The sequence below is a fragment of the Dipodomys merriami genome, unplaced genomic scaffold, assembly GCF_024711535.1.
Source record: "Dipodomys merriami isolate MVZ:Mamm:240054 unplaced genomic scaffold, mDipMer1.0.p SCAF_12, whole genome shotgun sequence".
In the NCBI taxonomy this organism is placed as follows: Eukaryota; Metazoa; Chordata; class Mammalia; order Rodentia; family Heteromyidae; genus Dipodomys; species Dipodomys merriami.
The window spans coordinates 4,160,742-4,304,920 of record NW_027202493.1 but is presented as its reverse complement, the minus strand read 5'-3'; the positions used below and the strand labels follow the sequence as shown (position 1 = coordinate 4,304,920).

General features: G+C 36.6%; 2 protein-coding genes across 4 annotated transcripts in view; both read left to right on the top strand.

Annotated features, from left to right (window-relative positions):
• Positions 1–55,223, top strand: part of LOC138823153 (disintegrin and metalloproteinase domain-containing protein 5-like) — a 75,897-nt gene extending 20,674 nt beyond the window's left edge. The window contains exons 8-21 of one of the 2 annotated variants that reach the window (XM_070016122.1): positions 1,334–1,405; positions 1,576–1,742; positions 2,810–2,891; positions 3,131–3,267; positions 4,370–4,553; positions 10,030–10,125; positions 24,114–24,312; positions 30,061–30,151; positions 30,838–31,054; positions 37,570–37,656; positions 38,387–38,504; positions 50,737–50,887; positions 52,639–52,683; positions 55,062–55,223. In XM_070016122.1, the coding sequence (XP_069872223.1) occupies positions 1,334–1,405; positions 1,576–1,742; positions 2,810–2,891; positions 3,131–3,267; positions 4,370–4,553; positions 10,030–10,125; positions 24,114–24,312; positions 30,061–30,151; positions 30,838–31,054; positions 37,570–37,656; positions 38,387–38,504; positions 50,737–50,887; positions 52,639–52,683; positions 55,062–55,116 (1,701 nt within the window). In that variant the 3' untranslated portion in view covers positions 55,117–55,223. The remainder of the gene's footprint in view (positions 1–1,333; positions 1,406–1,575; positions 1,743–2,809; positions 2,892–3,130; positions 3,268–4,369; positions 4,554–10,029; positions 10,126–24,113; positions 24,313–30,060; positions 30,152–30,837; positions 31,055–37,569; positions 37,657–38,386; positions 38,505–50,736; positions 50,888–52,638; positions 52,684–55,061) is intronic. The other variant, XM_070016123.1, reaches the window with a different exon arrangement.
• Positions 55,224–66,392: 11,169 nt separating this feature from the next.
• On the top strand, positions 66,393–142,535 carry LOC138823001 (A disintegrin and metallopeptidase domain 3-like). Of its 2 annotated transcripts, XM_070015944.1 has the most exons (21): positions 66,393–66,621; positions 67,071–67,150; positions 80,181–80,236; positions 82,652–82,730; positions 93,720–93,796; positions 95,259–95,436; positions 101,724–101,789; positions 102,936–103,007; positions 103,168–103,334; positions 104,458–104,539; positions 108,187–108,323; positions 111,635–111,821; positions 119,506–119,604; positions 122,359–122,554; positions 122,988–123,075; positions 123,293–123,467; positions 128,296–128,379; positions 130,098–130,206; positions 136,421–136,592; positions 138,648–138,698; positions 142,363–142,535. In XM_070015944.1, exons 1-21 carry the CDS (start codon positions 66,564–66,566, stop codon positions 142,424–142,426), a joined length of 2,277 nt encoding a protein of 758 aa, XP_069872045.1. In that variant the 5' UTR covers positions 66,393–66,563; the 3' UTR covers positions 142,427–142,535. The 2 variants fall into 2 exon arrangements, with proteins under 2 accessions (XP_069872045.1, XP_069872046.1); XM_070015945.1 differs by lacking the exon at positions 136,421–136,592.
• The last annotated feature ends 1,644 nt before the right edge of the window (positions 142,536–144,179 follow it).

The window sequence follows — 144,179 nt, the reverse complement described above, 5'->3', positions numbered from 1 at the left end:
ACCCCCCCTAAATTGTAAAGTTTGTTTTTCAACATAGTACCTTGTACATCTCATTGTTACAGTGGGTCAACCTGTATCCCTGTTTTCCCTTCCCCTCCCCAAATTATACTGTGCATTTAAGTTTTTGTAAAGAGAGTAAATCACATGTTAAGTATTCTTAGTACAGCAGAAAAGGAAGTTCTTGTAAAAAAGAGACACATAAGATTAGTTTAAGCAGCACTGAATAAAAAAAGAAGTAAGGGAGCTGGCCACATCAGACATTAAATTTTTTTAAATATGTATTTTTTAGTTGTCAAGGTGATGTCCAGAGGAGTTACAGTTGCATAAGTAAGATAATGAGTACATTTCTTGTCCAGCTTGTTACCCCTTCCCTCATTTTTTGACTATTTCCCTCCTAATACCCCCAAGTTGTACAGATCATTTCTAACATATTGTCTTGTGAATATTTTTGTTACATTGGTTCCCCCCTTGTCCTTCAGACATTAAAACATTTTAATTTAAAACATTGATGTGGCCACATAGAATACATTGCAACACTATTACATAAACAGAATTTTTAAAATCCAACACTAGACCCAAGGCTATTTATTATGATAGAGTGGTATACAGATTTCAAACTACATTTCAAGCCATATCCTAAACTAAGTTGTGATTACAAATCTTCATGTCATAAATGAAAGCACAGATTTGATGCTATTAGTTTCCTTCCCAGCATTGCAGTGTCTACAAATTCTCATGTTGCACTTTTAATTTATTTTGTCCAATGTGTTTTTGAAACTTTCTTTGGAGACCTTTTCTTTGGTCCATGCATTAAGAAATGTGGTGTCTAGTTTCCCAAGTGTTTGGATATTTTTTCCTACTACACTCTTCCCCTTTAGTTTTATTTTTTCATTATGGAGAGGAAATATACTTTATGATTCAATCTTTTGAATTTGTTTATGTGAGTCTTGTGGTCAAAGAGATTATTCAACTTACATTTGTTGCATGAAGGCTTAAATACATGTATTTCTGGAGCTCCTGGTGAATGGAGTGTAATGGAAACACTGATTAGATAGTGTAGGTTCAGTCTCACTAATCCTAAGGTGTGTCTGTGGTGACAAAAGGGCAAGAGCATCTTAGTTGCCATATTGATCCCAGTGTCCAGTACATGAAACATCATTTGGAATCCTATTATTAAATATTTTGTGTAAAGTCATTATTGTCATATCAGTGAGTATTTTCTGTATTCCTAATGGAATATCATTCTATGATTAAAATATAGTCCATGGTATGTTTAAAGAGATATGGTAGGTTAATTATATCACTAGTTTTTAAAAAATAATATGTTTTTCAGTTTGACTACATGGGCTCTGACACAAAGACTGTAACACAGAAGGTTATTCAGATCATTGGCCTTGCTAACACTGTAAGTTTTTAAAGTCTTTTTTGTGTATTTTGTAAATACATAGATAATAGGCTATCATATGTGTATAGTATTTTGCTATGCGCTTGGAAAACTCTCTGTAACCCAATAGATACAAGTTTAACATGATGTTCAAATGCACTTAAGATTTCTCCTTTACCTTTGCTTTTCAGATGCTTGCCCAGTTAAAACTAAGTGTTGTAATAAATTCTATTGAAATATGGTCTAATGATAATGAGATTCCAACTGATGGGCGAGTTGATCTGATGTTACTTGATTTTTTAAAATGGAATCATGATCATCTTGACACTACAACACTTCATATATCATATTTATTTGTGTAAGTATAATATTATAGACTTTATATCACTCAAGGAATATTCCAAAATAACATATATGCTAATTGAGTACTTTGCAGATTTGATGACTTAACAGATATCATCAGATATTTAAACATATAAGCAATCCAATTTTGTGTGTGTGCTGATACTGGGGCTTGAATTCAAAACCTTGGCACTGTTCCTTACCTTTTACACTCAAGGCTGATGAGTCATTCCTCCACTTCTAGCTTTTTGCTGATTAAGTGGAGAAAAAACAATCGCAGATATTTTTTCTTTCTAGGCTGGTTTTGAACTTTATTTCTCAGATCTCAGTCTCCTGAGCAGCTAAAATTTCAGGTGTGAGACACTGGTTTCAGCTTAAATTAGAATTCTTTGTTTCTCATTAGGAACTAATGCAATGCAAAATTAATGAAAATATTCTATCAAAGAACATTGACTTTCCGAAAGATCACCTGTATAATATTTGTGCTTAGTTACTGAGAAGTAGACTATATGTATCTCTTCTCACTATAATTAAAACAAGATAAAACAATGACACTGGAGAAAAATGTATTATAGGAATTGAAGTAGCTAAAAGCTTAATTGTGAATTTTATAATATTTTTGGGATTTGTAAACTGGTATTATCTGTTACCAAATCTCTAAATTCTTGCTTATCTAATTAATTGTTATATTCTATTTTGTAATAAAACAAATATGTTAAACTGTCATACTACCTAGAATCTCATGTGCCAAAGTCTAATTACTTTTAGATAATTAATGAGTAAGGAGGCCATGAAAAATATTTTAGGGGTGTGAACATAGAATGAAAACCATAACTATTAGTAGAAGGGGAATTTGTATAAAGTACTAGATATTGTCCTTTTATTTCTGGATGTTTATAAAATTCAGCATTGATACACTGAAATGTGCAAAATTGAAGTATTGAGATAAATGCATTTAAATACTATCCTTAGACTAGTATTGTGCTTGCCTCATAATGGTTAAGCTATGCTTGCTGCTATGAAAATAATTATCATTAGTAATACTACCTTAAAATGTCTAATATGTAAAATTATTAATTTTAGTTTTCAGACAAATCCTATTCAAGCAGGTGCTGTATTTCCAGGAAAAATATGTGATGAGAATTACGATGTAGGAATTGCTGTGGTATGTAATCAGACATTATTGAGTTTCATCTCACTAGTTCCTATTTCAGAATTTCCTAAGTATTTTGAAGTGTGGAGCCTATTATCAAAGCATTTATACGTCTATAATTGCCACCACATTGATATCTTTCATTCCCTTAAAATTTTTATGAGGTTTAATATATATATATATATAGATATACTTTTCAATCAATATTTTTGACTTATTATCCTTTTCTTTCTTTTTAATTCATATTTTAGTATCCAGATGGGTTCTCCTTAGAGTCGTATACCATCATTTTTGTGCAAGTGCTGAGCCTTGGTCTGGGATTAAGTTTGGATACATCCCAGGCTTGCTATTGTCCAAGAGGTGTTTGTGCAATGATGCCCAAAGCTGTGTAAGACCCTTTCCATTATCAAATACATACATAGGATTGTCTTGTTATTTTAAACAATTTAAATTTTTTTCTTATTTTTTATGCTGTTACTGGAGCTTAAACTCAGGGCCTATATGCTGTCCTTTGCTACTTCACTCAAAGCTGGTGCTCTTCTACCTGAGCCAAAGCTCCATTTTAAGCTTTATTGTGGTTAGCTGGAGGTGTGTATGCTTGTGGGAGAGTGTGTTTGTGAATGTGTGTGTGGCATGTAGGGAAATTTGATATAATACTATAAATTATTCATATGTATTTATATGTACATATATAGAAGTTTAATATAGTCATAAAAATTGTATATAATATATCCATATTATGTATATGTGTATATATAATGTATATGGATATATATGGATATGTATAATATATCCATATGGGTATATTATATGACACAATATTTGTGTATATATACTCACTCAAATATATGTAGATTTGTGTTACATACATATATGCAAATACATGTTAAATACATATAAATATCTATATACATGTATAAATATATATACATGTAAACACATATCTATGTATTTGTTTTTGCCAGTCCTGGGGAATTCAGTGCCTGGACACTGTCCCTGAACTTTTGTGCTCAAGGCTAACACTCTAGCACATAGTATTTATATATATAATATGTAACATTAATATATATAATATGTATATGTAATATAATATATTATAGATATGTATTGCATATTATATATATAAATATATACAGAGGGGGAGAGAGAGAGAGAGAGAGAAGCTTGAGTATCTGTGGATTTGCATATCTGGGGGATATCTAGGAGTGGAGTGCACCTGGGACCTTGAAACTAATCCTTTACAGGTATGGAGAGATTTTTCTGTACTTGGTCTTGCATAAACATATTACATAAAATAATTTTAAAATACGTTTTTTTTTCATTTTTCTTAGTGGAGTTATAAAACTATTAAAATGTTATTAAAGTGTCAATACTTTTAAATAGAGTGTTTATTGTTTTACCACAAAGCGTAATGTTATTGAAATCTTTCATACAAACATCAAATTAGGGCAAAGTTTTTTTTTTGTCTTGTACCTACTTTTATGTTTCAGGAACTACGGGGGTATCAAGGAGTTCAGCACTTGTAGCTTGGATGAGTTCAAATTCTTTGCATCCCAGGACAAGCTACTGTGTCTTGAGAAGAACCTTGTTGAACGGCAAACGCCAGCATCAGGTGGAGAATGTGGCAATGGAGTAGTGGAAGCTGGAGAGGAATGTGACTGTGGCCCTGAAACGGTTGGTAGAAAGCATATCAATTTCTTGTGTATGTATAATGCTAAGAAAAAAGTTGGAAACATTATCTTGTTTTAGTAAGATATATTTGAAAATCACATTTTTCTTCTAGGAAGATAGTAACCTTTAAATATACGTTAGGTTTTTTTTTTTTTTTTTTTTGCCAGTTCTGAGGTTTCACTTCAGGGCCTGGACACAGTCCCTGAACTTTTGTGCTCAAGGGTAATACTCTAGGGCTTTAGCCATAGCTCTATGTCTGGCTCTTTGGTGTTTAATTGGACAGAAGAGTCTCTTGGACTTTTCTCCCCAGGCTGGATTTGAACTACAGTCCTTACAACTAGCCTTACCAGTAAGTGGGATTACATAAACCACTGGTGCCTGGCTAGTTTTGTAAGTTAATGCATGCACTTTTAAGTAATGCTTGTCCTTATATATTGTTTGCTAGCATTATTTATTGTGCATATCATAAAAATTTAATGACCACCAAGACTGTCTTAAATTGTCAAAGCAATACATCCTTTCTATCTATCTATCTATCTATCTATCTATCTATCTATCTATCTATCTATCTATCTATCTATCTATCTATCTAGATGCCAGTCTTGGGGCTTGAACTCAGGGCCTGAGCACTGTCTCTGAGCTTCTTTTGCTCAAGGCTAGCCCTCTGCCATGCGAGCCACAGCACCACTTCCGGCTTTTTCTGTTTATCTGGTGCTGAGGAATCAAACCCAGGGCTTCATGCATGCAAGGCAAGCATTCTACCACTAAGCAACATTCCTGGCACCAGCAATTAGAAGACAAAAGACTAGATCCAAGAGAATAGCTAAATGCTCTGTTGGCAGTAAAATATATGACCTATAAAAATATAAAACTATGAACTAAAATCAGAACATAATAAGTGTAAAAAGAAATATAATGACATCAGTGAGATGGACAGGTGGAGTTGCTTAAAGCTTGTTACTGCTTAAGAAAAGGATTAAGGAAATTGAGTAAACAACATTTCAAACTGAGTTACAAAAGGGTGTTACCAGAATGCAATAAGGAAGAGCTAGAACCTTGTGGAACACAGACATTCAAACCACTGAATTCTGAATCCAGGAGGAACCACCTTGCTTCTGCCATCTTTTCCTCCTAAGTTGAGTAAGTTCAGAGTCAGGAGTAACTTCTTGCAGGAAAAAAGATAAGATGTGGGCTTCCTATGGCTACAGTGACGCTGCAGTATTTGATACTGAGTAATTCTGTAATCCTCACAGTCCATAAACGTCTGAGCTGTTACTGACCTGTGCCATCTTGAAACCAGAGCTAGTGTGTGTACTCTGTGTCATTTACATGGTCCCACCATCACTGAACCACACTCATAGATTGTAGTATGGCATAGCTCCATCAGGTGCTATAGCTGTCTGCCATGTGGGAACAAAGTGGTGTTCAGTTATCCCATACCAGATGCTTCTTTGCCCTGTCACTGGGCTCCTCAGAGCTCAGCAGACAAACTTTATCCCCAGATACCTCAACTGATGTGGCATCTTTTCCAATAGAAAAAAAGAGACTTATGTGGCTACGCTGAAAACCCAGAATCTTTGTGACTGGACTAGTTCTCCAGAGTTTGATGGGCTTTCTGTCTCCCTGAGTAATGGAACTATCATGCCAGCATTTCCTGATACCTCCCCTCCAGCCCCTTTCCCCCCCCAATCCCCAGAGTTGATTCTACAGCTACATCTCACCATGCCTGAATACTACTACATCATTCAACTTCACAGGGACTAGATCATTGCAGTTTCCATCATTTCTAAGTATCTACATGATACTTCTTTTTTTTTAAATTTTACATGATACTTCTTTTGGTGCTCAAGTTGTGTCATGTTGGCTCTTGGGTCTGAATTACAACTGTGGCCTTCTTCCTGAAGCCAAAGCCACTGAAATGCCCTTTCTTCTCTAGAGGCATTCCAAGCCACAGTTAAGTCCCTTATCCACACTGAAATACTAAGGGCATGCTTCTGGTTCTAGTCTAGGTGGAAAACCTGCATCTCCCATGCTTCAGTGATTAACCTTCTTGTATCTGTGTCATAAATGCTACGGGAGGTCAGTGAGACATTGCCAAGAATCTGAGATCCATAGACACTGTGAACACTTGTGCCATGGAACACATAGAGCCAGGCTGCCTGTGGGAGCGGTCAACCTGACACTAACAGGCTTCTGTTGTCTTATTGTGGGTAAAATGACAATAAGGGGACTTCTAGCAACCTTTCCATCAAGAAACCTATCAACTTGCTCTGCCACCATTGCTATTACAGACTCCCATAGCAGAGGCACCGAAGCACTCATAGGTCACCACTGACACTGAACACATTTAAAGTAGCTTCCCAAACTACAATACTGTTTCTGTTCTGATCCAGAACACACTCTTTGCAACCAGCATCCTAAGACCAACATACATTTAAGAGTTATTTCCCTGTGAAAAATTTGGAGGAGGCAACTGTTTCATAAGATGTGCAGATAACAAGGCAAGTTTATAAGAAACATAAAAAAGTAAAGAAAGCTTCATATCACCAAAGGGAAATTCTGTACTGAGTGACATCAAATAAAGACATTTATGAGTTGTCTAAAAAAAGGAATATGAAATAGTGACTGTAAGGATATTTCTTTAAAAAATTTTACAGTGCACTCTGTTCTAAAAATGTTTTTAAAAATTGTCTTTATAATGGTGATGTACAGAGGGGCTATGCAAGTCAAGTAGAGTATACTTTTTGGACTTTGTTATCCTTTCCTTTGCTCTCTCCCAGTTTTCCCCTCCCATCCTCATCCATAAATTGTATAGTTCATTTTCAACACAGTGTCCAGTGAGCACCATTGCTGTATTTGTTCATCCTTTGTCAAGGACACTTCTTGAGTAAAAGAAACCCCTAATACTTATAGAAAGTTTATTAAAAACAGAAAAATAAATAATGATATGGCTGATAAATTCAATACAGATAGATACAATAAACAAGCACAATATTAAAGAATTTAATGAATGAAATAGAAATGCAATTGAGAGCTTTAACAGAAGACTAGGTCAAATGAAATAAAGAGTCCTTGAGCTTGAAGGCAAGCTCCCTTCCATAGTGCAGCTGGTAGAGCGGAGGACTGTAGGCGCGGCATTGAGCTTGAAGGCAAGTCCTCTGGGAAAAAAAGTAGAGAGTGATGAAGGGTACAGGGTTTATATGACACCACTAAGTAAATTCATATTGTAGGCTTTCTCAAAGGAAATGTGATGCAAAATACCATAGTTTATTTAATAAAAAGATTGACTAATTCTACCCAAGTTCTGAAAGAAATATGGAACCCAGATCTATGATAATTGAACTTCCTCAAGTGCAGTAAAAGAAAATGTTTATGTGACAAAGAGGTTATTATTCTTCACACAGATACAGAAAGCATTTTTTTGAAAGAAAAAGAAGCAAACTGGGTGCTCACACCTGTAATCTTAACTATTCAGGAGGCTGAGATATGAAGATTAAGGTTTAAAGCCATCACAGACAGGAAAATCTGTGAGACTCTTATCTCTAGTTATCATTAAAAAACCCAGAAGTGGAGTTATAGCTCAAGTGGTAGAATGGTAGCCTTTAGCAAAAAACAAAACCAAAACAAAACAACAAAAAAGCTCAGAGACAGTGCCCAGGGCCCAGGCTCTGATTTGAAGCTCCAGGACTTAAACCCACATCCATACCCACACATACACACACACACAAAATGCCAGACTTGAAACTACTACAGAGCTATAGTAACAAAAACAGTTTGAGTACAAAAACAGACCTGAAGACCAATTGAACAGACTAGAAGACCTGGAAACAAACAAACAAACATGTGTGTGTGTGTGTGTATGTGTGTACCCGCCTGCTATTTGACAAAAACACCAAAAAATATATGTTGGAAAAAACAGCCTCTTTAACAAATGGTGCTCGGAAAACTAGACATTATGCAAAAGACTGAAACTTGATCCCTGTTTGTCACCTTATACTTTGAAACTAACTACTAATGGCATAGGCAGGAACTTCCTGTGTAGAGTTCCAAGACCTCAACCAATAGGAGAAAGAACTGACAAATGAAAAACATTTTGACAATGTCTTATGAAGTTAAAAATGTTTGTCTGTTTGACATAGCTTTCTCTGAAGACATAAAACACATATCCTCAAAAAATTTGTGTGTGTGTGATTGTTCAGTTCCTTTCTTTATGGCAGCTGAGCAATCCATTTTATGATTATGTGAACAGACAAACAAATCATGGCATTATATTCATTGGAAAATAATTGCAATAAAAATGAATGAAAATCAGGTAGTTATATCATCATGGGTGACCTTTTAAAAAAGATTATGCTGGTTGAAAGAAATAATTTTCACGAGATTATATAGATTGATTTTGTTAATTTGAAATTCAAGAAAATAGAAATTAATATTTAAAGTGGGCCAGTGGTTTGCTAAAGCAAACAATGGAATTGATTGATATCTTGGTTGTGGTGATTCATGGATGGATATAGTTTGTAATTTTGGGTGTGCTGGTGAATAATTCCTGGAGTGCCTAGATTTACAGATACTTTATTGTTTACTTAAATATATGCTGATAGAATTTACGTTGTTGTTGCACATATGTGTAATATATGTATATATATCCATATATACATACATGATTCTAACCATAGGACTGTTTGGATATTTGGGAGGGCAAAGAGCAAGAGGGAAAAAGAAAAATAGAAGGTGCGTAATTTTTAAATATATCACAGCTACATATGAAGATGGTATAAGGAATATCAATCAAAATCTGTTGATCAATATGGAGTTGGGAGGTGTGGGGATGAAGAAAGCAAAAGAGAGGGTTATTATAGTATACTATAGTCATGTTCAAATGCATGATAGAAAGCCTTTGGTACAATTAAAACCCACTAAAGAATAATAAGGAAATAAAACAGACTTTGTTGGGGCAGTGGTATTATCTAGAGCGGGAAGGGCTGACTAACAGAAAGGGCAAATAAAAAAAAAGGTCAAAGAAGTTTGTTATCATATTTGAAAATAGGACAATGAAACCTGTTAAAATTGTTTTAGAAAGAATGAAGTAAGAGAGGGGGATAGATGGATGAAGTTAATTAGCTATATTTTATACATGAATGGAATATCACAAAGAATCCCACCCTCTTGTACAGCTAGTATGTGCTAATAGAAAACCATTAAAAAATGGAAGTATAATTTAAGTTCAAGTTTCTTAGTAATTACACTGTAGTGTACATAGCTCAAAGATAGAAAACAATTTGTTCTACTTGTTATCTTAAAGTATATGGTATGAAGGAGAAATGATCTACTAAAAGAAATACTGACTTCTGTAAATCTCAGGTAAAATGGGATTATTGAAGCTATGAAGTTAAGAGAAAGCTTAGATTTGTGTAGTATCTTGCATCTTCATATGATGGCATTTAATCAGATGCAATTAAATAACATTTTTTTTTTACAGAACTGTTCACATAAAAGCTGCTGTAATCCTAGAGATTGTACCTTAAAACCTATGGCAATATGTGGCTCAGGAGAATGCTGCACCCAAGATTGCAGGGTAAGAGCCAATATGTATTGATAACAATGCATTATATATTGTATGTGACTATAATATTCGTATACAACTGGACCTAATGCCACATTTTACTCCATTCAGCCATTTATCTTATCTATATTTTCATGAGCATAATGTCTGATGTTTCTTCTCTTCTCTTCTGACTTGGCCTTCCATATCTACATGCCATGACAAACCTTGTTTGCCTCTAAAATATCTCTAAGGCCATATAGTTATATGATCTAACTTTGTAATTCCCAGGAAGGTAGACTAATTCTTTTTGTTGTCTAAATTGACTTCATGGCCTTCTGGGAAATTCCAATGTGTTGCAGATACTCATTTCCTCTTTTCAAACACTATTTAAACAAATCTCAACTAATAGATTGACTGTAAAAGATCATAAACAAACTAAACCGCAAATACTCTTTGATTTCAGGAAGAATATGCTTTTAAACTTAAATTATTGTAAGATTCAAAAGCAATTTCAGTAAACTACTATGCTCAAGAAAACAGTGTTTAAAAATGCTGAAACAAGGTGTATGATTTCTTTATTGTATTATTGAACTTAGTTTATGAGTATTTTATTGAGAATTTTGGTATGTATGTTCAACAAAGAAATTGATCTATACTTTTCTTTATACTGTGTCATTATCCCATTTGGGTATAAAATAATATTGACTTCAGAAGAAAAAGTCTCCTTTACAGAGAAGAGTTTCCTTCTCTTCTATGGAGGTCATAATGATCTGAGTATGATGGTGCACACTTGTAATCCCATTGTTAACCCATTGTAACATGAGATGTACAAGACACTATATTGAAAATGAACTTTACAACTTTGCGGGGGGGTGGGAGGGAAGGGATGGTAGGGAAAAAAACAAAGGAGGGGGTAACAATGCTCCATAAGAAATGTACTCATTACCTGTAACTGTAACCCCTCTGTCCAGTATTTATTTTAAAAAAAGAAAATACTATTTAAGTGATCCTTCCATTATTTATTCAAAGTTAGTTATATTCCTCTGATTGTGATCCTTTAAATTTGTTGACACTTGTTTTATGACCCATTGTATTGACTCTCTGGATAATCTTAGTTAGACAAATTGAATATGTATGCATTTGGTGTCAGTTAATATACTGTTATGATCTAATTTTGTTCGGTAATACAGGAGTTTTAACTCAGTGACTTAATGTTTGTTCAGCAGGCATTCTATAATTTTAGCCACATTTTGATCACTGTCATAATTATTTTAATATATACAATTATAGCTATTAATTTTCATTGTGATGTACCCTCATATCTTAGAAAGTACCTAAAGTTAGTAGATGAAAAAAATTAAAAAATTGAAGACATAAGTGAATGGAGACTATAGAACAATACAATCTCAAAGTATTTGTTCTTTGATAAGATTAAACCAGATTGACAATCCCTTAGCCAAACTAGCCAAAAGAGAGAGAGAAAACTAAATTAATAAAAATCAGAAATGAAATGAGGGGAATATTACAACAGACATCAATAAAATCTGGAGGAAAATAAAAAATATTTTGAAAATGTGTTCTAATAATTAGAAACTATAGAATACAATGTATTCATTTCTAGACACATTTGCCCTAACAAAATTGAACTGAGAAGGGTGTAAACAACTTTAACAAGACAATAATAATAATAAGTATAATGTTGTCAGCAATAATAATGTTTGTGATAGCAATATTCTAAAAAAAGAAAAGACTATAATTAAGTGGATTCACTGCCAAAGTCTATAAAACCTTCATATTTTTATTTTTATGATTCCATTTTATACTGAATATTAATTGTATAAAGTAATGAACTTTCTGTGTGTATGTGGTGGTGGAAGTAAAATTAGGGCCTCACTACCACTTATGCCATTCTCCTACCTCTGACCCTTGAGTAACTGGGATTACAAGTGAGCACCGTCATACTTAGATCATTATGAGCTTGAAAGAAGAGAAGGAATCTCTTCTCTGAAAAGGAGACTTTTTCTCTGAAGTCAATATTATTCTATACCCAAATGGGATAGTGACACAGTATAAAGAAAAGTATAGATCACTTTCTTTGTTAATGTACACGCCAAAATTCTCAATAAAAAAACTCATAATCTAGGGGCTGGGAAGGTGGCTCCGTGGTAGAGTGCTTGCCTTGCTTGCTTGAGGCTCTAGGTTTGATTCCTCAGCACCACATAAGCAGAAAAAGCTGGAAATGGCACTGTGGCTCAAGTGGTAGAGTGCTTGCCTTGAGCTGAAGAGCGGAGGGGCAGTGCCCAGGCCCAGAGTTCAGGCCCCAGTGACTGACAAAATAAACAAAACAAAACCAAAGAAAACTCATAATCTAAGTTCAATAATACAATAAAGAGATCATACACCATGATCAAGTTGTTTCATTCCAGGGATGTAAAGATTGCTCAACATGTGTAAGTCAATAAGCATATTAGAGCACATAAATAGAATCAAAGATAAACATCACATGATCAGCTGCTTAGATTCAGAAAAAGTCTGAAAAATGTAACATGTCTTTATGATTAAAAAAAAAGCCCTGAAGAATCCAGGAATAGAAGGAATGTACCACAACATAATTAAGGCTATTTATGACAGATAACCAATAATGTGTGTATTAAATTGGAAAAAAAAAACTGAAAGCATTTCTTTTAAAGCCAGGAATGATACAACAGTTGTTTGTGTAGCCTCTGCATACTTATTCAAAATAGTGCTTGAATTCTTAACCAGAGTAACAGGATGAATGAAAGAAATAAAATGGATAGAAACTGGAAAGGAAATAAACTAATCCTTATTTGAAGACAATATGATCTGATACTTAGATGACTATAAAGATATCATAAAAGATAAAAAGCACTAGGAATAAACCTGAGAAATTTTAGACATCTGCATAGACACACGTACACAAAAGTATGGTATATACAGGAGAGAATTCCAATGGTGTAACTCCTTTGAAAAACATTCTGGTAAAATGAATATCAAGAAGCTAGTGCTTAAGGGGTAATAAAGGCAAGGGGAGGGAGGTGGATGAATGAAGAAAGGAAAGGTGGCTAATACAGTTATAATATTCAATGTATATATGTAAAATAGAACTAGGAAAATTGAAAGGATGAATGGAGTTGGGAAAAGTGAGGGAGAATGATGAAAGAGGTAACATTGGTTAAGATGTATTTTACTTATAAACTGACATGTTGAAATGTAACCCCTTTGTACAAATAAAGACAATAAAGTTATATAAAAAAAGAAAACTTATAATGAAAATGAAATTGAAAGTGATAAAATTGTAAGAAAATTATAAAAAATAAAAACTATAATAAAAGAAAAATGGAAGATTTCTAGAAGATGGAAAGACCTCCCATTTGTATGGATTAGCAGAACTAATATTTTGAAAATGTCTATATTACTGAAAGTGATGGATAGATACATTGTAGTCCTTATTAAATATTCAATACTATTCATTCTTCATAGGAATAGAAAACAAAATCCTAAAATTTATGCAGACTTGAATGGTCCTCTATAGCCAAAGTGCAATGTTGGAAGTAGTGCAATATCTGACTTCTATACCACAAAGCCACAGCTTTATGCTGCTAGCATAAAAGCAGACTTGGAAGCCGATAGAACAGAATCTCTAGTTCACCTAAAGCAAGGATGTGTGATGAGGAAAGATTAGGGATGAGAGAATAGAAGAATAAATATTGTCCAAAAAAACCCCATTCCTACCTGTAGACAGAAATTATTGTGGGAAGAGATTCTAGAAAGGGGATATGATTGAAAACTTGAAAGGCAAGTGCTGTGGTGTGATGATCTTGGAGAAAAGGAAGGAGAGAAGTAGAGAAGTAGATGGAGTATACTTAAGTATACTTAAGTAGAGAAGTATACTTAAAATTAAGAGCTAAATTGTAAATGGCTTATATCTGATATACAAGGGAAGAAAACTATAGTTAAGTAAAAGGAGAGTAAAACAAGAATGAATCCAGATGAAAATAACAATCTTTAGATATGTATATGAGAGTTCTGTTTTCCTTAGAAGTTAGCAGCTAGAGCCAGGAGGCAAACTCGGCTGAGGGAATAATTCACAGAGCTCCTGTTCAAATGTTTATGACTACCCTAATCTCCTGCTGCTGCACAGGGCTGTCTGATTGTACCTTATTTTAATCTGATGAGGAAGTTGGGCATCAGGTAATCTCTGGATATCACTACTTCCTCCCTGCTAGGCAAGTTTATAAGTTTATCTTCATAATGATAGTCATTATTATCTTATTCTACATAGCTTATGAACTTAATGACCTTGAACAATAAAACTATTTCTTTTTTTTAATTTATTTTTTTATTGTGAAAATACTGTACAGAGGGGTTACAATTACATGGGCAAGACAGTGAGTACATTTCTCATCAAGCATTGTAGCCTCCTCCTTTGTTTGCCCTTCCCATCTATCCTTCTCCCCACAACCCTCCTCCCCCCGCCACCAAAGTTGTAAAGTTCGTTTTTGACATAACGACTTGTATATCTCATTGTTGCAATGACTCCACCTGTATCCCTATTTAAACAATTTGTTTTTGGCCTTCCCCTCCACAAATTATAACAACATCAAATACAGTGAAAGCAGGGGTTATACCATGGGGGAGGGACATACAAAGCAACAAAGAAATAAGCTTATAATTGTGTTAGAAACAATCGCTTGAAAGAAAACAACATTTGAATACATATCTTAGGGTACATTTCCCTAACATCAACTTATCTGACCGTTTCTTTGTGACTCATACATATACTAGTTATTGCAAATAAGGGAAACCATGGGACCTATGTTTCTTTGGTCCTGGCATACTTCACTTAATAGAATTTTTTCCAAGTCTTTCCATTTCCTAACAAATGGGTCAATGTCATTATTTCTGATGGAAGCATAGAATTCCATTGTGTAGATATACCACATTTTCTTGATCCATTCATCTACTGAGGGGCATCTGGGTTGGTTCCATATCTTAGCTATGGTAAATAATGCTGCAATAAACATAGTCGTGCTGGTAGCTATATTGTGGTCTTGTTTGTGAACATTTGGGTAAATGCCCAAAAGTGGGATTTCTGGGTCATAAGGGAGCTCTATGTGGAGTCTTTTGAGGAACCTCTATACTACTTTCCAAAGTGGTTGAACAAGTTTACACTCCCACCAACAATGCAGTAAGTTATCCTTCTGTCCATATCTCCTCCAGCATCTGTTGTTGTTAGAGTTCTTGATTATAACCATTCTAACTGGGGTGAGATGATATCTCAATGTTGTTTTGATTTGCATTTCTTTTATGGCTAGAGAGGTTGAGCATTTCTTCATGTGTCTATTGGCCATCCTTCTTTCTTCTTCAGAGAAGTTTCTCTTTAAGTCTTTCACCCACTTACTTATTGGGCAGTTGTTTCTTTGAAGATTTGTTGTTGGGGAATTTAATTTTTTGAGTTCCAGGTATATTTTAGATATGAGAGCCTTGTCCGTTGCATGGCTAGTGAAGATTTTCTCCCAATCCGTGGGCTTTCTATTGATCTTGCTAGCTATGTCCTTTGCCATGCAGAAGCTCTGCAATTTCATGCAATCTCATTTGTCCAACCTTTCTTTGATATGTTGTGTTTCCAGGTCTCTATTAATAAAATTTCGTCCTGAGCCAAGGAGGCCTAGGATTTCTCCTATTCCATCCTGTAATGTTTTCAGAATATTTGCTTTGACTCCAAAGTCTTTGATCCATTTGGAGTTGATACTGGTGCAGGGTGATATATAAGGATCTAGCTTTAGTTTTCTAAAAGTAGTTAACCAATTTTGCCAGCAGCATTTACTGAAGAGGTTGTCTTTCTTCCATTCTATTTTTTTAGCTCCTTTATTGAAGATTAGATGGCTATAGGTCTGTAGGTTCATTTCTGAGTTTTCAATTCTATTCCATTGGTCCTGAGGTCTGTTCTTGTGCCAGTACCAAGTTGTTTTGATTACTATGGCTTTATAGTAGAGTTTGAAATTTGGTATTGACATTCCTCCAGCACTGTTCTTTCTGTTGAGGATCATTTTAGCTATTCGTTTTAGCTATTTATTGTTCCATATGAATTTTTGGATTTCCTCTTCTATTTCCTTGAAGAATGAGCTTGGAATATTGGTAGATATCACATTGAATTTGTAGATAGCCTTAGGAAGTATTGCCATTTTCACAATGTTGATCTTTCCAATCCAGGAGCTTGGGAGTTTTTGGCCACTTTCTAAGTTCTGTTTTGATTTTCTTTTTCAAGTTTTTAAAGTTTTCATCATAGAGGTCCTTCACTTCTTTGGTTAAGTTAATTGCTAGGTAATTTATTTTTTGTGGGGCTATTACAAATGGAGTTACTTTCCTAATTTCAGCCACACTTTTCTCATTGCTGTCATACAGAAAAGCCATTGATTTTGGGGGGTTAATTTTATACCCTGCTACTTTGCCAAAGTTTTGAATCAGCTTGAGTAATTTGGGAGTGGAGCCTATGGGATTCTTTAAATACAAGATCATGTCGTCTGCAAAGAGCGAGAGTTTTACTTCTTCTTTCCCTATTTGGATCTCCTTTATGTTTGCATCTTGTTTTATTGCTGTAGCTAGCCATTCTAATACTAGATTGAAGAGAAGTGGAGAGAGTGGACATCCTTGACTCATTCCTGAGTTAGGAGGAAATGGCTTTAGTTTTTCACCATTAAGTATAATGCTGGCTGTAGGTTTGTCATATACAGCCTTTATTTTGTTGAGGAATGTTCCATGGATTACTAATTTTTCCAGAACCTTCATCATAAAGGGGTGTTGGATCTTGTCAAATGCTTTTTCTGCATCTATTGAGATAACCATGTGGTTCTTATCCTTGCTCCTGTTGATGTGATGAATTATGTTAATTGATTTGCATATATTGAACCAGCTTTGCATACCTAAAATGAATCCTGTTTGATCATGGTATATGATTTTTTGGATGAATTGTTAAAGTGGACTGGCCAGAATTTTGTTGAGAAGTTTTGCATCAATGTTCATCAAAGAAATGGGTCTACATTACAACAATGAGATGTACAAGTGTACAAGTCGTTATGTCGAAAACGAACTTTACAACTTTGGTGCGGTGGGGGGGAGCGGGGAGGATTGGGTGGAGGGCGGGAGGGGGAAGGATGGGAAGGGATGGGAAGGGGAAACAAAGGAGGAGGCTACAATGCTTGATAAGAAATGTACTCATTATCTTGCCCATGTAATTGTAACCCCTCTGTACATTATTTTCACAATAAAAAAAAATTAAAAAAAAAGAAAAAGAAATGGGTCTATAGTTCTCTTTCTTTGATGAGTCCCTGCCTGGTTTTCGGATGAGGGTTATGATGGCTAAATAGAATGTGGTCGTTAGTGAACTTTCTCTTTCAATTTCATTGAAGAGTTGGAGGAGTATTGGTGTGAGCTCTGCTTTGAAGGCCTTGTAGAATTCTGCTGTAAAACCATCTGGTCCTGGACTTTTCTTAGATGGGAGGTCTCTTATTGCTGTTTCTATTTCAATGTTTGATATGGGCCTGTTAAGATGGTTTAACTCATCTTGGTTTAGTTTTGGCATGTCAATATTTGCTAGGAAAAGTTCCATTTTTGCCAAGTTCTCAAACTTATTAGCATAAAGCTTTGAGACATATTTCCTTATGATGTGCTGAATTATGGTTGTTTCTGTGGTGATGTTTCCAGTCTTGTCTCTGAGTTTATTTATTTGGGTGTGTTCTCTTCTTATTCTGATAAGATTTGCTAAGGGTCTGTCAATTTTGTTAATTTTTTCGAAGAACCAACTCTTTGTTTTGTTGATTCTTTGTATAGGTTTTTTGGACTCTAATTCATTTATTTCTGATTTAATTTTAATTATTTCTTTCCGTCTACTGGATTGGGGTTTATCTTGCTGCTGTTTTTTAAGTAGGCTCAGATGTGTCATTAAATTGTTGGTTTCAGATCTCTCCAAATTGTTGATGTAGGAACTCAGAGCTATAAACTTGCCTCTGAGTACTGCCTTTGCTGTGTCCCAGAGGAGCTGGTAATTTGTGTGCTCATTTTTGTTGAATAGCATGAACATTGGAATTTCCTTTCTAATCTCTTCCATGACCCACTCGTGATTCAGTAGTGTGTTGTTCAGCCTGCATGTGTTACAGGATTTTCTTTGGTGGCTTTTGGTTTTGAGTTCTAATTTTATTCCCTTGTGGTCAGAGAGAATGCAAGGTATAACTTCAATGTTTCTGAATTTGGACAAGTTTGCTTTGTGGCCTAAAATATGGTCTATTTTTGAAAAGGTTCCATGTGCTGCTGAGTAAAACGTGTATTCTGATGCTGCTGGGTGAAATATTCAGTAGATGTCTGTTAAATCTAGTTCATCTATGCAGTTGTTTAGATCTGTGGTTTCTCTGTTGAGTTTTTGCTGAGTTGATCTATCTTGTGGGGAAAGTGGTGTGTTAAAGTCCCCAAAAATTAATGTCTTTGGTTTTATGTGGGATTTGAGGGAAAGTAGTGTTTCTTGGATAAGTTTGGTTGCTGCATTGTTTGGCGAATAGATATTTAGAATTGTAATATCCTCCTGAAGGAGAGATCCCTTAATTAGAATGTAGCGACCTTCTTTATCTCTTCTCACTAATTTTAATTTGAAGTCTGTTTTATCTGATATTAGGATTGCAAGTCCTGCCTGTTTATGGGGCCGTTTTCTTGGTAGATTTTATTCCAGACTTTCACATTGAAAATGTGTTCGTTTTTATGGGCAAGATGTGACTCCTGAAGGCAGCAGATAGAAGGATCTTGCTTTTTAATCCAACTAGACAGTCTATGCCTCTTAATTGGAGAGTTAAGTCCGTTAATGTTGAAAGGTAGGACTGAGAGGTATTTGGGAGTTCCTGCCATTTTATCCGCCTTCTTGGGGGCTGTGGCAACTGGGTTCTTCCTATGGTTCTTGGATTCTCAGTTTGGGTGCAGTTTCTTGGCCTTTATTGTGGTCTTGTTGGTTTTCTATGTGTAAGACCTCTTTAAGAATCTTTTGTAGGGTTGATTTGGTGGAGATATATTGTTTCAGTTTTTCTTTGCTATGGAAGGTTTTTAGTTGACTTTCAGTTTTGAAGGAGAGTTTAGCTGGGTACAGAATTCTTGGTTGATAGTTGTTTGTCTTTAGGGCATGGCATACATCATTCCAGGCTCTTCTTGCTTTGATTGTCTCTGCTGAGAAATCGAGGTGATTCTAATTGGTTTCCCTTTATAGGTGATTGATCTTTACTCCTTTACATCTTTAAGGATCTTTTCCTTGGTCTGAATTGATCCTGTGTGGATTATAATGTGACAGTGGGATGTCCTATTCTGGTCTGGTGTATTTGGAGTTCTAAAAGCTTCTTTTATCTGAATAGGCCTATCTTTTTGCATGTTTGGGAAGTTCTCTGCTAGGATCCTGTTAAACAAATTTTCTAGACCATTAACTTCTGTCTCTAGGTGCTCTTCTACACCCATTATCCTCAGATTAGGCCTTCTGATGGTGTCTTCCAAGTGTTGGATAGATCTATCATATTCCTTGGATTTGTCTTGGGTGGTTGTATGTTCTTTCTCTATTATATCTAGGCTGTCTTCAATCCCTGAAATTCGATCTTTCGATCTTCTGCATGGTCTAACCTACTATCAATACTTTCTACTTTGTTTTTTTTTTTTTTTTTTTTTTTTTCGTTTCCTTCTAGTTTGTCGGCTTTGATGGCTTCAAATTCTTTGTTGGAGCTTTGTTTTAGATATTGTATGAACTTCTTTACTTCCTTAATTTTTTATTCAGTATTTATTCTCAAATCACTTAGTTGATTGGTTATGGTTTCCTTGGATTCCCATTCCTTCTGTTGGGTTCCATTCAGCATTCCCTTTGTGGTCTCCCTGACTTCTTTCAGCTCTCTGTTTATGGATTCCATGAATGCCTTTAGTGATCTTTCTGTATTCTCATCCCACTCTCTCAATTCCTGTATTACTATTTGATTAGCTTCTTCACGTTCATGCAGTTCCTGTAGTTCTCTTTGAGTGTTCTCAGCCTGCTCACTCCATTCCTGACTTTCTCTTTGACAGGTCTCAGCCTGCTCACACCATTCTTTTATTTCTCTTTGTGTGTTCTCAAGCTGCTCATGCAATTCCGGTATCAATCTTTGAGTAGCTTCCTCACACTCATGATGTTCCTGTATTAACCTTTGTTTTGCCTCCTTTCTCTCCCTATCATGCTCATACTGAGTCCTTTGCAGGTTTTCAATCTTTTTATTTACCATATTTACCAATAGTGTTTGTAGAGCTTTTTGGGAATGCTCCTCTGGATTATTCATTTTCTTTTCTGTCCTCTGATTATCATGAGTGGGAGTTGAGATACCCGGACTTGCTATTTTTCTTGTGTTTTTCCGGCTGCTCTGCCCATTTGGGATGAAAGTAACACCAGTTTTGTGCTAGCACACTATTTTAAGGCAAGCATCAACCAAAGTCTTTAGTTGCACAGTCAAAAGTCTGCAGAATACAATCTAGTTCAGCAGATATAGCTATTCAACATCAAACAACTATGTATTAACTGGCTGAACCACAAAGAAGAATTTGGCAAACAGAAATTATAAGGTTTAGGGAGAGATCTGGGTAAAAATAGGTATAGAGGGATGTGGAAAGGCAGTGAGAGAGTTAACTTAATCCTAATCTCAAAGTGGGAAATAGGTTGGATAGAATGATAGTAGAGAAAGAAGAAAGAGAAAGAAAAAAAGACAAGAAAAAATAGAAAAACAAAAATAAAAAATTATGTAAATTAAAAATGTAATATTCAGAGAAGAACGTGGATAGAATAAGAGAAGGGGAGGGATAAAAACTTAAAACTAAAAATGCTTAAAATATTATATGGGTATAAAGAGGTAGTATTGCTATTAAGGAATTTAAGTCCAAGAGGTTTTAAATTGAGTAATAAATTTCTGGATTAAGTGTGTACACAATGGTGTCTAAGATCTAATAATTGACTATGGGCATATCTGAGGATGAGGAGAACAGCAATTAAGTCACACAAAGAAGAATGAAAGAGAAGAAAAAGTGATAAGAATGAGAAGGAAAGAAAATAAGAGGATCAAATTGTCAGTAGAGCTAAACAAAAAAAAATTTTAAGGAAAAAAAAAACTACACACACATATACCACTAAAATAAAAATTATAAGATGAAGAAAAAAGTTAATAGAAAACAAAAAAAATTTTAAGTTAAAATTTAAAAATTAAAAAAAAGTTTTAGAAAAAAACATTTATAAAAGGTACAAAAAAGTTCTTTGATTTTTTTTGGGGGGGGGGGGGGCGGATGGGAAGATCCTGTATCTCCCTTGTGTCCGTAACCAGTCTCTTGTTGTAGTCTCTGGTCTGCTTGTGGTGATTTTCCTGTGGCTTGGTTGGTTTCTTAAGTCAGTTTATTTGAGCAGGCAGAAAAATGCTCTGCTTTACTCAGGATTTTGTGATCCTCCTCCCAGGCTAGTTCAATGGGAGGGTGATCTGCTTTGAGTATCACCAAAGAGGGATATGGCTGTTTCCTTTAGTTTGGAGATGCTGTGATGAGGCTAGGTTCTGGGTAGAGTTGTGGCCTTTCAGCAAACAGCCGCTTTTCCCTGAGAAGCTAGCTTCTGAGAAACTCACAGAGCCCAGCCTGGAGCCATTCTCAGGGTTTATGTTTACTGAATTTCAATTGATTGTCAAGGCTGCTGTAGTGAGGGGCAGCCTCTGGCTCTGTTTACCCAGTGAAGAAAGTCACTCCTGGGGCTGGTCGCCTAAGCTGGGTGACTTTTCCCTGGGGGGAGCTGAGCCTGGCAGGTCAGGTTAGGTTCCTGTGACCTGCTAAATGACTCTTGTTTTCTTCCAAGGCCTGAGTTGGAGCTAGCTGCTCAGCCAGGCCTTTGTCATTATCAAAGATGGAGATCTCTGGTAGTGTGGGGGGGGTGGCCTTCCCTCCTCTGATGTCAGGCTTCTACTCATGCCCGAGTCTTGGTTCCTGGGTTGTCTCTGGTCTGCAAACTGCAGGATAAAGATGTCTGCTCTTTATCAGTTCTTGCTGGTGTTGAGTAGAATCTGCTCGCCTGCTGCATCTGGCGCCTTTGTCCTGGACTCTGTGTTGCAGGTATGGCGGCTATGGCTGCCGCCGCCACTGCCACCACCACTGCCGCCGCCACGGTAGCTGCTGGCAAATGCTCAGATCTGTCTCCTTGCCTGGATTTTCCCTCTCTGGCCTAACTCTCTGTACTGTGATAGCACACTTGGTGTGATTCTCTGGCTTAGGACTGTTCACTGGAACACTAAAACTGCTTTCTATGCGAGGGCTTGTTTAGCCTCCAGCTTCTCCTCCACCATCTTCCTGGAACTCCAAAACTATGTACATTTCTTTCCTTTTGCTTTATGTCAGCTGTTGCCTCCGCTCTCGTTCCCTCACTCCCATCTCTGCCCTTGAGATGTTTAGTTCACTCTCATCAATGTCCAGTGCAGCTGATAGGCCCCTCTACTGTATTTTTTCACCCGCTTTCCACTGATTCTGTGCTCTGCTCCCACCTTCCCTCAGATGTGCATGCGCATACACCATATATTAGGTAAAGAATACAGAATCATCAGAAAATCATAGTACTAATTAAGAAGAGGTCCTTTTCTTATCTTTGGGGTTCTTTTTGATATGCATATTATTTTATATAAAAATGAAGAGGTACTTGGGTATTAGAATTTGGTGCTTTTCTCTTTTGGTCTCACTATGTGCGGATAACTTGGGTCTTGTTTACTTTGTCACACCTCATTGCGCTTTAAATCTAACATCTACATATCAGGGAGAACATGCACCATTTGTCTGTGTGATCTTGGCTTACCTTGCTTCAACATGATTTGTTCTTGTTCCATCCATTTCCTTGCGAATGCCATTGTTTTATCCTTTCTAATGGCTATGTAAAATTCCATTGTATATAGGTACCACAGTTTTTGGGTCTATTCATTTATAATGGGGCATCTGGGTCCTTTCCAAATTTTGGCTATTATGAACAGTGCAGCAATGAATATGGAAGTGCAGGTGTCTTTGTTGTATACTGGGTCCTGTTGCTCAGGGCTATATGTCTAGGAGTGGTATGGCTAGATCATAGGGTATGTCTATTTTTAGTTTTCTGAGGAAACTCCAGACTGCTTTCCAGAGTGGTTGTATTAGTGTAACATTCCCACCAGCAATGCAATAGGGTTCCTCTTTCTCTGCATCTCCCCCAGCATTTGTTGTTTGAATTTAAGAGATAGGCCATTGTGACTGGGTTAAGGTGGTATCTCAGGATTGTTTTTATTTGCAGTTCCTTTATGGCCAGGGATGATAAACATTTCCTCATGTGTTTCTTTGCCATTTTTACCTCCTTTTCTGAGAAGTCTCTCATTGGCTCCCTTGCCAATTTAGTAATTGGTGTGTTAGATTTAGGAGGGATTAGTTTCTTGAGCTCCCTGTATATAATGGATATTAGGCCTTTATTTAATATATTGCTGGTAAATATCTCATTTGTTGAATCCCATTTGTTGAGTCCCATTTTTCCCATTTGTTGAATCTCCAATTTGTTGTGACTCTGGGACTCTGTTCAGGAAGTTCCTGCCTGTGCCTATAAGTTCAAGTGTCTCTCCTACTCTGTCCTGCAGTAGTTTCAGAGTTTCAGGTTTAATGTTGAGGTCTTCAATCCATTTTGAGTTGATGTTAGTGCAGGTTGACAGGTTGATATACTATATATAAATTCTTTAACTCTTCTGTCTTCTGTGGTAGTCTGCTTATCTTTTGAGTTTCTAGCCTCTCTCAAAATTACTCAATTTTTTTAATGTGCCAGAAATTTAGTCACTCAAATCTCTATGTAATACTTGATAGTGACACAATTTTGTTTTTGTGTTATTCTAAGCAACAAGAGCAAGTATATATGAAAATTTATACCTTTAGGAGGAAAAATGCAGCACAATTAATAATTAATATTTTATTGTATTTTCTTTCCCTGTTAGATAAAACCAATTAATAACCTTTGCCGGAAAGCAATTGACCTAGAGTGTGATTTTGATGAATATTGTAATGGGAACCAATCAGAATGTATGCCTGACACTTTTGTACGCAATGGACACTACTGTAGTAACAATGAAGCCTTCTGCTATAATGGAGCTTGTCGAATTTTTGATGAACAGTGTAAAAGATTAATTGGAGAAGGTAATAAACATAATTTTCTTCTGATTACTCCAAATTCTATAATTTTTAGGGTAAAAATACCAACTCAATGTGAAGGACTAACAGCTTGCCTAGTGTATATTAGTGTTAAAGGAAACCAACTGTGGCTCAAGTGGTAGAGCACTAAGACTTGGGCAACAAAGCTTAGGGACAGCACCCAGACCCTGAGTTCAAGCCCTAGGACTGGCATACACACACAATTCCCCCCAAATTAAAACAAAGTAACAACAACAAAACAATCCTTAAATTTATATATGAATATATATATTTATATCTATAATTTTTAAAAAAATTACACCACTGAAGGAAAGCCTTCTCATGGGATATTGGCTTTTTCAAAAATGTTTCTGTTTTAATATCTAAAGTTAACAATAGAAAAATGACAAGTAATAGAGCCTTAAGATGCTCTTGATTCTTAGATACTGGGAATTTTTTGATCTGGTTTCTATTGTAGGATCCAGTTGTCATTAAAAAGGACAAAAATTGTTTCTAGCTTGCTAGTTTTCTTAGTCCCCTTGAAAATATTCAGTCACAAAGTTGAGATTTTCAGATTCTCACCATTGTTTATTCTTTGTTGCAATATCTCCTATTTGAGATTTTCACACAAAAATTAAGAAGAGAACTAGTTGATTTCTAAATCTAAGAAATAAATAGATTAATTGCCACGTAGGTCCACTGCCCTGAATGGTAGGTTGTTAACAAAATAATGATGAAATTCAGAATTTCAGAGCAAACTTTTTTAATGTCTCTTTGGAATATTCTTTATGGGGTCTTAGGTACGTTCTAGGTTATCACTTAAATTTCCACTGGTCACCATCTATACTAAAATATCAGATAATTATTAAACCATTTAACTGGTAGTTTCCTTGGGAGATCTGAAGAAAACTGTAATATGCATAGGAATTTGAGAAAGAGAGGAAAGGAAATAGCACAATAGATGACAGAGTGGAAGCATGATGAAGAATGTTGGTGGCACAAGTAGGGTAAGTTTCCAAGAGGTTTCTTTTCACATTTTGTTAGAAAAGCTTTGAGGAATGTGATGGTGTTGGGAGGTTCTGAAGACAGGATAACAATGTTCACAACTGGATCTTGAATGTTTGCTAGTTTTCCTCCCATGGATTCTTAGATACTTTTTAGATCCAATAACTATTTTGGCAGGCCAAAAGTTCCCTGTTATGGCAGTGGTGAAATTGCCCTCATTAACTAGGCAAGCTAAAAATTAGGCTGAATGTAAAAGGCTATAGCAAAAATTCTATTAGGTTTGGGCTGTAGCTGTATTGAGATCAATATGAACATAAAATGTCATTATAGAGTCTGTGAGATTTGTGATTATTTTCCTCAACACCAAAAAAATCGCCATTCCAGAAACAGTCTTAGACTATGGAGATGTGATAGGAAGCCTCTCTATATTAAAGTGCTGATGATTTAAAACAAACAAACAAAAATACAATAAAACAAGCCAAAGAATCTCTTCCTTAAGTTTTTTGAATAAAGTACAAGGACTGCCTTACACATTTCTGTTCAAGGCTAGATAAAAGGCAATGACTTATAATAATATTTGTGTCACTGCTGGTCCTTGTTCTGCCCTGAGGCTGCTCTGTCCGTGCAACTGTGACCAAAGTGGGGCCAGGGGTACCTGCTATGGATCCTGGAGAATCAGGAGTTTGGGACCAATGTGTACAACCGACACTGGACAGAGTGGATGCCACCAGCTGGTCCAAGGGGAAGCTCTGAGCTCCTGGTTGGCATGGTGGTGGAGAACAAGGCTGGCAGGTGTGAGATTGTCGAGCTGATGGAGATGGAGGGTGAGACTTCTTGTAGCAGCTGCAAGGGAAAGCTGTTTTCTTCTCTGAGTGGAACATTCAGCTGGGCTGGAAAGGTACAACTACTGAATCTATGTAAAGCACTGAGGGAGTGCTTGCAATACAACAGGAATGGTTTTTATCAATGAAAGCTGTGACAACTCAAGATGACAGTTAAAAGGAAACAGTGAGAGTACCTTGCAGATTCAGGCCTCATATCCGGTAGTTTGAGTGTGATGGTTCCTACTGTGGCTATACACATGATGAAACTGACACAGCAGTAGATTTCATTGTGAAAGAGTTGGTGCAAAAATCTCTCAAATTTCCTGCTGTGTTGGCAGCTGAAAAGGGAGGGAAATTCTAAATATTTCATGGTAACAACACTGGTGAATATATAGAACTGTCAACAAATCTAAAGGTCATCATGAAATGGAAATACAGGAACTGGCCAGAATAACACTATAGAACGAGTGAACTGAGTTTTGTACCTACTTTAGGACAGATGGAATTACAGTTGGATGGTAAAGGAGTTCCTGCCTGTAAAGAAGTAAACATGTAAATAAAATAAAATTAAAAAAAAAAAGAAGTAAACATGCAACCCTGTTGGTGTAAACACCATTTTGAGGAAATAAATGTTTACTACATCTGACCACCTTAAGTGGTTGAATTAGACTTTATAAGGCTATTGCTTTTTGTAAGTTGTCATGTTCACCTCTTTCTTAAGAAACAAAGCCACTGTAATTTATTTTGTATTGCATGAGATCCACGAACCTATAATTAGTGTCTACATTGAGCTAAAACTAGTAAGTAACCTCAGATTAAGTACTAATTTCACTTTCCATAGATGTTCCTCTCAAAGTAGGTCAATTCTGTGTGTTCAGATAGTTGAAGTTTCCCAAGCTAAATTTTGTCCTAGTAAGCTTACTTTCAGCTGTAGTTTAAGCTCAGTAAGACAAAGAAGAAATGGCTTATATACTATTATTTTATGTCAGGGCTTTAAAGGTGTAGTTCATAGGTATGTTAGGTCTAGTGGCATGCTTCATTCAAAAGCATGTTGAAGTGAGACTCAGTGGCTGAATTCCATGCTCCTCTGAAATGGAGACATTTATGAGTAAGTTGCTTTTATGGACAGCCACTAATACTTGTACTGAAATAGACAAATGCTTCTTCCCCTGTCCAATTACCTCATTACTTTAATCTGAGAAGACTGAAGCAATGTATGTAAACAAATGAAAAGTCATCACATCAGTTTGAGTGGACAGAATAGCAGTCAGTCATGCCAAAGAAAGAAAAAAGTTATTTAAAAAATATTTAATAAGGGCTTGGAATGTAGCTTTGTGGTAGAGTGCTTGCCTAGCATGCATGAAGCCCTAGGTTTGATTCCTCAGTACCACATAAACAGAAAAAGCCACAAATGGTGCTCAAGTGGTAGAGTGCTAGCATTGAGCAAAGAGAGGCTCAGGGACAGTGCCCAGGTCCTGAGTTCAAGCTCCAAGACTGGCAAAAAAAAGTATTTAATAACTTCCACATGTCATATAGAAAAAGCATTTAATATGAAAGACAATTAAAGAATGTTGAATTCCACATGGGAAAAGTACCTTGTCATTTACAAAGCATAACAGCAGATCTCTTGAGACTTAAAAGAAGAAGGGTATAAAATGTGGGTTTTCAAGGCCTGAAAGAAAATAAGTGCCAGTCTAAGTTACTGTAGCCAGTAAAGCTATCTGTTATAACTGAGGAAGTATAAAAAATTTTTAAAAAAGAAAACAATTTACAAGCACTAAACCAGTCCTGCAAAAGATATTTCAAGGAATCTGACAGATAAGAGAAAAATAAACACAACAATGAAAATAGGGCAAAGGAAAAAATTAACAAATGATATTAAAAAAATATCAAGCCAGGTGTCTGTGGCTCATGCCTATAATCATCTCTCTAAAAACCTCTGAATTAAAGACAGAACCAAAGCCTACCTCTGGGATCAGGGGAGAAAATCCCCACCAGGAAAGGGTGTGTCAGGATGGCAAGGATTGAGTGACAGAAGGTCAAGGAAACAAAGCTGCAATAACCTGCCATTGTGAGCCTCAGAGCTTGAGCCTGAAAATTGTGGGACACTCCATACTAGGTTATTTATCCTCCTGATCGAGCAGCTTGCTCTGGGCTCTCTGACCAAGGACTGCTATGAAATGATATGCATTCAGTCTAACTGGGAACCAACTGGACATCAAAAAGGGCTGGCCCTGTGTATGTCGTGTAGAAAATCAGGAGTATTAAACAAATGAACTATCTTCTAAACTTGTAGTATTCTGTTCATTATGGATGCCCCTTGCATGAATTTTAATTACAAAGTATGGCATGAAGATGTTTTTACTTTAATTATTGAGTGCTTGTTCCTCCTCTCTTAACTATTATGTCACCATCGCGATCCTGACTTAGATGATAGTTTGGGAAAGAGGGAATGAGAAATTAAATTCGATTTATTCAAAACAATGGGTTGATAGGAGTAAAGCAAAAAGAAATACATCATAAATCATGTGAGTTCAAGGGTAGATTGTTTCAGAAATTACAGTTGCTGATGCTGGTGGATTGCATACAAATCTATGTGGATCTCTTTTATAGCATCCTGTGTATGTACAGATAGTGAGCTTCTGGGGTCAACATTTATACCTAAGGCCCTCCAACTGTGAGAATCTTTGAAGTCATTGAAGAGGAGTCCTTGGTTGGTTAACAATGCTAACAACAAAAAAGATCTTCATTTATGTGTGTGTGTGTGTGTGTGTGTGTGTGTGTGTGTGTGTGTGTGTGTGTGTGTGTGTGTGTGTGTGTGTGTGTGTGTGTGTACTAGTCTTGGGGATTGAACTCAGGGATTGAACTCAGGGCCTAGGCACTGTCCTTGAGCTCTTTTTTTTTACTCAAAGCTGGTGCTCTATCACTTGAACCACAGCTCCACTTCCATCTTTTTGATGGTTAATTGGACTTCCATGCCTGGTCTGGCATCAAACCATGATCCTCAGGTCTCAGCCTCCTGAGTAGGTAGAATTGCAGGCTTGAGCCACCAGCACCTGGCAAAATTTTCATTCTTATTCCAAATGATGAACATGAGCATTAAAACAATCCTTAAACCTTGCTGGAATGATGGAGCAGTAATTATATTTGAAATCTTCTTGATTTAAAACTAGATACACTATATCCAAGAATTGAAGCTGATTAATCTTTTTTTTGGGGGGGGGTGTTTGTCTTTTGCCTTGAATTCAGGGCCTGGGCACTGTCCATAAGCTTTCTTTGCACAAGGCTAGTGTTCTACCACTTGAGCCACAGCTCTTGCTTTAGCTTTTTGGTGGCTAATTAAAGATAAGAATCTCATGGACTTCCTTGCCCGGGCTGACTTTAAACCAGTCTTTAGATCTCAGCCTACAGAGTAGCTAGGATTATAGCCATAAACCATACCTATCCAGCTGTGGCAGATGGATTTGAAAATTCGGTATTCCTTACTTATAGATGGTTAGGATGCTGGGAAACACAGGGATGGACTATAGAAGGTTACAAAGAGAGTTAAATAAAAAGTTATTTGATTTGGTTAAAAGTAATAAAATATTGTGCTCTCGATACTATTTCTGTACCAATAAGAACACACTATCCTATCACATTAGATATGGAACTAAGACAGAGGGAACAATTTAGGAGAAACAGAGGGCTGCAGCTGCCAGTTTTCCTTAAAATACAAACACATCCTAATAGAGTTGCTATTTAATTGTGTTTGATACAGAACAAAGCATTCCAGGCTTAGATTTAGGACCTCTCTGAAAATTCTTCTTTGTAACTTTGATAGAGATCATGTTATTTCTTCATAGGCTGGCTCAATAATTTTTGTGATATAGTTTGAGTTCTGTAATGTATATTTAATTCATTGTTTTGTTATCCTTGTTTTTAGATGCTAAAGGGGCTACCTTTGCTTGTTATGATGAAATGAATTCCAGAGGAGATAGATTTGGAAACTGTGGCTCTTCATTTTGTGCCTTTGAGTATGTAGTTAGAAATTGTAATTATTTGGAATGTGGGTTACCTATTTCTAAAATCCTGGAATAATATATTCTGTTAATAGTATTTTCCAAGGTTTTCTTTTATTCCAGGATTTGAGCACAGCAATATTATTTTCAGTATGTTCATTGTCTATAATGTTAAAGCAAGAAAGACCATAAAAAGAGCTCTATGATTGTGATGAGCTAGATATTGTTAGGCCTCTTACATGTGCTATAGAATTATGATATACATTTGACATATACATATATATATGCATACATATTGTGTGTCTGTAGTAAGAATTGTCTCATTGAAGTTTAATGGTTATTTGCTCAAATTTCAGTAGCTAGCATACAGGGCAGAAAGGGGATGTCAAATCTGAGAATTCATGCATTCCCCACTTGCTAAATCATCTTCAACAACAAAAAGTCATATTGTAAGTGCTAAAAATACTTTATTGAGAGAAAAACTACTGAAATGTAGATTTAAATTTGGGAAACATTCTTTTGAACTCACTGTCTACTATGTGAGCCAAGAATGAACTATATTTACACATTAGGTGTGGCACTAAGAAAGTACACAATGTAGAGGAATGGGAACTGCTAACTGTCATAATGATACAGATCAAAGTTATCAGCTGTAATGTTATTTCTAAAGGATAAGACAACGATTTTCCTTATACTTTCAGAAATGTGTTATGTGGAAAATTAGTTTGTTTATGGCCACACAAGAGGTTACTAATACGAGTCAATTACTCAGTGGTTTACGCACATGTGCGAGAAGATGTCTGTGTGTCTGTGTTTAAACCCTCTCCAAAACAAGCAGGCACCGTCACCAGAGTTTCTTCTCCTGGACACAGAGATGATACATTTGTAGAAGATGGCAGTATCTGTGGACCTGATATGGTAAATAGAATTACAAAAATTCATGCTTCAAAATTATTTGTTTATGAATATAGTCATTTCACAATATATCAATCAACCAGTAGCTTTCCCCCCAACCTTTTATTTATTTATTTATATTTATTTATTTATTTTATATTTATTTATTTATATTATTTATTTATATTTTATATTTATTTATTTATATTTATTTATTTATACACATAACAAAAATTCTCCATCTTAATCATCTTAATTCAGTGGTATTAAACAGATTCAGAATGTACAGCCACCACCTCACCACCATCATGTGTCTCGTTAATTCTTGACATCTTGTAAAACTGAATCTCTCTCCATGAGACCACAGTGCCCCAATTCCCTGACAACCACCATAGACTTTGTTTCCAGGTACCACACATAGGTGGAATTATTCAGTATTCATCTTTCTGACTTAGTTCACTTAACTAGAGCCCTTAAGGACCATGTATATTGTAGTGTAAGTTAAACTTTCCTTTTTTTGTGGGCTGGTCCTGGGCTCCTCTAGACTACTTCTTGAGTAGAACCATCACTCTATTCTCTGCTTTTTTGACTGTAGCTTATTTAGATTTCACTTATGATCAAGATCAGAATATAGGCCAGGCACTGGTGGCTCATGCCTGTAATCTTAGTTACTCAAGAAGCTGAAATCTGAAGATCGCGATTCAAAGCCAGCTGGGACAGGAAAGTCTGTGAGACTCTTATCTCCAATAAACCACTGAAAAACTGGAAGTGGCACTGTGGCTCAAATGGTAGAGCACTAGCCTTGAGCTTAAGAGCTGAGAAACAGTGTCCAAGCCCAGAGTTCAAGCCCCACGACTGACCAAAAACAAAATCAGAATATATTTGTCTTTTTAATTCTTGGCTTATTTCATTTAACATAATGTATTCCAAATTTATTCATGTTGTCACAATTGACAGAATTTTCTTCTTTAAAGCTGCTAATGGTTCCTAGTATTCTGCATTTTCTTCCTCTACTCATCCATTGATTAGTATTTAGATTTTTTAAAAAATCTTGGCTATTGTGCAGAAAACAGCAGTATTCATGAAGGGCATGCAGATCCTTTTTTTTTTAGCATGTTGATTCCAATTTCTTTATATTCTGAAATGGAATTACTATATCACATAGTAGTTTTATTTTAAAAGCTATGCCATATACCCTATTGCTTGTATTAATTTGTACATCCATGAGCAGTGTGCAACAGTTCCTTTTACTCCACGTTTTTGTTGAAGAGTACCTCCACATATATCATGGTGGTCTTAATTTGTCTGGTTTTGATTTTATGACCATGTTTTTGGGCTCATATCTAAGAAACCATTTGTCAAGGCCCAACTCATGTAACTTTCACCCTGTTTCCTTCTGGAAGCTTTAGAATTTTCCCAGGTTTTCTTTTATTACAGGATTTGAGCAGCACAGTATTATTTTCAATATATTCATTGTCTATAATGTTAAAGCTAGGAATGTGGCTTAGTGGTAGAGTGCTTGCCTAGCATGCATGAGGCCTTTTCTGGGTTCGATTCCCCAGTACCAAATAAACAGAAAAAGCCAGAAGTGGCACTGTGGCTCAAATGGTAGAGTGCTAGCCTTGAGCAAAAGAAGCTCAGGGACAGTGCCCAAGCCCTGGGTTCAAAAGCCCCAGGACAGGCAAGAAAAAAAAAAAAAGAAAAGAAAAAAGAAAAAAAGAATTTCCCATCTTTTGTTTGAGTTTGTCATTCATTGACTTTTGTACATGAGGTGAATTGATTTTTGCACATGATATAATGGCCCAATTTCGTCCTTTTGCTTGTGACTGTCTATATATCCCAATATTATATATTGAAGAGAATAATCTTAACCCATTGTGTACTTATCACCTTTTCAAAAATCTATTAATCATATATACATTACTTTTGCTCTGGAGTCCTCTTCTTTTCATAATTTATTTTCAGTAGCTTTTTAGAGTTACAATTTTGTTCAGGGATTCTCAAACCATGACCCTCCTATATTCACCTCATAAACAGCTGGTATTATACATGTGTATACTACATCAGCCTTAATGTTGTTTTCATTTGCATTTCCTTGATGGCTAAGGATGATGAACATTTCCTCATGTAGTTATTATTGGCCATTTGTCCTTTTAAATTTTGAAAAGTGTCTTCAGTCCCATTGCCCTTTTAGCGACTGGATTCTTTTCCCTTTCATTATTCAATATTTTTGAATTCTTTCATGTATTCTGGCTACAAATCCCCTGTTGCATAAATACCTGGGAGATCCTCTTTTTTTCCCATTCTGCAGGCTGTTTTTTCACTCTGTTCATTTCTTTTTCTGTGCAGAACTTTTAATTCTAGGCAATTCCATTTGCCAGTTCTTGCTATTATTTACAGATCTATATAGATATATAGATATATCTATAGAGTCTTATAGATATATCTTAAAGTGTTTTCCTCTCATAGTTTAAAAGTTCCATTTTTGGTCCATTTTTAGCTGATTTTTATATAGGGTGAAACGTAGAAATCTAGTTTCAGTCTTCTCCATTTAGGTTTATGGTATCCATTGTTAAAGGGGCTATCTTTTTTTTTTTTTTTTTCAAGTGTATGGTTTTGTTACCTTTGTCAATAGTAGATGAAGGGGTTTGATTAGGTTCATTTCTAGTTCTTCCACTGGTCTTTGTGTCTGTTTTTGTGCCATACCCTGCTGTTTTTGTTACAATGGCTCTGCAGTATCATTTGCAGTCTGGTATTATGATACCTCCATCACTGCTCTTTATGTTCTGATAGCTTTGGATATTTAGGGTTTCTTGTGCCTCCAGAAGAATTTTAGGATTGCTTGTTCTATTCCTATAAAAATGTAATTGGTGACTTTTTCACTTTTTTCCAGCAAAAGTTAGTATAAATCCAAATGAAAGACTAAAATATGTGCAGGAAAAAATCAGAGTAAAATTTTAAATTGAATGTAATGAATAGAAATGGGTATTTAAATTTTTATTTTTAAGGTTTTTTTCCTTAGTTTGTAAAAACTAGGCTATATTAGTTATGCAAGAGGGTTCTCAAAAGCACTTTTAGTTTCTTTCACCTTTTTTTACATTTTAAATAAACTTGTAGTCTCCATTTTAAGCCCATTTATAGTCTCCATTTTAAGTTTTTATTATTGGCTTAGCATGAACTATACAGAGGGGTTTCACTGTGGTATTTACAGCATGTATATAATATACTTTGAGCAAGTTACCCCTATATATACATATATATTATTTTTTCTTAATCATCTTCTCTCTCTATCTCCTTTTTAATGGGTCATAAGATAGACCCATTTTTAGTTTTTTGATGAAACTCCACACTGATTCCCATAGCAATCAGTAATATATAAAGGTTCCTTTCCTCCCACATCTTCACCATTATTTTTCTTCTTCTTCTTCTTCTTCTTCTTCTTCTTCTTCTTCTTCTTCTTCTTCTTCTTCTTCTTCTTCTTCTTCTTCTTCTTCTTCTTCTTCTTCTTCTTCTTCTCCTTCTTCTCCTTCTTCTCCTTCTTCTCCTTCTTCTCCTTCTTCTCCTTCTTCTCCTTCTTCTCCTTCTTCTTCTTCTTCCTCTTCTTCTTCTTCTTCCTCTTCCTCTTCTTCTTCCTCCTCCTCCTCCTCCTCCTCCTCCTCCTCCTCCTCCTCCTCCTCATCTTCCTCCCCCTTCTCCTCCCTCTCTTCCTCCCCCTCCTCCTCCTCCCCCTCCTCTTCTTCCCTCTTCTCTTCCTCCTCTTCCTTCTCCCCCTTCTCTCCTTCCCCCTCCTCCCACTCTTGCTCCTCCTCCTCCCCCTCCCCTTTTCCCCTCCCCCTCCCCCTTCCTCCTCCTCCCGGTGCCCCCCCCCCTTTGTTGCTGTTTTTCTCCCCCACACTCTCTTTATCTGTGCCAATCCGGGGGCTTGAATTCACGGCCTGAGCCTTTTTGCTGAAGGTTGGTACTCTACAACTTGAGCCATAGCTCCATTTATAGCTTTTTTTGCTGGCTAATTGGAAAAAAGAATCTCATTGACTTTCTTGCCTAAACTGGTTTCAAACATGATTTTCAGATCTCAACCTCCTTAGTAGCTAGGCTCACAGGTGTAAACCAGCGGAACATACACATTTGTTTTCTTAATGGCTGCCATTCTGACTGGAATGAGGAGGAGTCCTAGTATGGTTTTAATTTGCAATTTCTTTTATGGATAGGCATATTTAACCTTTCTTTGTTTACTTACAAGCCAGTTGTATTCCTTTTACTGAGAACTGTCCAGTTCATTTGCCCACTTATTAATTAAATTGTTTGTTCTTTTATTGTTTATTTTTGAGCTATTTGTATATTCTGTATGTTAATCACTTTTCCCATTGAATAGTTGGTAAAGACTTTCTCCTATTCTGGGGTTACATACTGAGAAAAAACCTCCACTCCTGCCTTGTGTGTGAAGATGGGATATCACTAACTTTTGTTTGGGCTAGTTTTGAACCACATCCTTCTGGAGTTGTGTCTCCCATGTAGTGGTATTATAAGCATGAACTACCATACTTAGCACAAATTTGACTTTGGAAGTTGAATCTTCTTAGGTATTTCAGTTAAAACTATTAACATCAAGACACACACACACACACACACACACACACACACACACACACACACACACACACACGCTGTTACTCATTTAGCCTGTTATTGGGCAGTAGGTTGTTAAAGCTGGTTCAAAATACTTTGGTATTTAGAGGCATTTGGAAAAAGAATATTGGGTTACAATTGCTGGGGTCAGTGAAAAAACTGTTAATGTCTGTCCTGTCTTATAATTCAGGGTTATCTTTTCTTTTTTTTTTTTTTTTTTTTGTCGGTCGTGGGGCTTGAACTCTGGGCCTGGGCGCTGTCCCTCAGCTCTTCAGCTCAAGGCGAGCGCTCTACCACTTGAGCTACAGCGCCACTTAGGGTTATCTTTTCATTAGGATCAAAATCATTTCTGTATCTGCCAGGCAAACTGCATTTCAACATTTCACAGAAAGTCTAGAGTCTTCTCAGTGGTAACTAGCAAGTAAAACGAAATCATGTTCCATTGGATTATGAAATATTTAGTGAGTCTAAAGAATCTTTAAATTTGACATTGAAGAAGCACATTGAAGAAGCACATTCAGTGTTTGTATTTACAAGTCATACAGCATTCCATTAATATGTTATTAGTGCTTTCAACACCTTTTAAAAATTATCTCAAGTATTTATTCCAGATACAGAAAGCTAACATGCTATAATTACATGGTTAAGACAAGTTTTTAAATATGATATCTCATGTTAGCTGCTAGTCATTAAAACTCAGGTTGTGAAAAACTTCATATATTTGAGTTGTAGAGATGTTCAACATTTATTTACTTATTTTTGTGCCTTTGTAGGGTTTGAACTCAGGGCCTGTTCATTGCCCCTGAGCTTTAGCTTTTTTTTTTTTTTCTTCAAGGCTAGTACTCTATTACCAGAGCCACAGCTTCATGGATTTTTGGTGCTGTCTGGACTTGCTACGTACCATGATCCTCAGATCTTAACCTCTTGAGTAGCTAGGATTATAGGCATGAGCCACCAATACGCAGCTCAACGTATTTAATGATGCATAACTATACTGAGGAAATATTTTAAGTGAAAACAATTATGTCCAGGATGATCTCAAATTTCCATATAAAATAGAAATAGGCTAGCATGAATTCCAAAATGTTAATAGTAATTATTTGCTTGTTGTGCTGCTTTTCTATTTTTCTAACTTTCTCCACATTCATAGAACTATTGGGAAAGGAACTAAATATGTCCACATTTGTGTCCATGCCAACTTTTTTAAACAGTAATATTATCTTTCAATAATTTATGCAGATTATTTGATGTTCTGAAATATGTAGTGTTTTCCCTCTATGAATGAATAAATTTTCAGAAAAGATCTGAAGATCTCTTATGAATAATAGTTCTGAATAAGATTTGTGGCCAAGCACTTTTATTTGTTTTGACAATCATATTTTTATATATCTTACCATTGGAATTTTTCCCTTGTCTTATCACCTCCTATAATTGTCTGATATCATTCTTTCTCTTTTTTTTTCATATGAAATAGTCAGCCACCCTCTTCTGTCTTTTGGTATTAAGACTTCCCCCTCTTACCTTTCAGTTCTTCACCTTGCTGTGCATGGCACTGTTGTCAGTCTCCCTTGGGCTGTTGATAACAGTGATCTATGGTGGAGATCACTTCTTTCAGGGCTCTTCAGATAATTAATGTGAGGCCATAGATTCATCAGTTGATGTCTCCAACGATTTATCTTTCCAAAACAGTTTCTAATGCTAGACTTAAGAATATAAAACTACCAGCTCCTTACATAATGATGACAATCTGAAGATATATTAGTTATTTCAGGAGAGTCTCATAGATTTTGATGCCAATTCTGGACAATATGAATTCTGAGATTCTTTCTCTTAAAATTCCTTACATGCTATCTCTGCAATAAACCTGTTTGCCTGACTCCATTTTGTTTTTATTTCTTTTTGCTTTGCCTTAGTATTGTGACAGAATGAGATGTAAAGAAGTGCGATATCTTATAAACTATCAAAAGTGTAACGTTACTAGAGATTGCAATGACCGTGGGGTAAGTCACAATAGTGTTCATTTCAACAATACTTTTAACACTGTAATGAGCAATTGGGAGATTTAAAAAATATTTGCGGGGCTGGGAAGATGGCTCAGTGGTAGAGCGCTTGCCTTGCATGCATGAGGCTCTGGGTTCGATTCCTCAGCACCACATAAACCAAAAGAAAAAAACCGGCAAAAAGAAAGGTACTTTACCTGACATATAACTGTAAAAAATATTTGCATTTTAGTCACCATTATATTTTGTGGTATCATTTAACAACCTATAATATAAAGGGAAAACATTTCAAATGATAATGTGTAAAAGATGTGTATAAAATTTCCTATGTACATGGGGTGGATGTGCTATAAGGACAGATGGCTTTGTGTTGTTATCATGGAAGGAAGGTATTTCTATTTTTACACAGAGAAGACACTATAAAAAGTAATTAGAATGTTAGTCTTGCTAGTTTATTTACACTCTGAACTGTTGTGGGAAATGAGTAGGAATTGTGGCCAATTATTGGAAATTGTAAGGTATTTGAATCTGGCTATAATAAGGATTAGAGTGGATTTGGCAATGGAAACTTTCTTTAGGAAGTTTCCATACTTTGTATGGAAATCTCAAGTAGAAATTGAGTGAGTTTGTCTAACAATCTCTAAAATGAGATGCTTTATGGGAAAAGTATAGACTCTAAGGACCGATATGCTCTCTCTCTACAAAGACTCTTCTACTTTTTTTATTCCAGCTGTGCAACAACTTTAACCACTGCCACTGTTCTGACGGATATACCCCTCCAGAATGCAAACCAATGAGAGGAGGGTTTGGAAGTATTGATGATGGTCACAAAATCACAACTAAAATAGGTTAGTGACCTTACAATGGCATTGATTAAATACGACATGCAAGAAAAGGAATTGTAGGTTTGAGGCTAGATTGAAAACAACTCTGACAACAAAACTGTTATTTTATTTGTGAGGTTAAGAATGACACACCTGACTATATAGGTTTGTATTGTCAAAGAAAAAGTATATCCAGTATCAGGCAATTTTAAAAGTAGGAATCTCATTATATATAATTTGAGTATTACTTGGAATTGTCTCAAATATTCCTAGTGCAAAATAGCATCACTATTCATTATATTGATGGCCTTGAAGTCTTCCAGACTTCATGGTTGTTTTGGAGCTATTAGGTTATCTTTGAAATTTTCCATTTTGCATCCTACCTTGGCTACTCTGAGTAGTTTCTTTAAATTAAACAGATATGAATGTAATGAAATAACTAGAGGACATCCCCTAGTTCTTTAAGGTGTTGAGTATACTCAAAATTGCTAGGAAGGAATAGTGTGCTCACAGCTGAAATCCTAGCTACTCAGGAGCTGAGATCTGAGGATTGCAGTTTGAAGCTAACCAGGGTAGGAAAGCCCTTGAGACTCCAATTAAGCAACATGAAGCTGTGGCTAAACTGCTAGAGTCTTGAGCAAAGAAGCTCAGGGAGAGTGCCTGATAAGTAAGTAAATAGGAGGGCTGACAATGTGGCTTAGTGGTAGAGTGTTTACCTAGTATGCATGAAGCCTTGGGTTTGATCCTCAGCACCACATAAACAGAAAAAGCTGGAAGAGGCACTGTGGCACAAGTGGTAGAGTGCTAGCCTTGAGCAAAAGAAGCTCAGGGATAGTGCCCAGCCCTGAGTTCAAAAGCCCCAGCACTGGCAAAAGGTAAAAAAATGTAAGTAATGTATAGGATAATCTTATCAGATGAGCTGAAAAGCTCAAACACTATGTACATAAGATCATATAAAAGTTGTCATGCCCAAAACGAGCTTTACAATGTCGGTGCGGGGGGGGGGGGAAGGGGGGGGAAGAGAAGGATTGGGATTGGGGGGAGGGGGGAGGCTGGGAAGGAATGTGAAGGGTAAACCAAAGGAGGAGGCTGCAATGCTTGGTAAGAAATGTACGCATTATCCTGCCCATGTAATTGTAACCTCTCTGTACAGTATGTTCACAAATAAAATTAAATTAAATTTAAAAAAAAGATCATATAAGATGATGCTAAGTGAAATGAATCCCAAGATATGGACATAAGATTTTTTTTGTTTCTTTTCAATGTTCTTCCTATGGTGTATCCGCTGTTGTCACTGTACTTGATTTTGGTAGCTGCATCTTGTATATACATTTGTCTAATCTGGGGAGAGAAAGGGGAATAACAAATGGAACAAGGACACAGGATGACCATTGCAACAATGATACCCACAGGACAGTATATTGGAAACACACTTTACAAGATCAGGTTGGGGGGAGTTGGAGGGGATGAGGAGGAGTGTGGGAAGTGGGGGAGGGAAGGGATAGTGGGACAACAACAAGGGAAGGGGTTAACAATAATTTACAAGAAATGTACTCATTGCCTTACTCACGTAACTGCAACCCCTCTATACAGCATCTTTACCATAAAATAAAATTATAAAATGGGTAAATAAATAAATAAATAAATAAATAGGAAATTTGGCAAATTGTCTACACTGCCCAATTTCCTTTTGAGGCCTTTCCAAATAAATATGTATGGAAAACTTCAATAGACTTCTTTGCAGTTAGACTGCATAACATGACCAGCTTTGTAAACTTTTAAAATGGTGATAATAAGGATTGAACTCAGAGTCTTATGCTTACTAGGCAGTTGCTCTAACACTTGAACCACACTTCTAGCTTTTTGTTTTTGAGGTGGAAGTCTTGTGTTATTGCTTAAGCTACCCTGGGCTGTGATCCTCCTGACCTGTACTTCGTCCTGTTGCCAAGATAACAGTCACAGACTACTTAGCCATTTGTTAAGATAGTCCTATGAACTTATTCCTTTACTGGCCTCCACTGTGATCCCTTATCTTTCTGCCTTTTAAGTAGCTAGAGTTGAGTCAATGTGTCTGGGAAGCTGATCAAGCTTTTAGAAATATATTGAAGTTATCTAGGCCATATTATTATAAATTCTTTAGGAGCACAAATGTAACACTTTAAAAATATAATAGAAATAATTTAAAAAGTTTTGCCTACATATGATTATAAAAACAAAGGGCCATGCCTCTGTTTGACTTACAATAGAGCCAAATATTCTTAAAAAATTTTTTTTTATTGTAAAGATACTGTAAAGAGGGGTTACAGTTAAATGAGTTAAGGCAATGAGTACATTTCCTATTGAGCATTGTTTCCAAGTTTTCCATTCCCTAACAAATGGGATGGTGTCATTCTTTCTGATGGAGGCACATGATTTTCTTGATCCATTCATCTACTGAGGGGCATCTAGGTTGGTTGATATCTTAGCAATGGTGAATAATAAACATAGTTGTGCGGGTAGCTTTAGTAAGGCCTTGTTTGTGATCTCTTTAAGTCTTTAGCCCACTTATCAATCGGGCGTTTTTTCTTTGAGGATTTGTAGTTGGCGGATTTAAGTTTTTGAGTTCTAAGTATGCTTCAGATATGATGCCCTTGTCTGTTCTATGGCTAGTGAAGATCTTCTCCCAATCCATGGGCTTTCTGTTGATCTTGCTTGTTATGTCCTTTGCCAAGAAGCTCTGCAGTTTCATGCAATCCCATTTGTCCAGCCTTTCTTTGATTTGCTGTGTTTCTGGGTCTTTATTAAGATAATTTCAGCCTGTGCCAAGCAGGTCTAGGGTTTCTCCTATTCCATCCTGTAATATTTTCAGGGTGTCTGCTTTGACTTCGAGGTCTCTGATCCATTTGGAGTTGATCCTAGTACAGAGTGATATATAAGGATCTAGCTTTAGTTTTCTACAGGTGTTGAATGAATTTTGTCAGCACCATTTCCTGACGAGCTGTCTTTCTTCTATTCTATTTTTTTTTAGCTCCCATATTGAAGATTAGGTGGCTATAGATCTGTGGGTTCATTTCTGGGTCTTCAGTTCTATTTCATTTGTCTTCAGGTCTGTTCTAGTGCCAGTAACAAGCTGTTTTGATTACTCTGGCTTTGTAGTAGAGTTTGAAGTTTGGTATTGATATTCCTCCAGCACTGTTCATTCTGCTAAGGGTCTTTTATTGTTCCATATGAAGTTTTGGATTGCTTATTTTATTTCATTGAAGAATGAGGTTGGGATATTGATGGGTCTTGCATTGAATTTGGCAGTATTGCCATTTTCACAGTGTTAATCTTCCCAATCCAGGAGCATGAGAGGTTTTTCTACTTCCTTAGTTCTGCTTTAATTTCCTTTTTCAGGTTTTTAAAGTTTTCATCATAGAGGTCCTACACCTCTTTAGTTAACTCCTAGCTATTTTATTTTTTGTGGGCTATTAGAAAAGGAGTTACTTTCCTGATTCAGCCACATGCTTCTTGTTATTAGAATACAGAAAAGCCATTGATTTTTTGGGGGTCCATTTTATACCCTGCTATTTGCCAAAGTTTTAGATCAGCTCCAGTAACTTGGGAGTGGAGTCCATGGGATTCTTTAAATATAAGATCATGTCATCTGCAAAGAGGGGGAGTTTTACTTCATCTTTCCCTATTTGGATCCCCTTTATGTTTGCTTCTTGTCTTATTGCTCTAGCTAGGCATTCTAATACTAAATTGAAGAGGACTGAAGAGAGCTGACATCCTTGTCTCATTCCTGAATTTAGAGGAAATGGGTTTAACTTTTTGCCATTAAGTAAAATTCTGCCTGTAGGTTTGTCATATTTAGTCGTTATTATAATGAGGAATGTTCCATGGATTCCTATTTTTTCCAGAGCTTTCATCATAAAGGGTGTTGGATCTTGTCAAATGTTTTTTCTGCATCTATTGAGATAATCATGTCATTCTTTTCCTTGCTCTTGTTGAGGTGATGAGTTATATTAATTGCTTTGTGAATATTGAACCAGCTTTGCATCCCTGAAATTAGTCCTGTTTGTTCATAATGTATGCTTTTATTTTTATTTATTTATTTATTTTTTGTCGATCGTGGGGCTTGAACTCTGGACCTGGGCGTTGTCCCTCAGCTCTTCAGCTCAAGGCGAGCGCTCTACCACTTGAGCTAAAGCGTCACTTCCATAATGTATGCTTTTGTTTATGAATTGTTGAAGTCGATTGGCCAAAAGTTTGTTGAGAAGTTTTGCATCCATGTTCATCAAAGAAATGAGTCTGTAGTTCTATTTCTTTGATGAGTTCCTGCTTGATTTTGGGGTGAGGTTTGTAATGGCTTCATAGAAAGAGTTTAGTAGTGAACTTTCACTTTCATTTTCATTGAAGATTTGGAGGAGTATTGATGTGAGTTCTAGTTTGAAGACCTTGTAGAATTCAGCTGTAAATCCATCTGGTCCTGGGCTTTTCTTAGGTAGTAGGTCTCTTATTGCTGTTTCGATTTTGATGTTTGGTATAGGTCTTTTAAGTTGGTTTAAATCATCTTGGTTCAGTTTGAGCATGTCAATATTTGCTGGAAATTCATCCATTTCTTCCAGATTCTTGAACTTATTAGCATAAAGGTTTGAGCAGAATTTCCTCATAATGTCCTGAATCTCGGTTGTTTCTGTAGTGATATTTCCATTCTCATCTCTGAGTTTGCTTATTTGGGTGTGTTCTCTTCTTTTTCTGATAAGATTTGCTAAGGGTCTGTCAATTTTGTTCATTTTTTTTTGAAGAACCAACTCTTTATTTTGTTGATTCTCTCTCTGGATTTTTTTGACTCTTAATTCATTTAATTCTGATTTTAATGATTTCTTTCCATCTACTGGATTGGGGTTTAGCTTTTTGCCTTTATCAAGGAGCCTCAAGTACCTCGCTAAATTGTTGGTTTCAGATCTCTCCAATTTGTTGTTATAGGAACTCAGAGCTATAAACTTGCCTTTGAGTACTGTCTTTACTATGTTCCAGAGGAGCTGGTAATTTGTATGTTCATTTTTGTTAAATAGCATGAACATTTGAATTTCTAATCTCTTCCATGACTCACTGGTGGTTCAAAAGTGTGTTGTTCATCCTCCCTATGTTACAGGATTTTCTTTTGTGGCTTTTAGTGTTGAATTTTATTCCCTTGTGGTCTGAGAGAATATAGGGAATAATTTCAATGTTTCTGAATTTGGACAAATTTTCTTTGTGACCTAAAATGTGGTTTATTTTTGGAGAATGTTCCATATGCTGCTGGGTGAAATATTCAGTAGATGTCTGTTAAGTCTAGTTGGTCTATGCAGTTGTATAGAGCCAAGGTTTCTCTGTTGAGTTTTTGCCAGGTTGATCTATCCAGTGGGGGATAATGGTATGTTAAAGTCTCTGACAATTAATGTCTTTGGATCTATGTGAGATTCTAGGGAATGTAGTGTTTCTTAGATAAATTAGGTTGCTCTGTTGTTTGGTGAATAAATATTTAGAATTGTAATATCCTCCTGAAGGAGAGATCCCTTAATTAATATGTAATGTCCTTCTTTTTCTCATCTCACTTATTTTATTCATTTTTTTTCATTTCTTTCTTTCTTATTTTTTAATGGTGAAAATACCATACAGAGGGGTTACAATTACATGGGCAAGATAATGAGTACATTTCTTATCAAGCATTGTTGCCTCCTCCTTTGTTTCCCCTTCCCATATCCTCCCATCCCCTCCTACCCGATCCCCCCCCATCACTTATTTTAATTTGAAGTATTTTATCTGATATTAAGATTGCAACTCCTGCCTGGTTATCGGGGCCATTTGCTTGGTAGATTTTATTCCTGCCTTTCACTTTCAGAATACGTTTCTTTTGTGGGCAAGGTGTGTGTCTTGAAAGCAGCAGACAGAAGGATCTTGCTTTTTGATCCAACTAGACAATCTATGTCACTTAATTGGAGAGTTAAGCCCATTAATATTGAGAGTTAGGACTGAGAAGTGCTTGGTAGTCCCTGCCATGTTATCCCACTTTTTAGGGACTGTGTCAACCAGTTCTTCCTATGATTCTCATATTCTCTGTTTGGGTGCCATTTCTTGGCCTTTATCACACTCTTGTTGGTTTTCTATGTGTAGGACATCTTTCAGTATCTTTTGTAATGCTGGTTTGTTGGAGTTCTGTTGTTTCAATTTTTCTTTGTTATGGTAGGTTTTTATTCATCCCTCAATTATGAAGAAGAGCTTAGCTTGGTACAGTATTCTTGGTTGATACTTCTTTTAGGGTGTGGCATACATCATTTCATTCTCTTTTTGCTTTCATGGTCTCTGTTGAGACATCTGTTATTCTGATTGGTTTCCCTTTATAGGTGATTGATTTTTTTCTCCCTGACAGCTTTAAGGATCCTTTTCTTGGTCTCTATTGATCCTGTGTGGATTACAATGTGGCAGTGGGATGTCCTGTTCTGGTCTGGTCTATTTGGGGTTCTAAAGGCTTCTTGTACCTGGATGGGCCTATCTTTTTGCGTGTTTGGGCAGTTCTCTTCTAGGATCCTGTTAATTAATTTCCTAGATTGTTAACTTCTGCCTCTCAGCCCTCCTTTACACTCATTAGCTTTAAATTAGGCCTTCTGATGGTGTCTTTTATATGTTGAATAGATCTACCATATTTCTTGGATTTGTCTTGGATAGTTATATGTTCTTTCTCTATAATATCTAGGCTGTCTTCAATCCCCAAGATTTGATCTTCTGCATGGTCTAACCTACTGTGAAGACTTTCTACATTGTTTATTATTTCCTTTCCTTCTAATTGGTCATATTTGATGGCTTCAAATTCTTTGTTGGATCTTTGTTTTAGATCTTGTATGGACTTCTTTACTTCCTTAATTTGGTTTTCAGTGTTCATTCTCAAATCCCTTAGTTGATTGATTATAGTTTCATTGGAGTCCCTTTTCTTCTGTTGGGCTTCATGCTCACAAAATTCCTCTATTAATACTTGGTTAGCCTCATTATGCTTATGCATTTCCCTGTCCTGCTCACACAGAGCCCTTTGCAGGCTTTTGATCTTTTCATTCAGCATGTTTACCAGTAGTGTTTGTAGAGCATTTTGGGAGTTCTCCTCTGGATTATTGGTTAACTGCTCTTTTGCATGATTACCATGAGGTATCTGGACTTGATATTTTTCAGGTGTTTCTACAGCTTGTTCTACCCATTTGGGTATGAAAATAAAAGCAACAAAGGAGGAGGTAAGAATGCTCAATAGGAAATATACTCATTACCTTACTCATGTAACTGTAACCCCTCTGTATACTATTTTTACAATAAAAAACTAATAAAAAGTTTTAAAAAAGAAAATATAACCAATTCCACACTAGAACAGTATTTTTAAGGCAAGCATCAACCCAGAGCCCTGCAGTTGCCCAGATTGTTTGAAACAGTCAGAATGAATACAGATACAATCTAGTTCAACAACAAACAGCTAGGGATCAGTGTACTAAGAAATTCAAAGAAGGAGTAAGGGACCAGAAATGGATAGGTCTAGGGAGAATTATGAGGAGAAAATAAGATTAGAAGAATGTGGGGAGGGAAAGGGAGAAAGGGAAAATAAGGACCTAAATTCAGAGAGAGGAAAAAGAGAGAAGGAAAGGAAAAGAGAGATACAGTAAAAGGAAAAAAAAATAAAAAATTAAGAATGAAACACTTAAAAATTATATAAGTATAAAGAAATAATAGCACAATTAAAGTGGTTAAGGCTGAGAGTTTTTGAATTGAGTAATCGATATCTAAATTAAGCATGTACATAATGAAATTTAAGATCTAATAATTGAAGACAGGTATGTATCTGGGGATGAACAGAACAGCAATTAAGCAAAGCAAAAAAAGGAAAAGGACAAAAAGGGAAAAGACTAAAAAGAGAATTAAAAAATAAAAATGATGAAAAAATAGAAAGCAAATTTTAAAAAAAATTTAAAAAATTAGGGGGGAGATCTTGTGTCTCCCCTATGTCTGTAATCAGTCTCTTGGTGGAGTCTCTGGTTTGTTTGTGGTGTTTGGTTTTCCTGTGGCTTAGTTGGTTTCTCAAATCAGTTTGTTTGAGCAGGCAGAATGAAGCTTGTCTTACCAGGACTTTATGACATTCCTCCTAGGCTAGTTCAGTGGGAGAGATATATGTTTTGAGTGTCACAAAAGAAGGAGGTGGCTGTTTCCTCTAGCTTGGAGTTGCTGTGAGGGAGCTAGGTTGTGGGTAGGGTTGTGACTTGTCAGCAATCAGAAGCTTTTCCCTGACAGACTAGTTCCTGAGACACTCATGCAGCCCAGCCTGGAGCCAGTCTCAGGATTTATGCTGTCCAGTTTCCAATTGGTTTTCTTTTACCCTCCAGCAACTGGAGTTGCTGCCTGTGCTGCAGAGGGGTGGGGCCGCCTCTGGCTCTGTTTACCCAGTGAAGAAAGTCACCAAACCTTGGGCAGAGTTTTCTCTACCTAGGAAGAGCAACTTTCTCTGGAGGTGGAGCTGAGCTCTGCAGGTCAGGTTCCTTTCACCTGTTGAGTGGCTCCCATTGTCTTCTTCCCAGGCCTAGTTATGTGCTAGTTGCTCTGGCCAGGTCTTTGTCAATATCAAACATGGAGTTCTTCTCCAGTAGTGGGGGAGTGGCTACCTTCCCAATGCTGCCCTGTGAGAAGGAGTGGGATTGTCTTGTGGGGTACTAACGACTTTCCCTTGGTTTCTCGGCCATGCATAGTCTGCGACTGTCTGTGGTCAGCAGGATGAATATTTCTACTCCTTGTCAGTTATTGCTAGCTGTGAGTAGAATATGCTTGCACACGGTCTCTGGTACCTTTGTCCCAGGCTCTGTCTGTTGATATGGTGGCCTGCTGCAGCAAATGCCAGTGTCCTTAAACAAGCTGTCTGGAATTTTCCTCTCTGGCTAAACTCTCTGTACTATGATGGCATACGTGGTGTGACTCTCTAGCCTTGGATTTTTCACTGGAACACTAAAACTGGTTTCTATGTCACAGCTTGTTTAACCCCCAGCTTCTCTTCAGCCATCTTCCTCCAGGCTCTAGAGTCAAATATTCTTATTCTTTCTGTTTCATTTCTAATCATGTATCTCTTAACCCTTTCAGCCTTTAAGTAATTCTTTATATGTTTTATAAAACTTTTCTTCCTTTCTTCCTTTCTTCCTTTCTTCCTTTCTTCCTTTCTTCCTTCCTTCCTTCCTTCCTTCCTTCCTTTCTTTCTTTCTTTCTTTCTTTCTTTCTTTCTTTCTTTCTTTCTTTCTTTCTTTCTTTCTTTCTTTCTTTCTTTCTTTCTTTCTTTCCCTCTCTTGCTCCCTCCCTCCCTCCCTCCCTCCTTTCCTTCCTTCCTTCCTTCCTTCCTTCCTTCCTTCCTTCCTTCCTCCCTCCCTCCCTCCCTCCCTCTCTCCCTCCCTTCCTCCCTTCCTCCCTCCTTTCCTTCTTTTTCTTTCTTTTACATTTTTGATTACAGGGTGCCTAATGTTGTATATCAGTTGGGCTCAGTAAATCTGACCTCCTTTTATCTACTCTCCAGTGCTCCACACCACTTCCACCCTCTATTAACCTTTACTTTGTGTTCATGTTGATCTGTTTTACCTCCTACCTATGATGCTAAACATAAACATTTCTCTGTGTGGCTTTAATTTGCTTAATATAAAATTTAGCTTCTCTCTAGACCACCTAACTATTGTGAAGAAAATAATATTTCTATTTTACTTTACCCCTATTTTTCCAGTTTTCCATTTCTCCATGCACTTAAAAATGACAGAACACCATCATCATCATCATGATCAATCTTTAAATAGTTATACAAAGGGATACAACATATCATAAATTCATGTAGTTATTAACTGACTACAATGCATCTTGATCAGAGTCAACTCTTCTATTGTTCTCCTCCATCTCTCCCAACCCTACCCATCCCCTTAAATTTCCTAGCTCCATTTTTACATATGTGCACATCGAATATTATGACTGTATTCACCTACCCTTCCTCTTGCCATTTGTCTGCAACCTTGCCCCTCAAACTTTCCCCAGACCTCAACAACACATGTTCCAGTTGCCTGGTATTCATTTTGTTAAACTGTAAGTTAGTTGTTCACAGTGGTTGCACCATTGGACTCCTCTTCTGTATATAACACTATATTTTAGTTTGTCTGTATATTCCTGTATATTATCTTAGGTACATTTTCATATATAGTTATAATTTCGACCAAATTTCTAAATCTGAGAGAAACATGTGCCTTGGTCTCTCTGAGCCTGACTTACTTCATTTAACAATTTTTCTCAGGTCCATCCATCACCTTCCGAACAATAAGTTTTTTTTTTTTTTTTTTTAAAAGAATAACGTTCTTGATAGACACTGACAGCTCACATCTGTCATCCTAGTTATTCAGGAGGCTCAGATCTGAGCATCACCGTTCAAAGCCAGGCCAAGCAGGAAAGTTTGTGAGACTCTTATCTCCAGTTAAGCACTAAAAAAGCTAGAAGTGGAGGTGTGGTTCAAATGGGAGTACTAGCCTTGAGGAAAAGAAGCTCAGGGACAGCACCTAGGCCCCGAGTTCAAATATCAGGACTGGTGGGAAAAAAAGAATAACCTTCTTGTCCAACAAGGAAATTTTATGGCAACCTGGTATTAAAGCATACTTTCTTTTTCTGGCATCAATTGTATTCATTTTGTATATGCATATGGAAGCCATCTCTTTCTATTTTATAAAGTTAAAACAGACATCTCTTTGAGTGTTCCTTCACATATTGAGGAAACAAGTGACTAAAAGCTTTTGTTAGGAAGTGTCCTCTCTATGTCAATGAGTGACCTGCCTTCAAGCGAAATAAACCAGGTATGCATTCCACTTTGCAGGGAAAGTCTTCCCTCACTGTAACTATAGACTAAATTTTCTGCTGTGAGTTAAATATACAGGGAGATGAGCAAAAGTCTATTTTGTATTTGCTGAAAATATCAGGAGTCTTTCTCACTTTGTAACAGGGAATTGTCTTATTTCATTGTCATAAAACATGGTCCTTATTTCTGTCTGAGACCTCACCAGAAACACTTTTACTGTATTCATATTCATATTCACACTCTGTTCATGATTCTTTCTATGTGTATTCTATAAGATGTGGGTGGTCTCCCCTGCCTTTCTTTATTTTTTTCTCTTAGCCTTTGCCAGAATTACTCTTCCAACATTGGCATTTCTGCATTTCTTTTTCTTTTTCTTTTTTTTTTTGTCGGTCATGCAGCCTGAACTCTGGGCCTGGGCACTGCCCTCAGCTCTTCAGCTCAAGGATAACACTCTACCAGTTGAGCCACAGCACCACTTCTGGGTTTTTTCTTTTTGCTTATGTGGTGCTGAGGAATTGAACCCAGAGCCTCATGCATGCAAGGCAAGCACTCTACCACCGAGCCACCTTCCCAGCTGCATTTCTGCATTTATATCAATGGTACCTTAATGGAATCTAGGCCATCTTCAAAGTGATCCTTAAAGGTGCTTCACCCTTTAGCAATTATTCAGATCCAAAGTCAATTCCATGAGTTAATATATTTGTTATAGTTACAAATCACTTCCAAGTACTAAGTTCTGTGTGTATGTGTGTGTATATTTGTACACAGAAATATATACACATATATACATATACATAGTATATGTACATGCTATATATACATTATATACATATGTATGTATATATATGTCAAATCATTGACAAGTGCCAATATCTGCAGGGTGAATTGACAAGTTGTAAGGGGATTAAATGAATGTTTGCAAATATTAACAATCTAAGAAATATTTATGTAGTGAAAGAGTAAGGAGCGGGGCACCGGTGACTCACGCCTATAATCTTAGCTACTCAGGAGGCTGAGATCTGAGGATAGTGATTCAAAGCCAGACCCAGCAGGAAAGTCCGTGAGACTCTTATCTCTAATAAACCACTAGAAAACCAGAAGTGGTGCTGTGGTTCAAGTGGTAGAGCACTCACCTTGAGCTGAAGAGGGCAAGGACAGTGCCTAAGCCCAGAGTTCAAGCTCCACGACTGACCAAAGGAAAAAAAAAAGATTAAGGACTCAAAAACCCTAGCAAAACATGAGAAACATATATAAGTGTATACATTCAATTTTTATTATATTCAGAACAGGTAAGAATAGAGTGTTTAATAAGTATTTAGGTTTAATAAGGAATAAGGCTGATAAAAATGTCTTCTTCAGTTTTTCCTTTGATTAATCCAATCTCTGACATTAATTTAAAATTGGTATTTTCCATTCTAGGCTATTTTGAGGCACAACCTGTTCTCCCAAAATTCAAGTTTCAACTCATCTTCTACATTTCTGTACCAGTGCTTGTCATTATTCTTATTGGTTTAGTAAATCAGAATAAATTAAGAAAGTTTTGCTTGAGAAGAGAAACTGAAACAGATAGGTATACATGTGCACATATATCTACTGTTGTTTTATTTAATAAGCCAAAAAGCAATATTCATTTACATGAGCAATATCTAAGACAACAGGTAAGGTAATAGAAGGAGAGGCACAGGACTACAATTCAAACAGGTTTGATGTCCATGCTGCATGTTTAACTCTTAGTCAACCCTGAAATAGGAGGAGATATGTTGGCCAAGAGTATATTAGAAGACTATTAAGCTTGTGGTCCCCTGACCTTGATATATTTGCAAGGTTGTCCAATAGGCTTTTATTAGAAAGGGAACTTGCAAAAAATTATTAAATTATAAATCATTAGGCCACTGAGAAACATCTGTATTAGAACCCTTTTCTCATTTACAGACCATACCTTGAACTTGTTCTTACAATATTCATTGTCCTAAATATCAATGTTGCTAATTTGTAAAGCTAGTTATTTAGAGAAACATACAGTTAGGGAGATGTGTTATTAGAGAAATTACATTTAGCTTGTAAAATTTTCTTTTCAGTCGCAAATCTTGCACATAAAACTGTTACCTTAAACAAATGATTTTGTTTCGGAGTACTTGAAATTTTTCTCTATAACTCTATGAAACATGACACAACAATGGCTTCCAAATGTGCATAATCCTTTAGGTATATTAATGAAACAAATCACCATATTATTATTATTTTTTTGGGTCCGATCATCCTGAACACTGGGCCTGGGCACTGTCCCTCAGCTCTTCAGGTCAAGGCTAGTACTCTACCACTTGAGCCACAGTGCCACTTCCGGCTTTTTTCTTTTTGCTTATGTGGTGCTGAGGAATCGAACCCAGGGCCTCATGCATGCAAGGCAAGCATTCTACCACTGAGCCACCTTCCCAGCCATATTATTGACCATCAGTTCCACAAATATTCAAACATGCCATTGAGTTCCTTTACATAATTTACAGTATTTTGCCACAGAAGTATTTTCCTCTTATTTTACCTCTGCAATTGATAGTTGAAGAAAACACAAAATTGTTTTATTATGGTAAAAGGAAAGAAATTTTTTGGAAAATTTTTCCTAGGAGAATTGTAAATTTATCTAAGTAAAAATACATAAGGTAGTGCCAAGAAATAGAGGTGTTTACCGCTTGATGTCCTAGGTCATTTATGAGTTGGTTCAAATATACAACATTTTGGGCCCAAATTAAAAGTAAATTTATAAAAATTATTACATATATACTATGGTTTGAATATTATATGTGTAAAACCAAATTTCTCAATACTATTTAATATTTGTAACATGATTGTTGGAGGTTTTCCAAAATTTAAGTTAGATTTATAACTGCTACATAAAGCATAAAACTTGTATATTTTAATAGAGTAGCAGGTAATGTTTAGGTTAGCTGAATATTTTGAATGTTACTCTATGATTTTGGCTTTATTTGGCTTAATGAATTAAGGATATCACAAAGTAAGGTGCTCCTTAAACAGATGTGGGCTTAAAAATATGAATACTTCCTTGACACTTGTGGCTCACATCTGAAATTTTAGTTACTCAAGAGTCTGAGATCTGAGGATTAATGTTTGAAGCTAGCCCCCTCAAACAAATTAGAAAAATTCTTATCTCCAACTAATCAGTAAAAAGCAAAAAATGAAGGTGTGGCTCATGTAGTAGAGCATCAGGCTGTGAGCAAAAAGGAATATGGTCTTCAAATGATCATTTAATTTTTAAATGTAAAAATTTCCCCAGTTTAAACCAGATTTTCTTCATTTTTGATCCAGGTCAGAATACAGCAATAGCAACAGCAAGATATCCACCAGTGAAAGGTATGTGCTTATCAATGTGATAAAATTACTCCATATCCTATGTATGGATTACCACTTAAAGGCAGTAAATGACTAATTTATAATGAACAAATTTGTTTATAATATTCTCTATGGTTTTCACTGTAGGCTATTTTAAAATAATGACTAACAAAACTGGATTGCAAAAATTGTCAGTCAGCCTCTCCATCCCTGACCCATCCGAAGGAAAGATATTAGTTATACATGAGAGCTGGTAACTAGAAACACACAATTGTGACCTATTTTCATTAGCATTGAGAAAAAGCATTTACGTTTTGATGACAATTTACTGTAGTGAAAGATGATGACTATGTTTTTGAATTAGGTTTATTTATATTTTATTGAAATTTGCACTTCACATTTTCCTTAGAGATAATGGCTTCTTTTTGTGATACCCTTGTCTGGCTTAAGTACCAGGAAGATGCTGGTCTTGTAGTAGTATGTTTTCAGTTCTATAGTTTGGAAAACTTAAGAAGTACTGGTTGTAACTATTTGGATGTTTGATAACTGTAGTGATAGATCTCTCTAGTTCTGGGTGGTTCTTTGATGTTGTTTCTTTAAATTTCCAGTTTCTTTATAATTCACTCTTGGTAGATTGTATTTTTTCCAGAATTTTTCTGTTTCCTTTAGAGTAGCTGGTTTGTATAATTGTTTATGTTACTGACTAATGATACTTTTGATTCCTGAGGCATCTGTCATAAGGCCACCACTTCCATTTTATTAATAACATAGTAGTTGTATAAAGAAATAGGTTTCACTATGACATCTCCATGTATACATACTTTGATGATATTTACTACCTCTACTATTCTCTCATTCCTCTCTTTCCCTGCTTCCCATTCCATACCACTAACAATTCTTCTTTTTCTTTCATGCCCTCTCCCCATATTCAATATATGAGAGAGAAAACATGTTACTAGTCTTGCTGATTTGACTTCACATAGCCATCACCATTTTCTTGAAAACAATATGATTTTGTTCTTTATGTCTGATTAGAACTCCATACATATATAACTTGGTGTATCCATTCATTTATCTATAGGTTTCTAGGCTGACTGAATAGCTTAGTTATGTAAACTCTAATTCCATTTCCGATTTTACTTACTTGAGTCTTTTTATTCTTTGTCTAGCTAACAGTTTGTCAACTTCATTTATTTTTTTTCAAAGAATCAATTCTTGGGTTTACTGACCTTTTTATATGGGTTTCCTCTTTCAGTTTAATTCCATTCTTTTTAATCTAATCATTTTGTATTTTATTCTTTTCTTTATTTATCTCCTATTAAGGAATAACCTCTAGATTAATTTGAAATCTTCCTTCTTTTTCTATGGTTTCTGTGTTTTTTCTCTCTCAGAACTGCTTTGGCAGAAGTGAAACTAGTGCCCATGGGTAGAATACCAATCTTGAGTGGAAAAAGAAAGAGACAGGCTCTGGAGTTCAATCACCAATACTGGCACAAGAAAAAAATAGCTGAAGCTATTCTTAGTAGAGGTGTGGCTCAGGTGATATAGACTTGAACACATAAAGCTAAGGAAGAACACTAGGTCCTATGTTCAAGTCCCTGTACTGATTCTCTCTCTGTCTCTGTCTGTCTCTGTCTCTGTCTCTACCTCTCTCTCTCTCCTACACGCACACACACACACAAACACAAACAAACATACACTAAGCTATTCTTTAGGGAAAGTATGGCACAAGTGGTATAGTACTAGCCTTGAGAAAAAAAGCTAAGGAGTGTGAGGCCCTGAGTTCAAGCCCCAATACCAGCACAAAAGAAAAATTATGAAAGAAAACAGAACTGCTTTTGCACATCTGTTCTGGTTTGAATACTAAATATCCCCCACAAGTTCATGAATTTTGGAGGTTTAGTTGCCAGTTTGGGGCAGTGATTGGGGATGTGGAGGGCTCTGATAGCTAATGGATTAATTCCTTGATGGATTCATACAAATCTGACATTATTGGGAGGTGGTGAATTATTTTTCAAGCACTCTACCACTTGAGCTTATGTGGTACTGAGGAATTGAACCCAGGGCCTCATGCATGCAAGGCAAGCACTCTACCACTGAGCACCCTTCCCAGCCCCAATTATTTTAAATATTAAGAATGGATTTTCTCAACATTATTTATTGAAATGAATATTTTGCAAATGTGGATAAACAAACACTTTGTGTATTTTAGGAAGCCACTAATATTACAAGGTGTATCTGCAGTTGAAGTAGAAGATAGTTGTTCTGTCTGGGATTAGTTATTTCAGATATTTTTGCCCTTCAATCACCCATATATTTTCAGTTAATTGAATTAGAAATATGTTTAGCTACAAAAGAGCAGCACTGACATTTTGTTTGTATTTTGGTTTCTTCTACAGCCACAGTCGGACCACGATGAACACTATTAACCAACAAGAAGGCAGTACTAAATAGTCGTCAGCAACAGACCTGAGGCAAGAAAAAAACCCAAAGTGTCTCCCTTTTTTCTGGTGCACTTCTGAGGGACGAAACTGTGAAATAATTAAACATCCGTGCCTGCATTTCCTGACTTATGTCTGTTGCTTTCATTGAATTTTCATTTCTAATTTCTACCTTGTCCATCATAACTCACATATGGAAGAGGATCAAGAATCATTTGAGAGCACATTGAGATCTTCATCTTATGAAGTCAACTGGGCCAGCCAGTTCAGCCTCAAAACCCAAGGTTGACATGACCCTCCCTTACGCAATGTGATCTCCCCATTTCCTTCAGAGCTCCTAGCCTCTATTGAGTCCGTACTTTGTCTCTGTGACATTTATTCAGATAAGATAGGAATCCAGACCTTTATTATGGCTATGACTTGTCATCAACATCTATATTCCTGCTTTAGTATGCTGAGATAGCTGTTTACTAACCGTAACTTTCTCTTTAGGGCTAGTTAGTTGTACAACTTCTTTGCAGAGTCGTGTACCTGATTATATATTCTTTTTTTTTTTTTTTTTGGGTCCGGTCATGGGGCCTGAAATCTGGACCTGGGCGCTGTCCCTCAGCTCTTCAGCTCAAGGCTAGTGCTCTACCACTTGAGACACAGCACCCCTTCTGGCTTTTTTCTTTTTGCTTATGTGATGCTGAGGAATTGAACCCAGGGCCTCAGGCATGCAAGGCAAGCACTCTACCACTGAGCCACCTTCCCAGCCCCTGATTATATATTCTTAGTGTTCATCAAGTTTTATATGGGTCAGGCCATACACTGAACTTAAATCTACTTCTGATACTTAGCAATGTCTAAGCAGTGGTGTGACAGAGCCAGTTTATATTAGCTCAGAAGAGTGGTTTATTAAAATCTTAGAACTTGTGCAAATAAGTTGTTAAATACCCATTGTGGACATTATTTCAATTTCAATAGATTTGAAAACAATATTCAAATTTTAACATTTCTTAATTATAATTTACTTTTGGCGTTGTTCTTAGGCTATGGTTAATTTATCTTAAAATTTATGGTGTGTGACTTGTAAGTTCTCATAAAAACATGAAATGGTAGCTTGAAATTGGCTGTCATTGAAACTGATAAACCTATCAATCTTTTAGTCCCCAGAGAGATAGCTAAGAGACATCTATGAGTGCTTACTGCCTCTGGAGAGATCTCAGCTTTCGCCTTATTTCTCTTGATATTCCATTGAAAATATTTTCTCATCATAGATCTAATTTATCTGTCTGTAGGTCTTTCTGAATCATGATACCTTGGTGGCTGAGTCCTTAGTGAAATTGTCATGGTTTAGGAATAGCCTGAGAGCCACATCTACCATTGATAAGAAGGTATTTTTCAGATCTTTTTACTGAGGATGAAGGAGTTGGTAGGAAGTATTATTATTATACCATCAAAATATAAAGACTAGCAAGTTATAGGCTCAGAGCTATTGAAATATGAATGAGCTGGAAGGGTATGAGGAAAGGAACCACATGTAAGGCAAAAAATTTCCCAGTTGTGAGAGCCTAAAGTAAGTAAAATAAATACTCAATGGGCTCTGGGCCAACCTGAGTTTGGACCTTCTTACACAAGTACATTTCTGCCTCCATGACATGTGATCTGAAAGGGGTCAAAGGAACTAAGTGAAGAAAGATCTTCAAAGATGGTGAAGAAATACCTCATAGAAAAGTATTTTTGCTTTTAAGTTTGAAGGAGAGATGAATGTGTATGAAGGTGATGCCGAAACAAACTACTTTGTTTTCTAGAAACTTTCCTATGATTTAAACTAAATTATGTTAAAGCTCAGGAAAGATTTAGCATGCATGTAGATATGTAATAGAAATCTGTGCTCTTGTTATAGAATGTTTATTTAATAATAAGTCCTCAAATATCAAAATATAATACTATTTCCCTATTGCCCATTGCAGATCTTTGATCTCTGACATTTTTCTGAACAAAATCCTAACTTACCTCTATGGTGTTAAATTCTGTGAATTTCTTCCCCCTCCCTCCCTCTCTTCCTCTTTCCTTCCCTCCTGCTCTCTCTCATTTTCCCCTTCCTCTGAGAATATCTATCACATGGTTGCATGAAATCAGCCACTGCTTGAAAAAAGATAAACTACTAATTGAATGAAATTATACACAGTCACACAGTGTGTATTGACATAGTACAGTCACAACATTGTTTTAGTGTCAGGAAAGCCTGAACATTCCAATATACTGTTCTGTGAATTTCAGCCATTAAAAAAAGATAAAGCATATTTATTTTTATTTTTAATGTAATATAATGGTATAGGTATCACAATACCTGAAAAACAACATGGTATACAGAAACTGATAGTAGAATAATGGAATAGAATAGAGGACTCAGGAAAAAGCTATACAGCTTATAGCCATCTGATTCTCAAAAAGATGGCAATGGCAGGGTGCCGGTGGCTCACACCTATATTCCTAACTACTCAGGAGGCTGAGATCTGAGGGTCGCATTTCAAAGCCAGCCTAGGCAAGAATGTCCATGAGACTCTTATCTCTAATAAACCACCAAAAAACTGGAAGTAGTACTGTGGCTCAAGTGGTAGAGCACTAGCCTTGAACAAAAGCATTCATGGAAAAGAAGATAGCATCTTCAACAACTGGTGATAGGAAAATTGTATATAATGCATAGATGAGTGAAACTAGATCCCTATCTTTCACTTTGTATAAAAACTAATTCAAAATGAATAAAAAACTTTAATGTAGGAACTAATACTAAAATTATCATGGTAAACACTCAAAGACAGGTATAGGCATGGAGTTTTTGAATAAGACTATTTTTTTCCTTCAGTTTATTTTTATTTTTTTATTATTGTGAAAATACCATACAGAGGGGTTACAATTACATGGGCAAGATAGTGAGTTCATTTCTTATCAAGCATTGTTGCCTCCTCCTTTGTTTCCCCATACCATCCCTTCCCCTCTCCACCACCACACTCCCACACCACCCTGCCACAACCCCCACCCCCACCCCACCAAAGTTGTAAAGTTCATTTTTTGACATAACGTCTTGTACATTCATTGTTGTAATGGGTCCACCTGTAACCCTATTTAAACAGTTTGTTTTTTCCCTTCCCCTCCACAAATTGTATCAACATTAAATACAGTGAAAGCAGTGCTTATGCCCTGGGGGAGGTACATAACAAAGCAAATCATCTTATAAATACATTAGAAATAATCTCAAGAAAAAAAAAACATTTGAATCCTTATCTTGGGGTTCATTTTGCCCAACATCAATTTGTCTGACAGTTTCTGTTTGTCTCAGACATACACTAGCTATTGCAAATAAGGGAAACCATGGGGCCTATATTTCTTTGGGCCTGGCTTACTTCACTTAATATAATTTTTTCCAACTCTTTCCATTTCCTAACAATGGGGCAATGTCATTCTTTCTGATGGAGGCATAGAATTCCATTGTGTATATATACCACATTTTCTTGATCCATCTACTGAGGGGCATCTGGGTTGGTTTCATATCTTAGCTATGGTAAATAATGCTGCAATAAACATAGTTGTGCTGGTAGCTTTAGTATGGTCTTGTTTGTGATCATTTGGGTAAATGTCCAAAAGTGGGATTGCTGGGTCATAGGGGAACTCTATGTGGAGTCTTTTGAGGAACCTGCATACTACTTTCCAAAGTGGTTGAACAAGTTTACACTCCCACCAACAATGCAGTATGGTTCCCTTCTGTCCACACCCACTTCAGCATCTGTTGTTATTAGAGTTCTTGATTCTAACCATTCTAATTGGGGTGAGGTGGTATCTCAATGTAGTTTTGATTTGCATTCCTTTTATGGCTAGAGAGGTTAAGCATTTCTTCATGTGTCTATTGGCCATCCTTCTTTCCTCTTCAGAGAAGTTTCTCTTTAAGTCTTTAGCCCACTTATTTATTGGGCAGTTGTTTGAGGATTTGTTGTTGGGAGATTTAATTTTTTGAGTTCTAGGTATATTTTAGATATGAGGCCCTTGTCCATTGTATGGCTAGTGAAGATCTTTTCCCAATCCATGGGCTTTCTATTGATCTTGCTAGCTATGTCCTTTGCCATGTAGAAAGCTCTGCAATTTCATGCAATCCCATTTTTCCAACCTTTCTTTGATTTGTTGTGTTTCTGGGTCTCTATTAAGAAAATTTCGGCCTGTGCCAAGGAGACTTAAGGTTTCTCTTATTCTATCCTGTAATGTTTTCAGTGTCTGCTTTGACTCCGAGGTCTTCGATCCATTTGAAGTTGATTCTGGTGCAGGGTGATATATAAGGATCTAGCTTTAGTTTTCTACAAGTGATTAACCAATTTTGCCAGCACCATTTACTGAAGAGCTGTCTTATTTGTATTCTATTTTTTTAGCTCCCTTATCAAAGATTAGATGGCTCTAAGTCTGTAGGTTAATTTCTGGGTGTTCAATTCTATTCCATTGGTCCTGAGGTCTGTTCTTGTGCCAGTACCAAGCTGTTTTGATTATTATAGGTTTATAGTAGAGTTTGAAATTTGGTATTGATATTTGAATAGGACTCTGGTAGTGTAGGAAATATAATAACAGCAAGAATCTACAACTGAGACTGCATCATCCATAAAAGCTTCCTCAAAACAAAGGAAACAATTATAAAGAGACTATAACCTATAAAATGGGAGCAAAATACATGCCAGTTATTCATCTGATAATGGATTAATATTCAAAATATATAAAATATTAAAAATTAAAAAATTAAACATCCAAGTACAAATAATTCAACAGATGGACAATGAATCGAGTAAATGGTTTTAAAAGAAGTACAAATGACCAACAGGTACATAAAAATGTTCAGCATTCTTAGCCACTAAGAAAATGCAAATCAGAACTTGACAAACAAACATTGAGATCCTATCTTATCCTAGTAAGAATGGCAATCAGCAGAAAACATACTGAAAGGGATTTGGGGTAAATTAATACCTATACTTTGTTAATTGAGATGTAAATTAATGCAGCCATTATGGAAATCAGTGTGGACATTTTTCCAGAAAAACTAAAATTAAACTTACCATATTAAGCTATATCATTCCTGGACAGGGACCCAAGGGAATGCTACACAATAGAGAGACCTTCACACCAATGTTTACTAAAGTATTATTTACCATAGCCAGGTGCTATTCACCAACCTAGGTGCCCAACACAGATAAGTGGATAAAGAAAATATGGTATATAATAAAACACAATGGATTTTTATTCCACCATAAGGAATAACAGATTTATGCTATAAAGAATATAATAATTATGCAGGAAAATGGGTGGAACTGGGCTGAGAAGGTGGCTTAGTGGTAGAGTGTTTGCCTAGCATGCATAAAGCCCTGGGCTCAATTCCTTGGTACAACATAAACAGAAAAAATCCAGAAGTGGCATGGTAGCTCAAGTGGTAGAGCACTAGCCTTAAGTATAAAGAGGCTCAAGGACAGTGCCCAGTCCCTGAGTTCAAGCCCCACACTGACAAAAACAAAAACAAAAGAGAAGCTGTGGTTCAAGTGGTAGGGCACCAGCCTTTAGTGAAAAAGCTAACAGAAAAAGCTAAGAGACAGTGCCCAGACTATGATTTCAGGCCCCAGTTCTAGATATAAGAATAAAAAATAATGGGGCTGGGAAGGTGGCTCAGTGGTAGAGTGCTGCCTTGCATGCATGAGGCCCTGGGTTTGATTCCTCAGCACTACCTAAGCAGAAAAAACTGAAAATGGTGCTGTGGCTCATGTGGTAGAGCGCTAATCTTGAGCTGAAGTGCTGAGAGAGAGTTCCCAGGCCCAGAGTTCAGGCCCCACAACTGATTTAAAAAAAAAAAAAGAAATGGATGAAATTGGAGATCATCAAGTTAAATGAAATCATCAGAAAGCTATATTTAATATATTTTCTCTCATATGAAGACTCAAAACCTTACAAAATATGACATGAAAGAAGAGAAACTATTTGTGAAGATGAGGTGGACCAGTGAGAGGAGCCATAAACTAGAGTAATGGAAGGTAACTATTAGCAAAGTATATTCGATATGTGTATGAAACTGTCTTAATGAAACCAATTCTAAAATGTTCAAATTGAAACAAAGAAGCTCAGATAGCCAATAACATGAGAAACATTCAATATCATAGACATAAAAATGATGCACATTAAATCTATATTTTGGTCCTTCACATCCCAATCAGAATGGCAGTCACCGAAGAGACAGCCCCACGCAAGTGCTGGGGAGGATGTAGGAAAAAGGAACTCTACACATTGATGGTGGGAATGTAAATTAGTTCAGCCCCTATTGAAATCAGTATAGAAAGACTGTTCAAACATCTAAAAGTAGAACTATCATATGATCCTGCTAGACCAAAAGCATGTGAGTCAGAACACAATAGAGAAACCTGCATAGTAGCAATATTCACAATAGTCAAACTGTGCCTTCATTATCAAATGAATAAATGAAGAATATGTGGCATATACATGGTGAAGTATTATTCAGCTATAATGAAGAATGAAATTTGTCATTTACAGGAAAACCAATGGAACTGGATAGTATCATGTTAAATATGACATAATTTCTTTCATATGCAAATCTGAAACTTTTTAAAAAAGGACATGAAAAAAAAACAATGAGCCATAAAAAGTATAAAAAGAGCCTGATGGGGTGAATATAATTGAAACACATGGCATATATGTATGAAACTATTGCAATGAACCTGATTAAATTTTGTAAAAGGAAAAAAATGGGAGGAAGATAAGAAGAGTAATAGAGAGGATAAATGGGACCCATATGCAGATTATGAAATTATTACAATAAAACTGCATTGTCCAATTAATATTTAGTAATGCTACTGAAAATTTAGCACAGCTAATCAACTGGGATTCTTGCATCTGGTATGAAAAGAACTAGGCAACATATGAACATAGAAAAAGTTATGGGAAAGTTTATTAGGAAGGAAATATTGTAGAGAAAGAGGTTACATGACCCAGACATGCCATACGAAGAGGGCACTTCATTTCATCATCAGCCATCTTTGAGTCCATAGACATTGGAATTAGGTTAAATAGAATTGTGAGCAGGAGATAGGAAGGTATACAAGTTCATACTATTGCAAGCCACAGGGAGGTTCGGAGATAACATGAGTAATGTTACAGTCAATTGTCTCAGGACTGGTTAGGTAGGGACCTGTTATATCAAGAGTTGTTCATGAAATTTCTGAATTCCTAGAAGGCAACAAAGTGAAACTATTTCTTGACCCACCCGTAGGCTGAAATGAAGACTATTGATCCTTAGGTGGGTAGTGGACTCAAAAAAAATTCATCTTGTAACCTTTTATTATCCTGGTGGCCACATAGGCTTCTCACTGTAAGTTGGAAAGCTTAATTATGATGCTTACTTTCTGTTAGAGATCCTGTAATTTTAGCCTGCATTTTAGGTTCCCTTTGCATTTCCCATAGTTCATAGCTAACTGCACTCATCATTAATGCAGTGTAGTAAAACAAAAGAGAGGGTTGTCTTTTTCCCATCACATGTTTTGGTGCCCTTTGTTAAATATTAGGTGGCTGTAGATATGTATGTTTTTTTCTGGGTCTTCTATTCTGTTACATTGGTCTTCAGGCCTATTTTAGTTTTGTTACTATAGTAAAGTTTGAAGTCTGGAATTGTTATACCTCCAGCATGATCCCCCCTCCCCTTCCCCAACTGCTTTTGTAATAAAGAGTCTTTTGTGGTTACAAATGAATTTTTTATCCCATGAAGAATGACACTGGTACTTTGATGGTACTGCATTAAATTTGTAAATTGCCTTTGGCAGTATTGCCTGTCACATGACATTAATTCTGGCAATCTGGGAACATGAGAGGTCTTTCTACTTCTTAACGTCCTCTTCAATTTCTTTCTTCAAGGTTTTATAGTTTTAGTTGTAGAAGTCCTTCACTTCCTTGATTAGGTTGACTCCTAGGGTATTTTTATAAAAATTTTAAAAATTAGTATGTAGCGACCTTCTTTATCTCTTCTCACGAATTTTAATTTGAAGTCTATTTTATCTGATATTAGGATTGCAACTCCCGCCTGTTATGAGGGCCATTTGCTTGGTAGATTTTGTTCCAGCCTTTAACATTGAAAATGTGTTTGTTTTTACGGGCAAGATGTGACTCCTGCAGGCAGCAGATAGAAGGGTCTTGTTTTTTAATCCAACTAGACAGTCTATGTCGCTTAATTGGAGAGTTCAGTCCGTTAACGTTAAGAGATAGGACTGAGAGATATTTGGGAGTTCCTGCCATGTTATCCACCTTCTTGGGGGCTGTGAAAACTGGGTTCTTCATAAGGTTCTTGGATTCTCAGTTTGGGTGCAGTTTTAAGGCATTTATAAGATTATTTCTTTGTTGCTTTGTATGTCCCTCCCCCACAGTGTAACCCCCGCTTTCACTATATTTGATGTCAGTATAACATGTGGAGGAGATGGGGACAAACAAGTCGTTTAAGGATTCAGGTGGACCTGTTGCAACAATGAGAAGTACAAAATGTCATGTCAAAACCAGCTTTACAATGTCGGTGTGGGGGGGGGGAGGGGGGTATGATTGGGTGGGGGGGAGGGGGGAAGCTGGGAAGGGAGGTGAAGGGTAAACAAAGGAGGAGGCTGCAATGCTTGGTAAGAAATGTATGCATTATCCTGCCCATGTAATTGTAACCCCTCTGTACAGTATGTTCTCAAATAAAATAAAATAAAATTAAATTAAAAAAATTTTTTAAAAAATAAACAACTGAAAATGAAGTTCATGTTCCAATTTCCCTACTTTCTCATTGAAGAAAAATCTGCTAATTTTTGTAGGCTGATTTTATATCCTGCTACTTTGCCAAGGTTATTATAAGTGTTAGGAGCTTTAAAAAATCATTCATTTGTTGCCAAGCATTTCATCCATTTTGTGTTTTTGAGAGTCTGTTACTGGAGAGTTATAGAATCTGCTTGAGATGTCTTGTTGCCTTCCTTTTTCTCCTTTTGTCCCTGCACTGATAACTGCACATCTGACAGTCACTTGTCTCTACTAAGTCTGTAGTATGTCCTTCACAATATATTTTCTCTTGAAAATGTGTTCTACTGTCTGCTTAGTGAGCCACATTTGCTTTGATTTCATTTGTACAATATATAGTGTAACACTACTCAAGTGAATTTAATGTCTTTCTGCATGGCACATGTGGCAATGGGCTGAGAGTCCATCCCTCCACAGGGTTAGATGTGGGGCACCTAGCAGTGGGGATGTGTGGCCATCTCAGCATAGAGTGCTACACTGGAGGATGTAGATATTTCCTCCTCCTCTTCTTGGGAAAGCTTCACTGTAAGCAAGGTCTTTAGCAATGGTAAAAATAACACCAGTCGGGCCTGGGAAGGTGGCTCAGTGGTAGAGCGCTTGCCTTGCATGCATGAGGCCCTGGGTTCGATTCCTCAGCACCACATAAGCAAAAAGAAAAAAGCCGGAAGTCACGCTGTGGCTCAAGTGGTAGAGCGCTAGCCTTGAGCTGAAGAGCTGAGGGGCAGCGCCCAGGTCCAGAGTTCAGGCCCCATGACTAGACCCCCCCCCAAAAAAAGAAATGTAACAAAAATAACACCAGTCATGTGGTATAGGGATCTGCAGGGAATGTTCCATTGGCAGTGAGGCCTTCAAGAAATTGGTTGCTAGAGCTAGAGTTGTGGACTTCAGGGAAGATACCTAGTCCCTGATAGGAACCTAGTCCCTGCTAGGATGTCATAGCCTATGGGTTATGTTTTCAGGCATTATAGGGTCAGCACTGATGGCAGCAGTTATTAGGTGGGAGGCATACCCTCAAGCTCCACAATGGCACAGGGAGGTGTACCCTCAAGCTCATTAGTTATGCAGACAGAAGCAGTGAAGCTGGAGGATATGGATTATGGCAGCTACATCAGGCCCCTAATGATAAATCCTGGTGGTAGTAGAGTGCATAATGAAGCTTAAGGACTATATGCTCAATGAAATCAGCTTATGTGAGCTGCAAACTGTAATCAAATTCTTAGAGATAGACAAATAGAGATTGCCAGGCAGAGAAGGTAAAGATATAAGCAGACATGAATAGGCATAGAGTTTCAATTTTGCAAGATGTTAAGGCTTTTGGTGATGGAGGGTGGTGGCAGTCACACAGCAATGAGACTCTGTGAGAAATTCCGTGGGTCTGTGGCCCTAAAATGGTTATGATTTTAAACTGTGTTTCATACAAATTTTCTGTGTCATAAAGGATAGTGAAAAAATGGAAAATAGATAAATCACAAACCTGAATGTTAAGAAACAAATAGAAATTCACCTCTGTTTTATTTAACTTTCCATATATGAACTTTATATTAGTGAGGAAAACTTTGTGTCTAGCTTTTCAGTTAATTTCTGAAAGTCATAGGGTTTCATAAGAAACAAAAATGGACATAACTGAAAAAAATGGGTTTTGTTTTAAGTCATTTACAGTTGTAATTTTTGTCTACTTGACACTTGAATTATAAATAAGCACACAAATACTTTTTGTAGTTAGCTTCTTTTTATTTCTAAGAAACAGAATTTTCTTTGAAGGAATTAAATTTTGTTAACAGTTGTGTATTTCCGTCTGAGACAAAGTAGAAAAATAGAAATGTGGTTAATATGGGCAATTAGCTACTGCTAATCAAGCTGTAGTTTGTGTGTGTGTGTGTGTGTGTGTGTGTGTGTGTGTGTGTGTGTGTGTGTGTGTGCCAATACTGTGGCTTGAACTCAGGGCATTGTGCTCTCCCTTGGCCTTTTCACTCAAGGGTGGTGCTCCTTCACTTGAACCACACCTCCTCTTCTGACTCTTTAGTAGTTAAATGAAGATCAAAAAGTGGAATTTGAGGATCTAAGCCTCTGTAGTAACTAGGTATATAACTGAGCCTTGGTCTGTGTCTCAGAGTGTCTTCTTATGTTGTCCTTCAGTAATTTAAAACATGATCACGTGAAATATTAGTATTGCTCAGAACTTTATCACAAATGGCCTAGAAAATTCATTTTATAGCCATTATCTACAATAAACAGGCTTAAAACGACAGATTTTGAAAAATAAAGCCATTCCTAGAAGCAGAAGCATCCTTAGACTGCAATCCAGCTAACATCTGGAACCCAAAGGTTTCTAGGAATTCTGGGCGGGGCCTGGGCGGCCTGGGCGGGGCCTGGGACGGCCTGGGCGGGGTCGGAGGCGGCCTGGGCGGGGCCTGGGGCGGCCTGGGCGGGGTCGGAGGCGGTCTGGGCGGGGTTCGAGGTCTCCTGGGCAGAGCTGGGGGCCGCTCAGGCAGAGCTGTGGCAGTAATTACCCTGGCTCTTTCATCCAGGCTTCACTGGCACCACAGGAGCCCCAGAATCAGTGGCCCCCCGCGAGCTTCCTCGTGACCCCCCAACGGCCATCGCGGTGCCCAGGCAGCTGGCCACACAATGCTGTCCCTCCTGCTGGTCCTCTCAGGCCTGGGCCGGCTGACCTCTGCTGGCCAGAGTAAGTGAAGTGCTCTAGGGACCGGCAGGACCCTCTTTCTGTTCCTAGGTCCGAGGGTGAGGCCTGGCTCAGGCCAGGCTGGGGACCTCTTCAGCGTCCCCGTGCCTGGGGGCCGGAGGGCCGCTCTGCTCCCAGCGGGCCCTGGGCGGTGGGAAGGGGGTCCACGACTGGACAGTGGTAGGGCGGCTTTCTCAGTCTTGCAGGAAACTCCTTCTGAGATCACAGTGAGTGTGTGTGCAGGTGTGTGCCCATGTGCATGTGTGCACTTGTATGTGTTCATGTATGTGCATGTGTTCATGCACGTGTGTGCAGGTGAGCGTACATGCGTGCAGCACGTGCAGCTTGCGTGTGTGTGTGTGTGTGTGTGTGTGTGACTGGGAGGAGACAAGAGAGGACTAGAAGATGCAGCTGTCTGCTGGGGCCGCTGACATGTGTTTTCCTTGCTGCAGACTCTGAAACACCACTTGAAATCATAGTGCCACAGAAGCTTGAGACCCACACCAGCGATGGCCACCTTTCAGAAATGCATGTAATTAAGAAGCTAACTAGTTGTTTTTATTCTTTACAGGAGGGGGAAATGTATTATTTTTACATGGTTACTGGCCGAAATCAATTCATACGTAGATCTTTGTGAAATTTTGTTTGTGTCTCAACATAACAGGCTATAAAGTATTTTGATCTGAATGAGATCAAGTATTTGATTTTCTTCTTTGGTTTTCCAAGGAATTTGTGCAAATCAGGTAACTATTTCAAATCACAGACTCAGAAAAAACGCTCCAAATTCTTGTGATACAAGATAATATGAACAGCTTATTGCAGTCTTTATTTTTAAGAAAATATGTGCATTCTCTCTCTCCCCTCTCTACAATGTAATATAATATGTAATTGTGTGTGTGTGTGTGTGTGTGTGTGTGTGTGTGTGTGTGTGTGTGTGTTGGTCCCATGGCTAGAACTTAGGACCTGGACACTGTCCCTAAGCTTTTGTGCTCAAGGTAGTATTCTACCAAGGCCCAGTAGTAATGTTTGTTCATTCGTCTAAATTATTTCCTTAAACTGTGTTATTTTTTTTTATTCACAAATAAAAGCCATTTCTTTCTTTCTTTCTTTCTTTCTTTCTTTCTTTCTTTCTTTCTTTCTTTCTTTCTTTCTTTCTTTCTTTCTTTCTTTCTTTCTTTCTTTCTTTTTACCAATTTTCCTCCTTCCTTCCTTCCATCCATGCTTCTTTCTTTTTTCCCTCCCTCCCTTCTCTCTCTCCCTCTCTTGCTTTACTTTTCTTTATCTCCCCAACTCCTCCCCTCTCTTTTTGTCTCTCTGTCAATGGACTGCACTTAACAGGCAGGAACTCTACCACTTGAGCCCCCTGCCAACCTTTTTGCCATTTTTCAGGTAGATACTTACTTTTGTTGGGTGGGTCTGGTCTTGGACCTTAATCATCCTACTTATGATCCCTCTTCATAGCTGTGATCATAGTCATGCACTACTGTGTCTGAGTGAGTGTATATTTGTCTGTGATTGAGATGTTGTATTCTTAACTTTTTGCCTGGGCTGGCTTTGGATCCTGTCTAGTCTCCCCTCCACTCTTTGAAAAGCTAGGATTGCAGGCAAGAATCACTGTGTCTGGCCTTTTTTTTTTTTTTTTTTGTAATGGCCAGGAACTCCCATTTTCTGCTGAATATCAGTTCATCTAGTTTGTTCATGGATTTTTCTGTTTTCTTTTGCTTAGGGAAAACTCAATATGTCAGTATGATATGGGCTATAGATTTAACAAATGACATTTATTAGTTTATAGATATTTTTACACATATATGTACACATATATATGTATGTGCATATTTGTGTGTGTGGGTCTGTCTGTTTTTCTTGGGTGTGTTGAATCAGCTTTTCATTCTGTGCAGAAAGCCCATTTTGTGATAATTTATGTTTTCTTTCTGAAATTTAATTTGTTGTTATTCTGTTGAAGACTTTGGAATTATTACCATGAAATATCAGAAAATGTAAAAGATTTGAAAATAGGAAATAATTGGAAAACATGACAAAATAGCTTTTTTCACTGTGGAAGAAAGGATAACTTTATATATAAAATCAGTTATAGAAATTCACCACACTAACTAATTTTTAAAAAGCTATAAATCTAACAAGAAAATAAAATCAGAAAAAAATATTGCAGAAAATATCTCACACATTCAAAATAAACACAATAAATGTACATGTAGTACCTGGTTACAGAAAGGAATAACACTGAGTTGATAAAAACAAATCTAAGCAAGGATAGCAACTAGTCCAAACACTATAAATTACTTACTTTACAGTTATGGTCTAAATATTTATTTCCCCTTCAAAATTTAGGCTGAGTTTGGAGTGGTGGTGCATTCCTATAATTCCAGAAATTAGGAAACTGAGGCAGTAGGATAGGGAGTTCAAGGACAGTTTGGACCACACAATGAGATCCTATCTCTGATAAAAACAGCAACAACTACAACAGAATTCATGTTGAAATCTAACTCCCAAGGCAACAATATTAAGTGGAGCTTGTAAACTAACTATCCCCTTAAAGCTTTACTTGACAGTGTTTAGTCCTTTCCCTGTGTGAAGCTTCAACATAGTGTTTGGTCCTTCTTCATGCTTTGCTTTTCTGACCTGCCATGAAAGGACGTTCTTCTTGAGGACATAGCAACAGGACACCATAATGGAAGCAGTGAGCATCCCTTTACCTAACCTCTAGCAGGGCAAAAAATAAGTTTTAATTCGTTATCAATCACCCCATTCCAGTCACTCTTATAGCACAAACAGACTAAGACATTAATAATTTGAACATTTAAAGCATTCCAACTTAGGTTCAGGTAAACCAAGATGTGTGGTACTTCCATTTTATTCAATAATTAATTATATAAAATCAAGAAACAGAAATAGAGATAGAAAATTAATATTGCTTAAAAGCTGGGTGCCAGTACCTCATGTTTGTAATCCTAGCTACCCAGGAGGCTGAGATCTGGGCATCACTGTTTATAGCAAGCCCTGGTAGGAAAGTCTATGAGCCTTTAGTCAACCACCAAAAAACTGGAAGTGCAGCTGTGGTTCAAGTGATAGAGCAAGAAAACTTCAGCAGTCTTGAGCAAGAAAACTAATGGGCAGCGTCTAGGCCCTTAGTGCAAGCCCCAGCCAGTACTGGGCACACACACACACACACACACACACACACACACACACACACACACACACACACACACACACACACACACACACACACACACACACACGATGACGCTTACCCATTTCTTGAATATGATGTGATTGTTTAGGTTGCATGTCAGAAAGATTTTTACAGAGATTTTTATTAGAATTAATTGGCAAAAGCTATCTGAAATGTAAAAATGTACACTAAATATGGTAATGGTGATTACTTACTGAGAAAATGTTTACAACAATATAAAATTAATTACTTCATATCTTTGCAAGGTATTTAATACAGTGTTTATCTTTGATGTACACATTATATCTCTCTCTCTCTCTATATATATATTCATAATTCTAAGAACTCAGGTACAGGCAAAAAGTATTGAAACCTAGTTACCTGTCTGCACAAATATAGGTTGATATCATTATTTAGTAATTCACAACATGGAAGGCAAATTATACAGTTTTTAAGGATCCTAGAAGAATTAGCACTTAAATGATTTGTTTATATATATATATATATATAAAACACATATTTATATGTTTAAATATATTTCATATATACTTATATGTTTAAATATATATAAATATATATATATATATATATATATATATATTGTGTTTGAATGCAGTTACAAACCCAACATGAAATAAATAAGACTTAAGATGAGAGGGAGCACCTCTATCTAGTGAAGCCCAAGAAATTGAAAGTTGCTTTTGTCTTTCACAATGGACATTTAAAACTTATATGACTAGGAAGGAAATCAAAATGTTTATGTCAAACTCCACTTTAACAGATCAAAAGTGGAAGATTTTTTAAAACAAAAATATCAAGAATAAATCTGGTACAATATATGAATTTCAGATAGAGCAGAATTAAAGTTGGAGGCAGAATGAGAAACCTTAAGATATCCTGTGAAACCATAATAGAAAGCTACCTGTTCTCCTTTGATTTGGATTTGCCCCTAAAGGCCCAAGTATTAAAGACTTGGATCCTAGATAGTTATTGAAATATGACAACACTAACTTTATCATTGCTCCTCCCTTTCCTTCCTTCCTTCCTTCCTTCCTTCCTTCCTTCCTTCCTTCCTTCCTTCCTTCCTTCCTTCCTTCCCTCTCTCTCTTTCTCTCTCTCTTCTTTCTTTCTTTCTTTCTTTCTTTCTTTCTTTCTTTCTTTCTTTCTTTCTTTCTTTCCTTCCTTCCTTCTTTCTTTCTCTTTCTTTCTTTCTTTCTTTCTTTCTTTCTTTCTTTCTTTCTTTCTTTCTTTCTTTCTTTCTTTCTTTCTTTCTTTCCCTTCCTCCCTCCCTTCTTTCCTTCCTTCCTTCCTTCCTTCCTTCCTTCCTTCCTTCTTTCCTTCCTTCCTTCCTTCCTTCTTTTTTTCTTCTAATGGCTTAATCTACTTGATGAATTCATAGCTGAATGGGCTATTAAGAGGTGGAGCCTAATGAGAGATGATAGGCCACTGGGTTGACTTGTCTTTAGCTTTCTGGCCTTCTCCCTCCACTTGTCCATTGCTAGTAGTTGAGAGGCTTTGCTGAGCTACAACTCTCCATCATGATGTTCTGCTCACACATGATGGAACCACAGTGATGGGGCCAAGTGACTAAAGATAGAAACCTCTAAAACAGAACCAGATAAAGCTGTTCTTTATTATTGCGTTTTGTTTGAGAAAGTATCTTACTATGTAGCCCAGGTTGGTTGGTCTTGATCTCAGTATGAAGCCCAGGCTGTTTTCAAACTCACGATCCTCCTAATTTAACATCCTGATTCCTGGGATTTTAGGTACATGCAAGTACTTCAGACTACCTAATCCTTTACTATTGTTTTTTCTCAGGAGTTTTGTCACAGCAACAAAAACTACTTAGCATACTGCCTTTACACAGAAGTTGCTTTAAAGAGCCTAGGAATCCTTTTAATAAGTTGCATCAACACAGCAGAGGAAATAGCTGAGAAACACTGCACAGAAAATGGGGATGTGCAGTTTCATTTTCATATCATATCCCTGGCTGTCATTGCTCAGTACCAGTAAAGATGACTCTGTCCCACAAGTATTCTGTGAAAGGGAAAGGAGATCAAGATGAATGCCTAGCTCTCCAATCTTTGTGGTACTGCACAAAGGACTGACTTTGGTTGTATTCTACTTGGTTTTCTGGGATGACCTGCATGGCAGAGATATTTGGAAGAAACAAAGGAGAATGGAAGGGCTCATACGTGGCAGATGTTACTGCAATTTCAGTGACCATCTCTTGAGGACCCCAGCAGTCCTTACCAGTGAAAATGTAAGCAGCTTTAATGATAGGCATACTTTCTACAATTCACACTGCCAAAGGCTACACAGAGCTGGATACCACAGATTCCAGTGGTGTGATCCACAGAAACCAATAGCCCCATAGCTATTGTGAGACTTAACAATGAATTTTTTACCTTCAAGGAGTCTCTAAGCCCTTTCCCTCTCCACTTTCTGTGACCAGCCTTTCCACTTCCCAACCAGTAGTTGCCACACAGCCTGGTTTAGTGCCCTGGAGGGACAAGCATGCATAATCACCAATGAAGGGAAGACATTAAAGCATACTACTACATCACATCATCAAGTCATAAGGAATGACAGCATGACAGAAAGAAATTCAAAATGGAAATAGTTCTTACTTGCCAATAATTATGTAAAATGAATAAACTCTGATCAAACACTGTGTCTGAGTGGATACAAAAACCAATGTTAATATTGCCTAAGAGATTCTTCCTAGCTTTAAGGACTCATAAAGATTAAAGTGAAGAGATGAGAAACATACTCTATTCAAATGAAAACTGAAAGATAGGAAGAATTATGGTGTTATAACCAGAAAGAAGACACAACAATGCATCCAATATTAGAGTGCCTAAGTACATGAAGCAAATTTAAATAGATCTAAAAAGAAATAGCAATAGTAGCAGCGGACATTTTTTCTGGTTCTGGGCTTGAACTCTGGGCCTGGGTGCTGTTCCTGGGCTTCTTTTGCTCAAGGCCAGTGCTGTACCACTTGAGCCAAAGTGTTACTTCTGGTGTTGTTGTTGTTGTTGTTGGTTTGGGGCCTGAATTCTGGGCCTGGGCACTGTCCCTCAGCTCTTCAGCTCAAGGCTAGCACTCTACCACTTGAGCCACAGCCCCACATCTGGCTTTTTCTGCTTATGTGGTGCTGAGGAATTGAACCCAGGGCCTTGTGCATGCAAGGCAAGCACTCTACCACTGAGCCACCTTCCCAGCCCAACTTCTGGCTTTGTCTTTAGATAATTGGAGATAAGTGTCTCATGGACTTTCTTGTGCAGTCTGGCTTTGAACTGCAATTCTCAGATCTCAACTTTCTGAGAAACTAGGATTACAGGCCTGAGCCACCCACTCCGGGCTATAGTAGGAAACTTTAATACTTCAATTTCAACAATGGTTCAACCATCCTGACAGAAAGTCAATAAGAAAACATTAAACATAAAATATACATTAGACCAAATAGATATAGCAGTCACATGTGAACATTCCATCTAACAACAGCAGAAAATATTCTGTAGCATAGATCATATGCCAGGACTAAAAACAAGCTTTAAGAAATTTAAAAGCCATGTGCCAGAGCTCACATCTGTAATCCTCACAGAGATCTGAGGATTGTGGTTCAAAGGCAGCCTGGGCAGGAAAGTCCAAGTGACTCTTATCTTTAGCCAAAAAGCTGGAAGTGCAACTGTGGATGAAATGGTAGTCTTGAATGTATAAATTCAAGGCTAGCACTCTACCACTTGAGCCACACTGGCACATCTGGCTTTTTCTGCTTATGTGGTGCTATCAATATAGGTATCAGTATTGATACCTATCAATATTCCAACCTCATTCTTGAAGGAAATAGAAGAGGCAATCCAAAAATTCATATGGAACAATAAAAGACCCCAAATAGCAAAAACAATCCTCAACAGAAAGAACAGTGTTGGAGGAATATCAATACCAAATTTCTAACTCTACTACAAAGCCATAGTAATCAAAACAGCTTGGTACTGGCTCAAGAACAGATCTCAGGACCAATGGAATAGAATTGAAAACCCAGAAATGAACCTACAGACCTATAGCCATCTAATCTTTAATAAGGGAGCTAAAAAAATAGTATAGAAGAAAGACAGCCTATTCAGTAAATGGTGCTGGCAAAATTGGTTAACTACTTGTAGAAAACTAAAGCTAGATCCTTATATATCACTCTGCACCAGAATCAACTCCAAATGGATCAAAGACCTCAGAGTCAAAGCAGACACTCTGAAAACATTACAGGATGGAATAGGAGAAACCCTAGGTCTCCTTGGCACCGGCAAAAATTTTCTTAATAGAGACCCAGAAACACAACAAATCAAAGAAAGGTTGGAAAAATGGGATTGCATGAAATTGCAGAGCTTCTGCATGGCAAAGGACATAGCTAGCAAGATCAATAGAAAGCCCACGGATTAGGAGAAGATCTTCACTAGCCATACAGCAGACAAGGGTCTCATATCTAAAATACCTGGAACTCAAAAAATTAAATCCCCCAACAACAAATCTTCAAAGAAACAACTGCCCAATAAATAAGTGGTCTAAAGACTTAAAGAGAAACTTCTCTCAAGAGGAAAGGATGGCCAATAGACACATAAAGAAATGCTCAACCTTTCTAGCCATAAAAGAAATGCAAATCAAAATAACATTGAGATACCACCTCACCCCAGTTAGAATGGTTAGAATCAAGAACTCTAATAACAACAGATGCTGGAGGGGATGTGGACAGAAGGGAACCTTACTGCATTGTTGGTGGGAGTGTAAACTTGTTCAACCACTTTGGAAAGTAGTATGGAGGTTCGTCAAAAGACTCCACATAGAGATCCAGCAATCCCACTTTTGGGCATTTACCCCAATGTTCACAAACAAGACCACACTAAAGCTACCAGCACAACTATGTTTATTGCAGCATTATTTACCATAGCTAAGATATGAAACCAACCCAGATGCCCCTCAGTAGATGAATGGATCGAGAAAATGTGGTATATCTACACAATGGAATTCTATGCCTCCATCAGAAAGAATGACATTGCCCCATTTGTTAGGAAATGGAAAGACTTGGAAAAAAATATATTAAGTGAAATAAGCTAGGCCCAAAGAAACATAGGTCCCATGGTTTCCTTTATTTGCATTATCTAGTATATGTCAGAGTCAAGCAGAAAAGGTCAGATAAGGTGATGTTAGGGAAATGAACCCTAAGATATGTATTCAAATGTTTTTTTCTTTCATGTGATTGTTTCTAACACATTTATAAGCTTATTTCTTTGTTGCTCTGTATGTCCCTCCCCCATGGTATAATCCCTGCTTTCACTGTATTTGATGTCGGTATCATTTGTGGAGGGGAAGGGAAAAAACAAATAGTTTAGATAGGGATACAGGTGGACCCATTGCAACAATGAGATGTACAAGTCATTATGTCGAAACAAACTTTACAATTTGGTGGAGGTGGGGGGGGGGGAGGATAGGAAGGGATGGGAAGGGGAAACAAAGGAGGAGGCTACAATGCTTGATAAGAAATGTACTCATTATCTTGCCCATGTAATTGTAACCCCTCTGTACAGTATTTTCACAATTAAAATAAAATAAAATAAAACATGAAAAAAATAAGAGAAATGGTAGCCTTGAACCAATAAGCTCAGGAACAATGCCTGTGTCCTGAATTCAAGCTCCAGGGCCAGCGCAAAAAAATTAAAAAAGTTTGTAACCTCTAGCCAGGCACAAATGGCTCACACCTGTAATCCAAGCTACTGAGGAGGCTGACTGAGGTTTGAGGCCATCCCAGGCAGGAAAGGAAAGTCTGTGAGATGCTTAATCTCCAATTAAAAAAATTTATAACTCTTCAACCACAATTGGATGAAATGAAAAGTAATAGGAGGAAATTTCTTAACTGTGTGGAAACAAAACATCTTTCTCAATAACTAATAGATCAACAAGACAACTGAAGGGTAAAAAAATAGACGGAGGTAAATAAAAATAGAAACCTATCATACCCAAACTTAGTTAATGAAGCTGCAAGAGGGAAATATATAATGATAAATGCTTATGTGAATAAAAAAGGCCTCAAATAAACATTCTACTTTTACCTTTAAAAGAGAAAGAAGAACCTAAAGTCAGAGAAGAAATAAAATAGAAGAAATAAGACCATAAAATATGCCAACACAATATAGAGTTATGTTCTGAAAATATTTGTCTTTAGGAAAAGACTAGGAAAAGAGAAGATTCCATTAAATATGTATTTCAAAGAGGTAATGTTATATTGACACTATCAAGTAAAAGACTACTATGAATAGATATACATCAACAAAATGAAACTTGGAAGAAATGAATACTATCCTAGAAACATATATGAACAGACCAATACAAATAGTAAAGAACTTGAATCAATTAAAATCTCTGTCTGGAGAAAGCATCGGATTAGAGGGCTTCACTGCTGAATTCTACTCTACATTTAAAGAATCATTACCAGTTCTTCTCAGAGTCTTCCAGAAAACTGAAGAGGAGGAAATAATTCCAGACTTAATGAGGTCAGTATTACTGAACACCAAAGCCACAGCAGGATACTACAAGGTAAAATTATGGTCAATGACACAAAAATCTTTCTATGAGCCAGGTGCCAGCTACTTAGGAAGATGAGATCTGAGGACTGTAGTCTCAAGCCAGCCTGGGCAGGATAGTTTGTGAGAGTCTTACATCCAATCAGGCAGCAAAAATCTGAAAGTGTAGGTGTGGCTCAAGTGATAGAGCTCTAGCCTTGAGAAAAATGCTCAGAGACAGTGCTCAGGCCCTGAGTTCAAGCTCCAGGATCTGCACAAAAATGAAGATCTTTGTACTAACTACCTTCTTCAACAACACAACAAAACAAGTATACATAAAAATTAAGTGGGATTTATCCTCAGTTGCCTGTGTGGTTCAGCATCTACAAATCAATAAATGCATATCATATGAACAAAATGAAGGAGAAAAATAATCACCTTCATGGAAAATGTCCATTATTTTTTCATGATACAATTCCCCATCACATTATAGATAGAACAAATACACCTCAATCAGGGCTATGTGGCATCATACTTAATGTTGAAAGAGGAAACTTTTTCTTCTAAATTCAGGAAAAGCAGAACCATTAAGGCAAGAAAAATAAAAAGATCTTCAAATTGGAAATTAAGAGCTTGCCTCTGTTTTAGATGACAGGATCTTCTATGTAGCAAATTTCAAAGAGTTCATGGGAAAGATACTGTTAGAAATGGACAAACAAGATCAATAAGGTTGCAGTATGCAAAATCAAAGCAAAAGAGTTGAGAGGCTGGGGATAATGAAGTACATTTACAATCTCATCATTTAGGAGGAAGAGATGGGATTATGAATGTGAGACCAGCTTTGAGTATAAAGTGAATTCAAGGCCTGCTTAGGTTACAAAGTGAGACTTTGTTTCAAAAAAACCACACACACACACACACACACACACACATACACACATACACACACACACGAGCACAAGTAAGTTTTTTTGGTATGAATTAAAATGCATTGTATGCAAAAGAAATTAAGAAAACCATTGTCTTTTACAATGGCACCAAAAGTTTAAAGTAAGAATATAATCCAAAAAGTAGGAATATAATATGAAGTAGGAATATAAGGGGAGATTTTTGTCAGTCTGAAGTATAAAATGCTTATTCATGGAGTAAAAGAAGAATACTGTTAAAGTGACCATAATAACACAGACAATCTACAGATTCAGTACTGTGCCATCAAAATTCAAAAGACCTCAAATAGCTAGAGTAGGCCTGAGACAATATATCATGTGATTTCAAATTTGATTTCAATGAATCTATTCCTTCATAAAGATCTCTCCTGTGTCCATTACAGTGTTATTCATGACAGCCCTGGGTTTGATTCTTCAGCACCACAATAGCAGAAAAAGCCAGAAAAGGTTCTATGGCTCAAGTGGCAGAGTCAGAGTGAATTGCTGAGGTACAGTGCCCAGGCCCAAAGTTCAGGCCCCATGACCGACCGAAAAAAAAAGACTAAACATAGAGCTTCCCTATGACCTAGCAATCCCACTTCTGGGCATCTAGCATCTATCCAATTGATCACAAACCAGCTACCAGCACAATTATGTTGATTTGCAGCATTATGTGGAATCAATCCAGAGCCCCTCAGTGGACAAATGGATCAAGAAAATGTGGTATATACACACAATGAAATTATACTTTTTCATCAGAGAGAATGATATTGTATCATTTGTAAAGAAATGGAAATTTTAAATTAAGCAAAGTAAGGCAGACCCAAAGAAACAGGTTGCATAGTTTCCCTCCTGTGAGGTAACTAGAATATGCCTATAAATCTACAAGTAAACACACTGGATGGTAAAAGAAAAAATACACTGGAACATGCAGGTCTCTAAGCATTCACACAAAGTGAGACCAAAGGAGGATATTCTTAGGAGAGGATCACAAAGGTGCAATAGCTCTGTGTATTTGATCATATAAAATAATATTTATCATCTGGCACCAGTGGCTCATGCCTGTAATCTTAGCTACTCAGGAGGCTGAGATCTGAGGATTGTGGTTTGAAGGCCAGCCTGGACAGGAAAGTTCATGAGATTTTTTTTTTTTTGTCAGTCATGGGGCTTGAACTCTGGTCCTGGGCGCTGTCCCTCAGCTCTTCAGCTCAAGGCTAGCTCTCTACCACTTGAGACACAGCACCACTTCTGGTTTTCTGGTGGTTTACTGGATATAAGAGTCTCACGGACTTTCCTGCCTAGGCTGGTTTTGAACCACAATCCTCAACTCTCAGCCTCCTGAGTAGATAGGATTACAGGCTTGAGCCACTGGCACCCTGCTACTCGAGATTCTTATCTCCATTAAACTACTCAGAAGAAGCCAGAAGTTGCACTGTGGCTCAAGTGGTAAAGCACTAGCCTTGAACACAAAGAGTCTCAGAGACAGTGCCCAGGCCCTGAGTTCAAGCCCCAGTTGCAAAAATAAAAATAAAAGTAAAAATAAATAAAATAATATTTATTGAAATGAACTCCAAGAAATGGAAACAAGAGGATTTTTTTCTTTTGTTGCTGTTTTTGTTTCCTTTTCCTTTTGTTTATTTGTCTCTGGAAGGGTAAAGGGGGGGCACAGAAATGGTGTGATACAGGGTAAACAAATGCATCAGTAATACTCACTAGACACTGTTGAAAAGGAACTATACAACTTGTGGTTGGGGAGAGAAGATAAACACTGGGAAAGAGTGAAGGAAAGGGTGATATTGTTCAAAAAGAAATATTCTTCATCTGACTCATGTAACTATAACCCCATTGTATATCACCTGTACAATAACAATAAATACATTAAAATACATATAATATGTGTAATATGTAATATATAATAAACATAATAAGCATACAATATACAATATATAATATGTGTAATATGTATAATGAAAGTATATATGTAATACTTGTGTGATATCTCAACAAAATTAAACATTGCTATAGAGCTTTTCTTGAAGTAAAATGGGCCTTCATTATAAATATTAGGATTAAATTATGTGTGAAGATATGACTATTTAACACATTTCATGTGACAGTGAAGATCCACTAATTGAAGGGTTTCTAATTGAGTGATATCTGTTGTAGGCATTTGTGGTTTGCTCTGCAGTGACCTTCTTTAGCTGGGGCAGTGCTCAGGGTGAATAGTAGATGAGGGTTGCCTGTAATAACATGGTGGTGTTGGGGGGAATAGATCCTTTCATCCTAACAGGAAAGCTGTTGACTGATGGCCAGTTTGTGTTGGAAGCTGAAAAGTAAGATAACAAAATTCAAATTTATTTAATGATTATATGGCATTTTAAAATAAAACAAAATAAATGGTATTGACTAATGCTGTTCATTTTGATATCGATTTAGACTCCTTGATTTACTTAAAGTTAACTGTCAATCATTTCGATTTTGAGACATGAAGGATATAATTTGTGCTTATATACAGGGTCATAAATGTCAAAACATTGTAGAGTTTTACTTATTTTTTATTTCTCCTGTGGTGGAGTTTTAAGGAACTGAAATTTTTTTTTGTGGATACTCATGTTTGAATTCAGGGCCTCACATTATTACCTGGCTTGCTTGCTCATGGCTAGTGTGCTCCAACTCTGAAATGCAATTTCATCCCAGGTTTTTGCTGGTTAATTTGAGCTGGAGTCTCATGAGCTTTTCTAACTCTGAGCTAACTTTGAACTTCCATCTTCCAAGTGTCCGTAGCTAAGATTACAGTGTGAGCTATTGGTGCCTGATTAGTAACTGAAATGTCTAACACTATCTAGGAATGTCTACAGAAATTCCTTTCTCTTCCAATCTGTGTTGCAGATCTCTTATTTGCTCAGCTTTGAGGGGAAAACATACACGTTACTTCTTGAAAACCAGTAAGTGGCCATTCTTTTCTCCATTTGTTTTACAATTACTACCCTGCACTGAGTGAAACTGAAAGCATAACTACTCTAAATTATATTTTCTTTGGTATTCATATTCATCTTGAAATTCAAACCTTCACTGCAAGGTGTCAGATTTCATATCTAGCCAAATTCTAATGTAATGATGTAAATATTGTTGTCTGTCAAACAAATGAAAATAACTCCATAAAACACCTTGAAACGTAACCACTAGTGCAGCCACCATGTGTTAGATATTTGTGTTCAAGCTTTCCATATACATTAATCATTGCTTTTTATGATGTTAAGTATCTTATTTAATATTATACACATATTAAAGCAAAATTCAAATGGAGGATAGGCCTGAGAAATTTCTCAGCTAGAAACAAAAAGCAGCTAGGCCTTGGGAATAGTCTTAATATGGCTTGAGCTCCAGCACAAGCAAAATTTGCTTTACATCATTCCTTGTACAGCTCAGGACCACGCAGTTTGGTGTGAATTCACAACTTTGAACTGGCTTTGATTTTGAGAAATGAAAGATATAATTTATGTTTGTCTAGAGGGTCATACATATCCAAATATTTCCTTTTTCTTACCCAAGAGGCTTTGTATTTTTGTTTTCTCCTGCATCTCGTAAAGAGTCATTTGTGTCAGTGTTAATTTCTTAGCTGACTTAAGTAGAGGCTTGATAAGCATTGTGACTTTGTCCCTGCCACCTTCTTTGTTCACCACCCTTCTGACAATTTTAGTTGAGCTGTTTCTGGAGGACAAAGGTGTGCCGGACAGAGCTTAAGTACCCTAACTTGTCAACCTGGATCAGCTAACACCAGTGAACCCTAGACCAAACCTGGCCAAGTTAGCAGAACTCCGGAACCTTCATGTCCCAACCCTGAATGATCAGTAGACATTTACTATTTTATTATGTGTGCTACTAGTTTTGTGATTGTTATATAGCACTTACATAATACCATTACAAGCCTGATTCATATTGATGTGCATATGTAGCCACTCTTATCTACATAGAGATGGGCATGTGCTATGTGCTCCATGTACTTACCCGCTAACCACAGCAGAAAGAAAGCTGGTGCTGTCCTTAGTTCTGACTTCCTGGTGCCTATGAAGCTGATAGCTTGTCAGGCGTGTTACTCACTGCAGTGCTTTCCGTCAAAGAGAAGCAGGTGTGAGTGAACAGTGAACAGTGAGAGAAAGTACAGGGTCATAGCCTTTTTCCCAGCCTGGCCTGAACATGTATAGGAATGTTGTGAATCCTAGGTAATTTCCAAGCCCCTTGCAATGTCTAATGATGGTAGCTTGATACTTAATAATCACTGTGATAAGACCGTGATTCCCAAATACATTTTTTTTGCTTGTCTTTCTTCCTCCCTCCCTCCCTCCTTCCCTCCCTCTCTCCCTCCCTCCTTCCTTCCTTCCTTCCTTCCTTCCTTCCTTCCTTCCTTCCTTCCTTCCTTCCTTCCTTTCCTTCCTTCCCTCCTTCCTTTCTACCTTCCTTCCTTTGTTCTTTCCTTTTTTTGTGGTATTGGACTTTGGGCTCAGGTCCTGTGCTTGCTCAACTTGCTTGCTCATAGCTAATACTCTGCTAGTTGAGTCACACCTTCAGCCTGGCATTTTGCTGGTTCTTTATGAGATGGAGTCTGGAAGACTTTTCTGCCTGAGCTTCCTTTGGACCTTGAACTTCAGATCTCAGCCTCCTGAGCCACTGGTGCCTGACCCAAACACATTCTATCAGATATGTCTGTAAGGGACTGGAGAATGTAGCTTAGTGGCAAAGCACTTGCCTAGCAAGTGAAACATCCTGGGTTCAATTCCTCAGTACCAAAAAAGAAAAGATGAAAAAAAAGAAAATACAGATTTGTCTGTAAAATCTATTTGGCCTATGAAATGAGTGTAAAGCATCCTACCACTCTCTCAGCAAAAGCATTTTGAGACCAGCTAATATTCCTCTCCAAGAAAAGCGTGTTCTAGGTGGGGTGTGACTTTTCCTAGGTCTAGAGAGGACAGCATAATGCACCATCTTCAGGGAAATTGTGAAGGACACATACTGATCTTTTGGAGTGCTGGGAATTATAAGGTAGACATTACTACCGTATAATCTCAGAAAAATTGTCTAATGCAGATATATACAAAATCAGATGATTCTAGACATTAGCAAATATCAAGATATGTGTGCCAAGAGATTTATTGATGTTTGATCTCAAATAGAACTGTGTTGTGATCTGGAAGTTATTATCTTTACTAACTTATTTTTAATAAGCTAAATCATGGAGAGGCATCTATTTAATTTTTGAGTGTTTTAACTGGTAAAGTTGAAAGTAAATTGTTGTTATTACTGATATTATTTCATTTTGAATGAAATAATAATAATGAAATGTCATTATTTTGTTAAAATAGGGCACTTTTACACCCTAATTTCCTGGCATATTCCAATACCAAAGCAGGAACACTGAAGGTAGACACTCCACTTATAAAGGTAAGCTTCACCCTCTGTTTTAGACCCTTGGGGATCTTGTGTGGTTCTGGCACTACTGTTAGAAAGGATGTAAATGCTGGAGTCAGTACATGTAACTGCTACACACACAGGCCCCATCCCAGATATAAGATTGTATTTACTGTTAAATCACAGTCGATTAGATTAAACAACCAGTCCTTAAATATGTAACTCAGGAATCAGTTATTCAGAAAAGTAGTTTCAACTGGAATGGTTAGAACTTGGAGGGGATGAAGCCAAAGGGTCAAAAAACACAGAAGCTTTCTTTCTTTCTTTTCTTCATTTCTTCCCTCCCTCCCTCCCTTCCTCCCTCCCTCCCTCACTTCCTTCCTTCCTTCCTTCCTTCCTTCCTTCCTTCCTTCCTTCCTTCCTTCCTTCCTTCCTTCCTTCCTTCCTTCCTTCCTTCCTTCCTTCCCTCCCTCTCTCTCCCTCTCGTTCTCTCTCCCTTTCTCTTTCTCTCTCTTTCTTTCTCATTCTCTCTCTTTCCCTCCCTCCCTCCCTCCCTCCCTCCCTCCCTCCCTCCCTCCCTTCCTCCCTTCCTCCCTTCCTCCCTTCCTTCCTTCCTTCCTTCCTTCCTTCCTTCCTTCCTTCCTTCCTTCCTTCCTTTCTTTTCTTTCTTTCTGTTTTTGTGTCATGAGGCTTGAACTCTGGGCCCAGATGCTAATGCTCAGTTCTTCAGCTCAAGACTAACACTCTACCACTTGAGCCACAGTGCTACTTCTGGTTTTTTGGTGGTTAATTAGTGATAAGAGTCTCACTGACTTTCCTGCCCAGGCTGGCTTTGAACCATGATCCTCATATCTTAGCCTCCTGAGTAGCTAGGATTTCAGGCATGAGCCACTGGCACCTTCCCTCCCTCCCTCCCTCCCTCCCTCCCTCCCTCCCTTCCTTCTTTCCTTCTTTTCTTCCTTCTCATTCACTCTAGGCAGCATGGACAAGCGTTGAACTCTTGATCCTCCTGTTTTAGACTCCCAAGTGCTGGGATTAGTGGTGGATTACCTTGCCCAGTAAGTCTGAGAAGTTGAGCATGATATATCATATGCTTGAGCAGTGAATGGTGTTCTTCCCAGGAAGATGCTGGGAGTGAGAATGCAAAGCATATTGTGACCAGAATTGAAACAGGCTCATGTGGGAAGTATTAGGGTACAGAGGGCATACAAAGGTATTTAGGAGCTGAAATGTTTGATATTAGCTGAGGAATGTAGAATTTAGTGTGTAGAATTTGGCCTGCAGAATTTTTATTTTGGGGAAATAGATGATTGAAAAGAAGCACATGAAAGTGATTGTTCTGATTCTATTATTACACTGAAACAAATTTGAAAATATAATTCTGTGGCTCTGTGGTATAATTGGAAGTTGGCTACTGCCATGCCTCCAGCATTGTTCTTTCTATTCAGGATTACATTGGCTCTTTGGGGTCTTTTGAGCTTCCATATGAATTTTGAGACTGATAATTCTACTTCTCTGGAGAATGTCATTGGTGTTATGAGTTTAAAAAAATATTCAGATGGACACCCATAGTCTTAAATTAACTTTGGCACTCACTTTGTGGGTGTTTGTCTAGACTGTCTAATAGAGTAATTCCTGATAGGTTTGGGCTTTTATGTACCACAACATTATTCAGTGTTATTTTGTCCATGGTTTACTTTGCTTACCATTCCTTTTTCTTTTCCTACCTTCTTCTGAGTTACTTGAACATTTTTAGGTCCTCCTCCTGATTTATAAGTAGTATTCTAAAAAATTTTGCTAATTTTATTTTTCTATGTTTGACATCTATGTTATATATATGCAATTCTGTAATACCATATTATTTAGAATCTTAAGAAATGTATTGGAAACTTACCTTTATCTAGTTTTTTCCTCTCTTTATTTTTTCCTGATTTCAACCTGAAAATGTCCCCTAAAAATGTGTTAGAAGTTTGGTAAGAAGCTCATGGGTTTTTCAAAGGTGATGAGATCATGAAGACTCTTAAGTTCATCAATGCATTGATTTATTGGTGAATTTATAGCCAAATGGACTATCAAGTGAGACCTTCTTGGTGGAAGCAAGTAACTGGGGGCCTGCCTTTGTCCCACGTCCCTTCCTATTGGTCATCCTGCTTTCCTAGCTGCCACTACATACTCAGCTCTGCTGCCATCCTCTCTGCTGCAATGTTTTGTCTTGCCTCTGGAGCCAGGTGACTATGGACTGAAACTTGTATTATGAATCAATATAAATTTTACATTATTTAAAACATTTTTCCACTCAGATATTTTGTCACAGAAGCGAAAAGCAGTGGTCAAGTGATGATCAATCAACAGTCAAATGATGATCATGACTTTTTGGGGGGTACTAGAGTTTGAACATGGCCTGGATGTAGTCATTGAGCTTTTTTACTCAAGGCTTGTGAAGCTATAGGTCTGCTTCCAGCTTTTTTTGTGGTTAGAGACTTTCCAGCCCAGTCTGGCTTTGAGCTGTGATCTTAATATCCCAAATGGCTCTGATTACAGGCAAGAGCCATGGCCAGCAGGCTGATCAAGACTTTTGACATACAGTCGCATAAGACTTTATAAACATTAACCATCACGCGAAATTGTTATATATTATGCATCAGCTATTAAATAAAATTTCAGAATCTCAAAGGGATTATATTTTCCCACTCTTTCTTTAATGGCTAATTGTACTCTAAAACTTGTAGTATCATTTTCTTTGTAGTTTAGTCCTTTCAGACTATGTCTTCTAGGACAGAATTTCTTTGCTTTTCTTTGTTTTCAAAAGGATTTAAAAAATTTAGTATTAAAAAATGAGTTTGAAAAATATAGGATTTATTTTACTGTGTATTTCAGGACTTAAACAGTGCTGAGTCACCTTCTTTCACCTTCCATGACTTTAGATACAGTATTCATTTTCATTCAGTTTCAGGGTTCCTTCAAGGTTTTGTGTTCTTTCTGTTTGGCCACATATAACATAATTCTGTTGCTTTTAATTATAATATTTTTGTGTTGTTTTCTATTTTTCATCAGTTTTGTGAAGGTTTTTTTAAAAAAAAATCCACTGTTTTAAAATTTTATTTTCTTATAAGAACACAATATTTACACTCAACATTGAACATATATACTTCCTGAGACATTTTAATTTTACATATTGCTGAGTGTAGTGATGATGTTGTAGTACATATCTCTAAATCTTATTCACCTTGAACAATGGAAACTCTTCCCAATAAAAGTCTCTCTTTTGCATTGAGCGAAGGTGGCTCAAACCTGCAATCCTAACTAGTTGGGAAGTATATATCTGGAGACTGTGGTTCAAAGCTAGTCTTGGTTAAAAGAAGTTCATGAGACTCTATTTCAACCAGTGCTTGGGCATGGTGGTGCATGACTGCTTACCTGTCATACAGCTGTGGGAGCAGCATGATGGCCACATGCAGAGATGTGTACCCACTGTCCCTGGCGATACAGGTAAGCACAGTTTGGAGGATGGCAGCTTAGGCCAGCCTATCATAAAAGTGAGGCCCTTTCACAAAAACAACCAATCAGAGAGGGGCTGGACACATGGCATGAGTGGTGGAGCAACTGTTTATCAAGACCCTGAGTTCATCCCCAGTACATTCTTTCCACAAAAATATTCCCCTTAGCTTCTATCCTAACCAAATATATTCTACATTTTTATTCCATACATTTGACTATAGTAGATATTTCATAAAAGAGGAATTCTATAGTATTTGAATGTGACTGGCTTATTTCACTTAGCATCATGTTTTAAAGGTTCATTTACATTCTCGCATACTTACAGGGGTTCTTTTTAACTTAGTGGGCGTTCCATTGTGTGTGTATGCCACATTTTCTCTCTATATATGCTGATGAGCATTTAGGTTCTTTTCACATCTTAGCTATTATAAAATTAAGCAAAAATTCAGTGATTAATCTCAATAAAAGATTTTATTTTGTCAGTAACAAAGGGTAGATCACAGTCTGGGACACATATCAAGAGGGTGAGTCACCTCTGAGGGACAAAGGGATGGTAGGCATGTCACTGGCAAAGTAGAAAACTATATAAGGCTGTCTGTCACTAGAGGTGGTACATGAGAGCTGGTAAGCTCTGATGTGTGAGAGGCTTCGGTAACTAGGTCAAACTATTCTAACGTTAGTCTAAAGTTGTTTTGGTATATGTGTTGTTTGATTTTGTGAGAAGGTTCTTGAAGAAGCAGCCAGGGTCACAAATAAGAATCCTATGTTCATGGTCTCCCATTTTGCGCGAGTTGACACAGGTGGTTCCAGGTTCAATCTGACAACTTTCACAATTTTTTTTCTCTTAGTAAGGTCGGGTTCTTCCAGTACTGGGTTTGAACTTATGTCCTTATACTAGTGCTCTATATTGAGGCACTCTGCTATTTCAGTCATTAGACATTTTTTTCTTGCCTTTTCATTATATTTAAGTAGTTGCACAAAGGGACTACCCTTCAACACGCTGGTTTATGAATACAATGCATCTTGTTCAATATCACTGCTTTCATTAGTCTCCTGGTCTCTTGCAAACCCACACATCCCCTCAAGTTTCCTAGTTTCATAGGATATGCATTAGGTCTTGATGGCACTTGGTACTGAGATGGACATGTCCTGGTAGTTCTGGTTTCAGACAGAAGGGAATTTGTTGATAACTAAATTTGTGCCCAAGCCATTTTAGCCACACTTGTGAGCCACGAGGACCATGTAGAGAAAGTGGTTTACAAGCAAGTGCACCTAGAGTCCATAGTGACACGCAATTTACCAGGTCTCTAGGTGTTGATTGTGTGTTAGCAAATGGCTTTGTTGTTCCAACATAGGTTAACTAGGTCCTGGTCTTGTATCAGTACTACTGCTTGATACTCATAGAAAAAAAAAAAACCTCATAAAAATCTTTAAATTGTAGCCAACTTGATTGCATATAACATTTTAAATAAGATTTATCTTTCATAACCTTTTACAACTTCCACTAACTTTTACAGCCTGCTTGAGCCTTTAGGTTGTTCTTTACTGATTTTGTCTTCATTTTATAATAGTCTAGTCATCCTATTTTTTAAAACTCTATGAGTTTAGTCAAATTAATCAATCCAATATCCACTATAGATCTCATTCTTGAGTTGGATTGATATAGATAGGTATATACATACACATAACACACACACACATATATATATACATATACATATAACTGAAGATAAAATAGTGAGTTATCCTTATACCTACATACTACCACCCTGAGTACATATTTTCATTTTTTCAAGTGGTTTATAGAAATTAATTTAGGTAAAAATTTTAAAAAATGTTTATAATTTTCTATCCCTGAACAGCCAACTATCTGCAATAAAACACATTACTTTCACCCTCATTTCTTGATTTCAACTTCAATTGTTCCCTATCTATAAGTAATTATACAAAGGAGGTACCATTTAACAAAGGAGTTTATGAATACAATGCATCTTGATCTGTGTCACCCTTCAACAGAACTTATTTCTATTTCTTTATTTAGTTGTTTATTCCTCATGATGGAGATCACACGCATTTTTATACAAAATTATGTTTATATTTTATTTCTGTTTCTAATATTTTATTTTTTTAACCTTCTTTGTAAAAATGTACCTTCATAGTGTTTTTAAAAATTCTTTTACCTATCGGTATCTCTTAGTTTGGTTTGAATATTTCTTTCACTCTCACTTTCTGTGTGTGTGTGTGTGTGTGTTTGTGTGTGTGTGTGTGTGTGTGTGTGTGTGTGTGTTTGTGTGTGTGTGTGTGTGTGTGTGTGTGTGTGAGTCCTGGGGCTTGAACTCAGTGCATTGGCACTATCCCTGAGCTTTTTGCTCAAGGCTAGTTAGTGCTCTACTACTTGAGCCACTTCTCCACTTCCGGATTTTTTTATGCTTAATTGGGAATAAGAATCTCACAGACTTTTGGGCTGGCTTTGAATCATGATCCTCAAATCTCAGCCTCCTTAGCAGCTAGGATCCAATATTTTGCGTAAAATTCAGAGTAATAGGGTATTGTAAGTAATTACATGTATGTATTATAAAACCTAGGTCAAAATGCTGAGGAAATTATAATTATCAAAATCTTTTAAAATACTACATATAAATAAAAATAAGAACATAAAATGTTCAAAAAAGTCAGAAGTAGGCAGGAGAAGAAAAACAAAGGAATTATAAACAAAGTAAAACAGACAAAAATAACACTATTGTTGTGATACAAAAAAGCCCTAACATATCAAGATTGTTTTATTAATATTTCATCCTGAAACTGTACTAGATTTGTTTCTAACTCTATTATTTGCAGAGTGATATCTTTAATATTGTTTTCTACATGTAAAAGCTTCAATTTGGATGTTGTTTTGGAATGTCTTTTTCTTGCTTAGTTCCTTTGGGTAAGATTTCCAGGCCTATATTGAACAGTCAAAATAGTAAGAGTGTATATATATATATGTGTATATATATATACACATATATATATACATACATACATATATATGTGTGTGTGTGTGTGTGTGTGTTTAAAAAATTGTCAAGGTAATGTACAGAGGGGTTACAGTTACATAAGAAAGGTAGTGAGTACATTTCTTGTCAAACTTGTTACCCCTTCCCTCCTTTATCTCCCTCTTTCCCTTTACTGTCTTGTGTTATGCTGTTGCATTGGTTCCACCTTTGTCCTTTGTCTCATCAATAAATGCATTTTAAAATCCCTATATAGGCCAATTTTATTTAATCAATCATCTTAAATAATAAAACACCCTTGAACGTGCTATCCCAAACAAAACTTAGGACCTAGACAATAATCTACACCTAACCATATGGTCCTTTCCCTTCATCACATCTAATCACAATTCAAGCAGCCTCTATCCCAAACTCCATAGTCATAACTAACTGCAGAACTAGTAACTCAAATGTAAGAAATAAATAAATGTGAAACAATAATTTGATGGCCATTTAAATTCACTGCTCTTGAATCAAACAAAAATATTATAAATTAATCCTAAGCTTTTCTCCATATATAGACAAGACAACATAAAAACATTTTTAAATTTTAAATCTAGTATAAGCAAGAAGTATTTAAATTTCCCTACAAGGTAGAATATTTAATGATAGCCAATAAAGATTCTATAATATATAGGTTTCTCAAGAAGTTTTAATATCTATGTTTTAAGAGACACACAAGATAGAAAAGTAACAGAATGCAAAGAAAGGATGAAATGAAATTCATCTCTGTAATATCACTCAAATGATTTGGAAAACAACTTTCAGACATTTTTAGTATGTCAATTTTTACATTCTTTCATTTTATGAATTCTGAACCTCCATTTAAAAATGAAACAGTAGTTGGGTGCTGGTGGCTCACACCTGTAATGCTAGCTACTCATGAGGCTGAGATCTGAGGATCGTGGTCAGGAGCCAACCTGGGCAGGAAATTCTGTGAAACTCTTCAACCACCAAGGAAGCCAGAAGTGGAGCTGTGGTTCAAAGTGGTAGGATGCTAGCCTTGAGTGAAAAAGCTCAGGGACAGTGCCCAGGACCTGTGTTCAAGCTCCATGAACAGTAAAACAAAAATCTGGAATACTGGATTTGGGGAACATGCTGAGTTGTTATATGTATTTTTCTAGTTTAGGATAAATCTAGATTTATTGCTAAGAAAATGCTTCTTCAATTAAGAAGAGTTTTCAAACAAAAGTTTCTGTGATCACTTTTAAACCAGTGTCAACTGCTTTCAAACTTTTGGTTAGGATGTCTTCTAGTATCATGAATCATTTTACAAAAAGAAAATGTTCAGACTTAAAACAGAAATATAACAAGTTCTTCCTCTGAGTTTCCCAACATTTCCTTTTCCAAAATATGTTATAATTAAATGAACTAAATGTATTTCATTAACACAGGCAAATAATCCAAAATGCCAAGCCACTTGACTAAGACAGCATCTCATTCGTGACTATATAATGCTGAGACTTTCAGGAGAATTGGCATTCCCAGCATACACTTCTGCCTCCTCATTTAACTCACTTGTGCATGTAATTTGATGCTAAGATGATAAGGAGTTAGATATTTTAACTCTAATGTTGCTGGATTGCACCAAACACAGTGTTTCTCCTGGTTTGAGGGTGTGAATGAGACTCATCCTAGTGATTCCTTTCCTAAGAAGCTCTTCCTTGGGTTCTGTCAGGCACTGCCTCAGTGAGTGATCTTCTCTATGGCCTTTTCTTCCTGTTGGAGTCAGTTACACAAAAGCTGCCTGAACTTCCAACAGTTTAGCAGTTTTCTGGGCCAATATTTTGGTGAGTTGACCCATTCCCTCCCTCCTCATTGGTCCTGTCCACAGTCTTGAATTTTTCTCTGGAATTTTTGTCTGGAATGCAGTGGTGGTGTCTGAGGTGGACAGTCTCGGATTCTCCTGGGCCCAAGTCTGTCCAAGTGTCTGTTGGCAGTATAGACCTGCATGTAAAACATGGGAAATGCTGTATAAGTTCATGTAGCTCAGTGTCTGCTTGATCCCATTGCCACACTGCATTTCCCTTTTCAAGATTTCTAAGGAAGTGACTAAGTTTGTGTTTTTAAGAGGTAGAAAGAGGCTGCAATTTGTCAAGAAGGTTCTTTCCTAGCTGCGGCTGATTTCTGGATAGGCTCTGGAGGACAGAAAACTTCTAAATCTAATAAATACGGTCTCCACACCCTGGGTAGCAGAATGTCAGGCACACAGAAACTGACTCAGGACTCCTGACAAAAGATCCTGCTTTCCTCAAAATCCTTGTGTCGCATGACTCTAAAAGTCCCCATTTGTTACTTCTGCCACCACCAGTACAGTGGGAGTCGTGTTTTTTCTTTTCTATCAGAACTGTAAATCAGTATATCACATAGCCCAGGCTTGTCTGGAACTTTCTATGTAGCTCAGGCTGGTCTGGAACTGGTGATTCCCCTGCTCCAGCCCAAATGTGTGGCTTATTATTGATCATGAAGGAAAAGCCTTCACTTCCTTGCTGAGGTAATGTTGTGTGACTATTCACATTTCTTTTCAGAGTTTTCAGATTTCCACAATATCTTCACTCCTTCCAGGCCCCATATTCTCCCACTAACAGCACACCCCAAGTAGGCCAGCAGCACTGTGCCAGCTAAGCCCTGATGCCCTCCCCATCAGGGCAAACTAATTGCAGACAGGAAGAAGAGAATATTTATTTGTGGTTTTATGTTTTTCTAACTTCTTTCCTAGAATGTAGGTTAGCTTTAATAGTGGTGTCTAATGTATATTACATTCTAATTTCTTTTGAAGAAGTTTTTGGTTTTTTTTGGGTTGAAATGTTGCTGGATATGTACGCCTATAGGGTGTGGGCTTTCTACTCTAGCATTTTGATGGCCAGAACTTCAGCTACTATAATCTCTTTGACTATTATTTCTCTTCTCTTGCAGAGTTTATGATAAAAGTTTGGAATCTTTTGTCTCAGGCTACATGGATTTTTTTTCAGCTCATTTTCCTCTTTTATACTCTGAGTACATTTTATTGATCTCTTTTCATTTTGCAGTGATCTTTTTCTTCTGTCAGCTGCCCTCTACAATATAGATCATCCTAAATTCTTTTTTCTTTTTTTTGGTTTGTTTAGTTATATTTTTCAGTTCCAATGACAAGTTAGCTTTCTTAACATTTGCAATATAATTGGAGTTGAGTTTCATTCTAAGTGGCTCATATGTAGTTATTTTCTACGTGGTTCAAATGTAGGTATTTTTTGGGGGGGCGGGGGTCCGGTCGTGGGGCCTGAACTCTGGGCCTGGGCGCTGTCCCTCAGCTCTTCAGCTCAAGGCTAGTGCTCTACTACTTGAGCCACAACACCACTTCTGGCTTTTTTCTTCTTGCTTATGGGATGCTGAGGAATCGAACCTAGGGCCTCAGGCATGCAAGGCAAGCACTCTACCACTGAGCCAACTTCCCAGTCCCTATATGTAGGTATTTGTGGATTGGATCAGGGCTTCAAGTATTGAATTTGGGTTGCTGGTAAATGGTTTGGGACCTTCTTTGTCTTCAGCTCCTTTGTGAAGGACTTGTAGCAATAAATGCTGATAAAAATTCTGGAGTTGAAGGTGCTGCTATTGTTGCTCAGCACAAAGCAGGGAATAGATCTCCCTGCTTGGAGATAGTCCTGATGGCATGTTGGTACTGTGTGTGGACAGAAATGTGATTGCCTAACTAGGCTCTACTGATTGCCACTAGAAGTAGATCTAGCTTGCCATTCTCCTTGGGTAGAGGTCTACTTTTTTATTTATGTTAATTGTGAAAATACTGTACAGAGGGGTTACAGTTACATGAGCAAGGTAATGAGCACATTTCCTATCGAGCATTTGTTGCCTCCTCCTTTGTTTTCCCCTGCCATCCCTTTCCTCCCACTAATTTTTTTAAAGTTAAATGACTACTGATTCCTGTGATTAGTCTAAGAGCTAACAACATATAAACAAATTTATAAGAAAGAATATGATGACACTTAAGTTTTCAGAGCATAGAGCCAAGAAGAAAACAGAACTGAATCTCAAGATTACTAGAATTTAAAACAAATAGAAAGAGCAATTCACTGAGAATATTAAAGTCGAAATTGGTAGGATTGATGAAGAGGAAAGTTTGAGCTACACATGCTCAGTGATGTCTCAGGTGAGATACTGGAAGTCAATTAGGGTGAAGAAATATCAGTTTAGCTACTTTTGGATGATCCAGAAAAAAAATTGAATGAAGTGTTCATAGTTGCTTACAAACAAGCAGGCACAGGTGATGAGCTTAGAAAAGATGCAGATAATTCAGAACTTTTTGAGGAGAAGAATGGTAATCATGATAATTGAAGATTTAGAAGGAGAATTTGAAAGTAGCAAAAAATTGAAAAGCTGATAAATAATATTAAATTGGCTAAATATAAATGTTGGAAGATATCAAGCAGGTAAAGATAAAACTGAAGACTTCATTTAGAAACCAATTATGAATAAACCTTTCTATGCTCCTTCTTAGGGTCATTGTTTTTATAAAGGACATGTTGCAGAGATTCCAAGATCGGTCGTGACACTAAGCACATGCTCAGGACTCAGGTAATGACATATTATGAAAGTGTGCATTGAAACCTTATGCCAGCCTTTAATTTCTAGAATCTTCTTGAAAGACAGAGTGAGAGAAAGAAATATAGACTTGCTCTACTTGAGCCATGCTTTAAGTTCTGCTTTTTTGTTGGTTATTTTGGAGATGGAATCTTTCATTGGTGAATTGTCAGAACCATATACTGACTTGTGTCTTTCTATGATGTCAGAATTTATTGAATAACAATGAATTCAGAGTCTATGTCAATTTTGTTAGCAATAATTTGTCAGTGAGGTCACCTGATAGCCCTGGGCCTGTTCCTGTACTTGTTTTGATTCCTTGTCTCTTATCCTTTTTTATGGTTTCTTGCCTTTATAGTTTGCAGTCATAAAATTTATACAGAAAAGCCTCCTACTAGTATGAAGTCAATTTACATCCTTTATCCATATCAGAACTACAAAGTTTTCTTTATAAAAAGCAATGTATTGGGCTGGGAAGGTGGCTCAGTGGTAGAGTGCTTGCCTTGCATGCATGAGGCTTGGGTTCAATTCCTCAGCACCACATAAGCAAAAAAAAGAAAAAAGCCGGAAGTGGCGCTGTGGCTCAAGTGGTAGAGCGCTAGCCTTGAGCTGAAGAGCTGAGGGACAGCACCCAGGCCCAGAGTTCAGGCTCCATGACCATACCCAAAAACAAAACGAAACAAAAAAACCCAAAAAAACCCCAATGTATTGTGATTATAAAGGTGACATACAGAGGTGTTACAGTTATATAAGTCAGGTAAAGAGTGTATTTCCTTTTGGACAATGTCACCCATCTCTCTCCCCACACAGACTCTTCTTAAATGCTGTGTACATGCATGTGTGGGATATAATGGTGAAGCCCGTTTAAACAAGTAACACACCTTTAACCAAAATGACTATGAGGGAGACAAAACCAGAGACTATCTAGGATGTGGGCACTTGTGGGAGAGGAGAGGATGAATGGACAGTTTGAAGGAGTTTGAATATGGTCAAAATTCTTTATATCCATTTGTGAAAATAGAACGAGAGGTTATTGAGATTACATTCATATATATGACCATTTTTTGTTGGTACTGGGATTTGAGACAGGTTTGCGTGGTTTGTTTTCTCAGCTGGTGCTCTACTACTTGAGCTACACCCCCAGCCTGAAGGAAGGTTATTGAGAGTGGTCTGGAGAGTGTGGAGAGGGAAGGAGGAAAAGTAGTAGAGCAGGTGAATTTGATCAAGGGACATCATGTGCATATCTCAAAATGAATCCCCCTTGTACAAATAAAAAGTGATGCTAGTAAAAATTAAAATTGAGTTTGACAATTAATACAAAAAATAGAATAATTCTTAGAAGATCACAAAGACTACTATACAATTTGTATAAAGAGGTTTTTTTTATAGTATTGATTTATGTTTCTCATGGGAAACTATACTAATTGAAATTCTATTTCTTTTTCTGAATATTTAGGGGATTACTGCAATTAGAGAATGTCAGCTATGGGATCGAGCCATTGGAACAATCAGCTACATATGAACATATGCTCTATGAACTAAAGGATAATAAAATTGATTATTTCCCTTTAAAAGAAAATTATTCTAAGCTCCAACATGTAGATCAGCCCTACCGGGTTCTTGTGAAGCCAGAAGTGAGTAATCACCTTTGTGATCTTCATTATCTATGTTATGTTTGGAAAGTTAAACACGTTGAAATGTTCCTATTGGATATATTTGGTAAATTTAAATTGATAATATTGTATTAAGAATTTCTAGTCAGGCCGAGTGCCAGTGGCTCACACCTGTAATCCTGGCTACTCAGGAGGCTGATATCTGAGGATCTTAGTTTAAAGCCAGCCCTGGCAGGAAAGTTCGTGAGACTCCAATAAACCATCAGAAAACCAGAAGTCTGGCTGTGGCTCAAGTGGTAGAACACTAGTCTTGTGCTGAAGAGCTGAGGGACATCTGCCCAGGCCCAGAGTTCAAGCCCCATCACTGACAAAATAAAAAAAGAATTTCTAGGCAAGTGCAGTGGCCCAAGCTAGCTCCTCAGAGGTTGCAATCTGAGGATAATGGCTTAGAGACAGTGGGGCAGACAAATCCAGGATACTTTTATGTGCAATTAATGAACAAAAGGCCAGAAATGAAAGAATGGCTCAAGTGGTAGAACACCAGCTATGATTGGAAAAGTAAATTAAGAGTGTAAGGGTCTGAGGTTGGTACCAGTGTACTCTCTCTCTCTCTCTCTCTCTCTCTCTCTCTCTCTTACACACACACACACACACACACACACACACACACATACACACACACATACACACACACAAATAAATAAATAAATAAATTATATTGGATAATCTTTGATTGAAAGTACTATTATAGTTGTAGGTGGGTATCTCAGGCCTTTAATCCTAGATACTCAGGAGGCTGAGAGCCAAGGACTCTTTGTTTTTTTAATTAATTAATTAATTTTTTTTTTTTGGGTCCGGTTGTGGGGCCTGAATTCTGGGCCTGGGTGCTATCCTTCAGCTCTTCAGCTCAAGGTTAGCACTCTACCACTTGAGCCATAGCGCCACTTCTGGCTTTTTTTTCTGCTTATGTGGTGCTGAGGAATCATACCCAGGCCTCATGCATGTAAGGCAAGCACTCTACCACTGAGCCACCTTCCCACCCCCTGAGGACTCTTGTTTAAAGCCAGCCTGGGCAGAAAGTTCATGAGATTCTTATCTCCAATTAACCATCAAAAAGCTGAAAGTGGAACTGTGGCTCAAGTGATAGATCACTAGCCATGCCCCAAAAGGCTGAGGGATAGCACCCAGGCCCCGAGGTCAAGCCCTAGGACCTGAACAAAAAATACTATTTATTCAGATAATACTTTGAGAATCATAGATACAAATATGCCCAATTTAATAACAAAGTTTTCACAATATTTTCCTAATTGCGAATATTTTAGTGTACAGAGACACAATTGCTTTTTTGCTATATTTGTATACTACTCCTATGCTAAATTTACTTATTACTTTGTAAACATTTTCTTTACCAATGCATTTTCTTTGTGAAATAAAGTATGATTTTTGATTCAGAGTTAGAAGTAGAAAAAAAGCAAGATAATCACTAAAAATCATATTGCCTAAAGCTATCACTCAGAATTGTGGTGTATTTACTCTAATTGTTTCAGTACTGTAAACTATAGTGTAGATTACAAATATACAGACTCTGTGAACATAAATGATCTAACTACATAATGTTTAATGAAACTTCCTTTTTCAGTGGAGATGTGGCTCAAGTGGTAGAGCACCAGCCCTTAGGGAAAAAGCTAAGTGAGAGAGCATGAGTTCAAGATCCAATACTGTCACCCCCCCCACATACACACACAAATAAAAGAGATGAAACTTCTATTTTTCTGTTAGGAAACTATGCATACTTTTACTTAATGTTTTACTTATTTTGAAAGTAAATAATTTGATTATTACATGTATTAAAATATAAGAAAAATGAGTATGTAGTCCTAAATGCTGTTGTGGCATGAATTGCAATTATGTTTTGACACTCTTTCTGACATATTAAAAAGTGTATATGCTTACACTTAAATGTATTTTATAAAACTGTGGTCTATTTTGCATAGTTACATTTTTCTTTTCATCAATACCTGAACTTTGTGAATGTCCTGGTTTTTTAAAAACTCAAACTGTTCTTATACACAATTGCATCTAAACATACATGTTATACTAAGTTCTCCCCTTAAAATGTTTGAATAATTTTACATTTGATCATAAGTGGTTAAATAAGTGGATTTTTATTCATACTTTGTCATTATTATGGAATTTCATTATGGAGAAATAAAACAACATTGAGTGAAACGTAGCAACATATGAACAAAGCAAAGCCAAACAAATAAAATAACCAAAGTCACGAAAGTAAAAAGGTGATACTAGGGCAATAGAACAGGGAGGATAAAAAAGAGCAATAGAGGGGCTGGGAAGGTGGCTCAGTGGAAGAGCGCTTGCCTTGCATGCCTGTGGCCCTGGGTTTGATTCCCCAACACCACATAAGCAAAAAGGAAAAAGCTGGAAGTAGCGCTGTGGCTCAAGTGATAGAGCGCTAGCCTTGAGCTGAAGAGCTGAGGGACAGCGCCCAGGCCCAGAGTTCAGGCCCCACGACCGGACCAAAAAAAAAAAAAAAAAAAAAAAAATCAGTGTTAAAGTTTGATGTTCCAAAGAAAATAGAGGACAAGACAATAGGTGACTCTTGATACGTTTAGAGACATTTAAGAAAATATTTCACTCGCCAAATGAGAATAGCGTGCTGTTAATGATAAAATTCAGCAGACTCATGATAGTTGTAAATATAAAAAAAGTAATGAAACTTAAAATTAAATGGGAGGGTTAAAAGATAAAATTCCAAAGCCAAACAAGAAAGTAAGGAATAAACAAAAATGACTTGGGAAATAAGGGAAACTTGACAAATAGGAAAATTAAGTCACATAATATAGATAAAACAAAAGGAATTCCACTAAGAACTAACAACCAAACTAGGTGCCATGGACTCAAGCCAGCAATCCTAACTACTCAGAAGGGTGAAATCTGGTTTGAAGTAAGCCAGGGCAGAAATATTCTCAAATCTTTCCCCAATTAACTAACAATATTAGATTGAAATGCAATTCAAATGGTAGAGCTCCAGCCATGAGTCAATAAGACAAACATAAGTGCTGAGTTCAAAACCAAGTACTAGCATGCATGAGTGTGTGTGCACATGTGCACATATATGTTCAGGGAAGAATTAACAGAAAAATTGAGTTATAACATCAAATAAAAATAACCCAAGAAAAATTCTTAGCATTATTTAAAGTAAGTTTTCAGACTGAAGTAAAAAAAAAATCTGACTTTTCATGCATACCCAAACTGCAAAATGGCACCAAAATTCAGAACAGCAGTAACAAAAGTTGCAAGGCAGTGTGACAATTATTTTAAATTAAGCAAGTACCTAAAATATGGTCTTGAATCTTCCTGTCTCTGGCAGTTGAGGCTTCTCTGCAGATATGAAGTTAGCTAGTCTCTATGGTCGTATGAGCCAATTACTAATATTTTTTTCCCATAGAATAAAAGGAAAAATTCTTTCTGCAACTTCTGTGGAGAACTGGCTGGAAGTATGGTAAACAGAAATAAAACTCCAAAATACTAAAACTGTCATAAAAGAGTACAAAATCTTTCTTCCTTTCTTCCCTTTTCCCCTTCTTCCCTTCATCCTTCCCTTCATCCTTCCCTCCTTCCTTCCCTTCTTCCTTTCCTTCTTCCTTCCCTTCTTCCTTTCTCTCTTCCTTCCTCTCTTCCTCCCTCCCTCCCTCCCTCCCTCCCTCCCTCTCTCCCTCCCTCCCTCCCTTCCTCCCTCCCTCCCTTCCTCCCTTCCTTCCTTCCTTCCTTCCTTCCTTCCTTCCTTCCTTCCTTCCTTCCTTCCTTCCTTTCTTTCTTTCTTTCTTTCTTTCTTTCTTTCTTTCTTTCTTTCTTTCTTTCTTTCTTTCTTTCTTTCTTTCTTTCTGTCTCTCTCTCTCCTTCTCTCTCTCTCTCTTTCTCTCTTTCTCCTTCTTTCTTTCCTAGTCTTGGGGCTTAAACTCAGGGCCTGGATGCTGTTACTGAGCTTCTTTTGCTCAAGGCTAGCATTTTCCCTCTTGAGCCACAGTGCTGCTTGTGGTCTTTTCTGAGTAGTTTATTGGAGATAAGAGTCACAGAATTTTCCATCCCAGTCTGGCTTTGAACTGTGAACCTCAGTTCTCAGCCTACAGAGTATGACCAGTCAGCGCCCAGCCAAAAATATTTTAACATATTAAAAACAAATGTTTCTTGAAATAAAAATACTTAAGAAATGAAAAAAAATCAATGAAACTGATTTAAATTGGCAACATAAAGATATAATGTTATTAGTATATTCCATTTTAAAAGTAATGCTTCACTCTGTATAGGCTTCTCAGCCTCTAAGAAAGTCACTCACAAAAATAGAAAACTTTTCAAAATGAAATGCATTTAAAACAAATTCTGTCTTTGGCTTCCTTACGGGATATAAAATATTCTACTTTAGTTGTTTTATCTACTGAAGTTTCTAAGAATGGTATTTTTGGCGTTTTTTTCCCAAGAAATCTTAGACAATAAACAATATCTTCTGGGCTTTGTGGCAATATTACTTAAATTAATACAATAAGACAGGAATTAGACCACATCATTTAACAGATGTATATAAAAACCACAGAAAAGTCACTTCACAAAACGTCACAGATATTCATGTTTTTTTTCATTCTGACGTTGTAGAAGAAAAGCAACATAAGCAAAATGTAAATAAATGGGCTTGTTATATTGTAATGAAATTTATTTACAAAACATAGAACTATAGACCAGAACAGAGAAATCAAATGGAAATGGAAGGACCAAGCATTGATGTCTCATATCTGTAATCCTAGCTACTTAGGTGGCAGCGATCTAGAGGATGGTGGTTTGATGCCAGCCTGGACAGAAAAATCCACTAGACCCCATCTCCAAAATAATCAGCAAGAGACAGGGCTGAAGGCCTGGCTCTAGCGATAGAATATCTTTGGAGCAAGCAAGCCAAACATGTGTGTGGCTCTGACTTCAAACTCCAATATTCAAAATAAAAAGAAAGAAAGAATGCTTCTAAATGCATTCTATGAAGCCTGCATTACCGATACCAAAACCACATAAAGACACATCAAAATATAAATAAATTTAAACAAACCTATAGATTAATATTTTAAAGGTGTTATGACAGAAATCACAGTCTTATTCTTGATAACCACAAAAAATAACTAGAAATTAACTTACCAAGACCTATTAAGGATTTCTATGGAGAAAAAATAACAACAAAACAACAAATATGAAGAAATTGAAGAAGTCACTGACAGATGTAAAGAGCTCCCACATTCACACGCCTGATGAGCAGAATAATGATCCGGTTTAAACCCTAGGAGGCTCATTTGTCTCATTCATATTCCTGTAGAAACTCACAATTGCAATAATCTTTAGGTATTTAACCAGGAAAAATGAAACATTGCTGCACACAGACTTGTAAATGGATATTCAGTGCAACTTTATTTACAATCGCTAAAATGTATAAAAACAAAAACGAACAAGCTAATGCATAAACAAAATGTATAAAATGACACACAATTTACCAAAAAGTTAGGAACTACTAACAATCACAATAGGGCAGGATGCTGAATGGGAGAAAATCCTGTCGGCTATTGACATGTTATCTTCTGGAAGGAAATGGCTACATGAATGTATATTTTAGCTGCCAATCCATAAAATGGATTCTTTTGTAAGTCAAGAGCTCAACAAAGTCACTATAATCAAGAAAAATACAAAAGCAATGAAAAAATGCAGGCAATATTTAGAAGAAAATTGAGGTAAGTTTTTTTCACCTTGAAGCTTGGCTACAAAATGCTTTAAGAGGAAAGACAGATAGATTCTTACCTAATTTCAGTGTCTTGTTTGCATTTTAAATGTAATTAAAATATAAAATATTTCTGATTTGTTCCTGTCATTTATATTTAAACATATATTGCCTCACATTCTCACCCAGCTTTCTTGTTAAAGACAGCCCTGGTTTCTGTTGGTGATTTTGGAGACATTTCTGCCCATGCTGGTTTTGAACCTCACCTCTCCAGGGCTCAGCCTCCCAAGTGGCTCACTTTGCGTCCTGAGCCACTGTTGCCCAGCCCATTTTCTTCTTTTCTTATTTTATATCTCTCTATATTTATATCGGAATCTGCAATCTCCATGTACATGTATGTATACAATATAAACATATCTAATATATATAGATATTGATATATAAATCTCTGTGAGTATATGGAATGTATTAATATGTACTTAACACATGGTAACTACAATGTAAAATCTGTTTCATTTAATTCATGTCCACTGTTTTGCAGAAAAATTTAGATGTTATACTATTGAAGAGAACACTGAAAATAAAAGTCGTCATGGGCCAAGCATTGGTAAGGCATTGTTGATTTATTTCCTAATACCTTTGTTTGATATTAAAATTTGAAGAAATATGACATTTCTATTGTATTCGTGTGGGGTTGCAAGTCTTTGTGACAAGAGTGTGCGTGCATTCGCTAGCTTTCCAATAAAGACTCCCAATTCTACCTCTCAAAATGTGGTTTCTCTGTTTTCTCACTGTAAAACAGTTCAGGGACAGATCTTAGACAAAACTGAGTGAGACTTATCTCTACCAGGAAGCCAGGTGTGGTGGTATGCATATGTGGTCCAGCTGAGTGGGATGTACAGGTGGGAGAATCACAGTTCAGACTTCTCTAAGCAAAAAAAATTTTTTGGGGGGGGTCTGGTTGTGGGGCCTGAACTCTGGGCCTGGTCACTGTCCCTCAGCTTTTCAGCTCAAGGCTACCACTCTACCACTTGAACCACAGCGCCACTTCTGGCTTTTTTTCTTTTTGCTTATGTGGTGCTGGGGAATCGAACCCAGGGCCTTATGCATGCAAGGCAAGCGCTCTACCACTGACCCACCTTCCCAGCCCCTCTAAGCAAAAATGTGAGAGACTGATTATCTGAAAGGAATAACTAATGAGACGTACAAGTTTTCATGTCGAAAAAGAACTTTACAACTTTGGTGGGAGCGGGGGTGGGAGGGATGGGTGGGAAGGTGGGGGGGGGGTGGGAAGGGATGTGAAGGGTAAACAAAGGAGGAGTCTACAATGCTTGATAAGAAATGTACTCATTATCTTGCCCATGTAATTGTAACCCCTCTGTACAGTATTTTCACAATAAAAAATTAAAAAAAATAACTACCATCCAAAACAAAGACAAATGAGAGAAAAAGCTGGGTGCTGGTGGCTCACACCTATAATCCTAGCTAGTCAGAAGGCTGAGAGCTGTAGAATTATGGTTGGAAGCTAGCCCAAGCAAACAAATCTGTGAGATTCCATCTTCAAAATAACCAGCAAAAGCCAGGTTGCAGGTGTGGCTGAAGTGGTAGAGTGCCAACCATATGGCCAAACCTGCCGAGCAAGCTCTCAAAGCTTTGAGTTCAGACCCTGCTACTGGAAAAAAAATTGAATGAAAAATAATATAGTTTTTCTGTCACTTAGACTAGTGATTAAGAAAACACATTTGTCTTTCAGTATGATTATATGGGCTCTGAGATGGGAATCACAATCCAGAAGGTTGTCTATGTCTTTGCTCTCCTTAACACTGTAAGTATTTAGGATTCATATTTAGATAACGAATTCACATTGTTTGACTGAATAGTGTTTGCATTTCTATATCAAGTGTGTTCCTACTATTTACTCTGAAGAATGGGTTCCTTGGTGAACTTGTGAGAGTTACGTGGCTCACAGTATCTTGTCTTTTCAGATGTACTCTCAGGTGAATGTGACTGTCCTGCTATCAACTTTGGAGGTCTGGACAGATCAGAATATGATTTCAACAGATGGGGATGCCAATGAAATACTCCAAAGGTTTCTGTTATGGCAACAAAGCATGCCATTCCAGAGGTTTGATGATGTGACATTCTTACTACTGTGAGCACTGATTCATCTAGTTGTATATATTATTTGTCCAAATCATGTACAGTATAAGACATTTTGAAAATATCAGAATAAATATTGTCCTGGCAAAATGCAATACATAAAATTCAGGTAACTAGGTAACAGAATGACAGTAGGCTGTTCTTCCTATACTAGATCAGTCACGTAAGAACTTTTAAAAATAACTATTTTTATTGTAACATAAGATTTTTTTAAGCTGGTAAGGAAAGCATTGGGTTCATATCATTGTAAGGGAGGGGGTCTTCTCAAAGGTAAATAGCCAAAACATCATCTTAACATTCCATAAAATGAAAATTATTCCACAGAAAGCAAAGGGTGCCCATAGCAGTTGATTATCATATAACAAGGCATACAAATGATGGTCAGCTGGAGGGGAGGGGGCCACTTTTCTTTCCCTATGCTTTCCTTGTAGTATTCCTATGCTACCTACGATGCCTTTATCTAGTTACTTGTTCAGTGTCTTTCAAGAGTCTTTATGTAGTAAGTTTTTGCTTTAATCCTTTGATTACATGTGAATAGTGAACATAAAATTAGAAATACCCTAAATAATATGGGATATAAGTACATCTACTGTTTTCTCCTGTGGAATCTCAGGTCAGGATTAAAAAACAAAATGAATGAGCTACAAGGAGTGAGTTCACCAGCTGCAGGCAATCTCTGCTTGTACTGTGCATCATCAATGCTCTTCCTCCTTTCTTCTCACACTTCTCCAGCACTATGTCAAAATTGTGGTTTGAGGATTTGCTCACTACTTGGAAGTCTTACCAATAAGCAACATTGGTTTCTTGATTTTAGAATTACATTCGTCCACTGGTGTCAAGAATGAAGAATGTTTTGGGAAGGATTAAGTAGTGCTAGGTTTGGGGATGAGTACCAGATAAAATCTAACAGCTTTTAGAATTATGATCATATGATCTATGAAAGAAAACCCAACTGTTGATTTTTAAAATTATTTAGGAAATGATTGACAGGATGAGAAATGATTTATAACATGTAACATTGATATTTAGAAGAAGGTAGATATTTATTGTAAAAGGGCATTAAGTTATCAATCTTTTGAAATACATGTATTCACAAGAGAAATTTTATTATGTAGTTTTAAGGACTCTTCTGACTATGTGGGAGCAGCTTATCATGGACTGGTCTGCAACCCAAAGTTTGCAGCAGGAATTGCACTGGTGAGTGTTTAATTCTCAAATCTATAAACAGAAGATTTAGACACTCCAGTAGTTAAAAATAAATATGATGTGACTATCATACTGTCTTGAAAAATAATTATAAGATGACTCTTTTAAGGATTTGAGAGGTTATTGTTAGAGGAAACACATAAATTCTATTCTTAACCATTTGTGTACATGTCAGTGGTATTAAATATATACATATACACTTAATATAAATCTTTTTTTCTGTTTGTTTTGATTTTGTCGGTTGTGAGTCCTGAACTCTGGGCCTGGGCGCTGTCCCTCAGCTCTTCAGCTGAAGGCTAGCACTCTACCACTTGAGCCTCAGCCCTTCTTACAGCTTTTTCTGCTTATGTGGTGCTGAGAAATTGAACTCAGGGCCTCATGCATGCAAGGCAAGGACTCTACCACTGAGCCACCTTCCCAGACCATTAAAATAAATCTTTACAACTTTCTTGTTCCTTTTATAACTGAGGCACTACATAAAGTGAACAACTCTTCTTTGGTCTGATTATTCTACTGTTTCCACCAACTTAACAAGCTTAGATTCGTTATATAAGTAAAATCATACAGCACATGTCTTTCTGCCACTGACTTATTACATGTAATGTAATGTATTTATATTGTAGCATGTGACATGATTTTTTTTTAATGGTTGAATACATTTTGTTGTTGTTGATTTGACCTTTTGCTCAAGGCTGGTGCACTACAAATTTGAGCCACAGCCCCACTTGGAGTTTTTGGTGGTTAATTGAAGGTAAGAGTCTCATGGCTGGCTTCAAACTGTGATCCTCAGATCCCAGCCTCCTGAGTAGAAAGGATTACAGGTGTGGTGTCTGGTTGGTTGAATGATATTTTATTATGATTATATGCTGTATTTTTCTTTGTCCATTCTGTCAGTGGACATTTTGGTCATTGCCATACTTTGGTCATCATGAATCATACTGCAAAGAACATGGAGTAGAAATATCTGTTTGTTATTTGGATATATACCCAGAAGTGATGTTGCTGGATCACATTAGTTCTGTTATTCATATTTTGAGGAATCACCATATTGTTTTCACTAACTTGGAATCCTACCAGCAATTCACACTTTATTTCCACATCCTTACCAAACTTAGTTTCTGACTGTTTTTGCTTAATAGAAGCATCATAATGGATGTGATGTGACAGCTCATGTTTGGATGTGCATTTCTATGATTGTTATTAATGTTAAATATCTTCTTTATACTTATTATCCTTTAGTATATTTTGAGAAATGTCTATTCAAGTCTTTTGCTTATTTTTAAAGTGATTTATTTGATTTTTCTGTTGTTGAGTTAGAGTTGTATATTCTGAGAATGGTTTTCTTTTTTGGCAGTACTGGGGTTTGAACTCAAGACCATAGTCTTACTAGGCAAATGCTTTATCACTAAGTGACACCTACAATATTCAGTTCTGTATATTCTAGATATATCAGACACATGAGTTGCAGACATTTTATCCTTCTTGTAGGTTGCCTTTACTGTTTTGATTATACAAACTGAAGCAGAAAGTTTTGAAATTTGGTGTACTGTCATTTGTGTATTTTTATATTTATTTCTGTGCTTTTGGAGTTGTATATTTAATATCATGGTGGCATCAATGTCACGAACCTCCCTTCTCTTAAATTTTAGGAGTTTTAGAGTTTTGGTTCTTCTGTCTTAAGTCTTTAATTCATTTTCAGTTAATGTTTCAATAGTCTATAAAGTTCTAGCCTGATTTAATGTTTTTTTATGTGTAGGTGTCCATTAGTCTCAAAAGCATTTTTTGAAGGATATACGTTTTTTGCATTGAATGGTATTGAGAATTCTATTATGGGTCATTTGATTATATAAGATTTTATTTCTAGGGTCTCTAGTTTGTTCACTCATCTTTCTTATGACTACTGATTGTTTAGATTGCTATAGATTAGTTTGTACTGTTTTGAAATAAGTGTATGTGGTTCCACTATTTTTTTCTTTTCCAAAATTGTTTTTTTGAGTCCCTTGAGATTACACATGAATTTTTGAACTTTTTTTTTTTTTTACTATTTCTGAAAAAAATGCTATTAGGGCTGTGGCTGAGATTGCAGTGACTTGAGGCTGCTTTGTGTGGAATGAAACATTAGCAGTATGAAGCTTTCCAGTCCAAGCAGTGTGTGTCTTCTGCCTACTGTATTGTCTGTAATGCATTATAGAATCATTTTACAGTATTCAGTGCGCATGGCTTCCACTAGCAAAATAGTGGGTTTGGAAATGTCTTACACTTCCCAGCCTCCTGTTAATACATGATCCACTAATTATCCTTCTTGGTATTCAAATGAACTGAAAACAAGAAACATATACCCCCAAAGCATACATGAATGTCCACAGCAGCTTCATTCATCATTGCCACAGCTTAAAAGTAACAAACCTGTCATTTAATCACAGAACGGGTTCAAATTCAGTATAACTATACAATGGAATATCATACAGTAATTTAGGAAAATTAGCCATTGAACTTCAAAAAAACACACTGAAAAACAAGGAAATATTAAATAGTACCCAAGTGAAAGAAGCCAAAAGAAAAGCCTCTCTCTCTCTCTCTCTCTCTGTAATATACATATATATAATATATAATATATATTTTATATATAATATATTTTATATATAATATATTTATATATATTTATTTGTATATTTTTATATATACTGATATATATAAATATATATTATATATAATATATATAATATATATAACATATAATGTATATATGCTATGTAATACCCAGGAACAGACTAAATTATTGAAGTACTGATTTATAAGAATACTATTGGCAAAATAATATATGCTATTCTATTTTTTGAAACAAATAATTTGAGTAAACTATTTCTGTGGTCAAAAGGACTTGAATGTTTAGTCCTTTGGAACCTGCCATTTTTTCCCCTAAGCTTTCTCTTAAAGAGTCAGAGCTACTAAAAAATTCTCATTCCCAAAATGTTTGTTTACTTTTTATGATGTATTTTATGACAAAGTTTTGAGAGTAACAAATTTAGTTATTTATCTATTTTATATCTATTCCTAAGAAAAAGCTTTGAATAGCATTATCTTTAGATAATATTATGAAATAATTGATAAGATCTAAAAAATGCCCTATAAATTAAGTAACAATATATCTGAGAGAAATAATAATACAAGAGAGGTGAAGGTTCTCATATCCATCCATAGACATTTCTTAAGATTATGAGGAGGCTGGGCGCCGGTGACTCATGCCTGTAATCCTAGCTACTCAGGAGGCTGGGATCTGAGGATGGCGGTTCAAAGCCAGCCTGGGCAGGAAAGTCCTTGAAACTCTTATCTCCAATAAACCACCAGAAAACCAGAACTGGTGCTGTAGCTCAAGTGGTATGGCACGAGCCTTCAGCTGAAGAGCTGAGGGACAGTGCTCAGGCCTAGAGCTCAAGCCCTGACCGCCCAAAAAAAAAAAAAAAAAAAAAAAAAGATTATGAGGAGGAGAAATAGTAAGAATTATTCATGAGTTATTGGATATCATAATTTATTAATAAAAGCTGAAAAGATCAGTGCTTTAGAAAAGGAAAAATATATGGGACAGTTTGTTAATGTAATAATCTAGGCAATAACTATGTTCTTGTTTCTCTGTTTAGCACCCGAAGATGATAAGCTTGGAGGCATTTTCAGTTGTTCTAGCACAGCTGCTTGGAATTAATCTGGGAATGACATATGATGATACCTACGATTGTTACTGTCCAGAACAAATATGCATAATGAATACCAAAGCAATGTAAGCTGCTTTCTTAAAATATTAAATTTATAACTGCTCTTGGGAAATAGTTATAGTATTCTTTTGACCCATAGTTTCTTACATCACAAATGGATTGAATTTTATTAATAAATACATATGTACTTATTTAAAACATTAAATGAAATGAGTGTAGGGTGATATCTGTGCATAGAGGGGAAGTGGGTTTTGATAAAATTTCTAGAGTTACTGGAGTCTTGTTGAAATTGCTGGTAGATATTACATGGGGACAAAATGCATTGATATACCGATAATAAGATGTCTGAGAACTCCACAGACTTGGGAAGAAATTGATAGGGTAGTGAGAGTGGGTGGGCAAGAATGGACAAGGCAAATATAATGGTTGGGGCTGCACAGGAGACTATTTGGGGTACAGGGAAGCAAAGTGAAATACATGAGTTAAGCGATGAAGTCTAGGAGATGGTACAGAAAATGGAAGAAAGCCTTTGATGGTGTGGTAAAGTGGGGTGGATAATAAATGTGACAAAACACAATTTGGCCAATTAAAGCAGTATGGATCATAAAAACTGCCCTGTAAACGGAGTGACAATATATCTGAGGGAAATAGTCTTACAAGTGAAGATTCCCATATCAACCTGTAGATGTTTCTTAAGATTAAGAGGAAGGGAGATGGTAAGAATTATTCATGGATTCTTGGATATCACAATTGATTAATGGATATTGAAAAAGGTCAGTGCTTCTTCAGAGAAGAAGAAATGAGGAGAAATCTATGGAACAATTTGTTAATGTTACATATGAGTTATTGAGTCATCTTAGAGGACAGAAGTTCTAAGATGTACGAGCCATCACCATATGGAAAAGAATTAAATTCATGAGCAGATAATGTTGTAAGAGTCCACAGAGTAGCAAGTAGCCACTAAGGCCAGATTCTTCTTTCCCAAGTCAGTAGGCTGACTTGGGAAAGCACCATCATGAGGTCCACACAAAAAGGAAGAAAATTTTGTTTAGAGATAGGGACAAGTTATTGATGGAGTCTTACATAGGGAAGAAAGTTTTTTAAGAATATGGGGGCGGGGCCCCAGTGGCTCACACCTATACTCCTAGCTACTCAGGAGGCTGAGATATGAGGATTGTGGTTTGAAGCTAGTCTGTACAGGAAAGTCCATTTAACTACCAGAAAACCAGAAGTAATGCTGTGGCTCGAAGTAGTTGAGCCACTAGCCCTGAGTAAAAAGAGCTCAGGGACAGCACCCAGGCCCTGAGTTCAAACCCCATGACCGCCCCCCCCCCACGAATAAGAGAGAAAGCTGGATTCCAGTGGCTCTCTCCTGTAATCCTAGCTATTCAGGAGGCTGGGGGACAAAGGAATATAATTCAAGGTCAGTAGGGGGCAAAATAGCCTGTGAGATTTCATCTTCAAAATAACCAGAAAAAGTCAGTGTAGAGGTATGGCTTAAGTGGCAGTGTGTCAATCAAGCAAGCTGAGCAAAACATGAAGCCCTGAATTCATATCCCATTACTGGCAAACCTTAGCAGCAACAGCCGGAGCAGCAGCAACAACAGTAATAATAAAACAGGATGGAGTCCACAGAGTGAAAGCACCAACTTGTATGTTACTCTTCCCATCCCTCAGATCAAGTAGACAAAAGCCTTAGGAAAATAAACCAAAACCAAAGTATATAGTGAAAGTCCCCCAAAAGAATGCCCTACATTTATGACAAGGTAGAGCCAATCAGGGATGAAATAAGATCTCTGTTATGGAAAACTGTGTGGGAGAAAACAGTGAGAAATGGTTGAGTAATCCACATCCCAGAATGCAACGGTCCCAGTCAGCATTGAAATACTAGTATGTTTGTTCATGGCAGCCAGGGAACAATACTAGGGGAGATTTCACAAATTGCAGGAGAGGGCAAAGAACTGGGGAGCTACATAGGCTGGTATGACATTGATCTCTAACCTAAAGAAACCAACAGAGACAGAAAAGGTGAGTAAATACAGTCATAATAGGCAATGTGCATTGTGAAAATGGAATGCGTGTAAATGAGGGGACAGGTGAGGTGGGGAGGAAGATGGGGAAGAATGCTGAAAGGAGTGACATTGATCCAGATGCATTGTACTTATAAACTGACATGTTGAGTTGAAACCTCTTTGTACAACTACTTAAAGATAATTTTAAAAAGAAATCTGATAATGAGTGCAGGTGTCACCTAGATTATGTCTTTTAAGTACTCTGGTCTACTAAATAGAATAGGGAAAGAAAGGATCTATTCTAGGGCTAAGGAGAAAAGGCAAAAATGAGCCTGGAACATGCTATCTAATACTAAGGAAATGCTCATAGAATTACAGAGGTTCTTTAAAGGGACAAAGCCAGTAGGAAGGAGCTAAATATAGGATGATTGGAACATCAAATAATGATAGTAACAGATTACAATCTACTCAGTAATATAGATAAACATATGAATGCAAATATATAATTGAGTATATTGCAAGTTGTAATTGGGAATGAGGAACTTAGGTTAACTCAAAATAATTCTCTTTAAACATTTATAAATCCAGACAGAAAAAAGTACTTATTTGAGCAGTGAAAATTAGTGGATATACCAAAGTATGTCCAATGTAATTGTTATCAGTAATAAATTGACTTCTGTGACTAATACAAGAAATTGAAATTGCATGTCACTTTTTAGATCACAATGAAACAAACACAAAATTCTCTGTTGGTAACACTAGCAAGACACATATGATTAGACCAAAGCCTGTTAAGACCAAAGTCTGATCATTAGGACATATGCCACAGACTTCGAGTGAGGGCCATGGTACAATCTGTAATTATATAAGTTTTCACGACCATAAAAGCTAAACAAAACATAGACAACTCTAAGCCAAGAAGACTATTGGCATACATTCTTTCCTGATTCTGAAGCAGCTAGTCTGGCTACAGAGAATTCACTTCTGCATAAAAACTATACACTAAAGCACTTAGGGTCATTACAGGACATAATGCTGGCATCTTACCTTTTCTAGGAAGCAAATTTTCCGGGAATATAAGTGCACTTATGGCTGGAGTGTGTGTGATTCAGCTTGCCCAGCAAGAACAAGGCCCTGACTTCAAACCCCCACCAAACAAGCAAACAAACACAAACACAAACAAAAAATCCAACCCCTAGACTTTGTTGCTTGTGTTTAATTTTGCATTAAACATGAAAATTTCCTTGGTTTCTTGGATCTTCTTCTGTAAATGAAGCTGCCCAGAAGTCACAGTACTTTATTAAAACATTTTACTTTGATATTGGCTTTATTTCGTTTATCTGAGGCGTATAATTTAATTTTAGACATTCCCGTGGTATAAAGCGTTTTAGCAGTTGCAGCGTGGACCAACTTAAGCATATAGTTTCAAGGCCTGAATTTGAATGTCTTCAAAATCAGAAACTTTCAGAATTGATTTACCAACCCATAAATGGCACTTGTGGCAATGGAATTTTGGAAGCATCAGAACAATGTGATTGTGGGAAGCCAGAGGTTAGTGATAAACTTTCCTAGCTTGTCCAAGGACTTTTTTGTGTGTATCTTATATGGAGTCACGACAGAAGGGAGGAAAACATCTTTGTTAAAGACAGCACAAATTTATTAAATATCTAAGAGAGAGTACCAGGCATATTAGTACATGCCTGTAATCCCAGCACTGGAGAGCTATGACAAGAGGATCATGATTTCCTGACCAGACTGGACTATATAGTGAGACTTTGGCTCAAAAATGTGTGTGGACATATGTGTGTGTCTATAAACATGCATTTATGAATATGTATAAAATATACCCACACATATATGATCTAAGAGGGATATAAATACAATTGTATAAATACAATTGATTCATTCTGAATTTGAAGTATTTAAAGAGTTAAAATTATGGATATTGTATGGATAAAACATTATCCCTGTACAGTCATTATTAGCAATATTCTCTACCATCAATTTCAGAGGCAGTTGTAACCTAATCATCACTTAAATTATTTCCAAATTTCTTTGAGGTGGCTACATTGATTCAGCAAGGTAGCAAATGTGTTGTCATGTGTAGCCTCATCATTTGATTTCAGCCATGGCATCCATGGAAGCGTCATTTATTCCAGCGTGGTTATACAGAACTAGGTTAGTTGCATGATGCTTGTTGAATTGCTTCTCTGCCTCATCCTTTCCTTTATTTGAGATATAGATACAATCACCAAAGTTTTCTGTCTAATAGTACCTTTGTTTCAATTTTATCATACATTTATTAGCAGTCAATTTTACAACAACAAAAATATGACAACACCAAAAGCATGACTTCTGGGGCTAGCTTTTCATCATTATACTGTGGAAAATATTCATGTGATTTTTATATGTTCATTTAATTATCCATTATATATATAGGAAAATACGATTGACTTTTCCTGGTTTTGGATATTTACAAGGTTTGTATACTTGTTTTTTAATGCGTTATACTTAATTTTGGTAAGAGTCTGATAGTTAAATATGGATATAGGGAATTTCTGGGTTATCAAGTAGGTGAATAAGGAAAATTTTACTTTATAATTATGCAAAGTTATACTTCTAAAGGCTTTTTCTGACAATAAAGCCTGAGATTTTACGCACTAATCAGCATGTAGTATTGCCAGATTATGTGTAGAGAAAGTTATCTCTGTATGGTTTAAATTAGACTTTACCCAATTGATTTTTTGGCTTTCATCCCTTATTAGGTGTTCTTTTTTTACTTTGTCTTCATATATTTCTTATGCTGATCATTAATGTGTTAAATGTCTGCTATTTTACTAGTTTCTTCAACATAATTTTTGATGTAAAGGATTTATTTATTTTGAAATTATTGTACACCCATAAGAATCTCATTAATTTTTGGCTTCATGAGGTATCTTGGTAATAACAGTGAAAGTTTTGCTGTTTCTGTACAGAAATTCTTCTCATTTAGCCTTTCAGTGTTCTTTCTGTTCTTTAGGATGGAAATGCTTGTTCTTTAGGATGGAAATGCTTGTAAGTCAGGCTGGAGGCATTGCTCAGGTGGAAGGTGCTAGCCATGAGCAACCAAGCTAAGCAAGCTTGAGGCCCTGCATTCAAGCCTCAGTACCAAATAAACAAACAAACAAACAAATAACTAGGAAATAAAATGAAAGGAAGAACAGGAACAGAGTTCTGACCTGTAATTGAGTAATTGTCTACATCTCAGATGCCAGCTGCCTTGAAAGAGAAGCACCCCTATTCAGTTCTTCTTTGAGGTCTCCAATGAACAGTCTTAGGGTTCTGAAGAATCCTTTTGGACAAGATGGGAGTGTTGTGTTTGGATGGCCCCTTCCAATGGATTCAAGGACAAAGTTGGTTCATTTCCAAAAGACCCAATCTCCAAGTTCTAGCTCTGGAAGTATCTGGCTGTCACTAGTCAGAAGTCACAAAGGACTTAACATCAGTGCAAACATGCTTTGGCAGAGTACAGTGATGCCTAGAAGTCTTTATTTTCTTTTTAATTTAATTAATTAATGTATTTATTTCTTTTCTTTCTTTTAATTGTGAAAATACCGTACAGAGGAGTTACAATTACATGGGCAAGATAACGAGTACATTTCTTATCAAGCATTGTTGCCTCCTCGTCGTTTCCCCCTTCCCATCCCTTTCCATACTTCTCCCCTCCCCCCACCCGATCCTCCTTCCCCTTGCCCCCACCAAAGTTGTTAAGTTCGTTTTTCGACATAACGACTTGTACAGAAGTCTTGAAATGCGTTAGAGCCTATGAGGGGCTTTAAAAAATTGTTATTAAAGACATTGGACTTCTAGTAACTGTTTGATAAGTGTCAATATGTGCTTTTCATTCAAAGCAAATTTAATTGCCACACAGGCCAACAGTAATAACTTCAGCTTAGGCAGCCCAGTCAAACTCAGTGTGGCCTAAGTACCACTGTGTCTGCAACACCTTATGTAACTAGTTAAAACTAACGTAGTGAAACAAGTGCTTCTTATCAGTGGGACTTCTTAGGAATTCTCAATTAGGAAAGTAGTTTAAAATAAACTTTCAATTAGTTACCTCACTAGTTTTCCTGAATGTAAAAGCATCCATAAATAAAATAGTATGTACTGAAGATAAGAATTGGATGAAATCAAAAAGTAATCAAATGACCCAGCAGGTATGGGACATATCACCTAAGGGTTTTATTGTTTGATTATGTAATTTTTGGCATATAAAATAATAGTTATAAGCTACTTTAGCAGTTTTACAACAGTCACGTGTTTTTGTCAAAATGTTGGCCATTTTATGAAATCTTGTGATGAATCATAGAGTGAATAGTTTTAATAATGGATCCTCTGTACATCAAGATAGGGATAGACAATTGTTCTAGCTTCATCTGTAGGAATTGAATTGAGAAGCAATTGTATCTTCAAAATTTTAATTTATATACCTAAGCATTTTATATTTTTGAGTCATATATAATTTTACCAAATGAGACTCTTATCTCCAATAAGCCACTCAGAAAACTGGAAGTGGCTCAAGTGGTAGAGTACTCACCTTTAGCTGAAGAGCTGAGGGACAGTGCCCAGGCCCAGAGTTCAAGCCCCACAAATGACAAAATAATATGATGAAGGATGTGATTGAGGCTTTAGATTGTTTGGTTTGTCTATAAAAGTCACACTCACAAGTTGCTTAATATCTGTAATAATTCAATTAGCTAGTCCCAACATATGCCAAGCAATAAAATATCATGAAGTATAGAAAATAATGCATGATTAACATATACATGTGGCTATTTATATGTAAACCAATTAAAGCTAAGTAAATTTTTTTGTGTGTATTTTTTTGCTGGTACTGGAGCTTGAATTCAGGGCCTGGGCTCTGTTCTTGAGCTTTTTTGCTCAAAATTAGTGCTCTACCACTTGGGCCACAGCTCCACTTCTTGCTTTTTTGGTAATTAACTGAAGATAAGAGTCTCACAGACTTTACTACCTATGCTGGCTTTGAACCATGATCCTCAGATCTCAGTCTCCTGAGTAGCTTACCACTGGCTAAGCTAAGTAAAATTCTAAATTCCACTGCTAAAACCCACTGGTCACCCTGAGGGCCTCAGCACTGTGTAGGACCTCTTTAGAATTAGTGTCAAATACAACCTCTTCATGAAGTCTTCCTGGTTTCACTACACAGAATGCCTCACTTCTGCCTGCATTTCTTCTGTCACTCTAGTTTCTTTTTAAAATTGTCTCCTCCTAAATCTATAGGGATAGGACAGGTGTTTTACTCTGCTTGGCAAAAATATCAGTTCCTCCTTAATGTCTGAGTGATATACTGAATGAAGAACTGTCAGCCCCTGTCTCACCTTGCTGTTCTATTGCAATAAATGTTTCTTATGTGTAAAATGACTTTCAGTGTTCTTTCATATATTACAAAAAAGTGAGAAGAGGTGAAATTGTCAAGAAACAAATAACTGTGTGGATAAATATGAAAATCTTCGCATTTGAATTTGGTATTTCTTTTTTTTTGGGGGGGGGTCAGGTTGTGGGGCCTGAACTCTGGGCCTGGGCGCTGTCCCTCAGCTCTTCAGCTCAAGGCTAGCACTCTACCACTTGAGCCACAGCGCCACTTCCAGCTTTTTTCTTTTTGCTTATGTGGTGCTGAGGAATCAAATCCAGGGCCTCATGCATGCAAGGCAAGCGCTCTACCACTGAGCCACCTTCCCAGCCCCTGAATTTGGTATTTCTTGTCTTAACCCACAAATCTCAGGGAAAAGTTGTATTGTTTTACAACTGACTTCAGATTTGAACAAATAATTTTTTGCTGGCTCTCATTTTTCAACAATAATATACTCAGGGGAGGCACTACCATGTTCTATAACAAAGCAATAGGTTATTAAGACAATCACAGTAAATCTTTACATGCTGTATAGGTAATATAGCATGTAAATATCATTTCACAGTACCTTATCTGGATTTAGTAAGGTTTATTTTCAATAAGAAATACAAAATATAGAATTGAAAACCTTTTAAGTTATGATGTTCAAATCTTTGGGGCAAGCTTTTTTATTTTAAAACAGGAATAATATTCATTCATTCGTGCAACTAGTTTTTTTTTAAATTTCAACTTCCTATGATTTTTGTAGGCATACAAAATTTAGATCATAGAAGTTATTGAGTCCCCATATAACTTGCTTAACAGTAGCTTCAATAACTGGCTTGTTTTTAGGGAAATGTTTGCAAAGTTTATTGATCAAAATTATCAAATAATCCCATATATAGGATATCCTATATATGGAGGATATATATATATATATATACACATATATAGTATATTCTGTATATATCATCCTATATATGGAATAAAGGAGCAAGCGTGATTTATGAGGTATTTTTCTATAAGTAGAGGAATATTTCAGATGTGTTTGTTTGTGTTGTTGTACTAGGATTTGAACTCTGAGCCTGAGGCTTGCTGCTACTCTACAGCTGAATAATATCTGTCCACTTTTATACTAGATATTTGCCTTAGGTTCTTCTCCCCCTGTCATCCCGGGTCTATGCCTGGATCACCATCTGCCTATTTTGTATATTCTATCATAGTCAGGATGACAGACAAGCATTAACGTGGCAAGCTTCTTCATCTGATATGGAGTTTTGTGGACTTTGGTGTCCTGACTAGCCTAGAACAGAGATTATTCTTATCCAAGCTTCCTAAATAGTTGGAATTATAGGTGTGAACCAGCAGCAGGCAACATTTCAGTTTTTGTCAACCTAAATAGTTAAATTACAAAATATACAAGATGTTAAATAATAAATGCTTAATAAAAAGTTTAGAAGAAGTGGCTGGGAAGGTGGTTCAGTGGTAGAGTGCTTGGCTTGCATGCATGAGGCCCTGGGTTCGATTTCTCAGCACCACATAAGCAGAAAAAGCCGGAAGTGGCGCTGTGGCTCAAGTGGTAGAGCGCTAGCCTTGAGCTGAAGAGCCGAGGAACAGCGCCCAGGCCCAGAGTTCAGGCCTCATGACTGACACACACAAAAAAGCTCAGAAGGAGTAAGAAAATACCCTTTTTCTAGGTAGTGCTGAGGATGGAAGAATACTTTTGATTTCTTAAACTTCTTAGTGATAAATTGTACCTATCTATTTTACCAGTGTGTGACTTCCAGTTTATATTTTCTTGTTATATGTAATGAAGTCTGGCAGAAAGGATAAGTTACAGAGTTGTGGAAGTTGGGAGTTCCAAGAACATGTTGCCAGTGCCAGTGTACGATCAGCTTCATCCCATGACACTGTGGGAGAGCTGGTGCCACTCTTAGCATCATTAACCCAGTTTATGAGAGCAGCCTTAATGATCCCGCACCTCTCAAAACTTTCCTTGGTGACCAAGTCTCCACGTGAGCTTTGGTGAGCATAGACCATACTGAAACCATGTCAATGGGGTTCCATTCTTAAAACAGTCATTAAAACTCAACTTCCTATTACCTAATGTGAATGATCTAATTTTGCTTCTACCTTAGGATCAAGTTTTGATACTAGTTTTTTTTTTAATTTTCCCTTTCATGTCATTGAATTTTTTACTTTTTTCCCATCATCAAGTTTCTTGATAATTTTGTATTATTTGTACCTTGAAGCATAATGCCCTCTTTCTAATGCTATATTAAAGTTTAAATGAAATGCTGTTACAATATATATGCAAGTTAAAAACCAGTCGAGTTTTAGAGCTATATTTCAGTATGCAGTCATGTATCACTTAAAATAGAGATAATTTCTACACCACTGGGTGATTTTATTGTTGTGTAGACCATTCCAACCTAAATAATAGCGCCTAGCACACATCTCACCGGTATGGTACCCATTTCTTGTAGGCTGTCATCCTGCACAGCCTGTTATTGGACTGACTATTGTAGACAATGGAAAGTATTGGTGTATCTAAACATGCACAAACACAGAAAAGATATAGCAAATATATGGTATAAAGACAATACCATGAATGGAGCTTGCAGGACTAGAAAGTGCTGTAGGCAAGTTCTGGTGATTGGTGAGTGAGTGCCAGGGTCTAGGATGTCACAGTCTGAAGAATGTGTAAACATTTTGTTCTTACTGTAGACTGAGTTTACAAATTCTCTTTTGGTAATAAAAAGTGTGAACCTTATTTTACTGTGTAGTGCATTTACTTTATAAATGTACATTTTCAAGTCTTTGACTCTTGTAATAATATTTAATAAACATTGCAAAGCTGCATAAGATAGTTTCTATATTTTGTACAGTCTTTTGTCTGTTCTTAACTTTTATGTAAAAAAGGCAAGAACTAAGACAAAAGTAACAGACATATGTGCCTAGGCATCTACAGGATCACAGTTAGTACTGCTATCTTCTACCATCAAGTCTTATTCTCTCTTGTATGAAGCTGTCATTTCCTATGGTGACAATGGCTGCATCCTTTGTAATGCCTCCTGAGAGACCTGCCTGTTACTCTGTTACAGTTAATTTTTGTGTGTGCCAGAACTAACGCTTGAACTCAGGGCTTTTTTTGGTGGTTAATTGGAGATAAGAGTCTCATAGACTTTCCTGCCTAGTCTGGCATTGAACTTATGATCTTTAGATCTAAGCCTCATTAGTAGCTAGAATGATAAGTGTGAACCACTGGTGCTCAACTTAAGATTTTAAGTTAACCCCAGTTCTAAGGTTTAAACTTAGGACCTTGTGCTTGCTAGTTTGGCACTCTACCACTGTGCCAGAACTCCAGCCTGGCCTTTTGCTGATAAGTTTGGAGATGGCATCTAGTGAACATTTTTTGCCCAGGTTGAACTCAAACTGTGATCTTACGGATCTCAGCCTCCAGACTAGCTAAGGCTGACTAAACTTTTGATAAGTAGGAGGAATTCATTCTAAAATAATGATATATAATATAATATGTGCTTAAACCAATAGCATAGGTTTTGTTGTCTTTCTGAAGTATTATATAGTCTGTTACTCTGTGGACCTATGTACTTGTCTTTTGTATGATTGCATAGGCCACTATTTTACCAGACAGGAGGAATATTTGACTCCTTCATAGTCTTATGGGACCATATCTCCTATGAAGTCTATTTCTGATATGGTGCCTGGCTTCAGAGGTTGTCTATAGACTGATTAAAACATATGTGGCTATATTTTAAAATAAATCATGTTGTATAGTTGACTGAAAATCCTTATGCCTAACTTGATTGTATTTTTTCTTTTTAGGCATGTGCTTTTAGAAAGTGCTGCGATCCTACAGCCTGTACTCTGATTGGACTTGCCCAGTGTGGCACCGGGCCATGTTGTAATAAAAGAACTTGTCAGGTAAGGCTTCACAATTTCACATTGTTTTCTTTTTTTTGGGGGGGGGGGGCGGTCATGGGGCCTGACTCTGGGCCTGGGCGCCGTCCCTCAGCTCTTCAGCTCAAGGCTAACACTCTACCACTTGAGCCACAGCGCCACTTCTAGCTTTTTTTTTTCTGCTTATATGGTGCAGAGGAATCGAACCCAGGGCCTTGAGCATGCAAGGCAAGCGCTCTACCACTGAGCCACCTTCCCAGCCCTCACATTGTTTTCTTCTGTGAAAATGTTGTATTGGTAGATAGCCTTTCTCAGCGGTCTTTGAACACATCTTTGAAATTTTTTTCAAACATTTTAATGTATATTTTACATGGTAGAATTTTTTTTTGTTTAATTCCTATTCTCAGGGTTTTTTGCTAGGCAGGCACTGGCATTGTAACATCTGAGCAACAATGCTCTTTTTGCTCTGGTTATTTTTGAGATAGGCCCTAATTTTCTTCCCTGGGGTCATTCTGACAAACAATCCTCCTTTTTTAAGCTTTCTACTATAACTGTGAGTATAGACACTCATTGTTGAAATGGGGGTTCATGAACTTTTTTGCCGATGTTGGTCTCAAACCTCAATCCTAGTCTCAGCTTTCTGCGCTTCTCAGCTTCCTGAGCCACAGCATCTGACTTGGTTTTGTTTTTAATCACAAATACCCATTTCTTTTCTGTCCTTCATTCCCTGGAGCATGTTTATATAGAGGGTATGTACTATTCCATAGCAGTGTAGATACTAAGAATTCCTTTTTCAGTGCTGGAGATCAAACCCATGTGCCTTGAACATGTAGGCAAGCCATATCTTAGACTAAGGATTTAAAAAATTTATTATATCATCTAATTGGTTTTGAAATAATCAGTGAATTCTGATGACAAACAACAGAAACTCAGTTCACACATGCTCAATTTCCAATTTAGAGGATATCCTCAAGTAACTTTCTGCCTTCTTTCTACCTTCACGTTACCTGTATAGTTTTAATCCATTCTGAGGGCCCACTCAATTCTTCCATATACTACCAATTCCATATTACTCAAGGGCCAGTAGTTCCTCTTGGTTGTATCTGAATATAGATCAGATCAAACAAATTGGGCTAAAATCATAACCAAACTATACTCACACCCACACACTTGACTGGACTGTTCTGACAAACAGACAACAACGACTCTCTCATTTTAGAAACTACAAAAAATGCATCTATGTAGAAGAGCTAACACAAAGGCAGAATATCAAACACAATGTGTAGGTCTGACAATGGGCTCTTCTGTCTGTGGACTAGTGACTGAACTCATTGAGTATTTGTTCTCAAGACGCATTAGTGTAGAGGCCAGCTTGGGGTTTCTATTTCATAGGAACTGATTGCTGTTTTTCCCTCCACCCCAAACTTGTGTCTTCTGTTACCCATTAAGGACATTTTGAGGACTAAAACTTTTCTTCTTCTTTTTTTTTTAACCTTTTAACTAATGCCTTTATTTTCTGTTTCTTTCCCCAAAAGAATAATCCAAATAATAAATAGCAACAACATATATTTTAAAATGCTTGGAAGTAAATAAATAATAAATGATGTTACAACTCACATCTCCAAATTCTTTTCATAGAAAAATATTTTAAAATAACAGTCAAAAGGCATGTGCTCTTGTTGAAATAAAATTCTCCTAAAGTCTCTGTGGAGGAAAATCAATTTGATATTGTGTTCTCTTGCAAATTGGAGTCTATGTAAAATGAATAGGCATCTTTTGAGGTAGAAATCATTGAATTATATATAGGTACAATATAAATTAATTTTTGCTCATCGTGAGGACTAAAACTTTTCTAATAGGCTGATAGAATGAAAATTCACCTTATACATAATCAAGCAAGACCACAACAATAACAATTCAATGTATTATGTCAGTTCTCATTGATTTCACTGTGCATTGCGGCATAGATTTGTGTTATGTGTGTGTGTGTCTTTGTGTGTATCTGTGTGTCGGTACTGAGACTTGAAGTCAGGGCCCAGACACTGACCCTTAGACTTTTTTTTGTTTAAGGCTGGTATTCTAATATTTGAGCCACAGCTCTACTTCTCTCTTTTTTTTGTGGTTAACTGAAGAGTCTTATGGCTTTCCTGCCTAGTCTGTCTTCAAACTGTGAAGATCTCAGCCTCTCAAGTAGCTAGAATTATAGGCATGAGCCACTACCACCCAGCTATGGCATAGAATATGACTTGTGATTTAGTCCAAAGGCTTTTAGTTGCTTGACAAAAATGTAGATATTTGATCCAATTATTTTTATCATAATTTTCCCTGCTTAGTCATATCTTCATGTGCAAAGATAGGAAAGACAGTAATGAAACCCAGCTAATTGGCTCATATTTACTAGTAATGAACATGTTTCCAACCAATACTTAGATAGTCTAATAAAATCATTGTTACCACACTATACAAATTTTGTCTTGCTTTATCTTGATGAAAGGGTAAGCAAAGTAAAATGAACAAATATTAAAGGAATGTGCATAGAAAATGAATGGCGCTTCCTCAATGTTTATTCTAGTAATCTTTTAGATAGTCTTTTTTTGGGTGGTGTCTGTTGTCATAGAAGTTTTCTCAGATGTTATGTTGTATCAACAAGGCATAATATCTTTGTGTTGTTTTCTGTAGTGTGAGATATTTCAAAACATACCAGTATTTGACAGTGAATGAAAACCTAACTCATCCTGACAAGTCTATATGTATCTATATATCTTCTTTTTCTTCCAGGTATCTGGCAGAGGAAAATTGTGTCGGAAAAGTAGAGATCTGTGTGATTTTCCAGAATATTGCGATGGATCATCTGAGTTTTGTGTACCTGATGTGATAACTACAGATTTAGAACCATGCAATAATAAGAGTGCCTATTGTTTTCATGGAATTTGCCGAGACCCAGATAGCCAGTGTATAGAGTTATTTGGAAAATGTACTAGTTGTGTCTTTTGTTTCCCTGGGGTTTATTTCTAAACTGTAGTTATTTTAAAGTCGTTAATCTTTGTTACAACTATCTAAGAAATGCTATTTTAATTTATATTTGAAAATAAAATTGTAAATCAAAGCAACTTTGAGCTGTCAGTAGATAAAATGGACCTTAGCTACAGAATAAAAAGAAGGTATTAGTCATAATGGGGGTGATGGGTAGAAAAAAATTTTATTTAGAGACAGAAATTACAGATTTCTCAATAGTTTCTGCATGAAAGTACAGAATTCTCTCTTCTGAGTAGTTTTTAGACAGTAGATGGTACATGACACTCAATGAGTACCATCTGCATATCTCTTTAATTTACTTCCTGTACCTTTAAAAACTTTAAGTGACTTTTTAATATGAGTAATTGGAATCTTTTTTTTGTGTGTGTCAGATGCTAGCAACTCTTCTTATTTGTGTTCAGAAGAAGTGAATTTTCAAAATGGAAAATTTGGAGACTGTCTTGAAAGATGTAATTTTAAGTATGTATTTAGAAAATTATACATTTTTTATGCATATGTGTTGTGTGCACTAGAAAGAGCCAGTGCACAAGCTAGAGATGAGCCTCATGTTCACAGGTAGTTTAGCTTTGGTGTCTGTGTTGCATTTTAAATTAAGCTTTTGTTTTGAGTGTTATTAACTTAATACATTACACATGTATGTGGTAAATAAGTAACTTTTTCCTCTTTATATTTCCAGTTTTATTCTCTGTGGGAAGATTGTTTGTCAGTGGACAAGTTCAGAAGTCCTTTCAATTTCAGATTATGATATGCCATACTTAGCAGGTCACGTGTGTTTATCTGCACGGTTACGACCTTCTGGAAAACAAACTAATACCTATGTATATGATGGTGCCATTTGTGGTCCAAATAAGGTAAGAGCAGTTTTTGCTTAGTATTATGCACAATGAATTCATATTTAAATTTGTGTGTGCAGAAACACCTTGATATTTACATTTATAGTGTTAAAATTTTTGGTTACTGCATCATAATTTTTAGTTAGAAAGATTAGAATTTCTGCCATAAGAAGTAACTTTTTCTTCAGTATCATTCATATTAGGAATTTGGTGCAGAAATTTAAACTTATTTTCTCATACTTGAGAATGTAGGCCTTTTTATTCCAAAATCTATTCTGCAATAATTTATATAATCCATAAACAAAAAAGGATCAAATGTGACCAAAATCTGAGGTTGTCAGTGCTTCCTAAATAATAATAGTATTATGGAAAAATAAGAATTTTAATCTTCCACAAATTGAATATAATTAATTTGTTATAATTAAAGTAAGACATTTAATTATTAACCTATCCTCCTAATACTTCCATTAAAACAATATTTATAATAAAAATATTTCCTTCTATAAGAAGGAAATAATAAAATATTAAAATAATAAAATAAAATGTTAAAAGCTTTTTATTTTATTTTTCATAAAAGTTGCTGGAAACTTAATAAAAGACAAATTAGTCATGTTAAAAATTAGTTGGCTAACTAAAAGTGTATAATTATCACTTACTTTGATACAGATAGTTTACATGTAGATGTAGTATTTAAAGAGATGAATGTCAACAGAAAAATGCAAGAAAATAGCAAAGTATCTGACTGGGGAAAGATAATCTCAAGTAAAAAGAATGAAGTAATCACTAAGGAACATCCTACTGCTTACTAGGAATACTTGGCAAAGAATCCTCTGATTCATCAGGCTGTCTCTTCACTAAAATCTCTTTTGTGTCATGTTAAGCCAAATAAGCCAATCCCACAGGTAATTATTGCATGTTTTCTTTTACTTGTGGAAGCTAAGCTTTAAATAAGCACCCCTAAATTGAAAAAAAAACACTCATGAAAGTAAAAGGGGGAGGTAGAAGGAGAAGATATAATAGGATAGAGAAATGAAAACAATATAGAGGGTATAATTTACATTATATACATGCATGAAAATATGAGACGTCTTACTTTGAAAATATGAGACTTTCTTACTTAATATACAATAAGAAAGATGAGGCAGACTGTGAATAATTAACTTATTTCTTATCTATTCTTACCTACAAGACTAGAAGAAAGATTAGGGTGTGTTCGACAAAATACATTTTTCAAGATAGCTCTATTCCCTTTACCCTCCCAACCATTGTGTTACTGACTCTAGGATACTTTTTGTATCTCTTGTTTACAGAAGGAAATTACATGCATGAATTCATATTCCAAACATAATCCTAAGTATTAAGTACGCCCAGGTACTTTATTGGTGTCTTTCAAACTTTTTTGTTCACTATTGAAGAGCCAGTTGCACATTGGTCTGTTTATTGAAGGAAATTGCATCTGAAACATGGATCTTTTTTTAAAAAAGATTATTTGCACAGTGAATTTTGACTAAGCAGTTATTGTTGCCTCAATGACAGGATGAAAATTATTTTGTTATAAGTAATGATGACTGGGCCAAAATGGCATTCTTAATGGTTTCATGGCAGAATACTCAGTTAATGAACAAGCTGGCTTTTATTCCATTTATCCATGGTGATAGACAGCAAAGAAACTTTTAAGATGTTAAAGTAAATTAAAAGAGACTCTGTCTGAAGAATCTCAGAGCAGAAAAAGGCAGTTAGGCCTTCTAAGTGATCTTAACTTTGCTTAACTTGGAAAAATAGGTAAAACAAGCAAAATGTATTTCAAGGTATTTTGTATAAATGCCTGTATTAGAGAATCAGAAATAGCAAACTTAATTATGCCCTGATTTAGGGACATTCCAGCAGAAAAATTAAAGAAGATAGGTGGTAATAACCAATCAAATATAGTATTTCTTTTACTACTATATTCCTCTTATACAAACACTAAGTTTTTCTTCAAAGAAATTTCTGAACCACCTCTGGTTTGGAGTGGCTCAGTTTTTTAATCTCTATTTTCCCTTATAACCTGTGAGATAAGTATAATATAATATGAATTAAAATATGAATATATGGAATACCTATAATCTTAACATTCAGTGGTCTGAGATCTGAGGATTGTGGTTTGAAATAAGCCAGGAAAGGAAGTCTGTAATATTCTTTTTTTGCCTGAATGTTTACCATTAAAAATTTCATTGTAAAAGTGATATACAGACTGGTTACAGTTACAGGATTCAAATAATGAGTACATTTCCCTTTGAACAGTGTCATTCTCTTCCAGTTTTTCCCTCCTGATTTCCCACCCCCCAAAGTTGTAAAGTTCATTTCCCACATAGTGTCTAGTGAGTTTCACTGCTGAATTGGTTTACTCTTTGTCCCACTGTTTCTGCGCTTCTACTTCCCCTCTCCAAATTAGATAAACTTCTATACAAGACAAAGGCTATAGAAATAAAAAATGGCAGCAGAAGTGAATAAACCAAAGAAAAAAGGAAGCAGAAAAGAAAAAAATGTAGGAACAGTATAATAAAAAACTCTTACGTCTATTTCTTGGAGTCCATTTCAAAAAATATCATTTTATATTATCTATGCACTTAGCTATTAAGCCCTTGTGATCCTTTCCTAAGAATATCCTCCTCTGTTCTAAAGAAATGCAAACCAAACCAACTTTGAGATTCTACCTCACACCAGTCAGTGTAGCCATTATCAAGAAGACTAACAGATGCTGGTGGGGATGTAGACAAGGAAACTCTATTACATTGTTTCTGGGAGTGTAAATTTGTTCAACCACTCTGGAAAGCAGTATGGAAGTTCCTCAAAGGACTTAATAAAGAGCTCCCCTATGATCCAGCAATCCAACTCCTGGGCACCTATCCAACTGACCACAAACCAGGCCATATTAAAACCACCAGGATAACCATGTTTATTAAAGCATTGTTTACCATAGCAAAGATATGGCATCAACCCAGATGCCCTGCAGTAGATGAATGGGTCAAGAAAATGTGGTATACATACATAATGAAATTCTATGCTTCTATCAGAAAGAATGACACTGCCCATTTGTAAGGAAATGAAAAAAATTGGCAAAAATTATACTAAGTGAAGTAAGCCACAGCCAAAGAAATGTAGGCTGCATGGTTTCTCTCATTTGTATAATTAGCGTGTGCCTACAAACTACAAACAAATCCAATGGACAGTAAAAGACAAATAATTACACCTGGACAAGATTAATTGAACAGTTGGTGATATTATTGTACTCCATTTAACATTCCAAATGCCTGAAGTAGAGTTATAGCTTACAGGGTAGAGCCCCCTCCTTGTGTGAAATAAGGTAATGGACAGTACCTCAGCCCAGAGTTCAATCCCTAATACAGACAGGCAGACAGACAGACGGATAGATAAACAGAATGATTATATGGGAACTAATATATGGGAAGATTCAGTAACTTGCTCCAGGTCCTATTACTTGTGTGAAAGTTGGAGGAAAGTGGGTAAGCATAACAGGAACCAAGATATGGGTCACTGGGATTAGTGCATAAAACAGTTTTTTTGTTGCTGCTGTTTTTAATGTAATTTTAATGTACTGTGTGATTTTTTTTTTGTTTCTTTTGTATGTTCTTCCCCCATGGTATAACTCCTGTATTCACTGTATTTGATTCCAGTTCTCTGCATCTTGTATACACATTTTTCTAATTTGGGGAGGAGAAGGGAAATAACAAAATGTGGAAATAGGGATACGAGTTGACCCATTGTAAGTGGGGCAGGGTGGGGGGAAGGGGTGAGGGAGAAGTTGGGGAGGTGAGGAGGGAAGGGAGGATGATAGGGGAAAAACAAAGGAAGGGGTAACAATGCTTGATAGGAAGTGTATTCATTACCTTGCTCATGTAACTGTAACCCCTCTGTACAGTATCTTTACAATAAAATATATATTAAAAAGTTTTTGTATTGAAAATGATTGTCATATTCTAATGAAATGTAAAATGAATATAAAATAGCTTATCATGATTTTTTTTTTGGGTCCGGTCGTGGGGCCTGAACTCTGGGCCTGGGCGCTGTCCCTCAGCTCTTCAGCTCAAGGCTAGCGCTCTACCACTTGAGCCATAGCGCCACTTCTGGCTTTTTCTTTTTGCTTATGTGGTGCTGAGGAATCGAACCCAGGGCCTCAGGCATGCAAGACAAGCGCTCTACCACTCAGCCACCTTCCCAGCCCGCTTATCATGATTTTTATGGGTACATTATATAAAGTTCCTGCAAAAAAACCCAGTCTCTAGTCATAAAAGGTATTTAGTATACATTGACTCTGTTTGTTTTTATCAAATTCAAAACAATAAACAGCTCTGCTCCTAGAAGGAAAAAGTAGTTTCTTTTGCAAAATTCAATGCTTTATAAAGTAATAGCATAGTATCTTGATATTAATAGCATATTATCTTGATATTTTATTTGACTAAGTAGATATTATGAAATATAGATAGGTGTGTTGTGTGTATTACCCCTGTATACAACCTCTGTGCCAAATATGATTTCTCAAGTTTAAAGTTTTTCATTTCTTTTTTGTATATGTGTCTATCCTGGGGCTTGATCTCAGGACGGGGCTCTGACCCTGAGCTTTCTTGCCCAAGGCTAGTGCTTTACCACTTGAGCCACAGCTCAACTTCTGGCTTTTTGGTGGTTAATTGGAGATAAGAGACCCATAGACTTTCCTGTCTGGGCTGGCTTTGAAACACATAATCCCCAGGTCTCAGTCTCCTGGTTAGCTAGGGTTACAGGTGTGAATCACCTCACTTTTATTTTGCTGAATTCTTTAACCTTTTTAATTTCACATGTTTTTCAGACTTGTCTTGGAGGACAGTGCAAGCTTTTGAATTTTTCAAGTGAACCAAATTTTAACTCAAAGAAAAAATGTCAAGGAATTGAGGTATGTAAAAGTTCGTCTCTTAAATAAAGTTATTTCAACCTACACCAGTCACATTTTCTGGGATCATAAAGATCATAATGTAGAAATTTCTTTTGGAAAATTGCAGCCAAACAAGGATGTACATCATTTATGATTACTATTTGACTGTCATAATCCCTCTGAGCAAATAGGTTTTGAACTTTATAAGCATGTAGTATGTATCAGCCTTGATTGAAAATGGTAAGAACAGCTCCCAGGTCCTGAGTTCAAGCCCCAATAACAGCGCATGTGTGAACACACACACACACACACACACACGAGAGAGAGAGAGAGAGAGAGAGAGAGAGAGAGAGAGAGAGAGAGAGAGAGAGAGAGAGAGAGAGAGAGAGAGAGAGAGAGAGAGCGCAGTAGGGTGACAGTATCACAGTATCAGTTTAAGCATGTAAAAGTTTAGAACTGACTTCATTAAGCCTTGCACATATATTGTATGTTTATACATATGTTTAGATGTTGTTTCAAATGAGTAGGTATATACCTACTCATATGTTTATGAATTCTCATATGCTTAATGTGTTTTAATGTATACATTGCTTATCACTGAATCAGAATTTGTCATCCACTCCTATCTATTTTATCTTCAATAGTTTCAATTTATTCCTTTTATGGATCTTCTAAAAAATTCATACACTCATGGCCTTTTAAATAGTGTTAAAAGTTTACTGGAAAGCCCACAGCTGTAATCCTAGCTATTCAGGAGGCTGGAATCTGAGGATCATAGTTTTAAGACAGCTGAGTAGGAAAGTCTGTTAGACACTTATCTCTAAGAAGCTACCAAAAGGCTGGAAACGGAGCTGTGGTTCAAGTAGTAGAATATCAAAGACAGCGCTCAGGTCAAGGTCAAGCCCTAGTATTGGCATACACACACAAACACAAACAAGACCAGTAGCACTAGTACAACAGATACAGCTGTGTACTCACATTCATCTGTTCCCTTAAATTATTAACAATTAAATATAATGGGTTAAATATTTTCATGTACAGTATACTATCTGACAAAGTTTTATGCCATTTTATGTTACCACATCTTTTGCTCATGCATAAAAATTGGCCTTTCTTCGTATTCTGGCTAGACTAGTTTAATCTCTTCTACTAACTTACACTTATTTAATAATTAATGATGCTGCTCTTAACTTACACTTTTATTTGTCCATCTGTTATGAAATTATCCATGGGATTTACAGAAGTTTTTTTTTTTTTTTTTTTTTTTTTTTACAAGCATGCACCTGGCTTTAAATGTGTGGCCAGAGACAATCGTTTTTCACATATAGATAAGATATTTGTGTATGTATGTGCTGGTGCTGGGGCTTGAATTCTTGAGCACTGTCCCTTAGCTTTTTCATTCAAGGTTGGCACTCTACTACTTGAGCCACAGCTCCACTTCCAGCTTTGTGTGATGAATTGAAGAGTCCCATAAACTTTCTGCCTAGTCTGGCTTCAAACAGTGATTCTCAGATCTCAGACCTCTAAGTAGCAGGGATTAAGGAAATGAGCCACTAACACTTGGTTTAGAGATGAGATTTATACCTATTATATCGATTTTAATTTTTTCCACATTAAAGGAGTATATACATTGAAATAGTTTCATAATTTACTTGGTCTAACAAGCATAAGAAAGTCATTCTTTTTTAAGCCATGTACAAAATGTTCTTATTTGGGATTTTATTTGGATTTGGTTTTAGGTTTGCAATAATCTACTTAATTGTCATTGTGATACTGAATATTCCCCTCCAAGCTGCAAAGAAACATCATCACCAGGTGGCAGCATCAATGATGAGTTACTGTCCAATGGTTAGTGTCCAATGCCATGCTATGAGATCTGCCATATTTCATTATATTTCATCTTTGCTGTCTTATGTAGCTATCCCCACCCTCCTGTCCCCCTCAGCTGACATGTAGGGAGGACAATTGAGCACTGATATTTGTGTTTAACTTTTTTCAGTTTACTTGTCAATAACCATGTGTGGCTATTTTGTATACACACTTTAAAGTCACCTGAAATGAGTATTTTTAATTTTAATCATGGTTAACAGAGCATTTATGTTTCTACAGCAGCATTTTGTAGATAGACTTGAATTATAGAAAATATAATAGTTTTATTAATTTTACAATCTGTATTTTCCAAGGGTGCTGTATATTTGATGTGCTCATGTATGACCAAGTTACATGTTTAAAATTAAATGTATTATGAAATGGAAAAAATACACAAATCTTACATTCCCCCAATGTATGAATATTAAATGATACTAACCATTTAAAAATTTTAAGTGAACAGTCATGAATAAATATTGCCTATTTGATTTTATCAAGCTTTTTTCATTTGGTTAGAATTCTATACCTGAATACCTGCATGAGGATTGGACTTGTGAGTCAGATGTGCCAGGATAGCAATCTCATTTTTAACTGTACATATGAATAAGTTAATATGGGATGTGATGCAATACCATTTTTAGAGATAATTTTGTTGTTGTTGTTGTTTGTAGGGCTTGGACTCAGGGCCTGTACTCAGTCCCTGAGCATCTTTTACTCAAGACTAGTGTTGTACCACTTTGAGTCACAGGTCCATTTTAGGTTTTCTGGTGGCTAATTAGAGACAAGAGACTTATGGATTTTATTGCCAGGGCTGGCTTTGAGTCTTAATCCTCAGATTTCATCGTCCTGAGTAGCTAGGATTACAGGTTTGAGCCACCAGCGCTCAGATCAGACAATTTTTTAATTAAACAGAAAACTCAGTGTTTGCTATAGAACTTTACTTAGCTTCTAAACATGTGTAACTAAAACAGTATGTGTGTTTTCCTTTTTCTCTTTTTTGTCAGTCAGGGCTTGAACTGAGGGCTTGTGTACTGTCCCTGGGCTCTTTTGTTCAAGGCTAGCACTCTACCACTTTTAGCAACAGTGCCACTTCCAGTTTTCTGGTGGTTAATTGGAGATAAGACTCACAGACTTGGCTGCCCATGCTGGCTTCAAACCATGATGCACAGATCTCATCCTCCTGAGTAGTGAGGATTACAGGTGTGAGCCACCAATGCCCAGATTAAATCAGCTTTATATACCTATTTTTTTCTTTTAAAAGACATTTAGGAGTTTCAGGGTTTGAATTCAGGCCCTCAACATTGCTATATTGGCACTCTACTATTTGAACTCTAGTATTCTTTGCTATTCTGTGCCTTAAGCATAAAAGTTCAGTGACAGTACCCAGGCCCTGAGTTCAAGTCTCAGGACCTGCACATAAAAAAAGAAAGAAATAGGTGGAAACATTTTGGAGAAAAATTGTGATGGCAGCATCTGAAGACTTATAATCTGAAATTTTACTTATATGATCAAAATTACTTGTATTTTTATGCTTTTGAAATTCATGTCACAGCCTAGTTCTAATATAATGGTACGTGGAGGTGATGAGATGTCACGAATAAGAATAGTGTCCTTATAAACAAAACCCCAGAGACTTTCCTCATACTTTATACTATGTGACATTATTGTGAGAAAATGGACATCAACAAATGAAGAAGTAGCTCCAGATGAAAAATCGAATCTACCAATGCTTTGATCTTGGACTCACAAGTTTCCCAAACTGTGAAACATAATTTCTGCTGTTTATAAGCATATGACATTTTTCTTAGAGTCTAAATAGACTGAAATTATAATTATGAGAGACATTTTATATTTGCTGTTTTTTACAACTATTTAATCAATGTCATCCTCCATTAATTTTCTTCACAACATTAAAAAAACTTAGATTCTTGAATGTTTAACAAAACCTACACTAAAAAGACAAAAAAGTCGTTTTCAAGTGGAATAGAAGGTAGGATACAAATCCATGTACACACAGACATATAAGGATTTTCTACCATATATATATAGATATATGTATATATGTGGATATATATGTGGATATACATATATATATACCATATATACATATACCACATATATATACACATATATATATGTGGTAAAATCATAGTGTTAAGATCATTCAGCTGAGGAACATCAGTGTTATAAATACATTTTTTCTTTTTTTGTCGGCTGTGGGGTTTGAACTCTGGGTTTGGGCGCTTTCCCTGCACTCTTCAGCTCAAGGTGAGCGTTCTACTGCTTGAGCCACAGAACCACTTCCGGTTTTCTAGTGGTTTATTGGAGATAAGAGTCTCACAGATGTTCCTGCCTGGGCTGGCTTTGAACCGCAATCCTCAGATCTCAGCCTCCTGAATAGCTAGTATTACAGGCGTGAGCCACCAGTGCCCGGCTCATAAATTTCATTTGTATAACTATATGTTCACATTATGCAAAATGAATTTTGACTTTTTATTATATATAAATATAAATTCATTATTAATAACTTGTAAGAGATAAAACCATAAATGCTTGGAGGCAAACATAAGGGAAAACCATATGACACTGAATTTGGAAAGCACAGTTAAAAAAGAAAATCACTAGAGTACATCATATTTTAAAGCTATTATGCATCAAAAGCTACTATGAACAGTGAAAAGACAACTCATAGAATGGGAGAAATATTTGTAAATCATGATCTAATCAGGGATTAATATTCATAACATGTTAAAAAGGACTAAAGCACAATAATAAAAATGGGCAAAGGACTTAAATAGTTATTTTTCAAAGAAGTAGAGAATGGTCAATAATCGCAGGAAATACATTCTATGTCACCAATGCTTAGGGAAATGAGTGAAACAACTAAAATGATATAAACAATTACATATTCTGGACGGCTATTATAAAAATCCAAATAAATTAAATGTTGATCACTATATAGAAAAATAGGAACTCTTTTCCATTGCTTGTAGGAATGTGAAGTGATACAGCCTTTGGAAAAACATTATTGTAGTTTAAAAAATTAAGCATAGAATTACCATATTATTCTGTAATTTCACATCCAAGTGTATACCCCCAAAATGTTGAAACTGAGAATTCAAATAGGTATTTGTACTTTTACAAGAAGTAAAATATGGAAAAACTGTTTGGCAGTAGATAAGTAAAATGTGACACATAAATACAATAAAATATTATTTTTTTCTTAAATAGAATGAAATTACAATTCATGCATGCTACAATATGAACACAAAGTAAGGACCTTAACAACAAACATGGCATTAAATCTGCATTAAATCAAATTACACATAGTTTTAACCAAGCACAGTAAAAAGTACTTTTTTAGAAATCAAAAGAAATGTAAAAAATAAATATTTAAAATTCCCCCATATGCATTACACAGCTCAGTAGATGCAGGGGAACTCTCTGTCAGTCTGATGTTATCCTCCACTGTGTTTAAATCATTTAGTTTTGTTGAAAGGCAGTATATCTTTAGAGGAAGTTGAGTGGCATTAGGGAAAAATGAATCACGCATCCTTAGTATGGTACTAAACCCCTACCCCTGAGCATTCACAATATTCCATGGAATGCTAAGGGGTTACTGTTCATAGTTCTGATATATGTGGTGCTTAGAATAGTCAAATACACACACATATATATATATATATGTAATATACATTTGAATAGTCATATACATATATCTGTATGTATTTATGATTCTGATCCAGGAAAATCCTCAATAGAAGTACTTGCATGACAAATTCAGCAATACATTGAAAAGATCATTCACTATGTACAAATTAATGAGGAAAATGGAATAATTTCCCTTAAATCTAGAAAAAAGACAAATGGGATCCATCTCAGTGGTACAACAATGTCCATTATAAACAAGTTAATACATATTCCATTTCACATTAACAGAGTAATACATAATACTATCAACTTCTAGAGACACAAAAGCATTTGATAAAATAAAACATTGATGACAATTCTCAACAACTTAAATATGGAAAGAACAAACATGAACCCAGTAAATGTTATATGTCAAATCTGTAGGTTACACCAAAATGGAGAAAAAAAATGAAAGCTTTTCTTCTAATATCTAGAAGAAGATGAAGATGCTCACTTATTTCTGTTTAACTTATACCTCAAGCCATAGCCAGAGCAATTAGTAAGTCATGGAAATAGAGTAACCAGGTTGAAGAGGAGAAAATCATCTTCATTTGCAGAAAACATGATCATATACATAGAAAATTCTATTTATATGAGAAAAGAATTTCATTGGAACAAATTTGGAACAAAGTACATATCCAAATGCAAAAGAAAGAAGTCAGACTGTTACATCACTCTGTTTACAAAAATTAACTGAAACCATAGATCATACTGCCATAATGAATATACAAAGAACACAAAAACGAGTAGATTTTTGTTGCTTTGGCATAGCATATGTTGTGTGTTATACTTCAGCCCAAACAAAACTAAAAGCCAGTAGATTAGATAGAAATCCATAAAAATCAACAGGTTTTGTAATTGATACAACCAAGAAGGCCAAAGATAAACAGGAGAATGGGAAGCCCTCTCCCCATTCTTTCAGATTTTTATTTGAAAAATTTATATCTGACATGCAATCTATATCCAGAATAAATAACCATTTTAAGTCAACAATAAAAATCATGAATAAGTCAAGCAGAATGCTAAAGGGTTTTAACACAATTCCACAGAAAAATTTATAAATGATCAATAAGCTCATGAGAAGATACTCAATATCTTCAGAAAAATCTAATCAAATCCACAAGGAGATACCTCCGCACCATCACTGTGATGATTATAATAAAAACTATAGACAACCGATGTTGATGAAAATGTGGAGAAATTGGGGTTTGCTTAATGTACTTTTCCCCGAACAGCTCAGCCTCTAATGTCTTCATTTGATTCTGAATCCATTAACGATCTCCATATTAAGCTTCAAGTTGTCTCAGACTGTATGCATATATCTTATCTTACTGCAAAGGACTCTTAGAAGATCACACACGTTTCTGTGGTCTGTAATCTATGACTTTTGTGTTCTTTTAATTCTCTTGATTTTTATCATTGAATTGTTACAAACTCAGTTAAATGATAACTGGCCTACGTCTTATATTATTATTATATGAGACATCAAGGGAATGTCTTAATAGTTGCCAAAAGATCACCTCGTCACTGCTGTATCCTGAAGATTTCTGCCTTTACCTCTATCCTCTGCTTATATAACTTGGTAGGCATGCTATAGGATTACACTTGTTATCCTAGCTATTCATGAGGCTGACACTTAGAGGATCAAGGTTTGAAGACAGCCTATTGCAGAAAAGTGTCCAAGACTATCTCCAATTAACCAGCAAAAAACAAGGATGGAGGTATAGCCCAAAGGGTAAGGCATCTGAGCAAGCATGAGGTCTGGTATTGGCACAAAAAATGAAGGGGGGGGGGGAGAAGGAAGGAGGGAAGAAAGGAAAGAAGGAAGGAAACAAGGGAAGGGAAGGAAGCTCCTTTGCCCAGCTTTGTAAAGATAATAAACAACAATAAAAAGAAACAAAGCTTTCCTCACTCTCTTGTTCAGAGGTAGAAAACACCACAACATAACATGAATAACATAAGTCTACAACATAACATGAATAACATAAGGCCATTTTCATTAACCTTATCATTTTGAAGGTAGCGCTTGACTTTTGTGTGCTTAGTTATTCCAAAGGCTGATTTTAAAGACTGGAGTTAATTCTTACTGGATTAATTGAAAGGATACATTACTTTAAGGTAGAAAGTTTTATTTTTCTGTGATGAATTATTTTGCCCTCTTCTAGGGAACATATAGCACATGTAAAACTACAAATGATCTTAATTTTATGATACTCTAATTATATCTATAGCTAGGTGGAAGGTATACACAGAACTTACATATAGATTTCTGTCAAAGATATACATTATTATAGTGCAAATGAGTTTATTCTCAATGAGATAAATAATTGAATTGAGCTGACATAAATAATAGACTTTGTGGCTTAGGCTCTGTGGATTGGAATACCCTTCTAATGTCAAATATATCCATTTTAATGTATTATTTGAATTCAATATTTTTATAAATCAAATTCTGATCTGATCATAGTTTTTGAAACATTAATAGGTAATCTTATATTTTCAGAGAGGAGAATGTCCTTGTCTCCAACCTGGTGGCGCCCAGCTTTTAAAAACAATGAATTTTTTGTTGGTTTCTATGTTTTTCTACCTTTTCTCATTTTAATTGCCATTCTTCTTGTCCGATTTAATAAAATGAAGGGATTTGGGCAAAGAGTGAGAGCAAGTAGAAGTATAAAGTAAGTAAATGTACTATTTTATGTTTCATATTAAAACTGTTCAATTGGAAGAATTTGAATGAACTTTGGAATAATAATAAGTATGAATCCTTGGATGGATTGAGTGGGATGAATTGTTAGGAGTAGCTAATAAGTCTCAGGATATCCCAGAGCTTATTTCAGCTTTCTGCTAATGAAGTATGGTTCATGTCCCTTCAAGCCAAAAACTATTAAATCTACCCAATAAATCCACAGTATCTTTTAGTTTGCAAACATGTTGACTGTGTTTGAGTTTCTGTTAACTTCCCAAGCAACACTATTTTTCACATTATTGGTCATTTGTGACAAGGAGATCAACAGAGGTAGTCATAAAAGAGAAGTTTGAGACTAGAATAGGTAGAAAGTAAGAAAAAAATAGCACAGAATGGTGAAAAAACACAGTTATACCTGTCCACATTTGCACATAATTATTATTGCTCGTGTGTTGCTAAATTATAATTCAGGCATTGTGCAGCTTTTCTCTTGACCATAATGCCAATGAAAGGCACAATTGGCTCAGTGAAGACTTAGTGAACTTAAAATGCTGAAGTGAGGATCATTGTATTCTGTTGAAAAGGAAAATCACTTATTTTTTCACTTGTGCTGATGAAGATAAAAGTAATGATATAAATTTTCTGTAAACACTTCCATTTCTTAAATAAGTTAGTATCTTTGAAAGGGTAATAGCAACTGGTTAAATTCAGAATAGTGTTTTAGATGTTTTGCATTTTATATAATCAAATTCTTATAAACCCACTTAGTTAAATGATAACTGCCCTACATCTTGTATTATTATTACATAAGATACCAGAGGAATATCTGAATAGTTGTCAAAAGCCTGACTTTTGGGAGAAATGTCACAGCAATGAATCACTGGTTAAAAATGATAAAATCTGGTCATAACAGCCTCAGTGTTTCAACTCCATAGAATTTCAGAGATATAAGGAGAAGAAATGGAGTAAAGATGAAACACAAATCATGTTAATGGCCTGGTCAGGAGATAGTCCATCTCTCCATCATTTAAAAGCTTTGTGATTGACCTAAACTCTTCCTGTCTGTGTCCACTCCTCTAGGGCTACTCTGCTTACACTTTTCCCCATACTTCTCTGTCAAACAACCATGGAGGTAGAAAGGACTTCCAAACTATTCAGTGTTCTGCTTGGATTTAAAACCCTCAGTTAGATGTCCAAACTTGATACCATTGTGGCCAGTGAGTTGTAGCTGTTAATAGGCCCCATGATCTTCCTCTTTAACAGAAGCTGGGTGTTTAAGTGTGTCTCAGATATACAAAAGGACAAATAAACTATACAATGTCACTAAATATAGTTGGAAGACATTATTAAGAGCCTTATCAATGAAAAGAAAATTATCTTTTAAGTAATTTTTTGTTTACATAATTATTTAAATATTATAATTTGAGAGATGGCAATTTAAGAATTGGAAGATATGAGCTGAAATATCTTTTAAAATATGGTGAAATAGTATAAAATACATTAATGCCTCACCCTGTTATTAATGCAGACAAAATGGAGGAAAACAATAGATTTTTAGTTGGAATTTTTTTTTTCAGTTTGAAAATTTTAAAGAAGGTATTTTTAAGCAGTGGGGTTCTCATTCCTATAACCTTAGCTACTCAAGAGGCTGTGATCTAGGGATCCAGGGTCAAACCCAGCCTGCGCAGAAAAGTCCTTGAGACTTTTATCTCCAAATAACTAGCAAAAAGCTAGAAATAGAGGTCTGGTTCAAGTGTCAGAGCACTAGCCTTCAGTGAAAAATTTATAAGAGTGCAAGGCTTTGCGTTCAAGCCCAAGTACTGGCAAACCAGAAATGGTTTACCTCTTTGAAAGTTAGTTTGATATTTGAAAAATATGGAACATTTCTTAGAATGGTGATGTTTGAGTGAGATATGAGACACTAACTGGAGTTGGTACATAGTGACAGATTTTTCAATATAGATCTAGCTCTTAATAGTTTTCTCAGTTTTGCTCAGTTACAGTGTTTTATTACTCTAAAACTAATGCTATCTTTTTTATTTAGGTTACCGTCAGAAGACAACAGTGAGGAAATTACCCAGTCACAAAGTGAAAGGTGACTGAAACCAATCACTTTATTAACAAAATGGTATCACTCATGAAGTAGTTTATCTTTAAAATAACACCTTAGCATAAAAAACTATTATTTTTATATTTCCTCATCCCGAATCCTATTTGTTAGTTTTATATGATTAAAATTGCTGGGTATAGTATCTCATGCCTATATTTGGGAAGCAGAGTTGGGGATGGTTATAATTCAAGGCCAGCCTGGGCAAAAGTTTTGAAAGATTTTATCTTAAAAAAAAAAAAAAGCTGAGCTGGGTGCCAGTGGCTCACACCTGTAATCATAGCTACTCAGGACTCAGGAGGCTGAGATCTGAGGATCACGGTTCAAAGCCAGCCTGGGCACGAAAGTTCGTGAGACTCTTATCTCCAATAGACCACTAGAAAACCAGAAGTGGCGCTGTGGCTCAAGCGGTAGAGCACTCGCCTTGAGCTGAAGAGCTGAGGGATAGCACCCAAGCCCAGAGTTCAAGCCCCACGGCTGACAAAAAAAGCTGGATGTGGTGGCAAGTCATTATCTGTCATATCGGCTATATGGGAGGCATAAACAGGAAGGCTATATTGTAGGCCAGCCCCTTCAAAGAGCAGACGAATTTATGAAACAATAAGCAAAAAAGGGTTGAGCATGGTTCAACTAGTAAGCACGTGTCTAGCAATTGTAAGGCCCTGAGTTCAAGCCCCAGTGTTGCTAAGAAGAAATAATCTATGGTAGAGCATTTAATGTTAATCATGCTTTATATTATTTTAGAAATAATACTAGGCAAAGATTTAGTAAATAATATTCTTATAATATGAAATTCTTTTAAGGAAATTTTCAATATTTTCTTAAAGTACCTCTGAACATAGTATACTTTATGCTTTCTCATTTAAGTCTCTAATTGGTAAACTTAACCAGAGATTGTCTTTCCACATTTACATGCATTTCTTTCTTCATAAGAACCCATGATTATTATTATCGTTACTTTAAAAATAAAGAAACAAATGTGAGGAATTTAAATAATTTCTCATGTGTACAGAATATTGGAGTTTAAGGCATCAGACTTGAGTTTACCTCTTAAGAACAATCTTGATTCGTACAGCCTGATCTGTGATTGGGTATTAGCAATGGGATTTACATTGCCTGGAAACCAAGACAAATGCTTAAGTGCACCCACTTTACCATAAGACTAAAAAAGATGCGATCTATGGTCTTTTTGTTGTTGTTGTTGTTGTTTTGGTCATGGGCTTGAACTCTGGGCCTGAACGCTGTCCCTCAGCTCTTCAGCTCAAAGTGAGCACTCTACTGCTTGAGCCACTACTCCACTTCTGGTTTTCTGAGTGGTTTATTGGAGTCTCACAGATTTTCCTGCCCAGGCTGGCTCTGAACCGTAATCCTCAAATCTCAGCCTCCTGAGTAGCTAGGATTACAGGTGTGAGCCACTGGCATCCAGCTTATCTATGGTCTTTTATACATTAGGTCTATCATTAGAACTAAGTAAGAATAATTAAAATTTCAACAAAGCATTAGATGAAAAATTCTTCCAGTTGCTTATATTCATATATGATTGGAAGTCAATGGATTGCTGTGTCTTTGTGTGTCACCAACCACTGGAGATTTGAGAGACACAGGACTAAAGGGCTTTCAGTCTCACTGTTAAAGCCCCATTGTCCACATCTTGGCAATAGGTTTAAAGTAGACACTCATTCTTTCACAGAGATGAGGATAGATTATTCCAACTCCACCTCTATAGCATCTATATTAATTTATACAGACAAACTATTGGCTAAATTATCTACACATGTATGAGAGGAGTGGCTCTGCAAATACATGAAAGGTCCAATCCAGAAATTAGCCAGAGGGCTTGGATGACATAAAGATGTTCTGTTTATCTGGATCAGAGTTAGATAAAGGTATTGTATGTAGCTGGGCTTCAGTGGCTCACATCTATAATCCTAGCTACTCAGGAGGCTGAGATCTGAGGATTGCAGTTCAAAGTCAGCCTGGGCAGGAATGTCCATGAGACTCTTTTCTCCAATTAACCACCATCAGAAAACTGGAAATGGTGCTATAGCTCAAGTGGTAGAGCACTAGTCTTGAGCAGAAGAGCTGAGGGACAGCACCCAGGCCCAGAGTTCAAGCCCTACCCATGACTGACAAAAAAAAGTATAGTATCTATGATTAGGTCAGAGAAGCAAGCATCATTGAAAGTCTTGAAGGGATTGGAAGTCTTGGAGGCTGCAGAGTCCATGTCTCTTTTACTGAGTAAAGGCAAAGAGTCATTGGAGGACTTAAATTCCAAGAACACCAATTGCTGCTGTTTTGTCCCAATATGGGAGGGATAGAAGGATAAATCATTGTAAAAACCAAATTCATTGAGTGCTTAAGAAAAAAGAGTTGGGGCTGGGAAGGTGGCTCAGTGGTAGACTGCTTGCCTTGCCTGCATGAGGCCCTGGGTTCAATTCCTCAGCAGAAAAAGACAGAAGTGGCACTGTGGCTCAAGTGGTAGAGTGCTAGCCTTGAGCTAGAGAGCTGAAGGACTGTGCTCAGGTCCAGAGTTCAGGCCCCATGACCAACAAAAAATAAAAAGAAAAAACAGAAAAGAAAAAAACAGAAAAAAAGTGTTAACATGTTTAGTGACATAATGCAGAAAGACAATAGGACATTAGAATAATTTCAAAAGAAAGACCTTTACATTATAGATCTGTTTCCAATGTCCCTTTTGATAATGTCCTAATGAAGAATGGAGAAAAACGTCTGGTATGTCATGATCAGGGGTTGATTGTCTCCTGTATTAATAGGGACATAGTTAAAATATTTCTTAAATAGTTGTGGAGGTGGGAAGAAGGAAGGGATGGAAGGGGAAAAAGGAGGAGGCAACAATGTCCAATAGGAAATGTACTCATTACCTTGCACTTGTAATTGTAACCCCTCTGTACAGGGGTTTACAATAAAAAATGTACAAAAATATTTCTTAGATGATAAAAGTAGTGTTTGATATAAGTTTGTGTTTTACAAATTTCCCTGGCATAAGCAAGAGAGAATGGAAATAGGTAGAACTGGAGAATAGTGAAGCAGGTAAGAACTTATTCCATACAGGATTGATTAAGAGGAGAAAGGACAAAGTTTGAGAGGCAAAGCAGAGGTAGAATCATTCAGAGTGCTGATGGATAGGGGTTTAGAATAAAACAAGTACAAAGACCTCAAAAGTTTTGCAGAATCAACAGTGAAATCTTTTAGCAATGGCATACTGTAAAATTAGGTAAGACCACTTTAACACGTGCTGATGTATTGATGGGTTTTGAACAAGTGCAAGCAGGACAATGGCCAGAGGAACTGGAGGGGGTTAGTAAGCGCTCTTCTCTTTTTCTTTGCTTGTTGGTATTGTTGGTTTTGTGTTCTTCTTTGACTGTGGTTTTCCTTTACTCATGTAAAGCTTTGAAACTGCAAGTGAAACATATACATCTCATTTTTAAAAAACATTTTCTTTTACTGTGGCTATCACAAACTATTCATTAAAAATAATCTTTGCTTTATAAATGCTCTGAATTCTAAGCACAGATGGACACAGTATTGTATTAATTAATTGCTTTAGCTGTAGTTGCAAAGAAGTACTGGATGGCTTTCAATAATAGTAAGAATGTAGCTTTTCTACTTTTCTGTATTTCTTTTGCAACAGTAATTGTGCAGTAACATCAAAGGCCATAACGGAGAAAAGATACCACCAAGAAACTCACGTTTAAGCAGCTTGATACAAGATTAAAAAAAAAAACCCAACAACCAACAACCTGTCTTTGTTTTTGTATATTTCACACCTTTCAATTTCACAAACTAAAATAAATCCTATGACTGAAAGCATGCACACTTGGATTGGTTGATGCTTTTCATTGCTCTGGTCCCTCAACAGGCAATAAATAGGTAGCCAAGGAGTCCCACTGTCTATTGCTGCTATTTACCTTCATGTGCCCATGGTCTTCCTCAAGTGATACCTCTAACAAGTTTCCCTCTTCAACAGTTTTGTCTACTCCAGGCTCTGGGCCAGGTAGGGGGAGTTTTGGATAATCAGTAGCATCTTTTCTGTTTTAAAGTAATTTTCCAGACTGAGTTTCTGGTTATAGAAACCAGGTGATGCTTCTATGGTCTCCTAAACTAAGCTCTAGTTTTTTGTTTTTCCTTTCTCTTTTGGTCTTTTGCGAAAGCTAAACTTCCTACTGAGTTTTCAGTAGACCTGAACTTTTCTCTCTCTTCATCCCTTCCTTCCTGAACATGAGTGTGCCTCTGCACGTTTTAAGGCATTTAACATGGATTAGGGGACCATATGACCAACTAGAGTCTAAGATCTAGCAAATCTCAAAAACCAAAATCAAAACCAAAACCCCAAAAAAGAGATGATGCTGTGACAACCTCATTACAGAAGCAGAATTTCCTTTTCCAAATATCAGTCCACTGAGGAAAGGGCTAATAAATATGCAACAGTCTCTCAATGGAACATTATCATCCATAAAAGGAATGGAACATTGTGATTTCTACAACATGGATGCACCTTGAAGCCATCATGCTAAGTGAGTAAAGCCAGGGAGGAAGACTTGGAGTCATATTGTTCATTTGGGTCAAGTAGCTAGATTAGGGATATCTCTAGAGATAAGAACTAGTTGAGTAGTTCTCATCCAGTTTAGTATTTAGAGGTCCAGAGACGAAGGAATGGTAGAGGAGCAATAGCTTATTTTTGAGGAAATAATATTAATATTATCTGCAAATAATATTGCACATTTTTGAATTGCACATTTTTGTGAATGTATTAAATGATCATTTGGTTCACTTTAGGTATGTGAATTGTGTGGTATATGAAATTACGTCAAAATATAGCTGCCTAGAGAACACAAGTTCTTATGATTCTACTACATTTCCTTCTGCCTCATTGTTCTAACTTATTTAGGCCGTGATGAACACATCTTATTTTCGTTATTCTCTTTCTCTTTCTCCCCCTCCCTCCCTCCCTCCTTCCTCCCTCCCTCCTTCCCTCCCTTCCTTCCTTCCTTCTTCCTTCCTTCCTTCCTTCCTTCCTTCCTTCCTTCCTTCCTTCCTTCCTTCCTTCCTTCCTTCCTTCCTTCCTTCCTTCCTTCCTTCCTTCCTTTTCTCTTTATCTTTCCCTCTCCCTCCCTCCTTCCCTCTCTCTCTGTCCCTCTCCCTCCCTCCCCCTACCCCCCTCTAGCCCATTACTCTTTCTTTTGACCACGTTGGCTTCTGAACCTGTATAGGTCAACCTTTTGAGAAGGTAGGATTACAGGCTTGACCCACAGCACCCACAGTTAGCAATGATTTCTTAGTTACCAGTTGCTTAAGCATAGCAGTACCAAATAGATTCAAAACAGATTTTACTTTTGCAACTACGGACACAATTCCCATTGGGCTGTAGCTTGCCCGGGGGGGTAGAGAGGAAAGAACTCCAGGTGAGGTGTGAGGGAGGCCAGTGTGGTGTGGGGCAGGTGCAACTAT

Bases quoted from the DNA above. Each gene is read 5' to 3' on its own strand.
- LOC138823001 (XM_070015944.1), top strand. From the start codon at position 66,564: ATGCTGTCCCTCCTGCTGGTCCTCTCAGGCCTGGGCCGGCTGACCTCT. The intron at 95,437-101,723 runs GTGAGTAATCAC...ACTGTTTTGCAG, and splicing joins GGGTTCTTGTGAAGCCAGAA to AAAAATTTAGATGTTATACT. The intron at 103,008-103,167 runs GTAAGTATTTAG...TTGTCTTTTCAG, and splicing joins TCTTTGCTCTCCTTAACACT to ATGTACTCTCAGGTGAATGT.